The sequence below is a fragment of the Vitis riparia genome, chromosome 1 (genome assembly GCF_004353265.1).
Source record: "Vitis riparia cultivar Riparia Gloire de Montpellier isolate 1030 chromosome 1, EGFV_Vit.rip_1.0, whole genome shotgun sequence".
NCBI classification, from domain to species: Eukaryota; Viridiplantae; Streptophyta; class Magnoliopsida; order Vitales; family Vitaceae; genus Vitis; species Vitis riparia.
In genome coordinates, this window is record NC_048431.1 from 23,097,475 (window position 1) to 23,241,653 (window position 144,179).

Here is a 144,179-nt window from a genome sequence, read left to right on the forward strand (position 1 = left end):
CATCTCCATACGGAATCGCCCTTCTTCATTTGTCAATGTTTGAGGCTCTCAGTTTAACTAAATCTCAACCGTCCCACGTTACCCCCACTTCTTATCACATTTCCCCTTTCTTTCCACTTTATTTTCCTTTTTGCCATTAAGATTTTTTTTTCTTTTTTAAATTGGAATTATTTATTTGGGTGGCAGAGAGTGCACCCGTGACATGGGATCCAATCACTTAGTGAGGTTTTTTTAATTGGGCATGGCCAAGTGCTTGACCATGTTAGTATTTATAATGTCACAATTTTCAACTAATTTTGATCATAAATTAATCCTACATTTTGTACCTATGTCCTTAAGCCTTGTCCTTACTCTTTTAATTTTTTAAATGATTAGATAATTTTTTTTAATTTAGTCTATGGATCCATTTTATTAACGAACTTCTAATTTTAGAGCCATTAAAATTAAAATTAAAATTAAAATGGACCACCTTGCTAACAAAGAAAAAAATGGGGAGAAAAAATCAAAAGGCAATAAGTACCAAAAATGATTGATAATAGTGAAATGAAAATGAAATTAGGGAAGTGCATGAGTGGGAGGGGCATAGTGGTAATTTCAAAGGGAGATTCTTTGGTCGATTTCTCCTAAATTTTGCATCTGATCCAAAATAGTGAGACAAGAAGATTGAGGAAATCTTGAATGGGGCATCACTTGAAGGTGGCATTTTTTGTCAGTTACCCTCAATCCGACGTGGGTGCCCGTCGTTTTGGGGGCAAGTAGACCCTAATCTTTACTCTTCCCACCCACCTTCCTCGAGTTATCAAGCCTCTGAAATGACCTAAATACCCTTCACCTGAGATCCATCCCACCATATATTCATATAAAGAAGTATTGAAAGATAAGATTTGTTAACAAAAGGGCGATGCCCATGTTATGAGAATCTCCTTAGGCATTGTCAACTTCAAAGGCCCCATCGCCCTTTCCTTCTCATTCATCTTTCTTCCGTCTATATGGACCTTATAATCATATTTAATTTATCTAAACATTAATTTTATATTAGGTTTGAAGTCCATTTAGATCAATTTTTAAGACGATTGAAACTCTCTATTAGATTTAACTAAAGCCTTTCTCGCTTTAGCTAATTTTGTTAAAGAAGCTTAGAACTTAAAAAAAAAATTTGAGAAAAATGCTACTTCTTGGAGAAGTTTAGAAGCTCGATTTTAACTTATACGCTAAGTTATTTATATTTAATAAAGTTTATATGATATAATATTATTTTTTTTAAATTATAACTTCACCTTCAAATTTAGCTTCTCCTTAAAGCTAAAAAGAGAAAATTATTCTAAATAGACTGTCAGCTTTTACCAAAAAATTATTCTAAATAGATTGTTAGTTTTTACCTTTTTACATTTAATAGCAAAAATAATGACAAAATTTGATATAGTTTGTTTAATAAGTAAATAGTTTTTTATCGTTAAGTAGATCACAAATTTAAATTAATTATAATTTTAAATTATTTAACTAGTATTTGACTTATTTTAAATTTATTTATAAATAAATAGATGAATGAATCACAAACAAATTTAGTTAAGATATTAATTATATAAATTTATATAAGTTCGATAAGAATACTAATCAAAATAATTTGATTATTAAATGAGTTATTATATATCTAATAATTGATTATTAGTACTGGAGTTTATATTTTTAATATATTATTATTGATGTTGAGTTTTGGTTGACTTGTACAGTAATAAAATATTTACTATTTAGACTTTGACATAATTCGTAGATAAAGATAATTTTCTTTTAATATTAGGTGACATAAATTTAAAAATAATCTTTCAAATGTATAAATACCATTTTTTTTTTAATATTTTATTAAAAAAAAATTCCGGATGATTAGGGTATGAGGTAGAACCGCAGAAGGGCAGTGGAATAGTGACCCTGTCCTATCCTACAGGGCCCTAAAAAAGGGGTAGCTTAGGGCACTTAAATGGCGAACTGACCTCTACGGTTATGTACCTTGAACCTCCTTTTCAGTGGTTTGGTACATTTCACCAACATATCTGAAGGCATCTCGTTTCTGATTTGACCTGCCTCCACTTCTATTTCCATGTCTCAATTTCCTAAAATTAAAATTAAAAAATATTTAATTAATGTAAAAAAATTAATCATAGCATTATGATTTATGACGTATTTCATATGGTATTATTTGATGTATTTTTCTATCATTATCGTGGTACCCACCAAAATATTCCCACTCATATTACTTTCTATACCCTTGGTATCAATAAAAATATTTCCATTACATTATTTTGTAAAAATATTTATTTTTTTAATTCTAAAAGCAAAAAATAAGTTTGTATTCATATCATGCAAAATCATTTTTAGAGTGTATTTGATTATGATTTTTTTTAAATATTTTTAGTATTTGTAATATTTAAAAGTGTATTTGATAGTAATTATAATAATCATTTTTAGTCTTTTTAACACTTAAATTTTTTTATTTTACAAATATTAAAAAAAGTTAAAAACGCTTTCTATAATCACTGTCAAATGGGTTATAAAAGTGCGTTTAAGAGTAATTCTAAAAAACATTTCTAATATTTCTAACACTTGAATAATAAAAAATTTTAGGTATTAAAAATATTAAGAGCTCGTTTAGTAATGATTTTAAAAACCGCTTTTAATATTTCTAACACTTGAAAAATTTTATCATTCCTAGAAACATTTTGTAGAATTACTATCAAATATACTCTAAAAGTGTTTCATAAAATCACTACCAAATGGACACGTTAGTTTATGAGTGATTTTAGAAAGTGTTATTAACATTTTTAATACTTAAAAAGAAAATATTTTTAAATGTTAAAAATATTAGAAATGCTTCTAAGAATTACTATCAAACACATTAAAGTGCGTTTGATAATTATTTTAACAAATGTTTCTAACATTTTCAATATTTTAAGATATGAGAAACAGTTTTAAAATCAAATGAGTTCTTAGAAAGCTTTCAAGAGTGTTAAAAAAAAAAAAAATTAAAAATCCAACTAAAAACACTTTTTTAAATTATTATCGAAATAAATATTTTACAAAACCATCATCCGATTACAATAGTGGTATGTGATATAATTTTTAATAAAATTAAAAGCTTTTATATCATCGATTTATTGTCTCGTAAAAAGCAAACTTCTATACAAAAAAAATAAGACAGAAAATTTAAATTAAATTATAAAAACCATTTGAAAAAAAAAAAAAAAAAGATGGTTGAATTAGAATGAGTATGAGAGGAAGTTACCAACTGTTGAGTGGGAACAGCAAGTAATCTGAAGGACCCTCGTGACCGTTTTCTGGCAGCGCAGCATAGAGGCAAAAATATTTCTGTTCCCTCATGCTCAGCATCCACAAAAAAGGAAAAAAGCAAAACCAAAAAAAAGAAAAACCTTAGGGGTAATCATGTACTTTCACATCGCAATTAAGGCACTTTGTGCCCTCCAGCTGTAAGCATGACATAAGGTGACTTCACCCTTACGAGACTGCGAGGGTCGCAATTTTCTTGGAAATGACTAAAACACCCTTCATTAGGATCCTTGATGACAGAATCGCCCATCCCACCGTCCACAAATTATACCATTTTTTTGGGTACGCAGGGTGACGGCAGAAAGGGTGTTTTGGTCATTTGACAAACCCGACAGGGGATTCGAAGGTCCTTTTAGCAGCTTCGGTTATTCCCACACACAAAGGTCGAACACAACTAAGAAACGTTAACTATTTGGAAAGCGGCCGTAATTAATTAATCTCTCTAAACCTTTTTGTTAAAATCATGATCCGAGGAGAAAATTTGGAAAAGAAAAAAAAGAAAGAGTTTGAGTCTTGTTTACGCCAAAGGGGTCGTCGTATTCTATTCTCCTCCTCTGCGAGACCTTGTCTCGCCGCACCATTTATATAAAGAACCCGCACTTTATCTCTCAACCCACACCCCACCTTCGCCTTTTCTTTTCTTTCTTTCTTTACACCAGTCCCCTCCCTTCCTTTTTCCTCCCTCTCTTTTCTTATTCTCTTACTTTGCTGGATTATAAGTACTACCACATATGTCTTCCTTCGAATTGGACCTCAATCAGTTATCATTTCTCAACTAGTCTCTTCTTCTTCTCCTTCAGCTTCAGCTCTAGAGTTGATAGGATTTTTTTAGCTATGGAGAAGCTCAATTTTGTGAAGAATGGCGTCCTCAGATTGCCTCCTGGCTTCCGCTTCCATCCTACTGATGAAGAGCTGGTGGTGCAGTACTTGAAGCGCAAGGCCTATTCTTGCCCCCTGCCCGCCTCCATCATCCCTGAGGTCGATGTCTGCAAGGCTGATCCTTGGGATTTGCCAGGTTAGTTGGCAACTTGGAATAATTCTAAGCATAGCAATGCGTATGCAGAGTACTGAATGAATGAATTTGTTTTCGGGTCTGTTTGTTCAGGTGATTTGGAGCAGGAGAGGTACTTCTTCAGCACCAGGGAGGCCAAGTACCCGAATGGAAACCGGTCGAATAGAGCCACGGTTTCGGGTTACTGGAAGGCAACTGGAATTGACAAGCAAATTGTAGCTTCCAAGGGGAACCAGGTTGTGGGGATGAAGAAAACTTTGGTTTTTTATAGAGGAAAGCCTCCACATGGGTCGAGAACCGATTGGATTATGCACGAATACCGGCTTGTTGGTGCTGAAACCACCCCACAGAGAAAGAGCTCGACAACTCAGGTGAGTTTCCGACCTGCAGTTTCAAGAAATATAGCCAATTTGTATGGTATTAGTACTGAAGAATCGATGGTTTTTTTGTACCATTTCTGCAGAGCTCAATGGCGCAAGCGGAGAACTGGGTGTTGTGCCGCATATTCCTGAAGAAACGGGGCACGAAAAATGATGAGGAGATGATGCAAACCAACAATGAGAACCGGGTGGTTCAGAAGTTGAGGAACAGCAGGCCTGTTTTCTATGATTTCTTGACAAGGGACAGGGATGATACTAATCTTGCTTCTTCCAATTCTTCCGGTTCAAGTGGGATCACAGAGGTGTCGAATACCGAATCAGAAGAACACGAAGAAAGCAGTAGTTGCAATAGTTTCTCGCCTTTCAGAAGAAAACCATAACCATATATATACTCACTCTCCCCTTTCAGTAATGCCTGCTGTATCAGTAACTGGGTTTCTGGAAAGAAAAAAGAAGAAAAAAACACCCAAGATTAAAATAACCATCTAAGAATTCTCATGTTCAGCCACTTCTTTTCCGGAGTCTCGTCTGTAATCAATGATCATCACTTCATAGAGAGGTTTAAAAATGGAAGAAAAAAAAAAAAATTCGGCATCATCAACTGTCAATTACTAGTAATTTTGAGAGCAGGGGTGTTGGCAGATGGTATAGTTTATGCTATGTAATCAACCATCCCCAAAGTTTCAAAATTAGTGATGATCATCTCTCCTTTTTCTCTCTTTTTTGTTTTCTTGTTTTGTTTTTTTTGTTTTTTTGGTTTTTTGCTATGAAACTTGCCCCCTAAAACCACTCATAATTCAACATTGTTGAGAGCTTTTTTCCCTTTTCCAAAAGGCAAATGATTTTCCAAGGTAAGAAAATTTGAAAGAGAGATGGGAAAGGGGGAGAAAGATGAGGCATATGCATTTACAATAGTCCAATATACACTTTGTCAAAAGAGAACCCTTTTGGGGAGCACAAGAATAAGAACCATGATCTTAACAAAATCACCCGAGAGGGCATGGGGTTCCATTTTCAGATTCTCCCTTCTTTTTTGATCCCCAAAGATAAAAAAGAAAAAAGAAAAAAAAGAGAGAGAGAGAAACGAGAAACTACCCAGAAAGAACCCAGTTCTGATCCTCCAACAATGGGTTGATTCTGTCAAAGATAATTAACAGACATTCCAAAAAATATTTTCAAACATACAACAAGAAAACAAAACAATATGCAGGCAAAGTAGGTATATTTCTGCAGAAAAACATGGTTAACTAAAGTTTGAAATTGCAGGACTAGTTGGTGGAAGTAGAGAGACTTAAGGTAGTGATTTCTTGGCCAAGAATTTGTAGCATTTCAAACTAAGATGGGTCCCAACGCAAGAAACTAGGCCAATGACCTTAGCTTCTCCTACGATTTTTTTTTCTCATCTTACTGCATTTTCAAGCAATGTTCTTAGCTTTAGCTCACACACCGGACAAAAAATTACAACCCAGCTAGTACGATTCTAAATTTCTTCCACCGCACACCAACAAGACCCACTTCTCTAATTTGAAAATGGGGGTCAGCTGATAGCGGAGATGGATAAGAATAGAGATCATCCCACACAATCTTCCAACTGCTCTACAACTTTGACCTGAAAAATTGTACTTATAATCAATGTATTATACTTCTAATACTTGTTAAACAAGCTGTTTCTTCTGCATGTCGCGCACACATGTCAAACATGCAACAACCGCGACCGGGTTATGGTTGACTCACCCCTTTTGTGTCGATATAATTTAGGACTTAATGATAGTAACTATTAATGGTATTACTATATGGAAGCTGGATTTACTATTCTATGATCTCATTGAGCTCAAGCCTATGAGGAATGACCAAGTGTGACAGGGGGGACGGCAAATAATGAAGCTTGATTAAGAGGCTAATGGTATAATAATTGAGGGGTTTGTTGCCATGCTATAAGAGGAAGAGAGAAACAAAATTAAAATTGCCGACCAGAGTTTCTTGTGACAGTAGGTTTAGAATCATGTAATGAGGCTGTTGGAGTTCTTCACGTCACCCATTCTATTAAAATTTTTTCCCCCTTTCCTTTTCTTCATCATCTTCATGGTTGGCTTAGGGTTGTGGATTGCTGACTTGGGCCTTCTGGTTTTGTCAATCACGTGGGCAGCCCCTCATGGTGGACCACACAACTTTTCCCCCTTTTTCTATTTTGGTAGCCTCACCTGATTAGGTCAAGAGGAGGGGCAAAAGGGTCATTTTGCATATGGGTAGTTTCGGGATTTTTCGGAAGGATTGCCTAGCAGACAGGGAATGTAATATCAAATTATGTAAGTTGACCGGTTCCAAAACCAACCACTTTTAAATGCTGTTTGTTTGGACAATTTAAGTTTAAAGAGGGGGTTGCTTGGTATCTCTGCAACAATGACGTCTCCATTTTTTTAACAACATTCAAATAACAAGCATATATCTACCCAGATGAGTTATAAATGTAGTGGGCTCCTCATCCTGATTGAAGGGGTCTCTAATGAGATGTGTTTGTCAACCCAAATCATACGAATTATGCAGCAAACGATCCCTCAATCAGCTTAAACTTTACCCTAATCATGTCATCTGTAAACATAAAGATGTGTTTCTCAACCCAGATCATACAAATTTTGCAGTCAACAATCAACCTAGATCACACCATCAAGATATATCATATATCACAGAAATTATGCAGACAAAGTTTACCCAAATCAAGTCATCTACAAATCAATAATCAGAACAGAGCAGAGCGGAGCATTCACAAGGAGAGTCAAAAACTAGGTAAAAGATTTGAGACAATTGTGGTAGGTTGGCCTGCAGCAGGGATGAACCCTTTTGGGTACTTATGCCAACTGTGTAGAGGAAATGAATTGGTTGGACAGTTGAGAGTTGGGAATAAATGGTCAATGGGGTTCAGGGTTGTTGCCTAAGGAAGAGGGTGCCGCACGTTGAACGAAAGATCAAGATGCTGAGATCATTGGGAGGTTAGCGCATGGGATGGTAACGGCCTGCAGGATGGGGTGCAGTGTTGTGTGATGTCTTGTGTCTGCAACTCAAGATAGTCTAGGATGCTTACTTTCTAATGAAATGCAATATATGGCAGTTGCAAGCAATACATTTCAACATCAACTTTCTCCTATTCCCTATCACAATCTTGAATCTTCTAAGTTGCATGTATCAGACAATTTGTAAAGAGAGAAAGGCAAACAATCAGATAACCAAAAGTTCAGTATTTCGGGTAAGGGCACGGATATGAGAACATCATGTGGAGGTTGCGTCTGAAAACACAAGGTCTAATACAGATGAGCAGAAGTATCTCCCTAAGTTCTAAGCATTACAGTGACATAGAGAAAAGGGAATTCAAAGTTTTATGCTAATTTCTTCAATGTCAAAATCAGTCCTCTGATTTTAGAAGGGGACTTGGAGGGACTTTTCAGCCTTTCTTTCGGTGGATTTCGTGTCAATGTTTCCATCCAACCTCATTTTTCTTCAATCCCCAAATGGACCACATCACTGTACCACAAGATTCTGCATTATCCTTCCCCATGACTCTATTTGCAAGAGTGAAGATTCCCCCAAAAATACACCACAACTTCCTAACCCGTTCCAACCGCGAAGGGACTTTATCCTTCACAAGGTGATGCAATGCCATCAACAAATATCCACAGAATAAGTAACCTCCAACTTCACATAAACTCCCTAGCCCCTACTGCTACCAAACTTGTGAACACAAATCCTATATTTTGCTTCCTCTTAAGAATAAGAAGGCGACAAGAAAAGAAAACAATTACTTCTTTGGAAACACAGAGCCATCCAAAGAAATTGTGGACCTGATCTCAGAGGTGAGTTAACCAGGAAGGCAAGAACTCAACACCCTTATGTCATCCCAGTACATGACACCTAGCAACGCTATCAGTAGTTTCAGTGTCAGAACGGGAGGTACAGGACACCTCTTATACTTCCAGACGATAAAAGTATATCTTATTGTTCCCATCGTCCCAAACAAGGGCTTTCAATACCTACATTCCTTTTAGACAATACATTCTAATATATTAACAAATATATAGTCCGGTTGAAATGTAAACTCCGGAGGAGAATTGTCCGTTTCAGTAACAGCTAGTTTCAGGAAATATTGCATGCTCAGAAACAGTGAGGGGCTCGGCGCTTGGCATACACAATTAGCAAGTAAAGAATACAATATTTAATTGTGTAAAACTGAATCTCATTCAGAGGTGCCAAGATGATGCAAGATTACAATAGCATATTGTCCAATGACTGAAGAACTGCCATATTGTTCCATTCTAAACAATCAAGGAACTGACAAATTCCTTAAATTCTCCTAGCCGAAGGACTAACAATGCGGTCAGTCATGATATGACTACACTTAATCAGGAAAACATAGAGGCAAAAATATTTTGGCATTATAAAGCCAGAAATCACCATAGTACTCTGTTCATATTCATTTAGTTTCTTGGTTGTTGGCTGCTCTAGTTGGCAGCCTCCCCAGTTACATTGGTACCAGGCCCTGAAGTTTTTGAAGGAGGAGGCTCTGAACAAACCTTCAGTACAGCTTCATTCTGCAAGAAACACAGAAGCAATTTCCAAAAATTCAGATATTGAAATTTCGAAAAATGATTATAAGTGGGACTGAGAAATCATTAGGCTAAGATGCAAATCAAAATCTCTGTGCACCATTTTGTAGTCTACATGTCTGTCTACGCAAAATATATATACATATATAGTTATGTGAAACAAAGCAAATATCATATATAAAGATTCTTAACTAGATATTCTTTTGATATCTCCAAATTCGATTCGGTATAAAAATTAAGTCATTAGGAACATCTATCTACAAGATATGTTGTTTGTTTTTTTTTTTTCTAACATGGGATATATTGCTGTCTTACATTTCTAGTTCTACTTAAGGTTTAGCAACATATAAATATTGGAACTTCCTTAAGTTCTACTTTCAGGAGAGAGAATATATTGATTTCTTCCTTTCTAGTTCAACTATAAGTTTTGAAATTCATTTGTGGGAGGTAGGCAGGTTTTGGATGCAGTTTTGGTAGCTAATGAGGCGATTGACTCAAGGAAACGAAGCGCCGGTGCAAGTTTAGTGTGTAAATTGGACATTGAAAAGGCTTACGATCATATAAACTGGAGGTTCCTTTTTTCTGTTTTGGAGAAAATGGGTTTTGGACCCAAGTGGCGAAACTGGATTTTATTCTGCATTTCAACTGTGAGAATGACAGTTTTAGTGAATGGCACTCCCACAGAGTTCTTCTCAACGTTTAGAGGCCTAAGGTAGGGAGACCCACTCTCACCTTATCTGTTTGTCCTAATTATGAAAACTTTTAGCAGTTTAATATCAAGAGCTGAGGAGAAAGGTTTCATTAGGGGTTTCAAGGTAATGGGGAGACATGGAGAAGGGGTTTCAATTTCCCATCTGTTGTTTGCGGATGACACTCTTCTTTTTTGCGAGGATAACAAGGACCAGTTGGAATTTTGGAAGTGGGTTGTTATTTGTTTTGAAGTGGTATCAGGCCTAAAATAAACATGCAGAAAAGTGAAATTATTCCAGTTGGGGGAGTGGAGGATGTGGATAGAGTAGTTGCGGTTTTTGGGTGTAAAGTAGGGAATCTCCCTACTACTTATCTAGGGTTACCTCTTGGAGCCCCTCATAATTCGTGTGGAGTTTGGGATGTTGTAAAGGAAATATTCAAGAGGAAATTGGCTACATGGAAAAAACGATATCTTTTTAAGGGAGGTCAACTTACCCTCATTAAGAGCACTCTCTCAAATCTCCCCATCTATTTTACGTCGCTTTTTGTAATCCCAAAGAAAGTGAGACTTAGATTGGAGAAAATTCCAAGGGAGTTTTTGTGGGGAGATTTGGAGGAGAGAAGGAAGATCCACTTGGTAAGATGGGCGGTTATTTGCAAAGATGAGAGGCATGGAGGGCTGGGGTTAAGGCATTTGAAGGTTTTCAATCATGCTTTGCTAGGAAAATGGCTTTGGAGATTTCCTCTAGAGAGGGAGAGTTTTTGGAGGAAAGTCATTGTTGGTAAATTTGGAGAGGAGGAAGGGGATTAGACCACTAGAGAGGTGAGGGAGTCTTATGGGATGGGCCTTTGGAAAGACATTAGAAAGGGTTGGGAGGAGTTCCTTCTTAGAACTAATATTCGTATTGGAAATGGTAGACGCACAAGATTTTGGTGGGACATTTGGGTAGGAGATTCTAAGCTAAAGGATTTTTTCCCTTTGCTATTCAGAATTGCAACCCATAATTCTGCTGTAGTGGCTGATCTTTGGGGGAGACAAGGAGGTGGAGGTGAGGGTTGAGAGGTGCACTTTAGAAGATCCTTCCAAGATTGGGAATTAGAGGAGGTGACTCGTTTTTTGGATCATATTTCTGCAGTAAAGGTTCAAGAAGGGGAGGATTCTTTACTTTGGAAGATAGAGAGGAGGGGAAAGTTTAATGTTAAATCTTATTATAGGTCTTTAAAGGATGAGAATAGCCCCTTATTTCTAGCCAAAGAGGTTTGGGGTTTGTATGCCCCTTTTAGAACTCGTTTTTTTGCATGGGAAGCAATTTGGGGTAAAATTTCTACCATAGATATGTTAATGAGGAAGGGTTGGTCAATGATTAATAGGTGCAGTCTTTGTAAAGAGAATGAGGAATCGGCGGACCACATCCTAATTCATTGTGGTAAGACAAGGGAGCTTTGGACTTTGTTGCTTTCTTCTTTTGGGGCGGTGTGGGTGTTCCCGGCTTCAGTGAGAAATCTGCTTCTAAAATGGAAAGTTAAGGGACTAGGGAAGAAAAGGAGAGCAGTTTGGAGATTGGCGTCTATTTGTCTTTTTTGTGTATTTGGGGAGAGCGAAACCGAAGAACGTTCCAAGAGGAAGAGATGTCAGATACTTGCTTGAGGAACCTTTTTTTTCGGTCTCTTCTTGAGTGGTCTCAACAGTTTTTGGATTTGGACTCTCTCTCTTTTTTGAATTTTTTGGGTGATTGGCTTGTTAGTTAGCTTTTTCCTCTCTAGGTTTTTCCTTTCTTTTGTTGCCTTGTTTTGGCTTTCTTTGTATATTGATTGTGTACGTAGGGAGCGCCCCCTATTTTGGCGTGTTTTAATTTATTTTTCTCTTTGTCTATCAAAAAAAAAAAAAAGTTTTGAAATTCATAACGATTAAAAGGCCTAGTGGGTTCCTATTTTCAAAAGAACAAGCTCTCTCTTTCAGTACATTTATCCATTCTACTCATTCATTTTAGAGACTGAACAATTTTCAACCCTTAAATCATTGAGTTAATTTGGCATTTATTAACATTATTTTTCTAAAATATGTTACAATTCCGTCGAATTCTACTAAATACTGAGTCCTACTATGCCCTCTAATATGATTCCAATTTTCTGAGAGGAACAACAATTTGATTCTTTGGTATTACACCATTCTCTGCACCCTGATTTTTCTATTCTCCTTTTTAAACTTTTTAAATACATATTTTTCTAGTTTCATCTCCTTTAGAGCACTTCATCATATCAATTAGACCCAAAGCATCCGTTTAATAAACGTAAACCTCAAAAACCGTTTCTGCATCATTGTTGACGTAATCTTAGCAAGGTTATCCACCTCAGATTGTTACTAGTTTTTTTATCAGAATAGATCATTACCATTTCAAAAGCTGAAGTCACCACACTAGATATTACTAATTACTGACTAAATGATATGATATGCAACACAATCCATCCTGCCATGAACAATATTTAGTCTAGCCTTCTGTAGGTTACTTCAAATATTTTGACATGTGAAGCACTAAAGCCAGTAACATTATGGAACAATCAAGAATCCATGTCAAAAATTTGAGAATATCAACACAGACAACACTAAATTGAACAAATAAACCAAGACACAAGTTTGTTCATTAATTTTTAACAGCAAATTACAAGGGAAAAGGAATGTTATTAGAATGTTGTAAGATATAAATTCAAATTAAGTGGAAAAGAAACGTGACTCTATGAGGGGTGAGGGAGAAGCTGAGGAAGAAGAGTTTCGTGCCAAAGGAGATGAAATTTTCATTGGAAAAGGTGGCAAAAAAATTTCACTATTCTTGTATATTTTATCTCAATTACCCATCAGACTTATGCAATAAGAATTTGATGAATAAGAAATTGGCAACAATGTCATTATTTCTTCAACAATAAAAGATAGACAATTCTCAAGTTCAGAATGACCAATATATATATATATATGTCAAGACCTATGAAAACATGCATCCACAAGATGAAAACCTACTTAATCTGGAAACCAGTTAATCAAGAGCCAATAGTGATTTATTCCTCACTGATTCATTTCCTGTAAATCAAGTATTAGTTACCAATTACCCATTAAAATCAAGTGTGAATATTCTTTTTTCTTCGTTCGTTCTTTTCTATGCTTTTAGAATTCCTCCTAAATCTTCCTCTGAACACACATCATGACATCAAGTAAACATGACTGTAAACCAAAGAAAAAACCTATAATCAATTTAGCTGATACAGAGAGAGTTCACTGGGTTAGACTGCACAATGCATGCAGTTTCACCACTATCTTAAATCTATCTGCATATAACTGGGTGGCATGAATTTTCTTTAAAGAAAGAAAATCGAATTTGTGTTATCTCCCAAGGGCACAACATTGTTGTACTCTCGCCATCATAAACCCCCCAATATTCCAAAACCCAACAAAATTTCTGGGCAATACATAAGCCGTCCTCTGCATATCATAGTCATAAATCCGCAAAGCCCTTCCCCCCAGAATCTTTGAGAGCAACAAACAGGCATCCCAAACAAATGAACTAATCATACAAGCAAAAGTCATAAACATAAATCAACCAGAAAGCAGAAAAGAAGTGGACGACACACATATACTAAAACCCTAATACAACTTTCAGGGACAACACATAAACCCTTGAGCAACATGCACATCATAATGATAAAGCCTGAAACCCCATTTGTGCAGAATCTTGAAAAAAAAGAAATGGGCATTCTAGAAAAGAAGCATCCATCCAATAAGCAAGAACAATACAGACAAATCAAGTAAGAAAACAAAAGAAAAGCGAACAAATAATGATATATAAACCCTAGTGCAACACACACCCATAAAAATCATAAACCCGCAAAGCCCAATTCCACAAAATCTTGGAAAACAAGAAATGGGCATTCTAAAAAAGATGCATTGATGATATAAACCGAACCAATAGCTACAAATCAAGCAAGAAAACGAAATAACCGAGAACAAATACTAATGAAGCATAAATCCCAACCTGCCAAACCCTGAGGAGCCGCTTCTTGGCGTTAGCTTTGCGGGTGGTGGTGAGCTTTATTCTCTTCCAAACTAGGCCTCCAGAGTCGTGCTTCTTCACTATCTCCATCACCCTCGTCCCCCAAAACGCACCTGCCATCTCTCTCTTCCCCTGCTTCTGTCGTCGGCTAGAACGAGTGATTAGACTCTTCGAGGTTGTTTTGGGCCTTTGCGATAGGGATTGGACCGGACCAATGGGCTAAAGCCCAAAAAGACTACATCGGGTGTTTGAAGCTTAACAAAGATTTTAGGGGTAAGCCTTACCGATTACTTAATGATATTGATAATATATGAGATTACCCTTTGAATAAGAGAGAAAAATATAACAAAAATAAAAAATAGATTTAAAATTAATAAATTATTTTTATACGCTATTTAAATTCATTTCACCTTTTTTTTTCTTTCATATAAGGAATAGATAATTTAAAAATATATGAATTTCTAATAAATTTTAATTATATTTCATTTTCTTTATTATTTTTTATGATGATATCAAATACGAGAAAACCACCAAACATAGTCTAATTATTCCTCACGAGTTCTAATTGTCTTTACAAGTATGTGAAAAAAGATCAAAGCATCGAGTAAGCAAGTATCCTTCCATCATTTCACAAAATCAAGATAAAACCTACAACAAGGTTGAGATCGGTTTGGTATTTTACAAGATTTAAAAACAGGTGGTTGCAATATTGAATCTTGATCAACTCAAGAGATCAAATAAAAGAACTACAAATTCCTCAATTTAAAGAATATTACAAAAGATTGTACTTTCATCTTTACTAATATAAACTTCATTTAGTTCACTATTTTCTTGTTTTTTAATTAATTTTGTAGAATACGAAATGTGTATATACAAATGCATAAATGAGTTATTTTAAAAATGATTTTTTAAATTTTATGTTTTTTTAAAAATGGAAACTTGTTTTTAAACTTCCATAACACTCTTTAGTTGTTTTTTGCTTTCGGTTTTTAAAAATAAAGTGAGAGAAAGAAAGTTTTTAAATAAAATAAAATTAAACATAATATCTTTCTTTTCCTGTTATAAATTTTTATAACTCACTGATGTTGAAAATTTTTAAATATGATATTTGTTTAAATTATCAGTGTTTTTTCTTAATTTCCTTTAACTTCTTTGAAATTTTCATTAAACAAATAAATTCTAAATCAAGCTATGATATATAAAATTTATTAATTTTTAAAAATAATTTGAAACTCAAAAACTAATTTAATTAATATTAAAAAATCATATGATTGTATATTGTAAAAAATTTCATTAGTCAAATAAACTCCAAACTAAATTTCCTTTAACTCTTTTCAAATTTTCATTAAATGAATAAATTCTAAATCAAAAGTATATAAAATTTATTTATTTTTAAAAATAATTTGAAACTTGAAAACTGATTTAATTAAGATCATAAAGTCATAAAATTATATATTTGTAAAAATTTCCACTAGTCAAATAAACTCTAAATTAAGTAAGACTTATGCATTGGATTCATTAATGAATTCAATAATCTCTAAAAATAACTTGAAACTTAAATAATAATGCAATGAATGCCGAAAATTTATGGACACAAACGGATCTAGAATGACTTTATTATCTCTTTTCTACATTGAACCATATTTTTTTTAATCTTTTTATTAGACAAATAAACTTCAAATTAAGTAAAATTTAGTGTATTGAATTAATTAAGAAGTTTCATAATTTTTAAAAATAATTTGAAACTCAAATAATAAGTCACTAAATACCAAAAAAATTATGGATAAAAATTAATTAGTAATAATTTTATTATTTTTTTACACATAATTATACTTTTAAAAAAAAATTATGAGAGAAGTGAACTTCAAATCATATGACAATTTCTATTAAACTTATTTATGAGTATAATAATTTTTAAAAATAATTTGAAACTCAAAACCTTATCCAATTAATTGAATGTTAAATCAAAATATTACAAAATACTTTGTTAGTATTAAATGTGTGCATGTAGTGAAAATTTGGGCTCATTTACTTATTAAAAAAATTAAATGTTATTTTTTTAATTATTATTCTTCTTCTTTTTTAACAAAAAAAAATTATACTTTTTGAAGATGTTAATATCCATATTATAACATATAAAAAACATCAAACACACATGTTGAGACACTAAACTCGTAAAGAGACAAACAAACCCTTACACTAAGGTTGAGGATCGACTTTAATAGTATTTGTAACAATTTGTTTACAACCATATAAATATTGTTTACTTTGAATTCAAAGAGTCCTTTAAGATTTTGAAATATGTCTATAAGATTAAAAAGAATTTATAAATATATTACATAATAATTTTCTCTTATATTCGATTTGGAATATCACAAAAATCATTTTTATTTTTAATAAGACTTGATTAAATTTAATTAATATTATATAAAATGAATTTTATAATATTTTTACAAAATCTGAATAAAAAATTTATCTCTTAAAACAATTTGTCCACACAAAATTTCTTAAATTAATATTTTTAAAAATAATTTGTCTTATTTTCTAAAGATACTAAAAAACTATTTTTTTTTTTTTTTTTAACTAACGAATAGGCCCTAAAATAGTAAAATCTTGAAAATGACTTTTAAGAACATAAGATGAATTGCTATATTGTATAAGAATTCCAAACGAAAACATGATTTTTTTTTTAATACATTTAAAAGTGTATTTTATTGTATTTAACAAAAAATGGGGTGACTATTTTATTACCTTATTAACAAAATTTTAGAAAATGAAAAGAAAAAATTGTGGGCATGATAACTATCTTTTAAAATAATTTTTAAGAATACCTTCAACAAACTTTTGAAAAAAAAAATATTTTTCAAATTTGTTCTAAAAACAGATGAATTTTTAAGAAATAAATTTAGGGGGTGTTTGGTACACATAAATAAGGAGTGTGAATAGACATCTCATTCATTTTCTCCCTTGTTCTTATATTTGGATAAATGTTAAGAAAATAGAAATGAAATAAAAAATTATTATGACAGAAATCAAATCCAACTTATAAATCAGATTTGAATTCATTACATTCCACTAAGAAATAGGAAAGGAAACAAAATATTATTTCCATTTCCTATTCCGACGTACCAAACACCCCCTAAAAGTAGGTGGTATTCTGATTCATTAAACCTATTTGATAATATAAAATAATTTAAATTTACTATTTTACCTTCTTATCTCATTTTTCAAGCTCCATGTTTATCTTCTTTACAAAATTAGAGACCCATTCATCATCCACTTTTATGCAACAAGTGATTCTTTCAAACTGAATCAATCAAACCTTCCACAACATTTAGAAAAAAAAAATCTAATTTCTAATTTCTAGGGTTTTGAATGAAATTTGAATTCTTTTATTTCATCTTTTGGAAATAGGAAAACATTTGCTAGCTTTGAGAATATAAATATTATAATAAATATATTTTTTTCTTTTTTTAGTAAAATATAATTTTATAACTATTTAAGCATGGCAAATTATTCAAATTTTTAATAAAAATAATAATTGAATATTTGTAAATTAGGGTTATATGATTTCTTATGGTTAATTTTTTATTTATTGAGTATATATATATTTTTAGTGTTATTAAATAATAAGGTATTATTGTAAATTTATTTCTTTTTCATTTCAATTCCTATTATTATCAAGCATTAGAATATAAATAAATAATTATTCCAATCTTATATTCCTAAGTTCATCAAAATGTTAGAAATGAAATTCATTTTTATCCACTAAAAAATAGGAATGAAAACAAAATATTCATTTTCATTCCCTATTAGTACTAAACACCCCCTTAAGATATTGTTATTATTATTTTTAACTATTCCATGTAATAATAAAAAAAAACTATTTTTCTAAACTTATACCGTTACAAATACCATCTTCACGGGAATATAAACCAAAAATAATAAGTTAATATTTAAGCATTTGTACTAATGCAACCCTATTTCTAAAAAAAAAAAAACTTAAAAAATGGGGAAAATTAGTAAAAAATGAGTGTAAATGTTTTTAAAAATTGTGTTTCACATTGGAAGACGAATTTTACCTCCTTGTGTTGAAATGCTTTACATTATCTCCAACTCTTTCTCACCAGTTCGTTCTCCATTAGATCACTTCATTCAATCTTGGTGCAACTCTCTCTCTATATATTAGTAAATTTATTTTTACCAGTTTTTGCAGAGGAGTCTTTTTTACCGCTTGAGTGGCTCTCACTGACACACGCTTACAGATGTCATGTGAAGATATGTGTTGAGTTTCTTCCCCACGCAGCAGCTTCAGCAGAATAGCCACCTGGCACGTATTTATACACAAAAATAGATAAATAAATAGCAGCCATAACAAACAGCACCGCCCAAACGCTAAGCATTTGGCGCTGCCCCATCTGCTTCGTCGGTGCACTGCACTCCGACACTCCAATAGGCGCACACTTGTTAACTCTTTTGTCACTCAGCGTGTGCCCACTCTGTTATCCCTTCAACCTCACTTTTTCCGCATCCCAATGTTCACTATTTTCTATATTGCCAAAAAATACACCTGATTGCTTTCTCTTTATGACTCTACATATATTGCATACTCCACATAGATTGATGATTGATCTATAGTTCTTAGTTTCAGTAGCTCTACTTCTACCCACGGTTGGGGCTTGTGATTAAAATCTGAGTGGGAAGTTTCAGACGCACATAGCGTGTAACCAGTAGAAGGAAAGGGATGTTGGTGCCACGCTGTGGGCGTCCGAAATGCTGCTCGCTCTCTACTGTAATGCTGGGCCGACCTTCTCCCTTCATTATATGGTTTAAAAGAGTAAGAAATCTCTGCTTAGATTTTTTTTCTTTCATTCTCGTTATCATTTGAGTGCTTGCTGGTCGGAGAGATCGGATTGACAATACCATCAGCGTTTCTTACAAGTATTTTACTTGCTTGATGCATGAAGTGATGGATTTGCTGTTTATGTCGCTTTCTATTGTTTTTTTGGGTTCTTTGATCATGTGGTACCCAGGATCGATAGTATCAATTTTCACGGGAACATTGATGGTTGAATTTGATGGAAATCAAGAATATATGATATGAAAATTTAGAGCAAAAATATTGAGAAAAATGAAGGGTTTGATAATTCAGCAATTGAGTAATTGCTTTTGTCTTTGAAAAACTACTATAATTTGGCTAAAAGAATAGGAAGGTGAAAAGAATTCATACCTTTTATCATAAGCCACGAGGGAATTGACAAATGTTGTCTTAATCTAAAATTAACTTTTGATTATATGTATAATTATGCTCTTTAATACTTTTTTCCTCATGTATGGCCTCATGTTCCTATGTGAAGAGATATAATAGTTTTCTTAAAATCTTAAACCTTTTTTCATAATGAGAGAATTTTGGAAATGCAAATTATAGGGTTAAATCCAAGACTTTCCACCAAATCAAGCTTTGATACTATATTGAATTATAAATTTTCCTAAAAATTTAAGCTTGTTGCATTTGGACTTTATATACATATCATGTTCCTTAATAAAAAGTAAAAACATCTTTAGATTCTAATAACTCATGAAGTGACATATCTATTATTGTTTCTTTCGTCATCCTTAATTTTTCTCTACTTTGAGGACACGGATGCCACGAACTAAGAGGATGATTTTTTTTTCTCTCTCTCAATAAACACTTAAGAAATGTTGGAGAACATTGATGCTACAAATTAAGAGAATGATTTGATTTTGTCACAATATGAAATTTGTTGTGTTTAGTTCAATTGAAATCAAACTAGAAAGAACATTGATAAAAGTAGTTTGTTTTTTTTTTTTTAAGAAGAATAAGACATGGTCTGCAAAATAATTGAACCTTTTATGGCATTCAATTACTTTTGGAGAAAGCTTTAGCTTGAGCCTTCTGCCCTAACTCTAATATCATGAAGAATTGATAATTTGACAATGGAAGTGACTTGTTTTATTATTTCTTTCTAGAAATATATACAAGAATATACTTTAAAGAATAATAAATATATGCCGAAGTTAAAAGGTAAATAATTATAACCTTTTTTTCATTATGCATCTTGTCTTTGCCTGAGTGAAGTGGATTCTCTATATCTTATCATTGTATGTCCTCTTTTTTCCTCTTTTATTATTTCCCTCAATAAAAAAAATTCCCAAAAATAATAAAAGATAGGTGTATTAGAGTTATTTTATTGAATAAATCAATATTATATGACATAATTTATAACATTTGCTAATAATATTATATGTGCATACAAAAGATATGACTTTTCAAAGTGTGCACTCAATTTCATAATAAATATTTGATTTTATCAATATCATCCGTGGAAAACTATAAATCACTTAAGCTTTCAATTAAATTGTTGATGAAATTGAGTAACAATGAGGTATTTATGGAAAAATTTGACGTGAAATTAGTTGTTGGTAGGCAATATAATCACTAGAAATCCTTTCAGATTAAGGGATCATATTTAAATTGAAATTTGACAAAACCTAGTCATTCGCAAGGGTTCCTTTATGTGTATAAATGGGAAGTCTTCTCACGGGCAAGTGTTTTTGAAAAGAGTGTTTGAAAACATATTTTATAAAATAAAATTTTATTTGAATTTTTTTATATTTTTAAAAAACTTTTATATGTAATAATTTACTTTTAATTATTCTCCATATCTATATAATTATTTTTTAAAGTAACTTTCAAAAAATAATTAAAAATAACTAAAATATATTTTTTGAAAATATCGATATTTTTTATTTTTAAAAACATAAAATTATTTTTCTATTTTTTCATTATCAAATATAACTTTTTATTTTTTATTTTAAAAAATAGAAAATTATTTTTAAATCCGTTACCAATTCAACCCTATATCTTCAATATTACCGTTGGATCAACTTTAACACAAAGCAAATATGGGGTTGCACCTCACCTTTAAAAAATGGTTCGATGGGTAATCAAGTTTACACTCCACACACTGAACTAATTAATCATTGATATTTCATAAATAAATAAAAAAGGCCATAACTAATCTTTCCACGATTTTTCAGTAAAATATTCATATATTTCAACCTTCCTAAATCCAAAATAAAATCAAAAAGAGAAAAAAAATTATGATTTCTCATTATGAATTCTTTTCAAAATAGATACAATATTGAGTTTCTGTTTTAATAACTATCATAATTACCAATTATGGCTTAATATACTAAAAAAAAAAGGTCATGAGAATAAGCATGTGATGATGAAGATTAGATTGGTAAATATTTTGGAAGGATATGTACTTCGGTTATTTTTTCTTGAAAAAGACTATTTTGACCTTAAACTCCACAATATCATTAGAATTTAAATAACTAATATATATATAAATTAATATTTTATAACCAGGCAAAGTTCTGTTACGGGCCTATGGCTTGTGGAATGGTCAATTTCTGCTATGTGTTTTTAAAATTTTTTATTTTATTTATTTGGGTAAGTTGAAAGAGGGCATGCCGCAAGGGGCTTTTTTAACTTTTGCGGCAATTTTAAAAAAATATAATTAAAAAATGGTAGTTTTGAAAATATTGATAGATTTAAGTTAAAAAAATATAATTAATATTGAAAATATTAAAAAATGGCAGTTTTGGCCACGTGGAAGGTATCTTTTGAAGAGACACATTTCACAATTTTCAAAGTCATAAAAGAATTGAATTTAAGTTAAAGGTGTCTCTTGAAAAAACACTTTTCACGCGGCAAAAAATCCAATATACATTAAAAGTGTCTCTTGCAGAGACACTTTCCACGAGGCAAAAAATCCAATATGCATTAAAGGTGTCTCTTAAAGAGACACTTTCCACAATTTGACAAATTTGAATGTCTTATGAATTTGATTTTAAAGCTAAAGATGTCTCTTAAAGAGACACCTTCTACAATTCCTAAAAATTTTAATTTATACCAAAGGTGTCAAATGTGTCTCTTGAAGAGACATCTTCTAGAATTCCAAAAATTAGATTTATACTAAATGTGTCTCTTGGAAAGACACTTTACACAATTCCACAAAACCCAATATGTATTTTATTTGTGAAAATGATTTTAAAGCTAAAAATGTTTCTCTTTAATGTATGAAAATTGTGGAAAGTGTCTCTTCAAGAGACACTTTCAGTATAAACCCAATTTTTTTAAAATAATGGAAGGTGTCTCTTCAAGAGACACCTTCAATATAATTCCATTTTTTGGGAATTGTAAAATGTGTCTCTTGATACCTTCCACAATTTTAAAAATATTGGGTTTATACTGAAAGTGCTTGTTCAAAAGACACTTTCCACAATTTCCATTCAAACAGTGGAAATTTTTGAATTTATGCTGAAGGTGTCTCTTGAAGAGACACCTTCCATAATTACAAAAAAATGGAATTATATTCGGACGCCTTTCATAATTTTTAAAAAATTGGGTTTATACTAAAAGTGTCTCTTGAAAAGACACTTTCCACAATTTTTCAGTGAAAATTTCGAATTTTGAAAAGGGACATTCTACAATTCCCAAAAAATAAAATTATACTAAAGGTGTCTCTTCAAGAGACACTTCCCACAATTTTCATACACAGTAGAAAATTTTGAATTTATGCTGAAGAGACACCTTCCACAAAAGAAAAAAAAATTATATCTCTTAATTAGTATTACCTATTATACAACCAAATGTTTAAAGTTTATCACCTGTATACATTATAATCAATATTTTGACATTCAATCCAAAACCAGTGAAAACAAGTAAACCAAATGTCAAAATCAACACCTTTCCAAAATAATAACAATACTATTTTATGTAAAATAAGTCCAAAATAGATAGAATACTATAGAACTTACGTAAATAAAAAATTAGTTAATCCAAAATATAACAAGTAAAAACATACATCTTAAGTATTTGTCCAAAATAATGATATGCAAAATACTAATAGTATTCAAAATACAAGTCATATGTAGTAACATCCTCAATGTGTACCGCACGAAGAAGCCTTCCTCTTTTGTAGTGGACGTTTATGATGTGCATGCTCCACTATTGACTCTATGGGGCTAACATGTAACACTCCATGAGCTCCAGGACCACGTCTCCTACCATGTCCTCGACCAAGATTAGTCTTTTGTCCTTGCTGATCATCATTTGCTATATGAATTAACTCCTCATTAACCAATGTACCCTCTATTGATGGTGGTGATGATGCAACAAGTGGTACTACAGGTGGGGTGGATGGCACTTCCATAGGTGTAATAGGAGTCTCCTGAACAGGTGGCAGACTAATGTTAGTCGATGGTGCATCTCTAAGAACAAATGTATGCCTAGTCCCTCTCGTATGAGCCCCTTGCCCTCTAGTCTATACACCTCCTGATCGAGTAATGGATGATATTGGCTGCTAATGAGGTGGTGGACTATAGTAAAATGGACATACCATTATGGGAAATAACACATCTCATATGAAGAAGAGAGTCCTTTTGATATAATCTAGGCATTAAAGTTTATCATCGAGATCAACTAAAATGAATTGCTAAATGATTTGCACGCTCCCTTAAATTTCATTTCCTTATTTTTTTTTTCCTTCATATTAATTCCACCACCAAATCTGATAAAATCAAAACTAAGTTTTATAAGCCTCTAAGTGATAAAAAAAAAAAAAAAAAAAAGACATTCTATAGAGAAAGAGGGTTATTTCTTAACACAGAGAGTCGGCATAGAAGACCTTTATTGAAAATGGTGTTGCTGTTTTGAAAAGTTTGAATGGACAAGACTCTAAGTTGAGTTAATCGGAAGAGGAAGAGACGCAGTTTATTGGGACTTTAAGATAAATATTTTTCTTCTCCACACCATCCTTTGACATCGATCACTTGTAACTCATCAATTGATCAACTTCGTTTATATGATTTATTATTATTTTTAATAAGTTTTTATAATGAAAACATTTCTTTGGTTTGAAGAAATATTCAAGTTAATGGTTTGGATAGAGAATCTTTCTATTTAAAATATTTTTCATCAAAAAAAAAAAAAACGTTATAAAAGATTTTAATTTTTTAAAAATATTTTCTAAATTTTATCAACCTTATTTTATAAAATTTTCTAAAATTATAAATAATGATGTAATAATAAATATTTTTCATAAAATTAATTTTTTATAATTTTATAAAAGAAATGTTTTCATTAGAAAAACTGGAAAAAATAATAATATATCATATAAACGAAGTTGGTCAATTGATGAGTTGCAAGTGACCGATGTCAAAGGATGGTGTGGAGGAGAAAAATATTTATCTTAAAAGTCGCAATAAACTGTGTCTCTTCCTCTTTCCATCAACTCAACTTAGAGTCTTGTCCATTCAAACTTTTCAAAGCAGCAACACTATTTTCAATAATAGTCTTTTATGCCGATTTTTTGTATTTAGAAATAACCCCCTTTCTCGATAAAAGGTTTTTTTTTTTTTTTTTTTTTTTTTTTTTTTTTTTTTTTATCACTTAGAGGCTTATAAAACTTAATTTTGATTTTATTAGATTTGGTGGTGGAATTAATATGAAGGAAAAAAAAAAAGGAAATGAAAATTAAGGGAGCGTATTTGGGGGGATTCGAACCCCCAACAAAATATTCAACATGCATCCCCAACTCTACTAGGACAAATTTACCCCATGATATATGATATGCACTAAAGAAATATATATCAAAAGTTAGGATATAAATACAATATCAAAAAACACTTTAAATAAAAAATTAATTATAACTATTTTATAATTGAATGAAAAATTTTCATTTAATTGATTAGTAAAAATATATCATAATTTTATTCGTAGTGTTTTTAATATTATTAATATATTAAAATTTTATATATTTATCATCATTTATTTTATAATATATCATAATTTTTTTAAATAGATTTTAAAATTAAACATGTTATAATCATATTTCACAATATTATTATCAAATAATATTTTATATAATCAATGTACACTTATCAAATTTATAGTTTTTATTAAAATGTACATACAAAATTGAGTTTTTTTTTGCCACTTGGGGGGATTCGAACCCCCAACAAAAGGTTCAACATGCATCCCTAGCTCCACTAGGGCAAACTTGTCCCATGATATATAATATGCACTAAAGAAATATATATCAAAAGTTAGAATATAAATACAATATTAAAAAAACACTTTAAATAAAAAATTAATTATAACTATTTTATAATTGAATGAAAATTTTTCATTTAATTGATTAGTAAAAATATATCATAATTTTATTCATAGTGTTTTTAATATTATTAATATATTAAAATTTCATATATTTATCATAATTTATTTTATAATATATCATAATTTTTTTAAATAGATTTTAAAATTAAACATGTTATAATCACATTTCACAATATTATCATCAAATAATATTTTATTAAAATGTACATACACAATTGAGTTTTTTTTTTGCCACTTGGGGGATTCGAACCTCCAACAAAAGGTTCAACATGCATCCCCAACTCCACTAGGACAAACTTGCCCCATGACATATAATATGCACTAAAGAAATATATATAAAAAGTTAGAATATAAATACAATATTAAAAAAACACTTTAAATAAAAAATTAATTATAACTATTTTATAATTAAATGAAAAATTTTCATTTAATTGATTAGTAAAAATATATTATAATTTTATTCATAGTGTTTTTAATATTATTAATATATTAAAATTTTATATATTTATCATAATTTATTTTATAATATATCATAATTTTTTTAATATTAAATATATTTTAAAATTAAGCATGTTATAATCACATTTCACATTATTATCATCAAATAATATTTTATATCATTTAATAATCAATGTACACTTATCAAATTTGTTTTTTTTTTTGCCACTGTTGGGGGATTCGAACCCCCAACAAAAGGTTCAACATGTATCCCAGCTCCACTAGGACAAACTTGTCCCATGATAAATGATATGCACTAAAGAAATATATATCAAAAGTTAGGATATAAATACAATATTAAAAAAACACTTTAAATAACAAATTAATTATAACTATTTTATAATTGAATGAAAAATTTTCATTTAGTAAAAATATATCATAATTTTATTCATCGTGTTTTTAATATTATTAATATATAAAAAATTTATCCAAACATGTAACTGATTCCGTTTACCTTGGAGTTTAGTCTAATTTTCACTATATCTGTATGGATATCAATCTAACCAGATAAAAACAAATTCAATCTTATTCAAACCTAAACCGTATCATAGATACCCACACCACTTTATTCCTTCAACTGGACAACCAATGATTCATATAGAAATAAAGATAAAAAATGAATAAATTATTAAACAAGACAATCAAGGATTCGTATAGAAATAAATATATTTTTTCAACTAAGGTATGTGGATTGCCTATTAAAGATCAACATACCTTCTTGCAACAGTTGAGAGCAATGAAACAAATAAAAATATTTCTTATTTATTTTTAATTTTAACAAATAAAAAGATAGTGTTTTTTATTTTTTTTATTTTTTATTTTAACAAATAAAAAGTGAAGAATCTCCTTGAATTTAAATTTGAATTTCAATTATTGCAGGTGCTAATCTAATCAGGTTATTATTTTTTTTTATTTTGTTGCAACCCCCGTTTGATTCCCAAGTTTTTGCAATCCCGTTTGATTCCCAAGAAAATCCATCCCCCATTCGCTTTCCGGGAAAATTCATCCTCCTTTGATTTCCGAGAAAGTCCATGCAAAACCCCCTAGAAAAACAAACAAAAAAATGCTTTTTTTTTTTTGCTCCGTGCTTTCTAGATCGGGTCTCTTTGCTTTTGTGCCATTGGATTTAAATTTCACAAACCCTAAATCAACGATTTTTGAGCCACGCTGAAAAACACAACCTTTCCCCTCACATCATGATCATATTACCAAATAGCTTATGTTTTTTTATAAAAAAAAATTGGACAAATTTTGTATCCTATGCGCAGGCTGGACTGGTAGGAAATATTGAGAATTTTTTTTTCCAACTTTCCCACACTTTCTTGGCAACCAAACAGAATCACAACAAGCCGAACTACAAAAAAAATTAAAACTTTCTCCATTATTTTTAGTCTACTCAGTTTCATTGTAAAAAAAATAAAAACTTTATTTTTTTTACAACTTTCCCACACTTTCTCGATGACCAAACACAACCACACCACCAAATATAACCACAAAACTTACAGAAAACACCAGAGGCAATGGTTTCTCAGATCTGCACTTCACTTCCTTCCTATTGGTGTTGAGGCAAGGATCTCCACCCCATGATCAGCGTGCGGGATAATGGGTTTTCGGACAGAGGAGTTTTGATGCAGAGAAGAAAAACGGGAAGGGAAATGGAAAGGGGGGAATGGGTTTTGATATCTCATCCTACGTGTTCAAAAGTGTTGTAGAATTGGAATTATTTTCCAAATTACGGTATTTTAAATATTATTTTTTCTAATAGCAGTACAATTATCAAGAATCCTGCGACAGAGTGCACCCAAGGGACGCATGGTGCAACCTCCTCCACTAAGAGATTTTTTATTTTTCCTTTAGATCTGCAGGAATACGCCCATGTAAACAGTCAGTGGGGTACAGACCTTGATTTCCGTATCTTGCGTTAAAATAATTGCTTTTGTGAATTATTTGGCATAGTCACTAATTTAGGTTATGTTTGTTTGTCGAGAAAATTCGAGGGGGAAAAAAAAATAGAAGAAAAAGAGAGAGAGATGTTTTATACTTGTTGGAGGTCAAATTAATATTTTTATAAATAAAATTGTATTTTTAAAATTTACAACACTCATTTTCATCTTATTTTTATTTTTTATAATTATTTTATTATTCTAAAAATATTGGACTTCAGCTTTAAGAGTTTAATAATTAGGCATTAAGGGTTTTAAAATTTAATTTGTTGGCTTTTAATATTTGATTAACCAACATCTGTTATGGCACGTGAGGGTTGAAATGTAAGAATGATACAATTATATTGTATTTGTGAATTTTTCTTTTCGAAATATGATTTCGAAAAAGTGAATTCGTTTTTTTAAAAAAACCGAAAAATAAATCAAGTCATGAAAAGTATACTATTTTAATATTTTTTTAAATACCAACCCTCTACCAAAATCATATTATTTATTAACGATGTTTTATTAATACTTTTAACTAAAATTTTTTGATTATTTTTTTCCATTTTTAGATTTTGAAATTGGTGTAAAAAATATTGTTTAAATAATTTATTTATAATTATGATTTTAAAAAATAATGATTTAAATTATAAATTTTATTTATTTGTTAGAAATATTATTTTTACAATTTTATTTAAAAAAACTTCAATTTTATTTATAAAAAAGGTTTCACAGTTAATTTTTTTTTAATTGCAATAATTTTTTTTTTTTTAATATTTTAGTTTTGTTTAAGAAAGTTGTAAGAAAATGGTTTTGAATTTCGTAAAAATGAATTCATTTTATATGATAAAAATGATTTAATTCTAAAAAAATGGTTATTCAAATGGCCCAAAGCCTACAACCAATTGTAAATCAAACCGATGGTCCGTTTTAACAATTAAATGAAAGAGCCCAAAGCAATATCTGAAACCAATATAAAAACAAAAGCCAATCGCAATAAATCAAAACCCAAAGACCAAATCATATCAACCCAATTTTGGGCCCAAAATCGAATGAAAAATGCAATTAAGCCCTAAAGCCCATAATTCAGCCCAAGTCTTACAACTGTTCCTGGAGCCCAAGAAGGCGAGATAAAAGCGGAACTATGGATAGGGCAATGATTGTGAGCGGTGATGGCGGCGCATGGCGTCGGTGGTTGGCATTCGGGGCCGCGACTGAGAACTGAGAAGGAGTGTACGGTGAAAATGGCTGCAAATTCTTACTCTCTTTTAAATTCTAATTTCCCCCTTTTTTTTTTTCAAATAATAATAGTAATTAATTGATTAAAAAAATAAAAAATAATTCTTAAATCTATGAATCTAATCTTTGTTATGTATTTACTTAAAAAGCAATTTATTTTTTACTATTTCAAGTAATTTATGTTTTTACTATCATTTAATTTATTAATAAAAATCTTTTGAAATATCTACTCAACTAAATTTTTTTTCCCATTATCCTTAATTTGATTAATGAGATAAGATATAATAAAATATACACATTTTAAAATATCATATTCCATTTATAAAAAATATACATGATATGATATATTTAAATATTAAATCCAATATGCATAATATACTAAGATATAATATTCAATAAAATATATCATGTTATATTTATATTTATTTTGTAAAATAAATAAAACAATAAATGAAATTTATATTACTTTTTAATAATTAAAATAAAAATTATATTACATTCTAATATTTTTAGTTAAGAAAATATAAAAATTTTCTTATATTTAATAATATTCGTAATTAAAATATTTAAATGGTACAAATAAAAAATTTTATATTATTTTATTCAATATATAAAATAATATATATATATATATATATATATATATATTAAATAATACATATATTAATATTATTTTACAACATATTTTATAATTATATTTAATTTATAAAATGAATAAAAAATATGAAATATATATATATATATATATATATATATATATATATATATATATATATATATATATATATATATATTATTTTTTAATATTTAAAATATAAACTATATTGAATTATGATTTTTTTATTTAAAAATAAATAAAATCTATTTTACCATTAACAATATTCATAATTAAAATATTTAAACTTTATAAATAATTTTTTTTTTTTATGTTATGTTATTCGGAATATATATATAAATATAAGTAAGGTAGTACAAAAACAAGTAAAAATATCGGGAGAATAATTTTAATATTTTACAAAAACTCATAAAAGATATTTGAAATTTGTTCTAAAAGTAAAATAAAAAATAATAAATTTATTTCTAAAGTTGAAAAACATTTGAAAATTCACATGTTAAAAATAGTTAGGTGAAGAAGGTGGCATGGTGGCAACCTACCCAACACAAGCCACCGAATAGTGGGTGGAGGTCAATAATTTCACAACCCTTGCTTCTCACCCAACCATGCCACGAGGGAGCCCAAATCCAATAAAATAGCCCTTGGGTTGGGCACTTGTGCCCTTTCCCACACCATATTCACTAGTCCCCCCTCATGGAATCTTATTATTTTTTAATCTATATGGTGGATTTCCTTTATATTTATATATGTGAAAGCATAGATTCCATACCATTGGAGATGGCCCTTCAGGTATTGAAGTCTCATCTCACGTTCCCCAATTGACGACTCCCACCTACCCATATTTGTCTACCACAAATATCCCTTAAGTTAGGTGGAATAAGCGCACGACCTTGTTATTTTGTGAAGATATCACATGTATGTATGTTTTGAAGAGGACAAAAGAACGTTCTTGTTCTTTCCTTTGATAACGATGGATCCCTATGTCCAAAAGTTAACGATCGATAAACTCAAAATCGGATCAACTGAACTATCATTTAAGTTTATTTTATTATTTGAAAGGTCAATTATTCATTTATTGGAATCATTTTTATTCATGGATTAATACATGATATAAATTGATAAATAAATAAATAAGTGTTAAGTAAATATATTTTATATTTTTTGTTTTTAAAAATTAGGAATTTGTATACAAAAAAATATATAATTATATCCTTAAAAATCATTTTAAAAGAGTAATTTTTTTAATACCTCGAATATCTTAATTACTTTTTCTGAAACCATTATATTTTGTATTTTATATAAAAGTTATTATTATATTCTATTTAAAAAAAATATAAAATGGGAAATATATCTAAATCGTACGGTGAATAAACAAAATATGGGATTTTACTTATTAATTGAGATTTTTTTTTTTAAATTATTTTATAATAATTTAACGGCTATTTGATTTATAATTTAGCATAAATTCATGAATTAAGTTAAATAAAACTAATATGAAAATTAATTGTTTTTATAATTGAAAAAATGTAGGAAGTTTATTATTTGGCTTGACAAAGAAAGAAGAGACAAGAATACAAAAAGTTGGAATAACTTTTATGACTTTAACATAAAAGGAAAATATTTTAAATTTGGGTTTTTTCTTATTTTATAAATTATGATTTTTCTTATTTTAAAAATAAAATTTAAATAGATTTGAAAAAAAATAAAAATAAAATAAATAGTAAATTTAATTTATTTTTATGTTGTGAAGAAAAATTATAATAAATGTAAAATTATTATCAAACACAAAAAAAAAAAACGAAATTTATCAAAAATGGATAAATTTTCCTAAACTATCTGAAAATCACTGCTTCCTAAAATATCTTTCCTCTTATTTTACCATTTATTTATTTTTGGAAAGCTTTTTCCGAAAAAATCTCTTCTTTTTTATTCAATCTCCTAAATTCACTGGTTATATTTGACATCAACGGCTGGAGACGCGACCCCACCGGACCACGCTCAACGTGGCCGCACCTGAACCATCCCTCGAGAGCAGCACATAGAGGAATTGTCATAGCGTAGACTAATAAACCACTCAACGGACGGCGCAGAGGACAAAGAAAAAGGGATCAAGCCACCCTCCAAAACGGTATCGTTTGGACCATCACTGCACCGTTCGCCCTATACCTAGCGGACCAAACTCTCCGGCGAAGCTCAGGTGCGTCCTTTTCCGAGTCTCTGACTCTACGATCTGTATCAATTTCGGATCAATCGATCTGTATCGGCGCTTCGCACCCTCATTTTCTTTCGATTTTCGTGGCCGCGAATCATCGGTTTGTGGAATTTTGAGTGTTTGGTTGGATCTCTGTGCGGTGAATTGATTTTTCTGAGTTTTGTGTGTTTTATGTTTGGTTAGCGCGGGTTCGATCGGAGGAAGCGAAGATGTTGGGGATTGTGAGTCGGAAGGTGAGTAGCTGTTTTGGTAGAGCTGAGAATGTTGATGGTTTGGTTTTTGTTGTGAATGATTGGTTAGGGAGTGTGGTTGTGGTGAATTGATGGCTGTTTGTATCAGGTTTTGGGGCAGTCGTTGGGGAGGATTAGGCCTGCGGTGTCGGCATTGAGGAACTACTCGTCTGCGGAAAAACAGGTGAGAAGTGTGGGTTGTGTCGATTGTGTTACACTTGTTGCTCTGTTTGGTTGGTGAGAATTGGCTGCAAGGAAAGTAAATTATTGACACAGAAAACCGAGGCCTCCCATTGCAGCTGTTGGGCTTAATTAAGACGAGTTTTTAATGTTCTGAAAAACAGAACAAGAAAAGGAAATGAACATGAAAAAGATGGCTGTTTCGTAAAAAGGTGGAGGTTCTGGGTTTGGTTCTTTTTGTATTTGAGTCCATGTTTGCAATAACCTTTTGTTTCTGGCTTCAGCTTCTGCTAAAGCAAAAACCATAGTCTTCAAACAAACACCATAATTTTCAAGCCATAATATTTAACAAAATTATCCCATCAGGTATAGAAGCTCTTATTAAACTTATCCAAAATTATCCAATTCAGGGCCTAACTCCACTGGCTGTGAATGTTTCCTTGAACTCCAAAATTTTCAATTCAACCCTTCTAGTTATACATAAAGGGCCAATCTTGTTTAGCAGGAAATGTGGAATGGTGAAATGAGAATTTCACTCATTGGTGTCTCATTCAAACATTTGGCTGCATGCGGCCTTCATTCACATTTCATGTCAACCTTATGATTTTCATTTCTTCGTGTCCCTTAGTTATTATCATTTCTCCTCCAAGGGAGGAAATAAAAAAAATATACAACAAGCTATCAAGAAGCCGTTTAGATCACAAATAAAAATATCCATTTATATTAAATTTCATATTTTATATATTTTGGTTGATGAGTAAGTGGGATGTTTTGTTTGGTTACTGAGAAAAGGAGGAAACAAAGAGAAAATGACGAGAAAGTGAGTAGTCTCTATTTAATTGTTGAGAAAATAAAGGAAAAGGAACTGATAATTGAATTCTTTCTTCAATTTCATGTTTTACACCTATTTGGATGATGAGAAAGTGAAGATTTTTATTTTTTGTGTTTTTTGTTTAGTTGCCAAGAAAATGGAGAATAGTCAGAAAAATGATTTGTTTTATTTCATGTTTTGCATTATTTTGGTTAATGAAAAATTGATTTTTTTTTTTGTTTGGTTGCTTAAAAATGATGGTAAGGAAGAGAAAAATATTTTTTTAATACTTTTTTCAGTATTGTTTGGATCTTTTCATTGATAAGAAAATGAAAATTTTCTAGATGATTACCTGGAAACTTGAGTAAATCTTGAAAAGTGGTATTGGTGAAAATATATTAGAATTTTAATTTCATTTCTACTGTTGGCAAACACTTAAATAGAAATGAGAGGTTTTTCCAATTTTTTGATTCCTAGCCTGTCCAAACATAGGAATGAAATTTGAAAAAACCATTCTCATTCTCCAAGAGGAAGTGTAAAGGAATATTCATTCTCAATCTTGCATTCTGGTTAACCAAACATGGCCATAAGGAAGTCGATGAATGTTTTTTCTTCCTGGATATGGTAGCAAGAAACTTATTCTATTTGATTTTTATCGAACTTCTGTATACTATTCATCATTGTGTCTCCGTTCCCTTTTCCCCTGTAAATGTAATAGTGCTTAGTCCTATTAAGATTGCAAGAATTATATATAAATTATTTCTTCTTTGCTTTTGACTAAACACCTTGCTTTGTGGATATGTCCGTGCTTGAGGCTTATGCCTAACTCTTTAAGAACTCTAAATTTAACAGTAATTATTATTTTACACAGATGACAGTGAGGGATGCTCTAAACTCTGCACTTGATGAGGAAATGTCCGCAGATCCTAAAGTCTTTTTGATGGGTGAAGAGGTGAGGAAAAGTGGATAGGAATGCCTCCCTTGGCTTTGTTCTCACTTGTTTCTCCTTTTTCATTTGTCCTTGTTCTTATGTTCTGATTTTTGTTTACAGGTTGGGGAATACCAAGGTGCATACAAGGTTAGTGGCATGCTTTATGAATCCATAATTTTCTTTTTGCTTGGAAACCATTCATATATTTTTTTAGTTCATCTAGTGATCATAGTTTGCCTTCATTTTCATATAGATTTCTAAAGGGCTTTTGGAGAAATACGGCCCTGAGAGGGTTCTGGATACCCCAATCACAGAGGTAAGTTCTGTTACATGACTTGCCCATATAAGTGGATACGTTTTTGCTCCTTTTTGTAAATTTTGTGATTAATCCAAAAATTTGCTTATTATCAGTCGTTACTTTCTACAACATGTTTGTTACATATTTTGCAGGCTGGGTTTACTGGGATTGGAGTTGGTGCTGCTTACTATGGTCTTAAGCCTGTTGTAGAGTTCATGACATTTAATTTCTCTATGCAGGTTAGAGTCTTATCACTATATACTCAAATTATGAAAATTTCTAGTTCTGATTTTATTTGATGTTCTCAAATTGAACCTTTAGCTGGGATTGGTCAAAACTGAGTATGATGGTGCATTTCTATTTGAACTTTTGTATATTAGTTAATTGAAGTACTTTAATACCTTAGAAATTCCGACATCATTCTGACATCATGGCTCCTTACCATATCCCTAAACCCAATTTCCTTGGTCGCATATTTTTGAACTTTAATGAGTGCTTTTCTCTCCTCAACCCCCACCATCCATTGGAACATAATCAGAAACTGGTCTTGATAATAGACATTGATAGAGGTTGGAGCAATGTTCCCTATCCAAAGAAAAAAAAAAACAAAACAAAAGTAGACTTTGATGGAGGTTCGAATAGTGTTTCCCCAGGTTGGAAAAATCAAGAAACAATCAGTTGTACAAATATACTGCTCTCCCTTTCTGCTTCCCATGTGAACCATCCTGCATAGGCAAACCATTCAAAATATAGGAAAACCAACAAACCCTGGAAGCTTCATCATGTCCACCAATTTTCAATTTCTTGAGTCTCTTGTTAGGAAAAATGGTTCACAGCAAAATCTTCATCCAAGCACCGTGCATCCCCCTAAGTAACTGCCCTAACAAAGGAGCGGAAAATAAGAAAATTATAAAATATGAAATTTTACCTCTTCTGAAAACTTCCTTTCTAGGCATGTGTATGCAAGTATATCTATAATATGAAAATGAGACTAACTTTAGGAATCCCTAGTTAAGCCCTTAGAGAAAGTATGTAGGTGCAGAAGCCTTGATTGTCCTCTTGATCTGGGATTAGGCTGTATCTCATAGTGAGAACAGTAGGGGTACCAGGGTTGGTGTGATATTGGTATTTGAATGCATAGTTATCATGAAATCGACACAGCAAGTGTCTGATTACATGTATAACCAGTTCAGCAAGGAAGCCTCAACCCCACTTTCTTGGTTATAAGGTATGTTGTGAGAAGTGTTGAAGCAATACCCTTCTGAGCAACTCTGGTGGGAGTGCTGCCTCTGCACAGTCACTTATTCACTGTTCCCCCTTTTGCTTACTTTCCTTATGTTTCCCAGGTTCAACCTCCCCTTCACTTGTAAGTAGCCCATAAACAATCTAGATCTGGCCATATTGTGGAAGAAATAAAACTGATACTGATGATAACATTAGGTCAAATTCTAGACTTTCCAAAATTCCTAAATAATATTTTAACACAATGAAACTCAATCCTCTAAAAGTCTTCCTTTGGGTCTTGAGCTTTTTGCACTTTGTATTTTAGAGTAGCACACTGGTTTTGATTGTATCATATTGGTTGTGTTAGAAACGATAGTGTTTTGCCTGTAGTTATTTCAAGTATGAAATAAAAATTTTAAGTTACTCATTGTGGATGTGTTGAATTTTATATATAGGGACTCTCTCATGCACACATGCACCAACAGAAACTATTGGGTGCTGCTTTCCTGGATAATTTTGAGGATCCTAATAAATCCTGAATATGACCTCTCAACCTGCGGTTTGCATGAATATGATATGTTGTTTTAGATTGCCATTAAGTTGTCCAATATTTTATCATAAGATTTACCTAATTTGGTATATGATGAATATGTGTTTTTGTATTACTTCTTCATTGTAGGATCTCTTTTTGGTGAATATGATCTCATTTTTGGATTTTTTTGCAGGCAATTGACCACATCATTAATTCTGCCGCAAAATCAAACTACATGTCCGCTGGTCAGATATCCGTACCTATTGTTTTTAGAGGACCAAATGGTGCTGCGGCTGGAGTTGGTGCCCAGCACTCCCAGGTACACTCCCTGAGGTTTTCTCTTGCACCTGGTGACTTGTTTGTCACCAGTTTTTCTCTATATGATGCCCATGGTGCTGATCTGGATCATAACATAATGACAGAGCTTTATTTGACTAGATTGATTCCTCTGCCTCTTTCTTATGTTCTTATTTGAGGTACATTTATGGAGTATAGTACTTTAGGATTTTGAAATTCAAAGGGACAAAAAGAGATGCAATGGAATACAGTGATTTCAGATTATAATATGTACAATTAAAAAATGTAAATACAAGTAAATTTATGTCAAAAGCTGATTAAAATAAATTTTGATGTATACACTGAACTTATTTTTCCACTTCTGAATGTTTTGAGGATTAATGTGTTATTCTCAGTTAGAGATGGATGGAGGTGATTGATAGCTGTAAAATTTAAGCAGAAAAAACAAATAATAGACTTCTTCTTGTTCTCACATTGTATAAGTGAGCATATAAAAGATGGGATTTTGATCGAGTGTTTAAATTTGTTTAAAATTTGCTGTGGACTTAAAGCAACTTTGTGGCATGCTGATTAGCCCTCAGTAATTTTGCTATGTATTTTTGCAGTATTGAGATACCCATCTGTGTTTTATTTGGACCCATGAAAAAAAATCAAATACGAGTGCTTCTTGATGGCATAATTCTTGATTCAGAATTCATTTAAGAGTTGGCCCAGTTGGGCAAAGAATTAAGATATTTTTTGCATTCCATATTTTTGCTTGGTTTAATGGTTGACATTACCTCTCATTCTTGATTTACCTAGTCTCTGTGTTTAGTCAGTTGAATATAACAAAGGTTCTTTGTGACTGAAGTTAAATATGCTTTTGGTGTTCTATTTGGAATACTATGCAGTGTTATGCAGCCTGGTATGGCTCCTGCCCTGGGTTGAAAGTGCTGTCCCCATATTCATCTGAGGATGCCCGTGGATTGCTAAAAGCTGCTATAAGAGACCCTGATCCTGTTATTTTCCTTGAAAATGAGTTGCTGTGAGTCGTCAATTGCAAAGTGGTTGTACTATGTTATGTTTCTTCATTTCATATTTAACATTGTTATCCAACCTGAACTTTGTGCTTCAGGTATGGTGAATCTTTCCCTGTCTCAGCAGAAGTTCTTGATTCCAGTTTTTGCCTCCCAATAGGGAAAGCCAAGGTAATTTTTCAGATGTTTATTGAAGTTCCCTGAAATGATGTTGTGGTTGAAGCAACAGCCAATGCCTGAGCTGTTAATCCTATCCTGTTATACTGTTATTGTTATATGTTTTCTTATCTTCTGTCTGCCATTAACAGATTGAGAGAGAAGGAAGGGATGTGACTATCACAGCTTTCTCAAAAATGGTGGGCTTTGCACTCAAGGTTTGTCAATCATACTTACTCTTGCAGCTCTGGATGAATTTGATTTGATTTAGGTATACTATCAGGCATTTGTTGCTATGTTTAGAGAATTGGATCAGCAATCCTAGTGAAGTATGAGTCACCTTAAGCTAAGAAAATTAAATTTGAACTTGGACGTGCCTAGGCATATCCATATAAGACATCCGTAGGGAAACAGTGAAGTAATACTGCATGCAGTTTGTTCACTGTGTTGATTTGACTGCATCAGCTGCATGACATAGAAACTCGGATTTGATTTCTAATTAATTCAGTCTAATACACGCTAGCGTCATTGATGAAGTCCACTTACACTCTATCTTGGATGCTTCTCTTATTGCATTGTTCCAGTCCCTTGTATGGATGGAACTGAATATGGTTGCAAGAGCATCTTATTATTATTTGTATGATAAATTGTCTGCAAAATTGGGCTTTGTGCTCATATCAATGCAAATTGTTCAGCTATTTATCCTTGGTGATTCTGCAGTAGCTAATGCTCTTTTGCATTTATTCGTGATGATAAAATATTTTTCCTTTGTTCGAACACTGGAACACAAAGATTATACTGTACCTCTTGCTTCTGCAAAATGTTTGCTTCTGTTTCAATTCTAATGTATATTGTTTGTTTTTGGATTGCAACCAATCTTTATTTTCATGTGGAAGTAACTCCTTTTCTTGATGTTCAGGCTGCTGATATTCTTGCAAAGGATGGAATCAGTGCTGAGGTAAATTAATACTTAAAGAACTCAGAATTCCCATGTTTTCTTGTGCATTTTCTTTTGGGGGTTAGATTTGAAAGCAAACAGTTATAATCCTTCTAGTTTGAAATCAGTAATGACTGTTCTTGTCTACACAGATTATAAATCTGCGTTCAATTAGGCCCCTGGACACACCCACGATCAATGCCTCAGTCAGGAAAACTAACAGACTTGTAACCGTTGAAGAAGGGTTCCCTCAGCATGGTGTTGGGGCTGAGATCTGGTTTATTCTCTCTCCACTGATGTTCGTTTGATGCAGGTTGTTTGATAATGCATTTTATGTACTTACACTATCTGCTTCTTTTAAACAGCATGGCTGTTGTTGAGGAGAGCTTTGGTTATCTTGATGCACCAGTGGAAAGGATCGCTGGGGCTGATGTTCCCATGCCTTATGCTGCTAATCTCGAGAGAATGGCTGTCCCACAGGTAGAGATTCTTTTTTGATTCTTCTAGCTTGATTTTATTATCATAAGCACCTTGCATCCAATAAATTTGGGTATCCATGTTTTTAGATTACTTCCGCAATATTTGGTTTCAGGAAAGTATGGAAAGAAATTTTTTTAAGGAAAATGATCTTCTCATATTTGATTTTGCTATGAAAAATAATTTCATTAAAATTAATTAGAAACTTATGCATTTTTAAGTTATTTAATTTTATATAGAAGAGTTAAAATAAGTGAATTGAATTTGAAATACACATAAAACACTAATTTATTGACTTTAAATCTATTTTTTATTTTATTTAATCCTTCTAATTATCCTTTTTATTATTGTTTTTCTCGCATTTTCCTTCAAATTTTTCGAGAACCAAACATGACCTTTACTTCTAGCAATAGAGTACTTAGCCATGAAACATTAAATTTGCATAAACCAGGGATCTACACATTGAGTGGCTTCCTCACTCTCTTGTTTGTTACCTTACCTTACCGGATTTGGGTTTATGCAGATTGAAGATATCGTCCGAGCTGCAAAGAGAGCATGCTACAGATCCACTGCAATGGCTGCAACTGCTTGACATCTTCCAATATTAGTTCAGATACAAACTCTAGGTTAGTTTCATCGAATCACCTGTTTAATATGTGCCTACCAAATAGTTTTCGATTTTGAGATCTTCAACAATCAACACCTTACTGCATTTATGCAATTCTCTAATGTATCTGAGAGGCATGCTATATGTTTTCAGGGAAACAATGGGGCTATATAAAATTTTTCCCTTTCTCATCAGGTAGGAAGGAAATGGTTGTTAAATAACTTCGAGAAACACTGGACAGAGGCGGGAATTTTAGGACTCTTGTTTTGGTTTTTGTTAATACAGCAACCAACATGAATCCTCTTTGGGCAGCTGTAAATCTCAACTTCCTCTTTTGGGTCTTCTGGAAAGGCCCCCCCACCCCACCTTGCTACTGTTGATTTGTTTGTCTTCCAATAAAGTTTTGTTCAATTTGATGAACAACTCATTCAAATGATGAAATGGTTATTTTTTCTCCCTTTATTTCACGAAAAATGCTCTTTGAATTTGGCTTTTTGGAAGCCGAGAAGGTGGTTTTTAAAAGACCATAGCAGCGTTTGTATGTGGGTAATTTGAAGAAGTTTGTGGAATTTGTGGTTAATTTGAAGGGTCATTCTATGGGACCGATGTTTCTCGGTGTTATACAAAAATGTGGCGGCCAATCATGAAAGGTGAAAATTACAAAAATGATTTTATTTGTTGGTAGAAATCTTATTCATTTATTTGTATTTATATCACATTTTTTATTTTTTATTTTATTTCTAGTTCGTATGAAATTGTGGGCGTTAGCAGCTCACTTTGAAAGTTCACGAGGTATATTATTTCAGTATGAGAACATTTTCTTAATTTGAAATATTAAGGGTCCATTTGAATTATTTTTAAAAAATTGTTTTCTGATAATTTTTTAACTTTAAGAAACGTCTTTGACAAAATTCTGGTGGAAATTAGTTTTTTGAGAATTTATTTTTAAAAATAGAATGATTTTTTAGAAGGGATTTGAAATTTTTTTAGGTATATTTAAGTCTTTTGAGAAACAACAAAAAATGAAAAAGAAAAAAGGAGAATAAGTTGTGAAATTTTGCATTATCTATAAATATAAGATCTTTATAAAGAATCTATGTTGAGAAGATTAGTTATTAAATTTAATTTTTTTTCATCAATTATTGAAGGTGTTTTTATTTTTTGAAAATTGTTTTAGAAAAATTATTTAAACTGATAACCTTGTTGAAAATAGTTCTAAAAAATAATTTTTAAAATAATTATTATTTAAAAATTGATTTATAATATTTTGTATAATAAAAGTCGGTTTTAAAATTTAAATGTTTTTAATTTATTTTTAATGATTTTAAATATGTTTTAAAAATAATTTTTATATATAATGTTTTATTTTAATCCTTTTATATGTTTCTATAGTAATTTTTTAAAATTGATTTTAATAAAATAAGTGAAAATGTTTCAAATAATTAAAAAAATATTTTTAAAAAATATCTTGTATTTTATTTTTAAAAACAAAAAATTAATTTTTTTTATTATTATATACGTTTTTTTTTTCTTATGGAAACATAAAACTATTTTGAAAAACACTAACAAATAATACCTTAATCATTCAAACTTTCGGAGGCTCCTGTCAATCAACTTTAGGCAAAACTTTTCGACTTATGGAGGTGGAAGTCATGTTTACATCAATCAAGGTTGTGTTGTCTTCATCCAAGAAAACAAATGCCTAAACTTCATTATTAGATAAAGCATTCGTTACTAACTTACTATTAGTAATAACAAATATTTATTTTAATTTATTTTTCATTTCCTATTTTTTAACATATTTAAAATAATGAAGGTTTTTTTTTTCAAATACAAATAAAATATAAAAATATTAAAATTAATTAATTAATTTTATTTTAATACAATTAAAATTTTGAAAGGACTCGACAAGGTAAGGATGAGAAAACTTTGGTCTTCTACTGCATGCTATACCCCTTCAATGGATTCTCCATGGCAGCGAAGTGCTATATACATTTTGCAGCTTCGTCCTGGTTTTTTTTGCCTCTATTTTTTTTTTTTTTTTGTGCGCAAATTCATTTTCATAGAATTTCTTTATTTTATGTTCATAATCTCGTTACATGACTGAAAATGAGAATTCATTATTAGATAATACAATATAGGGATTGATGATCATACACAATCCCAGCCAGGGCTACTAAGGATTGGGGGACCATGGCACGCTTGGAGAAGGCGGCGGAGGACTGGCAGGTCGTCGGGACTGCAACTTCTGCATATACAGACCTGCAAATGCTCTATAGTTAATATTAATCCTATTAAAAAAATATATATATATACAAACGAAATTGTATAGATGTTATCAGTTTTTAAGTTTGACTAGCCTTTAAGCATGATTAAAAGAAACCCGTACATATACAATGCCAATATGATATTGGATAGGGAAAGAAATTTTAAGAGTTATACATGTAGGAGTTTCTTTTAATTTTATATTAAAACTATAAAGATTGAAGTAAGGAACTTACCTGAAAAACCCAAGGTTTTTGAGAGGAGAATGATGTAGAGTGCAAGAAGAGCAAACAGGATGAGCTTGTGCAGGTTTACTTTGAACGCCATACTGCAGATATATGGAGAAAATATAGAGGATCCAGCAGCAAGGATGTTCTTATAGGGGTTTTTCTTGTACTTTTTCTTAGGCAATTTCCGCACGATAATTGTATTTAAATTCCTTCATTAGCGCGTCAAATGGAGTTAGGTTCGATCAAAATTTCTAGGATGATTCCCAACACAATCCAAAACTCCCATTTCCCCATCACGCAGTGGCTCTTTTTGAATATTTTCATCTTTGATATTTTTGTTCACACTATTGTTTTAATTAGACTATATATTCATGTCTAGCCATTAAAAAAATTTGTATCATGCAGCCTTGAATTCATATGTTCATACCATAATCTAAATTAATTAAACCTTATGCAATTATATAAATAATAAAAAAAAATTCATGTTCTCTCATATCCAAAATTAATAATCGTAATCAAAATCAATAATAATAATAATAATAATAATAATAATAACAATAATTATAATCATAATCATAATTATAATAATCATGATCTGATTATCTAAATTATTTTTGTTAATATTGTGGCAACGGCTCTAACTTGTTGCTAAAGTCTACACCTTAACCTAAACACTTGATAAAATAAAACATTTGGTCGAAGACTTCTTAGTTAAAGATCAAGATATATAATATTGTAATATCACTAAGGATTTGGTAAAAATCCATTTCATAGGTGCAGAAACCTATGAAGGTCATTGAATTTTTATAAAATATTTACATGTTGAGAAATATTTACATCTCCATTGATGTCTATCATTTTCATTACTTCCTATAAAATTCATAATATTGTACAAATCTAAAGAAGTATAATTTTTTTTAACATTTATGAAATTCATGATATCTTTGGAAATATTTTCGAAAATAGTTCATCAAAATGAATCATAAGAATAATTTTAATAAACAATTCTATAATATTTTGTAAAACTAAAATTTATTTGAAAATATGAAATTAATGATGTCAAACTAATTTTTACATTTCTAAATATTTGTTAAAAATAAATCTGATCCATAGTGCTTATTTCAATAATTTTTCATATTTATATATATAATATATAATTTTTTAAAAATATGTTTTTTAAAAATATCTTAATTTCATAACAAGTTTTTAAAAAATTATTTGCCTAAAAATTGTGAAAAGTATTTTCAAGTTTGGAAAATAATTTTCTTTCTTTAAGAATAGAAAATCTTGTTATCATGAACAATAGCTAGCCATTGCAATTCATTATTCATTTGCAATTGATTTAGGAAGAAACCCATCTAAATTTATCATCATTGTCGTCATGATCAGGATCATCATCTTTAGTTGAGCCATAAGTCATATTATTCTTGTTAATATTGTATGGCAACGGTCCTAATTACTTGCCGCTCAAGTCTTCTACAAGCTGCCCCAAAGACTTGAGAAAATAAAGTTTGGTGGAAAGTTTTCTTGGTGCCAACTGTCAATTAGATAATCTCATCTACCTTTAGTTGTGATGTCAGTACTTATACTATTATTAAAAGAACTAACTGAGATTTATTCGATAGTTAATGTTGGCTTAGAAGGAGGACAGCAAAAAGATGATGTAAATTTGGGTCATTATAACTGGCTTAAGGCCCTTGAAAAACTCAATTGTAAATTAATCACAAGCATGAACCAACATACATGTCATGCATTATTTGCTCATGAACACATAAAACAAAATGCAGGACTAACAATAATATAAAGGAGCCTTGATGATGCACAATCAACCCATACATGGCCGCTAAGGCATGGGTACTGGTGGAAGATATGGCGGAGGAGGTGGTGGTGACGGCTCTTTGAAGGGATCCGCCTCTGGAGAGGTTGGTTCCTCCATAAATGAAACTGCAAAAGAAAACGAGAAGAATTTACTTCTCAAGTCATCTCAATCCACAAAAATTAATGGTTCTATAAGCATGCGCGCAAAAAGAGATTTTACATGGGATTATCAGTTGAACTAGAACTAAGAACTAAGAACTTGCCTGACAACCCCATGGTTATTGATAGGAGGATGATGGAGAGTGCAGCAAGGCCAAACAGGAGGAGGTGTTGCTTCACTTTGATGGCCATATTTTTTATGTATCAGTATGCACAGGTTCATAACCTGTTCTCAATATAAGGATTTTCGTCTAGCTATTTTCAACCCAACAATAGTTTTCAGTTCCTCTTTACTGGCCCAAATGAGGTTAGGTTTGATTAAATCAACTAGATGATGCAATCACCTGAGTTTCTCGGATGATTCCATGTAACATTTTTTTCGATCTGGCCCTCTTAATAATATATATAGACGTTGTTGACAATAGGTATCTAACACGTAGGCAGGATTGGTGACATCATATTCTATCCACGGCTAGTAATGATTGGGTGATATATGCGGTGACTTCGGGGAGCTTGCATCTCCCTTCCCATGTATAAACCTGCACGTGATAGTTACTATGAGCACAAACACATTTATTCTTCACAAATAGAAAAGAAAATGCTAGAGGCTACTTGGAATATTACAATCATCACCCGTAGTCCATGAACGGGTTACCGTGACATTTCGCATCAACTAGGGTTGCTGTAACAATCTATAACGCTATATAAATATTGTCTGCTCTAATATAAAAGAACTTTCAAGCTTTTAAAACATGTTTATATTATTAAGAGGAGACAATACATATATGATATTATAAACTTTTTTTCCTATTCAATGTGGACATCCCTTCTTAATACAAACACAATGTCTCATTATGTCCCATATGATTATGAGGCAAAATAAACAAACACCCTAACGAGGCTAAACAAACTTCCACATTGAGGTCATGGTTCAACTTAGATATCATTTGTAATAATCGACTCTCGACCATATAGATATTGTTTGTATGACATTAAAACATATCTATATAGTTAAGGGAAGTTTATATATATATAGTATGAGAAACTTTTTCCTTTAATTGATATGAGATATCATAGTTATTTTCTATGCAAACATAACGTCATCATTGTGTCACACAAGATTATGAGACTAAACAAACATACATTTTACATCGGGGTTGGGATTTAACTATGATACCATTTATAACAACTCCTTTCTAATCATATAAATTCGATCTAGGCTTAAGGAGTGTCCATATGTTTGGTCTTGCAATCTTGTGAGACACGATGATGACAACGTATCAACATGCATAATGGAGTGATGGTGATATCTCACATCGGATAAAAAAAAGTTTTTAAGAATTATATATGTATAAGTTCTTTTTAATCATATAGATATGTTTTAAAGTTGTGAAATATTTATTAAGCCCAAAACTAGGGATGACAATGGGGCGGGTTTTTTCGGGTACTCGCCCCTAATGGGACGAGGTTCAATTTTAATAAACGGGTTTGGGACGAGTTTGAGAATTTTTTTTAAAACCCGGGGTGAGTTTGGGTATTGCCCCGCCCCGTCCCTATTATAGATAAAATTAATTTTTGAAAGTAATTTAATTTAAAATTTAAAATTAATTTAATTTAATTTTTATTTTACTATTTTTAATATATAGATACTAATAAAATATTTTTAATAAATAAGTTATAAAAATATAATAATTTAATTATTTATAAAATATATTTATTTTAATGTAATTAAAAATTTTAAAAGTAATTTAAAAAAAAAAAAAGTTAAACAAGGTGGGGTGCGATGGGCGCAGGTATGGGAATTTATCATTCCCGCCTTGCCCCGTCTCGTTTAATTTTTTAAATGGGACGAGGATGAGAATTATTTTGAATAAACGGGGCGGGGTTGGAATGGGGGCGACCCATCCTGTTGCCATCCCTACCCAAAATTGACAATGGCTATACAGTTGGGAACAAGTTGATATTAATGGTATCAGAGTTGAACCCTCACCTTGAGTGGGCGTTTGTTTGGCTTCATAAGTTATATTTATTTATTTGGTTTTACAATTCTATAAGACAAGACAAAAATGTTTTATTTGCATAGGTTGATGATTATGATATTAAAAGAAAACATTTATGGTAATATATATATATATATATTCCTCATGTGAGAGTTTGTTTGGGCTTATAAGGAGGGTTTATCTTATTAACCCTACAATCTTGTGGAACAATAAGGATGTTGTGTTTGCATAGAGTAAGGAAGGTGATAATGATATCCTATATTGGATAGAAAAAAAAGTTGTATAGGGCTATAAAGAGCAATGTGGGTTTAACGTAGATAGTATTTACACAAGATGATAAATTGTCTTAGGTGGTGTTTGTTTCTTGGCTAAATAGAAAAAATCAAAATATTTGGTTTTTTTTTTCATTCAATTTAAAGTAACTTATTGATATCAACCAACATAACTAAAGTGAACTTATTATCAATAAGTTTAACTTAGTTATGTTAGTTAATATCAATAAGGTACTTTTAACTTAATAGAAAAAATAAAAAATTTTGACTTTTTTTATTCAGCCAAAAAACAAATACCATCTTAGTTTAATGATTAATAGATTAAGAATATTTTTTTTGAATATTATTATTATTTAGATAGCTTTCTTTAAAACAATTAAAAAAAATAACAATTTTTTTAGAACACTTCTTAAAATAAGCAAGTTCATCAATTTATTCTCTATGAGATATTATATTGTGCATTAATGTAAAATGCAAAAATTTCTAAAGTATTCTCTATATTTTTATTATTTTTTACAATTTAATCTACAAAAGATAAGGGTGCAACTTATATGGATTGACTTGACACAACTTGAATTCAACTTTGGAAGGATATATTTGGATAAGTATTTTTAATACTCATTTTGGCATTAACTCAACTCAATCTCAATTCAAGTTGGATTTGAGTCAAAAGTTTAGATGACTTAAGCATAACTGGAACTCAATTTAATATTTATAATTTATATTACCATATATAATGATATTCCGTTGATGTCATTTCAATTAATTTTAAATAAAAAGGTCAAATTTAATTATTACATAATATTTTATCTTTTTGGAAAGACAAATAATTTTTTTTCGTTATTATCTCAAATGTGTTATTTAGTATTTACATTTTGGAATAAATATACGGAAGGTGAAATTTAAAAGTTATTCCAATGGATTCGATCCAATCTAACCCAAATTTGGTCCATACAATCCTTCTAATCCAAGTATAACATGATCAATTCGAGTGTAACTTGGACTTAACCCGGGTATTAAAAATGAGGATGAGTGGAACATCTTGGGTTTAAGGTAAAGTTGCGTTCACATTAAATCTGGTTGAATGAGAACCTCACCCATTTGAGTTATAACCCAACAAAAACACCTAAAAATGCTTGAATTTTAAAAAAAAAACATGTTTTTATAAAGAATTCTAAAAAATATGTGTACATTGTGAAATCCTTAATTATTTCGTAATTTATGCAAGGTTTCCTTTATTGTTTTTTGCCAATCATTTCCACCAAGAAAATTGTCTTTAAATCCTTCCATTGCCGTGTGGAAAATTTAAAGCTTATATAACGACACCTTCTTGGATGATTCCAAGCTTACACAACCTAAAAAAGTCCATGCATGCTTTCAACTTCTTGGAAACTTCACAAACTCATTCCCATATAAATTTGAATAAAAAAATTCAATTCATTAATTGAAGCCCTCATTCTTTGTACATCTTGTACATTTTCTCACCGACACAATTCATCAATTACATAACTGCTCCTACATAAAATATCTGACAGCATGGCTTGGCCCACACTCACCATCCTCCTAACCATGGCCACTAGGGGCTCGGCGATACCCGGGACATTGGTGGGGGCGGCGATGGTCTGGCTTGTCGCAGCTGAAATGATCCGGTCTGCAACTTGTGGGTATGTAAACCTGTCCATGAACATAACTTTGTTCTTAGCTAGGTAAAACAAAAAGACAGTTCTTGATCCCGACTTTAAACTTGACAAGGAATATTTAGTATAATATAATGATCTAAATCTATGGAATACTTGTTATAGCTGGGAGTTACACCCGAAAACTTGCCTGTGAAACCGACCGTTTTCAAGACGAGAACGATGTAAAGAGCAAGAAGACCATAGAGGAGGAGGTGTTGATTCACTTTGATGATTGCCATACTGCATATGATGTGGAGAAATTTTCATGGGCTTTTATGGAGCAGTTTTCCTTCATTTCCATGTCGCGTGGAGTAAATTTCCATGAAATTAATTAACTATGCCCCTGAAGATTGAGGTGACAGTTTCCTTGCCGACTTCTCGCTAGCACACACTACAGAGTACCCCCTGTTTGCCAAGCAGGAAATTACATTGAGATGAAGACCTTTTTCCCGGAAAAAAGTTATCAATTCCACAGCACTGCTGTTGTCATGTACAATATAAAACCTTATATTTCAAAAGTAATGAAATATAATCTATCTTCTTAGCATAATTATCAATAGCCATCAAAGTTCATTTTCTAACCAAGTCTATGATTGATTCCTAAAGTATTAGGGAAGGAAACAAAAAAGTTTAAAAAAAATAATTTTTTCATATTTGGTTTTACTATACAAAGAAAAATTAAATATAATTAAATTATTAAAAAATTTCTATATTTTTAAATTATTTAATCTTTATATAAAAAAATTGAATAATAAAAAAAATTTGAATTAGTTATTGGCCTCTAAATTTGTCTTAATTTTATTTTTACATTACTTCAAAGGGGGACAATATCTACATGGTTGGATGCGGGTCGTTACAAATGGTATCAGAGCCGATCCCCGACCCCGGTGTGGGGGTTTGTTTGGCTCCGTAAGAGGTGTTTGTCTGTTTGGCCCCGCAATCCCATGGGACACAACGAGGACGTTGTGTCTGCATGGGGGGTGTTTGTGATGTCCCACATCGGATAGGGGAGAATGTTCCTGACGCTATATATGTAGAGACTCCTCTTAACCAAGTAGACGCGTTTTAAAGCCGTGAGAACCCCTTGAGCCCAAAGCAGACAATATCTACACGGTTGGGTGCGGGTCGTTAGTTTAATTTTATCAATAAATTTCAAACTCAATTATATTTGAATTTTTTAACTAACTCAACTTTTAATTCTTAATTTTTATTATTTTACATATTATTTTATTTTTATTATTATTACTATTATTATATTTTATTATTATTATTATTTTTTATTTTTTTCCTTTTCCACGCCACCTCCCCTCTCTTTTCTCTCTCTTCTCACTCATTTCCCTCTTTCTTTTTTAGGTTTTTTTCTCCCCACTCATTTCCCTCTTTCTTTTTTAGGTTTTTTTCTCCCCACATTCCCAAAGACCTGCCCGCTCCCGCGCCCCCGCCTCCCCACCCCCCCACAATTCATCTCTTCCTCTTTTCTTTTTTATGCCGGCCCCATTTTTTCTTTCCCCATTTTTCCTTTTTCTTCTCTTCCCCCAACTCCCACACATGGCCAACCCATTTTCTCTTCCATTTTTTTTCTCCTCCCCACAATCCTTCCCTCTACACTGCCACTTCTAGGGACATCCTAACACCCACATCCCCACCCGACTCCATTGTCACTGCCAGTTGCATGACACTGGCGCCCTTCCATCCCTATTTTCTTATTATCTTTATTTTTTAATATTATTATTATTATTATTATTATCATTTATTATTATTATTATTATTATTATTTTTTTTTAAAAAAGCCATCTATCTCCCTTCACCGCCGATGACCCCCTCTCATTTTCTGTCATTCCCTCACTTTCCTATCACAATTATTTTCCATTATTATTATTATTTTCTTTATTTTTCTTGATTTGATTTATGAATTTTGAGTTAATTTATTATTGGTAAATTAATATGAAATTTGGGCTAATTTATTGTAGGTGAATTAATTTGAAATTTGTTAATTTAGGCTAAATTAGTTGATAATTTATATGGTTGTGTTCATTTGAATTATTTGATTTAGATATCATATAATATTATGGTATATTTTGGATGTGGGTTTGCATATTAAATTGAGTTGATTTTGATTATGGATTTAAGTTTGCATATTAAATTGGGTTTGGATTATGAGATATTAAATTTAGGTTTAATGACATTTATTTTAATTTATCATATTTTGAGTTTGATTAATTGAGTTTATATTTTGGTTATTAATTTGGAAACTTTATATTGGAGTCTATGATATGTGAGATGTTTTTGTTAATTTGGGCTCATTTTTAATTGGTGAAATTTATTGGACTAATTTGAAGTTTGAATTTGGGCTTGAAGAATTATTTTGGACTCTACATATTTTTGGATATTTACATTTGAATTATTTTTGTTTTTGCATTGACCTATTCTACAATTTCGTTGACTGAGTACGAATTTATGATACGTGAAGTACGAAATTTTATGGAAGAAAGTGAGACTCCAAAAACCGTAGGAAAATATTAAACTTGTTGTAAACTTGTTTGAGTACACATTTTATTTTTCAGTACTATTTGGTTTTATTTTTATTGGTTTTTATAAATATTTGTTTGTATATATTTATTTGTTGTTTACAGAATTGAACATCGAACAAATAAGAAATTTTGTTTAAATAAGAAGAATAATTCAGTAAATATGTTTAAAAAAAAAATTAAAATATTCTTCTTAATAAAAGAAAGTTTTTTTAATAAAAATTAAGAAAAATACTTTTAGAAAAAAAAAATTGTTTTTAATAGAATTTGAAAAATTGTTTTTAATAATAATTGTCCAAAAAATTTTTTGTTTAATAAAAATTGTCCAAAAATTGTTTTGTAAATAAAGTTGTCCCAAAAATTAATTTTTAATTAAAAATTCTTTTGCAAATAAAGTTATATTTTTTTAATAATTTGTATAAGTCACTTTTCTTAAATGAAAACAAATTGAAATACTTTTGTAAATAAAATTATAAAAATTTATTATTTTCTGATAAAAGTAAGTAAAAATAATTTTTGTTGTCAAATTGAAATTTTGTAATAAATTCTTTTGATATAATAAGTGTAAATGATTTTTAAAAAAAATTAAATACAAATGAAATTTAATCAAATCATTAATTGAAAAAATATTGAAACTTTTTTTGTAAATAAATAAATTGAAATCACTAATTCAAAATTGTTCTTAATAAATTTGAAAATTTCGGAAAACTATTTTTTTTTTCAATTTTTTTAATAAATCAATTTGCATAATTCTATTGTCATTTATATTTGTACATTCTTGTAATTTTATTTTGTCATCATCTTTGTGTATATTATTTCATTCCTTTAATCTTGGTGTTTATAATTAATTAATTAATTACCACAATTCCTTAATTTATTTAGTAGAGATAGTATGTATATAAGCTTAGAGAAGTGTTACGACTTACCACCATACTTTCCTAATAGGTAACCTAACCCCCGAACCCAGACTCGGTTTTTCACAAACCTATTTTTTCTTCAAGAGTCACACTTAAAGTTTTTCTTTCTTATTTTGTTTTTCCCTTAAAAAATAAAACAAAAATAAGTGATGAATTCAAATTTTTTTTCTAAAAATCAGATTTTTCATAAATAAAAAAAAAAAAAACGAGTCTCGTCATCGAGTGGGAATACACATGAAAAATGCGGTTCCACAGTAATATATAAAAATAATTTATCAATTTTAAATATATTTTTTCCTTTACTTTTTTCTTTTATTTTTTTCTCTAATATTTTCTCGAAACCAAACATAATCTTAAGGTAGGGTTTGGTTAAAAAAATACCAACCACAGATATTAATATCAATATGGATTAAAGGTAGGAGAATTGGTTGAAACCAAAATCTATACATTATTTATTTATTATTTCTAATTATATTATTTAAATATGAAAAAAAGAACAATGAAAGAACCTTAACCGTGTCATTTTTAAATTGTATTATATATTAATTTATCATTTTTATTTAATAATTAAAATATTTTTAAATGTAGAAATATGAGTTTAGAGTTCTCATGTATTCATGTTTGCTTTTCTATAATATGATTTATATTTATAGTTTTTAAGTAAGTATTTATAGAAAAATATTAATAATTGGGTTTGGCATGAATTTACCTTTTAACCCATTTAAAGTCCATATGTACACACAAACATGAGCCACGGTTCTAAATGTCAGAAACTTCTCACCAAACGATGAGGAGAACCTAACTCAAAATATTCTTAAAATAGTTTTCATTCATTCTAAAAAAAATTAATTTTGTTTGGGAACTTAAATATGAAAAATAATTTTCTTAATTTATTCTCTATAATGGTATTGTACATTCATATATAATGCAAAATATTTTCAAAGCATTCTCTATACTTTCAATTATTTTATACAAAAAACACTTGAATTAAAATACTTCAAATTTATTCCACACAAAACAAATCCTTAAAAAATTGTTATCAATCAACATTGTTAAAGATCTCTTTTGAGTTAGATACCTGATTATTTTTGTTCCAAAAAATAGAAAATTATTTTTAAGAATAATTTCTAAATAAACACTTAAACACTGTTTGGTAACTATTTTTGAAAACAATTTTTGGAAGTTGTCATGTGATGTTTTATAGAATAGAAGTTTGTTGAGGACTTGAAATGTTTTTAACATATTTTTAAATATGTTTTAAAAATAGTTTTTGTATTTAGTACTTTATTTTTAATTATCCTCCATATTTGTGTAATTATTTTTTAAAACAATCTTTAGAAAATAAATGAAAATAGTTAAAAGATGTTTTCTAAAACATCTTGTTTTCTATTCTTCAGAAAAGAAAATAGAAAATAGTTTTCTAGGTCTTGCTTGGTAATTATTTTTTAAAACAGGTCTTAAAAACAATTTTTGAGTTTTTGAAAACTATTTTATGATATTTTATAGAACAAAAATTTGTTTGAAAACTTGAAATGTTTTCAACATGTTTTGAATATTTTTAAATATGTTTTTTAGAAATAAATTTTATGTTTAGTGTTTTATTTTTAATTATTTTATATATTTATATAATTATTTTTTAAAACAACCATAAGGAAATAAGTGAAAATAACTTAAAACAATTATAAGATGTTATTTCAAAAAACACTTTTAAAAACATAAAATAGAAAATAGTTTTTAGTTGTCAAACATGTTTTTCTTATTTTTTGTTTTATGTTTTGGAGAATAGAAACCGTTCCCAAAAACAATTGCCAAATGTTTTTCTTATTTTTTTTGTTCTAGATAACATAAAATTGTTCTCGAAAATAATCATCAATTTTGCCAAACAGACCCTTTAGCCATTTCTTGACAATTTCCATCAAGAGAATTGTCTTTAAATTCTTCCTGAGGAAAATTTGAGCTTATGACATGCTCTTGGATGATTCTCAACACAATCTAAAACTCCATGCATGGTTCAAGTTCTTGGTAAAACTTCAGAAATTCGTCGATCGCTGAAAAAAGTCAATTCATTGAAGCCCTTATTCTTTATATATATATATATATATATATATATATATATATATTAATGTTTTCTTACCAACACAATTCATCAATTCATCAATTACATATACATGACTGCTCATATATAAAATATCTAACAACAAGGCTTGGTCATCCTCATCATCCTCCTAACCATGATCCAAATCCATGGAATACTGGCTATAGCTGGGAATTAGACCCGATAAGAATGACGTAAAGAGCAAGAAAACAAAAGAGGAGGAGGTGCTGATTCACTTTGATGATCGCCATACTGCATATGCAGTGGAGATAGGTTCAGAGTAGGGTTTATATGGAGCTGTTTTCCTTCATTTCCACGTTGAATTCATGAGACTAGATCTCGATGAAACTATGTCCTTGAAAATTGAGGTGACAGTTTCCTTGGGGATTCCTAGCTGGCACACACTAAGAGTATTCTTCTGGTCCCTGTTTGGGAAGCAGGAAATTAGTTTGGGATAAAAGTCTTCTTCCGGGAAAGTTGTCGCCAATTCCGCAGCCGGCTCATTCTTTACACATCTTATACATTTTCTCTCCAACACAATTCATCAATTGCACGACTGCTCCTATATAAAATATCTAATAACAAAGCTTGGCCATACTCATCATCCTCCTAACCATGGCCATTAGGGGCTCCGCCATGCCTGCGTTGTTGGTGGGGGTGGCGGTGGTCTGGCTTCTCGCCGCTGAAATGATCCGGCCTGCAACTTGTGCATATATAAGCCTGTCCATGAACATAACTTTGTTCTTAGCTAGGTGAAAAAAAAAAAACCAGTTCTTGATCCCGACTTTAAAATTGCCAAGTGATCTAAATCTATGGAATACTTAGTTATAGCTGGGAGTTACACCCGAAAACTTGCCTGTGAAACCGACCGTTTTTGTGACGAGAACGATGTAAAGAGCAAGAAGACCAAAGAGGAGGAGGTGTTGATTCACTTTGATGATCGCCATACTACATATGATGTGGAGAAAGTTTCAAATTTGGGCTTTTATGGAGCAGTTTTCCTTCATTTCCATGTTGGATGGGAGTAAATTTCCATGAAATTAGCTGTCCTTGAAAATTGAGGTGACAGTTTCCTCGGCGATTCCTCGCTATCACATATTAAAGAATACATTTTTCTGCCCCCCTGTTTGCCAAGCAGGAAATTACCTTGACGTGAAGTCCTTTTTCCTGGAAAGTTCATATCAATTCCTCAGCACTGCTTTTGTCATTACGATATGAAGTCTGATATTTCAAGTAATGAAATTTATTCTGTCTTCTTAGCATAATTATTAATAGCCATCAAAATTCATTTCTAACCAAGGTTTTGAAAAGGTTAGGCCATGTTTGTTTTCAGAAAGTGCTAAGGAAATAAAAAAATATTAATGAAAATGATTTTCTTATATTTGATTTTACTATAGAAAATACAAAAAAAAAAAAAAAATACAATTAAAATTATTAAGTGATTGATATATTTTTAAATTATTTAATTTTGATATAAAGAGTTAAACAAGTAAAAAATATTTGAAGTGGTATATAAAAATGATTTATTAATTTTAAATTTATTTTTTTATTTTTTTTCTCTTATATTTTTTCTCAAATTTCCGAGAATCAAACATAACTTTAAGATAGGATTTGGTTAAAAAAATATTAACCACAGATATTAGGATCGGTATGGATTGAAGGTGGGAGCACTAGTTGAAACCCAAATCTATTCATTATTTATTTATTATTTTTAATTATATTATTTAAATATGAAAAAATAAAAAAAGGATAATAGAAGAACTTCAATCGTATCATTTTTAAATTATATTATATATACCGATAATTCATCATTTTTATTTAATAATTAAAGTGTTTTAAAATGTTGAAATATGAATTTAGAGTTGTCATGTATTCAAGTTTGCTTTACTAGGAGATTCAATTTTGATTTAATAACTTGTGATAAAACCCATGGGAACTTGAGTTGCTACTAACACATCTTTAAAAAATTGTTTTCAATCAAAATTGACAAAGATGTTTTTTAAGAAAAAAAAACCAATTTCTGTTCTAAAAAATAGAAAATTGTTTCTTAATAATAATTTATAAACAAACTCTTAATTATTTCATAACTGACAACATCATTCTAGGCAATTTCCACCATGAGAATTGTCTTTAAATTCCTTATGTGGAAAGTTTGAGCATATCACACGTTCTTGGATGATTTACCAACACACAATCTAAAACTCTATGCTTCAAGTTCTTTGTAAACTTCACAAATTCATCACGGCAATTCATCCCGATATAGATGGATGAAAAAAAATTCAATTTATTGAAGCCCTTATTCTTTATACATCTTCTATGTTTTCTCACCAACACAATTTATCGATTACATTACTACTATATAAAATATTTAGTACACTAAGCCATATAGTTTAAGATTTTTAATTTTGTTCCATTCATTTTGATATAAGATCTTTCTAAACAGCAACTTACATTCTCCATTCAAAACTCAAGGTTACTATTTGATCAACGAGACATCATATGTAGACATCATATGTAAGTCTAGAAAGGTTTGGGAAAAGGCATACTAGGATTAAAAAGGTAAGGGTTGGATTAGATTGTTAAAATTGTACAAAAAGCCTTTTAAAATTTGCAACAACACTTAAGTGAGGGCTAAAACACTTGAGTGTTAAAGCTAACACTCAAGCATATTTAGGTTTTGTTTGACAAATGTTTTGGAAAATAGTTTTCTATTCTCTAGAACAAAAAAAAAATGGAAAACATATTTTACAACTAGAAAAATTGTTTTTTGTTTTCTATTTTAAAAAATAGAAATATGATATTTTGAGAGAACATTTTTAAGTTGTTTTCACTTGTTTTATAAAGTTTATTTTAAAAAAATAAGTTTACAAATAGGGAGAATGATTAAAAATAAAACACTAGATATAAAAATTATTTTTAAAACACATTTAAAAACATTAAAAATATGTTAAAAACATTTCAGGTTCTCATCCAGATTTTAATTTGTTTTGTATGACATTAGAGAACAGTTCTTAAGTAGAATTATTTTTCAAAATTGTTTTAAAAAACAATTACCAAACAAAAGGCCTTGACTGCTTGAACGCTCAAAGTGGTTTCTGCTAGATTTTGACCGTTTGCCATTTAGAAACTTATGATTTTATTTTTGGGATTTATCTCGTATTCGAATCTCTAGGTCCTTGGCCTATGTATACCCTACCTAAACACGTTTTTGGGTTTGATGCTCACATTTAAAAAACCCTAGTTTGCCTTCACATTCCAAAATCTCTCAAAGAAGACTTCAAGCTTTTTCCAGATTATTGAAAGAGATCTGCATCACCTCAGAAGTTGAGACAGGATCCATTGGAGCATACGAGGTGCTACAACGCGAATGAAGATCATAGTATAAGTTCTAAAGAGTAAGTCTAAGGATGACTTATGGGAGGTAATTTGTGTATTATGTTCTCATATAAAAGCTAGAATGTTGATTCAAGGTCTTTGACCCGTGATTTTTTATCTTCACATTTTGTGTAGAGGTGTTTCTCATAAAAGGAATTCTCTTATCCCTTGTGTTGTTTTTCTTTGGACTTCTCTAAATAAGAATTGAGATAGTTAAATAATTGAAAATATTTAACTTTTGGGGTGTTAAGAATAAAAACACCTATTCACTCCTCTAGGTGTTACCATGCTCTTATTGGTTTTTCAAAAATATCTAACAAGGCTTAGTCATCCTGATCATCCTCCTAATTAACCATGATCCAAACCCATAATATTGGTTGTAAGTGGGAATTAAACCTGAAAACTTTCCTGTGAAACAGATGGTTTTAGAGATGAGAATGATGTAAAGGGCAAGAAGACCAAGGAGGAGGAGGTGCTGAATCACTTTGATGATCGCCATACTGCATATGCAGCGGAGAGAGGTTCAAAGTAGGTTTATGTGGAGCTGTTTCCCTTCATTTCCACGTTGAATTCATGAGACTAGATTTCAATGAAACTATGTCCTTGAAAATTGAGGTGACAGTTTCCTTGGTGATTCCTGGCCGGCACACGCTAAGAGTCTATTTTTCTGGCCCCTGTTTGGCAAGCAGGAAATTAGCTTGAGATAAAAGTCTTTTTCCCGGAAAGTTGTTACCAATTCAACAACCCTGTTGTTGTCATTACCACTAACGTCTGATATTTCAAGCTATGGGCATGTAACCTATCTTAGTAGCATTACGAACAATAACCATCAAAGTTCATTTCTAAGTAAGAAAAAAATCACCTCTTGGGATCTTATTAAATTTTTTTTAGCAATAATGGTTATAAACGAATTGGTATAAATGGTATAGAGTTGACTCTCGATGTCATTGTGAGACTTAGGTTTTATAAAGGATATCTCTTTGTTTTGTCTCACAATTATATGAGATACAACAAGAGCATTATATCTAGATAGAGGTGATTGTGATATTCCACATTAAATAAAGAAAAAAGTTTCTAACGTTATATATGTATAAACTCCTCTTAATCATATAGATGTATTTTAAAATTGTGAGAACCAATTAAACTTAGATGACAATATCTACATGGTTAGAAGTAGGTTATTATAAAGTCTTGAACTTTTGATGTTATAATACTTAAAATGCTACTTTGTCTTGCACATACAGATGAGTCCTCCTATGTGGTTCATGAATCATAAGTAGCCAAACTTCACATAATTAATTAAAGGGGAATATTATCTAATTTAAGCCCACCGGTCCCATGGGCACATAAAATTGTAACTTGGGTGAATCTAATGCATCAACTCATAGTTCAAGTTGTTGTGCATGAGGTTTTGAAAGGGTTAAAGGTAGAGTAGGTTAGAAAAATACCAACCAAAGATGTTAGGATCAATACCAACCTCAAGGTGTAGGCAACAAATGGAACCCAAATCTACACATTATTTATTAATTATTTTATTTAAAATATGAATATATATATATATATATATATATATATATATATATATATAAAGGATAGTGAAAGAATTTTATTAATTTATAATTTTTATTTAATTGTTAAAGTATTTTTAAATGTTGAAATATGAGTTTATAGTTGTCATGCATTCATGTTTATTTTTGACCTCTTATTTTGCAATATGATTTATATTTTATAGTTTTGAAATATTTTATTTATTAGGAGCTTCCATTTGGGCTTAATAGTATGTGAATACCAATAGGAACTTGAATTGCCCTTGGACTTGGTATGGGTTGAGAATTGTCAACCCTACTTGGGATTGGGCCTGGCTTAAGTGAAAACATATTAATAGGTAGATTTGACTTGATCTAACCTTTTAACCTAGTCAAGTCCATATGCACACATGCTAGATAAGCCACATTTATAAATGTTATAAAATTTTCACTAAATGATGATTTTAATTCAAAATTCCATTTCAATGAATTATTTAAAAACATACCAAAATGTCAAAAATCATTTCTTCCAAGTCGAATAAACATATCTTATCTTACTTCAATGACTGATAGAGCAAGAATAGATTAATTTTCATATATTATTAATTGTTATCACAAGAACTAGATTGAGAGCTTGTCAATAAAACTAATGCATTTTGAGAGCTTTACAAAGTAAAGTGCGAGAAAAGCAAATAAAAGGCTTGTTTAGTAACTTTTTAAAAATTAATTTTTGAGAAATAGTCTTAAAATAATTCTGAGTATTTTTAAGAATAAAGTTTGTTTGGAAATTCAAATATGAAAATATTTTTTTATTTATTTATTTTTTATGATAATATTGTGCACTTATATATAATGCAAAAAAATTTAAACCATTCTCTACATGTTCAATTATTTATATAAAAAACACATGAAAACACCTTAAATTTGTTCATGACAATATTTACGTTCAAAATAAATCCTGAAAATTGCTAAAAATGTTCAAAAGGTTAGAAATTTGATTATTGTTTGAAAAAAAATTAGAAAACCGGTTTTAGAAATAATTTCTAAACAAATCATTAATTGTTTCATTATTTGTACGTCAGGGTATCTTTCTCGGAAATTTCCTCCATGAGAACTGTCTTTAAATTCCTCCCATGGAAAATTTGAGCTTAGGACACGTCATTGGATGATTCCCAACACAATCTACAAGTTCTTGGTAAACTTCACAAATTCATGGCTGAAAAAATTCAATTCATTGAAGCCCTTATTCTTTATACACTTTCTTTTTTTGGTTATGTTTTCTCACCAACACAATGCATCAATTACATATACAAGACTGCTCCTATATAAAATATCTAACAACAAAGCTTGGTCACCCTCGTCATCCTCCAAACCATGGCCCCTAAGGGTTATGCGATCCCGGTGAATTTGGTGGTGGCGGTGGTGATCGGGCTGTCCGTCGCTCAACTGATGGCGATCTAGTCTGCAACTTCTGCATATATAAACCTGTACATAAACATAACTTTCTTCTCAGTCTCAACTTTAAAATTGATAAGGAATATTAACTATAATATCATGATCCAAATCCATGAAATACTTGTTGAATTACGTAGGAAAACTTGCCTGTGAAACCGACCGTTTTCGAGATGAGAATGATATAAAGAGCAAGAAGACCATAGAAGAGGAGGTGATTCACCTTGATCGCCATACTGCATATGCATGGGGTGGAGAGAGGTACAAACTAGGCTTTATATAGGGCATTTTTTCTTCATTTCTACGTTGAATATTTCATGAGACTTCATTTCGATGAAATTATGTCCTTAGAAAAGTCGAGGTAGAATACAGTTTTTCCTAGCTAGCACAAGCTAAAAGTCCATTTTGCCTGCCCCTGTTTGGCAAGCAGGAAATTAGCGTGAGATATATAAAAGTCCATTTTTTCCCTAAAAAAGGAAAAAAGTTTTGTGTGGGTAAGTATTTGAAGAGTAGGTGAAATGTAACTCCTTAAAAGTAGCCTCCAGCCTCCGATTTACAATAAATGTGTTTTATGATATTTTTACTCAAAGTATTTTTAATAGAAGTGCTTTATGTAAAAGTATATTTTGAGAGAATCAATTAGAAACTATTTCTTTAAAAAAAATACTATAAATGATTTTTTTTTAACAATATAAGTGATTTTTCATATTTTTTTAAAATTTTCTAAATTTTACTAAATATTAATTTTTTTTTTAAAAAATACTTTTTAAACTAAAAGTATTTTTCATGATTACTATCAAACGGACTTTTATTTTACTTTTGAAATATCAAAAACATGTTTTTATGTAATTAATTTTTTAAAATATTATAATTACCTATTTATGTTTAATAAACTTATTTTTAAAATACAAAGTTCCTATTTTTCAAAATAAAAGTTCTATATTATCCCAATTGGGTCTCAAGTTTGATATTTCAAATTTTTGGCATGTGACCATGCATTCTTTGCATCACCAAAAATAGCCATTATAGTTTATTCTTTATTTCTAAGAAAAAAATAACCCAGAGGGAAATACTAAAGATAAAATTATTGATCTTTATATAGAAAAACTAAATTAAGTGAAATAAATTTCAAATATTATATTAAAATAATTTATTCATTTTAAATCTATTTTTTATTTTTTCTATTTAATTTTTCTCTCTAAAGATTTTGATCGACACAAAATCATCCCAATAGTAATAATAGAATAGTTTATTTAAAAACAAATACCAAAGGGCATTAAGTCTTTTTGTATGTTGGTAATTTTGTTTTAATTTATTTTTTGATTAAATAATTCTCTTCAAAAGATTTCTAAAAGAATTGTTACCGGCTAGAAGCATTTTTACAAAAAAAATCACTCAAACCCTTTAAGTAATTTTCTAGATTTTTAAAAATGAGTTTAATAAAATATAATTTTTCTAAGAAAATTATTTTAAAACATTACTAAACCATTCTATATAACCGTCGTATATAAAATCATTCTCAAACACTCAAATCTTCAAGTTTTGATATCATATAATGCTCAAATAATATTCAATTGATCATATATTATAATGACAGGAAGTCCTTGTTGTAATGAACATATGACTAAATAATGCATAATTCTAACATAAATCCTCACAATTTTAAAACATATTTACACAAACTAAATGGTATAAGTATTAAAAACCTCTTAATCCAATTTCAAGTCTTCAAATTTTGATCTTATAATGCTCGAACAATTATCTATTAAGTAATCACGACATCCCCGTACATTGTAATGAATAAGAAGTCTAGGTCTATACAATTTGAGTTTCAATTCTCATAGGTTGTCCATACAAATAACTAAATGAGTCACAATAATTATAAGTATTAAAAACCTCTCAAACCAACTTCAAGTTTTTAAATTTTGATCTTGTAATGCTTGAACAATGATCTATTTAGTAATTACGACATTCTCATACATTGTGATGAATAAGTAGTCAAGCTTCATAGAATTTTGATTTCATTTCTCGTAGGTTTAAAACACATTTGGATATATCAGATGAGCCACATGTCCTCCGTTGATGAATTATTATGCGAATATCTCTATTGTCATCATATGGGTGAACCAAGATATCACGCACGTGCATACATAGGTATATGTATATAGATGATATCAACATAAATCTCTTCTTCAGAAACAGTGTTGCTGAATATATCAACAACAAAGTGGTCTTGTGTATACTTTTCTTCCTTTTTTCTTCGGTCAAATTGAATGGTGGCTTAGACCATGCTAGAAGTTACATGGACAAGTAGAAGACTGATGGCATAGACCACTCTAGAAGATCTATGCACATGTTCATGTTCATGTTCATGCTCAATGACAATATAAAAAATAATAGTCAATTTTACCAACATTTTCCACACGTTTTCCTAGAGTTTTCCTATACATTTCCAACAGAAAAAATTGATGGTAATGGATTGGGTTCAAAATAATTATTTAAAAATTCATTTATATAATTCTTGGTATATATGGAATATCATGTCCCTTTCATGGCATTCCATGATATTTACTCTATTTAGGATCCTAATATGACAAGATGAGAAATTTCACTTACTTTAAATCAAATGAGAGCGGGATGAAATTAATAAATGATAATAGGAAGATGATATATTTGATAAAATTTTAAACTAATAGTAATCAATTATATTTAGATTAAATATATATCTTAAGAGAGGTGAATAAAATTAATCTTAGAAAATAATCGATGTTGAAATTTATAGGGTTGGATTGAGTTTGGTTCTTCGAATTAGACTTGAGCTAATTGGGTCTATATGATTCAAAATCTATTCATATATTTTTTTTAAATACCTTTTTTTTTTTGTAGATTTATACTAAATTTAAATATAGTTTGGGATGATAATTAAAATGGCAAAAATAAATTTATGGAACTTTCTAAAAAAGAAAAAAAAGATTATAATTTGATATTATTTTTTAACATCTAAAAAATAAAATAAAATAAAATAATTATATAAAATAATTTAAACTGTAAATATTATAAAAACATTAAATTGGATTTGGATTGTTCAAATTTTTCTTTGTATTTAACTTGAATTAAGTTTGAATTGAAAAAATTGCACCCAAATATTAAAAATAATTGTCAGAACCTTATCCAAATTAAGGTTGACTTAAGTCAGGACAACTTACCTAAATTGCAACTCCTAATTCCGATTATCCAAAAAATACTTGATGCCCTATTCAAGAAAAAGACTCAAATCCTAGTAACCCCTTAAATGACGATTCAACATAAATTCAATATTTTTGAAACAAGTCAATTTTAGAACGACTTTGTGGGATTGAAACAAACTAACAAAAACCAACAAAGCTACAAAGACTAATGCATATGGTGGTACCATAAGGTTATATAATTCATTAATTACTCCTAATGCTCATCACGTCTTAAAAAACCATAGGTTATTTGTATTCTTCGAAAACTGTCACCCACATCACCATTCAATATTTTTTGGCTCACTTTTGGTCAAATTACTTGACCACCATGATACAATTTAAATGTTATCTATTTTGGATTTAATATAGATAATATCTATATAAAATAGACCATTATAAACAGTTTCAAAGCAACTACATGGTGTTTACCTAGAAGATGATTGATTCATTCCAATAGGGCATGTTAAATCGATGTAAGAGAATATCTACACAAAAATATTTTAAGGAAACTTCCTCAAATAATTAAAAATTGTTCTATTTCCACAAAAATATATATATATTTTTTTAAATTACAAGCCATTAGCTATCCCAAATGGACAATTCCTCGAGGTATGACAAACAACACCCCTACGTATTTGACCCAACAAAGGGTTTTGGATCAGGAATCATGAATCAGGACTCCTTCCACCATCACATCCTTGACTCGGCTTTCCACCAATGACCAAACACGGTTTCTTGGGGAGGAAGTGTCGTTGTGCCTTGCCACAAATTTTCTTTGTGGTTGATTGGGGCTATGATTTTCCCACCTTCCACTCACACTTGGAAGGTTGAAACTTTGAAAACATTAAGAAAACCAATACAAAACTATTAAAAAAGGATCCAAATAGTGAAGTTCAAAGAATTCGACTTTGGTAGTAGTAATTATTGGCATGAATAATGTGGTTGACTAGAGCACTTGGCTTTTTGGCTTGTTCGCCACGCGGTTCTGAGATTCGACGTATCAATTTTCTTTCTTGCAAATGCCATTCAAGCCCAAGTTTCTAAATAATTTCTTAATATTTTCTCATGCATATTAAATCAACTAATAATATCGTAAGGGCTTGCGTTTGCAGAACTTCTTTTCCTTGGTTCCAACCCTACCCAATATTTATATTTTAATTTTAGAATATTTTTTTTTCATTGTTAGTGTTTTAGCATAAGTTGATGTGATGTATAATTATTTTAGTGTTAATTATTACGGTTAGTAGAAGTTTACATAACATGTATCATGAATCCATCTATTGGTTTAATTGTCTCTTAATTTTAAATTTTTGAATCGAATGTATTTGATAAAACTTAATACTTATTACTTCATGACTTCAGTTGATTTTAAATTAAATTATACTTAAGTTTTTAATTTAAAACTTATTACTTAATTTTTATTTTAAGTATTAAGGTCGTTAAATTAACATATTTATTTTCATAAATTATAATTAAGACAAAAAATATTGAGTAACAATTGGGGTTATGAATTAACAAAAGAACTCTATGAGGTAATTAAGACAAATAAGGATAAAAATGTAAAATAAAAATATGGACTTAAAAATAAATTAATTATTTTTATTTATTTATTAAAGTTATTTTTACTTTAAAGTCATATTATTAAGTTATTTTGTCTAATATTCTTAATTTACTTAGTGACTTCAATTAAGTTATTAAGTTAATTTATTAAACATTTACTTAATTCTTAATTTAAATATTAAGATTCTTTGATAAAATTAACTTAAAATTTATTCTAAATTATCAAATTGATATATTTATCATTATAAATTATAATTATAGCCAAGTAGATCGAGTAAAAATAGAGGTTATGAAGTACCTAAATAAAGGTAAAAAAGTAAAATAAATATATGGATTTAAGGATAATTTAATTATTTTTATTTAATATTTAAAATTATTTTTGACTTTAAATTATATTATTAAGTTATTTTATCAAATATACTTAATTTATTTGAGGACACAAATTTAATTATTAAGTTGGTTTCTCAAACTCGGGCTTAGTACGGTATTATAATCTGAATAATCTTGATATGCATTCTTATTTCTTCTTAAATACTTTTGAAATCATGTATCTACTCATCATATTTTTATTTTTTATTTAAAAAAGGGTTTAATATTGATGTATAGAGAAAATTACAAAAATAAAGTATAAAAAAGATGGAAAAAAGAAAAAAAGAAAAAACCAAACAATGGGAGGAGAGGAGTCGAGGAAGAGAAGAGAGAGTAGACTCAGATTTTCCGTTGGATCAGTTATAGAAAAAGATGAAATGATTAACAGAAAACATTGACCATTTATTTTATTTATTTATATCTTTTTATTTATTTATTTATTTTTTAATGTTTTTTTTTTCTCTTCTTCTTCCTCTCTGACGTAAAGGAGAGAAGACTCTTCTTCATTCGTCAATGGACTCCATTTCTTTCCGTCACAATCCTCTTCAATTCTCTCTCTAGGGTTTCTGAATCCTCAATTCTCTCGCCTCCACGCCCGCCATGAAAACTTCCCTCCGAAAGCTCCGCGGCTTCGCCCTCCACCGCCAAGACGTCCGCGAACGGAGAGTCGTGCAGCCTCTCGCGCAACTGGATGAGCTCGTTCAGGCCACGCAGGTGGGTAAAAATTGAGAAATTATTGTGAGATTTTGATGTTTTTCTTTTCTTTTCTTTTCTGCTTTTGATTTGAATTTGTTGTGAGGATTGTAGATTGAGGCTGTGAGTTCTAGGTTTTGGCCGAGGTTTGTTGGATTAGGCGGTGTTTGGACGGTGGAGTTCTGTTTCCGTAACTGCAATCTGAAAGGAGTGGTTGACGATTAGTGTGGTTTCGATCCTCTAGGTGAAGAGCTGAGCTTGAAGTCTGTGTTTTTGTCGTTAGAAGAGTGGAGGAAGCTGAGAATATTGGTGGTGGTTGGTGATTCATAGTCAGTAAAGCACTATGCACTTCAGAGGGTGTAGAACCGTAATGTTGTATAACCTCACTCTGGTGTTTTTTTTTTTCTTTTCCAAATTGAAACCTAGAAGGATTGATTGAAGATTGTTTTGGGTTTGTAGTTTATTGGTAAGAAGGTGAGGCTGACATAAACAACTAAAGGATTTGAAGATATTCTTTGTTTAACAACTGGGAAACCCCTTGTAGATATCCTTTATTTAATATTGAAAAACTAATACTACCTTGAGCAATTGTTTCTTAATCAGATAAATATTTTAGCAATATCATAGTCAAGGCTGTGGCACTTTTGGATCGTAGTATAAAACAGGGTGCACTTCAAATGTTTGGTTTGTGATCCTTGTACCAGGGATTCTGATCCTACATTTTGTGGTCCATGATACTTTGTTCACTTCTGCATGCCATGGATCTAATGAAATTAATCGCTAATGATAAAAGAATTAGTTGTTCTTGCTTGTTTTATTGTTGCACTCTTGATGCTTGCTTGACCATGGCCTTCTGGTTGTTCAGTTGGGATGTAGTAAAGGCTGAATTAATGGGCTTCTTCAAGGAATTTCATGAGAGGGGTAGATTTGTAAAATCTTTAAACGCGACATTCCTTGTCCTAGTCCCAAAGAAGGGAGGAGCTGAAGACTTGAAAGATTTCAGGCCCATCAGCCTTGTAGGTAGCCTCTACAAGTTGCTGGCCAAGGTGTTGGCCAATAGAATTAAAAAGGTGATGGGGAAAGTGATCTCAGAGTCCCAAAATGCTTTTGTGGAGGGTAGACAGATTTTGGATGCAGTGCTGATTGCAAACGAGGCTGTGGACTCAAGATTGAAAGACAATGAGGGAGGGGTATTATGCAAGTTGGATATAGAGAAGGCTTATGACCGTGTTAGCTGGAGATTTTTGTTGGCTGTTCTTAAAGAGATGGGGTTTGGAGAAAGATGGATTAAGTGGATTGATTGGTGTATCTCCACTGTGAAATTCTCAGTGTTAGTGAATGGGTCTCCATCCGATTTTTTTCAAAGCTCGAGGGGGCTAAGACAAGGAGATCCCCTTTCCCCTTATTTGTTTGTGATCGCCATGGAGGTTTTTAGCAGTATGATGAGAAGGGCTTTTAGTGGGGGTTACTTAGCTGGGTGGAAGGTGAGTGGTGGAAGGGGTGAGGGGATGCACATATCGCATTTGTTGTTTGCGGATGATACGCTGGTTTTTTGTGAGGAGTCTTCAGACGAGATAACTTATCTAAGTTGGCTTCTCATGTGGTTTGAGGCGTGTTCGGGTTTGAGGATCAACTTAGAGAAGAGTGAGATGATCCCAGTTGGGAGGGTGCTGAATATAGAGGGTTTGGCTATGGAGTTGGGGTGTAAAGTGGGAAGGATTCCTTCTAGTTATTTGGGAATGCCCCTAGGGGCAGCTTTCAATTCTCTGGCGGTGTGGGATGGGGTTGAAGAGCGTTTTCGTAGAAGGCTTACTATGTGGAAGAGGCAGTACATTTCTAAAGGGGGAAGGCTCACCCTAATTAGAAGCACCATGTCCAGTATGCCTATCTATTTGATGTCTCTCTTTCATTTGCCTAGAAAAGTGAGGTTGAGATTGGAGAAAATTCAGAGAGATTTTCTGTGGGGCGGGGGATCTTTAGCCCATAAACCTCACCTTGTAAGATGGAACTTGGTTTGCTTGGAGAAAAAGAAAGGTGGACTAGGGGTGAGAAATCTATCTTTGATGAATAACGCCCTTTTGGGTAAGTGGAATTGGAGGTTTGCTAATGAGAGAGAGGCGTTGTGGAGAAGTGTAATCAGCCTCAAGTATGGCGTAGAGGAGGGGGGCTGGTATACTCGGGATGTGATGGGAAGTAATGGAGTGGGGCTTTGGAAAGCAATTAGGAAGAAGTGGGGGTTGTTAGATGGAAGGGTAGTTTTCCATCTAGGTAATGGGCAAAGAGTGAAATTTTGGAAAGACAAGTGGTGTGGTGATGGGCCTCTTTGTGAGTCCTTCCCATCTCTTTTTTCCATGTCCATGTCGAAGAATGCTTGGGTTTCGGAGGTGTGGAATCCGGTTGGTGATGGGGGTGGTTGGACTCCTCTCTTTGCAAGGGCCTTTAATGATTGGGAGATTGATTTGGTGGAGCGGATGCTGCAGAGGATCCAAGCTTTCAGGGTTCAAAGGGAGGAGGAAGATAGAGTGATATGGACAGCTTCAAATGATGGGGCTTTCTCTGTCAGATCCCTTTATTCTTTGTTGGAGACGGGGGGCCTTCCTATGTTCCCTAGTGAAAGAATTTGGAGGGCAAGGGTGCCTCCCAAGGTAGCTTTCTTTGCTTGGGAGGCTTCTTGGGGTAAAGTTTTAACACAGGAGCAACTTCAAAGGAGGGGGTTCTCTTTGGCAAATAGGTGCTTTCTCTGCTTATCTGAAGAAGAAACAGTGGATCATCTCCTACTGCATTGTGTCAAGACGCGGGTCCTATGGAACCTCCTTTTCTCTCTTTTTGGAATATCTTGGACTCTCTCGTGTACAGTGAAGACTACCCTTCTTGGGTGGAATGGAGGGTTCGTGGGAAAAAGTCGCAAGAAGGCTTGGCAAATGGCGCCTTTATGTATTTTTGGTCAGTTTGGAAGGAGAGAAATAGGTTAGCATTTGGGGATGAGAAGCTTTCGCTTCAAAGGTTGAAATATTCTTTTGTATGTAATCTCTGGTTTTGGGTCAGGGGTTCCCTAGCAGAGAGTCATTCTTCTCTTGTAAGTTTTGTAGATTGGATAGGCTCCTAGTTAGGGAAGGTGGTGTGCTTACTCCCTGTATACTAAGAGGGCACTGATTTTTGGTGTTTCCTCTTTGAGTTTAATATACTTCTTTTACTTATCAAAAAACAAAAAAAAAAACACTTGGTAAACATATTTATGTATGCCGTTATAACTCCAGTTTAATGTTTCTACTGTTTTCTAGATATAAGTCATCAGTTCCTTTATTTGCAATTTTTTCTCAGGATATGCAAGACATGCGAAACTGCTATGATACCCTACTCTCTGCAGCTGCAGCGACTGCAAACAGTGCTTATGGTACTTAATTGATGTGATTGTATTTCGTTTGAATTTTAAGTGAAGGTTTGGTTTTATCCAAATTTAAAAGTGTTCTTTTATTTCTAAATTGGTGTAGCCTGTATGTTAAGGCATTATCCAATTATTTTACAAAGGCAACCTCTTTGTAAACAAGTAAGCTTAGGCAATGGAGAAGTATCAATGAAGTGTATAGCATAAAACTGCCCATGAACCAATTGCTTGGCCTTGGGATAGACAAGATTTGTATGTGCAAGCATGCACTTTCCCATTCTGTAGTCATCATTACTGTAGTAGATGATACTGTGGCACCATTTTTTATTGACAAGATGGAGCTGAAATTTAAGAGCTTGTTTGGAAATTGTTTTCCAGACTCGAAAACACATGTAACAAATTTTCAACAGAGAACGGTTTTTTGAAAACTTGTTCTGAAAATAGGGTGTTTCTAATAATATATTTTGATTATTTTCAATTGTTTTCACTTATTTTCTAGGAGTTGTTTTAAAAGATGGTTGTACAAATATGGAGAATGATAGAAAATAAAGCATTATAGATAAAAGTTATTTTTAAAAAATATTTGAAAACACGTTGAGAACATTCCAAGTTCTCAAACAGACTTTTGTTTCTGAAAATTGTTCTAAAAAACTGTGGTTTGAGAACTCTTTTCAAAAACGTTCCTAAATGAGCCTTAGTTTTTGCATAATATCCGTGATATTACACTGATACTTGACAATATATCTCAGTATTGTCAGAGGACTACCGCTGTTCTGAAGGGTTGCCCTTCACTTCAACCTGGTGATATGGACCTGAATACTCTGGATTGCCAACACTGTAAACCATGCATGTGATAGAAATGCAAAAGTTGAGAGTGGTTCTGTTCTTCCATGAAGGCAGTCAGAATTTCTCTAATCTATCGCACTTTTATTATGGGAGATACTTAAATTTACTAAAACTGCAAGATATGATATGATGGCATGATTTGTTCAACTTCTGTCTTCTGAATTTTGAAGTTAGAGCCTTACCATGGAATGTCAGATTTTCTCATATATCATATTTTCATAATGAGAGATACTGAAATTTACTAAAACTGCAAGATGTCGTATGATGGCATGATTTGTTCAGCTTCTCTGTCTTCTGAATTTTGAAGTTAGAGCCTTACAATGGAATGTCAGATTTTATCATATATCATACATTTATTACCATGGAATGTCAGATACTGAAATTTACTAAAACTGCAAGATATGATATGATGGCATGATTTGTTCAACTTCTGTCTTCTGAATTTTGAAGTTAGAGCCTTACCATGGAATGTCAGATTTTCTCATATATCATACTTTCATAATGAGAGATACTGAAATTTACTAAAACTGCAAGATGCCGTATGATGGCATGATTTGTTCAGCTTCTCTGTCTTCTGAATTTTGAAGTTTGAGCCTTACCATGGAATGTCAGATTTTATCATATATCACACATTTATTACCATGGAATGTCAGATACTGAAATTTACTAAAACTGCAAGATATGATATGATGGCATGATTTGTTCAACTTCTGTCTTCTGAATTTTGAAGTTAGAGCCTTACCATGGAATGTCAGATTTTCTCATATATCATACTTTCATAATGAGAGATACTGAAATTTACTAAAACTGCAAGATGCCGTATGATGGCATGATTTGTTCAGCTTCTCTGCCTTCTGAATTTTGAAGTTAGAGCCTTACCATGGAATGTCAGATTTTATCATATATCATACATTTATTATGAGAGATACAGAGAGAAGTTTTTTTTTCCCCTTTTTTTTCTTTTTTTTTTCCTTAATTAGTTTATTCTTGTTACAAGAATGCTTTTCTACTGTATTGTTTCCAACAACTGTTATGTTTGGTTTTATCTAATTTCAGAATTCTCAGAATCATTGAAAGAACTGGGGGGTTGTCTTCTTGAGAAAACTGCATTGAATGAGGATGAAGAAAGTGGTAAGCAAATGAAAATTTCCTTATGTACACTTTCTCTGGAAGTCACTTTTTTAACAAATAATGGTCTATTCTTTGATTGATTTAGATATAAGTTTTTGGGAGGTTAGGTTCATTGCTTTAATTTTCCAAAGAAATTCACTTATGATTGCATCTATGTATTGAAGCAGTTAACTCTGTTTTGGATTATTCATATGAAATCAAACTCTGCTATTTTTAATTCCTCTGATAGGCAAGCATGTAATTGTTATTATGATCAATAGATTGGTTATAATTTAATGCCAAATTTGGAACAATCAAGAACCGCCTGGATTGTTATTTAATTTTCATTCTAGAAATTTATTATCTGATATGGTTTAGCTTTTTCAGCACAAAAAAAAAAAAAAAAAAAAAAAAAAAAAGGAAAGGAAAAAGGAAAAGACATGATTATTAATGATCTTGTGCAGGTAAAGTTTTGCTAAAGCTGGGAAAGGTGCAATATGAACTTCAGAAACTTGTAGATAGCTATGTGAGTCCTTTTAATGGGTAAAATTGTTGCAGAAGCAACAATAAGTTGTTGCTTATTGCTTTGTTTTCCCAGGTAATTATTTTTTCTTTGTGGTTTCAGCGCTCTCATATTTTCCAGACAATTGTAACACCATCAGAGTCTCTTCTTAAGGAGCTTCGGACGGTTGAGGTTTGTTCCTATGATTTTTTATTTTTTTTATTGTCTAATCAACATGTGTCACGTGTTATTAGTTCTTGTTCTCATGCTAACCGTCTGCATTTTTTCAATTTGTTTTCATTCCTGTCAAAGGCTTTGAATTATTATTTACATTTTTTATATTTTTGTTGTTATTCTCCATGGCTCTCAATCATATGATTTTGTCTGTGATGAATTTTCTCAAAAGATTTGGAAATGCTCTGTTTAGTGTTGAGCCTTTACTTCTGAACTTGTTGTGTATACTACTGTGACAAATATTATATTTTTGGATGAGAGTAAGAACATAAACAGAGAGCTTATAAACTACTGAAACTTAAAGATCAGCTAGCTAGATAGTAGTGAGAACTCAAAAGAGGACGAAAACTGAGTCTGGGCAAAACCTCTCCTTTAACATGAGAATGATGAAGCCCTAAGAAATCTGCTAATAGCCTCTGCCTCCATTGACTAATCTCAAGAAAAGGTGATTGGATTCTCTTGATGGGAGGACATTATGATCAGTGGATTAGATTCTGAAATGAGATTATGAAACCCCCACTGGTAGATACTCCAGTACGGTCTCAAAAAGTCACCATTTCTGCAGGAGGAGATAAAGGATCAGAGATGTGATAACCACTTCCATGTAACAGTTCGTTTACTAGATTTGTGATCAAGAGTTGCATTACAGTTGTCCTGGATGAAGCTTGACAAGGAATAGCAGAATTTATTAAATGACAAACCATTTTTATTCTTCCATACAAACCAATATAAAAGACCCTTACAAATAAGGGTAAGCCCTAAACAAGCGAGGTCAAACAGGCTTCAGATTCTCAGGAAAGCCATTGAGAATCATCCCACAGAACACATGACACACAAACTTGAATTTAGTTATGGCTTGCATATCATTCTCAAGAAGGACCTGTCTTGTGAACCAAACACCTTTAGCCAGTCAGACATTGGAAAAATGTTCAATGCTTTCTTGGGCTCATTGCAGATTGGACAGAGCTGGGAGCTAGAATAATTAACCTAAACCATCCTGGAAATATCAGTAGTTTCATGAAGGGACTTCAAGATTCCAGATCTTCTTCAATGGATTGGGAGGGTAAGATTGGGGGAGCTGACCTTCACTGCAACAGAAGATGGTAGGCCGATGCAACTGAGAATCTTCTAGCTTGTTTAAAAGTAAAAGTGACAACTAAGCATGTCTGAAGAAGCCATACTGTGGTGAATGGTCTTGGTGGCTTAGATTTCCTGGTGTTAAAAAGGTCGCCCAAATTATGTTCATCCCACTTGGGAGAATATACAGATCAAGATCTGGCTGAAGTGCAACTGAGTTACGGAACTGGCAAAGGTTTGGGAATCCAGTGGTGCTCTCAGATGTTGACCTATTCTCTCTCTCTCTCTTTTCAAATTCTACATTTAAAACCTTGATGGGACAACCTGATTTAGTTGTCAAAAGATCAGGTAGCTGTAGCACTGGGTTGCTTGGTTGTTGCAACTATTCACACTTGGTTGACCAGACCAGGAAATCACATTCCCCAAATGCATCATGATGACATTTGTGTCCAGACACATGGAAGGCTTACCTCGTTAAAGGAGAAAGGGCTCTGGTAACATCTAAGATTACTCCCTTAGAAAGACATCCACAAGATAGTGAAAAAGGCAGGGAAAATCCTGAGAAGGTTCAAGACTTTGGATAATTCCTCCTTGCACAACCCCCCTCCACATTGAACAATATGAAGGCTTCTTAGCTGAATTTGCTTTAACTTCTCATTTAAATGTAGGACAAATGTAAATGAGTCCTGAATTAAATATTCAATTGTCAATGCTTAGTGGATTCACAAATCTCTGTTCAGTTCTTTTTGCCTCATGGATTTGGCTTATCGGTGACTCATTTTCATGCTAAAATACGAGTATTCATAACAAAATAACAAAACCTTCAGTTGGCAGAAGATTGGCATAGGATGATTGTGTTTATATTCATATTCTGTGGTGATATCATTTGTAAATGATCTTTCACACATTTTACAACTGTAACAGAATGGGTTTTCCTTTTATGTTGATGCAGGAGATGAAGCGACAATGTGATGAAAAAAGGTATGCATAATTTCATTTTCATGTTTGATCCCTCTTGAAATGGCTGTCTTCTCAACTTGGGTATGTGATCTTTAGAGACGTATATGAATACATGATAACAAGACAAAGAGAAAAAGGGAGGTCAAGAAGCGGGAGAGGTGAAACTTTTTCTTCACACCAGGTGCAAGCGGCTTGTGATGAATATGATGAGGAGGCAACCTTATTTGTTTTCCGTTTGAAATCTTTGAAGCAAGGACAATCCCGTAGCCTTCTTACACAGGCTTCTAGGCACCATGCTGCTCAGGTTTCTTCTATCGATAATTGAATGCCAAACTTTTTTCATTCTTCTTGTTGGATGATTGTTGATGTGCTTCCTTTCTTGCTTCAAATCAGTTGTCTTTCTTCAGAAAGGCTCTCAAGTCTCTTGAGGTAATTGAGCCGCATGTAAAATTGGTCACAGAACAGCAACATATTGATTACAAGTTCAGTGGACTAGAAGATGATGATTGGGATGATGGGGAAGATGATGACGACTATGATGGGCATGATGGGGACTTAAGTTTTGACTATGGACAAATTGATCATGAACAGGATTTTGTTTCTACAGCGAGAAACTCAATGGAGGTTACAACTTATTTTCTGCTACTTGCTGAGAAAAAATTAGAACAAAAAAATAAGGAAAACTTATATAAAAATCACTTTTAAAATTTGAGGTAGTAAAAAATTTTTAATACCTTAATTTTTTAAACAGTTCTTAAATATTATCTTTTTAAGGCAAATTTCAAAGAATTCTTGCATTTTATACAAGTGTTACTATCATTTCTGTTTTTAAAAACAAAATACAAGAAGTGTATCCAAAAGATAATTGATTGACTTAAATTTATTATTATTATTATCATTCTTTAAGAAAGCCTAAATTTGTCTCTTTGAAGAAGTGAATGCAACAATTGTATTTTGTGTGGAGTAAGCTAGGGGAACCGGTTAAAAAATTTATATATGGATGCTTATATTTTAATTTGGGTTCTGCAACCAGAGATGATCTGTCATATAATAAAGCAATGGAGTATTGGGTTTGTTCTTGGTTTGCTTATTTGGTTATCTTTCCAACATGTTTTGCTTATTTTCTTGCCAGGGTTTAATTTTGTAAAATCCCATGATCCATGTACTGGAAGAGAAGTTTTTGAATGTCCAGTTTCTTCCTGCATTAGAGATTCTCAATTTGTTCTTTATACCTTAACTTGTTATTATTGCCTGAAACAACGATTTAAAAGAATTTTCAAATAGTGCTTCAAAAAACTTATCATCATGCATATGATCACAATGTGTAAATTATTGAGACTTGTGAAGCTGGTCCTGAATAGTTGGAAATTTAAGGGCTTATTTTTTTGTTGCTGCTGCTGCATATGATTGCAAAAAATGGGTACATGAAATGTCATGAGTCCAAAAGGTTGTGTTGTGACACCGTAATGCTAGAGGCATTTTTCTGTTAAATATTTTTTGAAAGAAATGGAGGATACAATGAATGATCATGTATAGAAAACAGGGAAATGCAGAATTTTTATTGTTGCTAGCCAATATATATATGCATTCCATACTGCTTAAAAAATTTTATTTCCAGAGAATTTTACAAATTCATGTTTTGGGAAACAATCATATTGTTCAATACTTCATTTTCCACTTTCAAGGTTCTCAAAACTTACATTTTAATGTCACTTTTAAGTAATTGTGACTTCTTGTTACTTTTGCAGTTGGATCAGGAGGATCTTACATTTCCTCAAGTTGCAACAATGGATTCTGTGAAGGTAAGGACCTGCCCCATTCTATCATTGATAATTCAGGGTTTTATAATAATCAGGGTTTCCCTTTGGTGTGGTGTAATGCAACCGTTGGCTGCTTATCCAGATTTGGTTAGGGACTATGATCCCATTTCCCTTTTAACAATCTGTATCCATTTGCTCTGGTGACTAAACAATTGGATTCAACATACTCTAATCCTTACTGCTTCTTTTGGAACATGGAAAGTATGAAAGAAAGTAACAGGGAAGGAAAGGATAGGAAAAAAAAAATGTTTGAACTTGATAATTTTTTCTTTTTTATTAGGTTTCTCTATTGTTATTCCTCTTTTATGTAGAGAATAAAGAATTTAAATTTGTACAAGTTTTTTAAAAATTCTCATTATAGTTTCCTTGTCTTTTTTCATAACAAACCAAACAAGGGGATTTCAGATTCCTTTCTATTTTTTTCCCCTTTTCCTAGTGCCATCCATAATCCAAAAGAAGTCTCAGAATTTGGGCTATATCATTATTATAGAGCTTTTTAGAATTTTAAAAATTTCAATTTTATTGGATCTTATCCAATTCAGGTTGGAACTTTGTTTTTGGGTATAAAAAACATTCAATCTGCCTTGATGCAGTTTCAGAACCTGGCCATTTTGTTATTTTTAATTTCTCCTTTTTATTTCAAATTGAAGAAACTTTAGTCCTTGAAGGTACATCAATCATCTGGTTTTTAAATACCGTGGTCTAACATCTTCCAGCGTAGTTGCAGGAAAATCTAGACAAAAGCTATGTGGATTCTTTTGCTATTAATAGTGAAAGCAGGAAAATCAGCCAATCTGCCCCACTTTTTGCTGAGAAGAAATTTGATTCTGCACGGATGAGAGAAATGCGGCCTCTGTCAACACGCAAGCTTCGGACCTATGTACTACCCACACCAGATGATACAAAGAGTTCAGCTCCTACAAGATCAGATAGTCCGGATTCTCGCCCAATACCCACAAGTTTGAGTGGGCGTCCTCACAATTTGTGGCATTCTTCCCCCTTGGAACCAAAGTATGAAAAGATTTTGGGAGATGACAAAGTTTTTGAATCTACTGCCATGAATGCACAGTCAGTACTCAAAGAGAGCAATACTAATCATGCGTCTAGTGGACTACCCCCTCCTTTGGTTGATGGGCTTCCATTTCGGATGATAAATTCAAGTGTTGTTTCTGATACTAAGAAGGTCAAAAGATACGCTTTTTCTGGTCCATTGACAAGGAACCCATGGTCAACCAAGCCTGGTTTGTCTGCCAGTGATCCTTTGGTCTCAGTGACACAACCCCAATTGTTTTCTGGACCTCTTTTGCGGAGTCAAATGCCGCATCTATCATCATCATCATCACCTCCAAGAGTATCTCCAATTGCTTCTCCCTTTTTGTCATCACCCAAAATAAATGAGCTTCATGAGCTTCCTAGGCCCCCTTCCAGTTTGACCTTGAAACCTTCAAGACCTTCAAGTTTGATAGGTCATTCTGCCCCCTTGGTTGCCAGTGGTCCCAACCTTTCTGCTACAAATAAATTGGTGGTGTCAAGTACAGCATCTCGGTTGCCATTACCTCTGCAAGCTGTTCCTCGCAGTTTCTCCACCCCCTCAAGTGGTCAGAAACTGAAGATACCACGTGTTTCTGGACCATCAGAAGCTCCTCAGAATTCAGAGATGGCTGAAAATGTCACTTCACCACCTCTAACACCAATTTCTTTATCAAACATCCAGCCGGCATCAACTTCTTCTGTCAATGATACTAGTCAACTTGGAGGTAATTTTGAAATACAATGCTTTCATCCTCCCCTTTTGTTGTATTAATTGCTGAGTGCTAAAACATGGATCTTATGGGCCTAGGCTTTGATAATCAACATAATTCTTGTCAAGTTTGGGTTACTTCATGGAAAATTGAATTATTTCATGCAAAATTTTCAATAGTCCAGTAAGGAAATCAACAGGATAAATTTCTAAATGAAGTTCATGATGGAAAATCCTGTGATATGTAGGGCATTTCTTTTTGGGGGTTCATCATGCCCAACACTCATCCATATGTCACCAGTGTTCCCCCATATATGAGACCTATTTCAACACTTATGAAGGGTTCACTTTTAGGTACCTAAGATGTGTCAAAAGGAAGAGTGCCTATGCCGTCTTGTTACAAAACCTTTTATATGTTATAGCTTCCTTTTGTTCTTCACAGGTTCATTCTAAACTATTTTTTCACGTAAACATGCAAACTCAAAAGAAAGAAGATTATATTTCTTCAATCTTTAGATCCACATGGTTCACTCATATGGCCTCATCTAGTGCCTAGATATGGTGAGTGCTCCTATCAGACTCCTGGTGAGGTGTTGGAACATGGTACCTCTGCCCATGTTTGCAAGAAAAAATACTATCAGAGCTAGGACAACACCTAAGGCTTGGCAAACATAGATTTTCCTACTTTATTTCCCTATTTTGGCTTCTTCTTTTTTTGTGTGTTATGACGATAACACACAAAAAAAAAAAAGAAGCCAAAATGGGGAAATAAACTTGGAAAATCTATGTTTATGACTTTTTGAAGTAAGGAATGCACAAGAACGGAACTCTGTTTCAATCTCACAGGCCTTTTCTCCTCATTCTTAAGATGTGTGCATGTTTCTGGTCTTGAGTGTTAATATACTCAATTGATGCAGGTGCTGAATGATTTTAAGCAATTACATGGGTAATTTTCTTCTCCTAACTTACCAACCAAAAGCAAGGAGGCAAAATTTGTTTCACATAATCTCCAACACTTGCGAATCTGTAAATATATCCAGTTGTGTATTATTTTTTTGTTTCTTGTATTAGTTTCTGTTAACAGTCATTTGTTATTTAGGGCAGAGTTCATGGAAACTGCCCTATATTCCCTCATTTGAGGAATTTTGTCATGTTGTCAAGTAATTAATAACAGAATGCCTTTCTTTTTTCATTATTATTATTATTTTTAATTCTATTTCATTTTCTTTTATCTGGTTCTTTAAGCAACAAATAACACTGCAGTATTATGTTGATTTCTTTTCAAGAACCAAACATGGTCCTTAGTCATCAATTAAGGATCCAACAAAAATTAGGACAACACCATCCGATTACCTCATAGATGTAGCACCTCCAAATGAACCCAGGTGATTGAGAGGTTGAAATGGTTGGGACATTCCTAATGGTAAGCGAACTAAAACACCTTGAATACATGCTTACTTGATTTAGAGGTTACAAAGTTTGGTACGATTCGCCAACATGACTTGAATCTTATACATTTTTCACAGGTTTAGATTGGGTCTAGTCATGTTTCAGTCAAATTCATATCAACTTGCATAACCTGTTTGATAAACGGGTAGTTTTTGGAATATAAATTTGACCTAAATTGATCTATTTAATAATCATGTTGATTAATGTGATGATAACTATAACGTATTTCTCCTATTTAAGTGAATAGGTCAATTGAGTCATAAACATGTCAAGTTGAGAAGTTAATTATGTTGACTCAAATAAGATCTAATTTGACTTGATTGTTAAATGGATTATATGACATATTACCAATTTAATAATTAAGTTGTGTTTGGGTATATGTTTTTAGTCCTATTATTATGTCATATTTAGGTTGATCTATTTAGTCAAGTGCTTGAGTTATGACACGAAAATGACCCATCAACACAAATTACCCCTCTAACTTGGTCACACCTAGGCACCCGTGCAAGTAGAATACAAAATGCATTAGATCGGTATTGCTAAAATTGTTAAAAATTATCTTATACACAATGCGAACCATGAAAATAGTGAAGAAGGCTTCATTTTCTGAAGTCAATTCATATCTCAACTGTGTAACAGTCTTGGCTCTTGATAGACTGATTGCACACAATGTAGTGTTGGGGGGGGGGGGGGGGGGGGGGGGGGGGGGCCGCGGGTAGCATCAGCCTGCTTAAGATCGTAGACCTATATACATAGGCATTAAAATACCTATCAAGTGATTAACGATGGCTAGAATTTGTAAATTTTGATATGAAAATGTAGGAATTGCATGTGCTCAACTGTAAGGTTTATTTTGTAGACTGCAGTATGATCCATTTTTTTTTTCTTTTACTAGGAGTTCTATGTAATTCAGCTTCCAAGCTTTTTTTTGTAGACTGTAGGAGGTTTCGTTTTGGCTTAGTATATATAGAGAGGATTCATTTTGCTATATTGAAATGATGTTTTTGGAAGTGATTTTCTTGCATGCTGACGGAGAGTCTTGTGCTTGAAATTTTGTACTAGGAGTTGTTATTACGACCAGGAACTGATTTTTTAAAACTGTTTTTTGTTTCTCAGAATAAAAAAATTGGAAAACATGTTTGACAATCAAAAAACGTAAAATGGTTTTTTGTTTTTGAAAACAAAAAATAATATGTTTTGAAATAATATCTTTTAGTTATTTTCAAATGTTTTCATTTGTTTTACAAGGATTGCTTGAAAAAATAATTATACATGAAAAATGCTTAAAAATAAAATGCTATATATATAAATCATTTTAAAAATATATTTAAAAATATAAAAAATGAGTTAAAAACATTTAGGTTCTTAAACAAACACTTGTTTTATAAAACATTATAAAATAGTTTTCAATTTTTTTTTAATAACTAATTTTTAGAATTATTTTTTTAAATAGTTACCAAATATATCTGAATTTGCAATACAAGCTTAAGACGTTTTTAAGGTTTTAAATAAAAGAGTTTACATTTTAAATTTATGATTCACTTTTATTTACATGTTTAATTATCTTATTATATTTATATATTTTTTATAATAAATATTTTTTTGTTTATATAATATTAATTTTTAATCTTATTATATTTATTTATCTTTGATAATAAATAATTATTTGTATTTTCTCATTTATTTACATAATATTAACACTTAATGAAGGTTAAAAAAAACATAGGTTCTATTTTAAATTAATGATTTTCATTTGTTTATATAATATTAATATTTATTTAATGCAAAGTGGATTAATATATTTATATTATTCATATTTATGAATTTTTTATTTATTTTATTATGGATATTGAAAGGTGAAAAAATATGTTTTATTTCAAATTTATGATTTTCATTTGTGTATATAATATTAATATATGCTATCTTATTATATTCATATATCTTTTTTAGAATAAATAATTTTTTTTATTCTTTCATTCCATTATATAATATCAACATTTATTATTTCATATCTTTATAATAAATTCGCATTTATGTATCTTTAAAAAGCTTAAAAAAATATGAGTTTTATTTTAATTATATGTTCTTTTTAAAATTTATGACTTTCATTTGTTTATATAATATTAATATTTCTTTGATATAAACCAGATTTATGAATTAATAATAAATTCATATTCATTGCATAATATTAATGTTTGTTTGATATAATCCACAATAAAATTTGTTATAATGATTTTTTTAGGTATAAAATGTTTAACGTGTAAGTGTACTTTCAAATGTAATATAGATTTATAGGGTGTTTTCAGTAATAATTAAAAATATGAAGAATATATTTTGAAAATGTTTATATTGTACATATAGTATTTTTATGGAAAATATACTGGGAAAACTATTTTTCATATTTAAATTTTAAAATAGTATTTTGCTGAAAAGTAGTTTTTGAAAACGGGTTTCAAAAGATATTCTTTAAGAATTGTGCTGAAAAACTGTTTTCTCATAGCTATTTTCAACACTAACCTTCAAAAATATTGAAAGACTATCCAAGTCTCTAAATTTTTTGACTTAAAATCCCCTTTTTTTTTTAAGTTTGTACTAAAACAGTTTTTTAATAATTTATTATGAAATCATATTATTTTTTACAATAAAATTATTTAGGTATTTTTTATAATTAATTGGATAAAAGGGATGAAATCTTAATTCGTGAATTTGATCCTTATTATGTTTTTACTTGAAAAATAACTAATTTTTTTATATATCTTCTATAATTTCAAGTATTTACATATAGGGTTTAAAAAAATATTATTTTTATGATAAAATAATAAGCATTTTTACTTGAATAAGGTCAAAATATGATTGAGGGTTAAATTTCAAATTTTGGGTCATCAATGACCCTTTTAATCAAATAACCTTAATTTTTTATATAGTTTTATGAAAATAATAAAAACCCCAAGAATATTTTCAAAAAAGTCAAGAAACTTATTTCTAGAGATCTTAAATAGAATTTAGTATCTTCATAAGGAATAAGTTAAGAAAATTAGAGTTTGTTGAAGAACTTATTTTAAGGGTAAGGGTGTTTCTTAGAATATATTTTAATTATATTCATGTATTTTCTAATAATTGTTTTAAAAAGAAATGGTATAAATATAAATAAAATTTAGTTTTAAGAAATATTTGAAAATATGGAAAAGATGAAAAACATTTTTAAATTTCTAAACCAATCTTAGTTCTAAAATATATCCTACAACATTTTTCAAATAACACCCTATTTTTCATATTTGAGGACAAAATTCAAGAGCAACTATTCCTAAAACTTTCTTTTGAAAAGCTATTTAAAAACTGCCTTATAATATTTTGCTGGATAAAAATAGAATTTAAAATGTTTTTAACCAATTTCATAATTTTAAGTATGTTTTTAAAAAACCTTTCATATGTAATATTTTATTTTTAATTGTTCTTCATATTTATATAATTATTCTTCGAATACAAATAAAAATAATTGAAAGATGTTTCTTAAAAATACCTTTTACCTTAAATTACTCTAAATTTTAGAATTTAAAAAGGAAAAACCATTTTTTGCTTTCTGAATACCAAATATGATACAGGGTCATGTATTTTTTTATAGCCATTTCATGTTCCTCAAAAGAAACAGCAGGAGACTCGAACCTTAATTCCCATCCATTCGACCACTGAATCAAAGATTCATTAGCCCATTCCCCTCCTTGACTGAGGATGATATCTGGCTTAAAGTAGGGCTGATGCAAAATAGTTTTCATGTCTGAGTGCAAAGATCTTATTCTTCAACCCCTTCATTATTATGCACAAAGGAAAGTACAAGGGTCAACCAGTGTGTCCTTGTATCTCTTTCAAGTCTGTGCATACCCATTCAACCTGTCCCAACAAGACACCCCCAAATGTAACCTTACCCAAAGTACTATCTTCATGGTTGCATATGGAATTTACTTGATAAATAAAACACAGAACATCCCCTTTTTCTCCATTCTCTTTATTTCTATATAATACAGTGACCATTCTTGAACCAAAAACCACCTTCAAATGCATAAAGGGCAGAGGGCATAGACTGTTAGACATAGCAGAAGATATATATATATTTTACACCGAATGACATAAAAAAAGGTGGTTGAACTTGAAACCCATTCTGACATGGAGACGGAGAATCTCTGGACTTGACACAAGGAAACTTGTTTCAGTGTTTCAAGTATATTAATCATTATAGAAAAAGAACTATGGCCCTCCCCATATTCTTCACTTGCAGCCTCCTCTCGTGTCATATCTTACAAACCCCATCAGCTCTGGCCCTTCCAATCTTGGGTTATTCATAAAACTGCACACCCATAAAACAAGAGAGATAAGACAACCCCCTAAAGTCAAAAAATTCAGATCCTAATGTCCTTACTCCTCAGTCCTTACCTTTCCTCTGAGAACTTAGAGAAGGAACCAGTGGTTGGGATTGTGCCACACAAATCGTTGTTTGACACATCACTGCACAAAATTTAGATTAATATGATGAGGCTGATTGGAGGTTGAGTTATCAATGTCACAGAAAAGCTTACAGAGAAAAAGAAAAAAAAAGAAAAAAAAAAGAAAAAGAAAAAAAAGGAAGATGAGAGGATAGGGTGGGTTTAGGGCATCATTACAGGATCTTAAGGCTTCCAAGCTTGGTAAGTTCTCTGGGTATTGTTCCACTCAACCTGTTGCTGTTCAGTCTCCTGCATGAACAATTACGTGAGTCAGGACTAAAAACAGGCTCATGATTGTGGGTTACAGAGAAACATAGAGTTACATTTATTGAGAAAGCTAGGGCCTTCCCATTTTTAATGGTATCTGACTACCAGACCCTGACACGCCTTATTACATAACCCAAAACGCACCCAAATAGAAGGCATTAAAGATCTTCACCATCTGAGTTTATTCATCAAAAACTCTAGGGACCAAAACCAGATATGCTTGTATGAATCCTTACAGGAATCTGAGATTGGAGAGCTTCGAGAGTGATGGAGGGATTGAACCAGTGAGGTTGTTGTGGAACAGATCCAAGCTTACTAGGTTCTTGAGTCCTCCAAGTTGCACTGGTATTGGACCCACCAAGTTGTTCATATAGAGTTCCCTGTAAACCAGCCCACCAATTCATTATTCCTATTAAATGCTGTATCTGCTCAGACTCCATAGTAGATTTAAGTGATTAATACTTACAGATACTGGAGGCGCTCAAGCTTCCCCAACTCTGGAACTAGATTGCCTGATAGCTTTGCATTTCCAAGGTCACTGCACATCAGTATATACATATATAAAGTCATGTTCTGCCTCTTCAAAAGTAAAGCAGGAGGAGGACATGGGAAGGAAAGTTTATTTACAGTCTGGTGACTCTGTTGTCTGAGTCACAAGTGACATGAAACCATGTACAGGGATCCACCAAAGTTGGATCCCAGCTCTGTAGAACATGCTCTGGGTCCTCCACTGCTCTCCTCAATGCATACAAGGCATCTCCTGCTCAAAGAACAACCCAACAGACAAAAGAAAATGAAGAAGATGGTGTGGAACACTCACTTTGAAGAATGCCCAGATGAAAACTCCATGCTTACCTTCCATGTTTGCATTTGTGGGCACTGCAGATGCCCATGTTAGGAGAAAAAGGGCCAGAAGATGATACTGAGCCCAGATCGCCATTCAGAAACCTTCAAACTTTGAGTTGAGCGTTGAGTGATTCTGAATGTTTCTTACTTTCTTAATAGAGAGAGAGAGAGAGAGAGGGAGAGAGAGAGAGAGAGGGAGTTGTTGTTTAGTTGAAAGCAAAGAGGCAAGGGAATCCAAGCTTTGTTGGGGAATTTATAGAGCCCATAAAAGGACTGGGCACTTCTGTTGGAGTAGCTTAAGAAGTAAATACAAGTTTTTAATGAGCTGTGTCTTGCATCACCTGTTTAGTTGTTTTCATTCCAAACAAAAGCAAACACTTTGTGAGCCCAAAATTGCCCTCCAATACTTGTCCAAAAGACTTATCTGTTCCCTCTTTTCCCTTCAGTATCATGACCAACTTGGCTGTGCAGGTGGAACCAGCAACCCTATTCACAGAGATGGACTCCTCACTCTGTTGGTTGCCCATGCCATGTGAGAAGAACAACATTAAAGGTACCACGCTCCTCTTTCTTCCTATTAAAATGGAACATGTTTCCTTTTTCAATCTCCTTGATCATCAGTCTGACATAAGTTTTGCCAAATATTAAAAAAAAAAAAAAAAAAATTGTTTAATTTGTGTAGCATTACTGAAAATCCATATCAAGAAAGAAACTCCCAAACTTCCTAGAACTTGGGGTTGTCCAATTTATAGTTAGTGAGTGTTGATTAGTTTTTATTAACTTAAATTTAAATGTTTTCATGATTTATTCCTATGTAAAAGGGTGCATTATAGTGAGGCATTTTTAGCTTATTATCTTTGTAACTTAAATTTTTGGGACAAGTTGCTATCTAATAGGATTTATTTTTCAAAAAGAAAAAGCAAAAAATAATGTAAAGATTGTCTTTTTCTTACACCCAAATTAAAAACTGGAAGCTTTTGGACCATTTCAATGTCTGAATATCCTTTATCTTGAGGTTGTCCATTGGGTTGTTCTTTCTTTCTTTCTTTTTATTGTTTATGATATTTTATATATTTATAGAAATTTTAAAAACAAATTTACAAAAACTAATAATTACAAAACATATTCACAAATTTGAACTTTCATGTGATATCTAAATTTGAAAACAATTTTTAAATAATTAATTAACTCATAAAATTTGCTATATTTGTAAAACAAAACACCACCCACTTTGTACCAAGGATTCCATTCCACATATCAATGCAGCACAATGTAAAGCTAGAATATATCATCTCAAACCCACCCAACTTTTCAAACCCCTTTTCTGATTCTATACAATTTTCTTACCCCCAAATTAAAAAAAGAGAGAGAGAGAGAGAGAGAGAGAGAGAGAGAGTATATGGAAATAAATAATATGCAAATGCATAGGGGTTCAATCATGGTAGTGTAAAAAAAAGGGAGATGGGGGCAGAGAATCTAGACATATCTTTTGAAGTATATTGAAGCCAACGTCTGATAGAAGAGAATAATTGAAAGAGTTTGGGGAGCTGTAGCCTCTGTGGACTGACGCCTGTGTTTGTAAATCTATGTTACACTTACAACCCCCCTACATATATATATATATATATATATATATATATATATATATATATATATAAATATAAAGGAAGGAAATATGGACGAGTTTCAAAGAATCTACCTTATAGCCCCTTGGGGAATAACTTCACCTTGAAATTTGTGGTGGTCGGTTCACTTTCCTTTCTTTAATTTCAACTCTCTGACTTGCTTCAATTAAATACCAGGTTTTCCCTGTTTTACATGGGTCTTTAACGAGGCATTCTCATTTTCTACTTCGGGTTTTGTGTTTTTTGTTTTGGATAAATGAAGAAAAATAAGTCAATCCTTTTGGCTTATTTTCCTTTGATTTAGGATTAAATTATGGTACCCACAATCAAAGGTTTCATGCCTATGTTTAGATCTCATATTTTGTTAGAAGAATAAAGAAAAATTAGCCAATCCTTTTGGCTTATTTTCCCACAATCAAAGGTTTTATGTGTATACCTCATATCTAGTATTTTATTGGAAAAATGAAAAAAAAAAAAAAAAAAGTCAATCCCTTTTATTTATTTATTTTCTTTTAATATAAAGTCCATTCATGGTAACCATATAAATCTCATATATTTATTGGAAAAATAAATAAAAATAAGTCGGTCCTTTGGGTTTATTTTTCTTTGATCTAGGGTTAAATTTTGATACCCATAATAAGAGGTTTTATGTGATATCTCGATCTCATATTTTGTAATATAATCAAGCCACGTTTCTTTATATATTGAGCAATTTTTTAAAATTCTGATTACTTTATATCATATATATTGTTATTTTATATTTTAATTTCGTTAATTTCTATTGGGACGTATTTTATTTATATTGGGAGCTAGTCTTTTCATACCTTCATTCAATAATATAAATCTCATCATATATTTAAACCGTTTGGATTAAGAATTAGATATAATATTAAATTAATAGGATAGATTTTCCCTTCAATTGACCTAGCAAAATAAAATTCATATAAGTTTAAATTATAATCAACATGTTTCATGCATTGTCCCTTCGTTTATCTTTGCCTTGAAGGGTAGAGGTGGGTAAATGTAATAAAGTCCAATTTTTCTTTTCAAATTTCTTTTACATTTAAAATAAATTATTAAAAAAATAGATAATTATTGGATGTTTATTACCTCAAGGGATACCTTTTAATAAGCACTTCCATCTAAATATCTTTCTATGTCTTTGTCATCGTGTCTCAAAAAACATAATATTCTTGCCTTTAAGTTGTCCTCTACAATTCATTATATATATATTATTTTAAAAAGTTGATTTGAGGAATTGGTTAAATCTGATTAAAATCCAATTAACAAGTTTGTATGATACAATTTACTCTTTATTATTTAATAATTTAAATTGATTTTAAGTTATATTATTTTTAAGTTGTTGACTAAAAACTTATTATAAAATTTTTTATTTTAAATATTTAAGTTGTTTGATAAAATTAACTTAAATTTTATTTAAATTATCAAATTGGCGTATTTAATCTTACTTATTTTAACACAAATTTATATTTTGTATTAATTTTAATTAATAAATTTATTTATTAAACATATTTAAAGTATTGTAAAAGTATAAGATAATTATAAACATATTTATTATAAAAGATAAGTTGTGAATACAAAATCATAATTGTATATTTTTATTAAATATAGATAAATAAGGTAAAAAAATTATTTAAGATTAAGAATAAATTAATCATTTTAATTTAATAATTAAAATTATTTTTTATTTTAAGTTATGATATTAAATTTTTTATTAAATATATTTAATTTATTTAATGACTTAAATTAAATTATTAAGTCATGCTAAATCATTAACCCCTATTAACTTAAAAGATATCTTTAAAAACATGAAATACACTATAAGAATAAAGAATTATTCCAATCATTTTTAGCGTGAATGGAAAGGGAGAACCTTGCCTAAAATAAATCAAATAGAAAAACCAACTCCAACAATGTTACAAAATTATGTGATTGACCAAGAGATAAGTTCCCTTACTCTTGTAAACAAGGAAAATTCTTTCACTGTTTTCTGCTCACCATCCTCCAAATCTTAAGGTGTCATTTGAAAATTCTTCTTGAAAATAATTTTTTAAAACTTTTGATAGAAAATAATTTTTTTTTTTAAATCTGTTTGAAAACTGATGAATAATAAGATTTCCAATTAACTTCTGAAATGTCTAAGATTTAGATTGATAGTTTCACTAGTTAAATTTCTCGCCTCAAGTTATGAATTAAACTACAAATACGAGAACCATTTGCTTTTCGAAGAAAACTAGGAATAATTTTAAGAGATGACCTTTTATTTTTTTAGAAGAATTACATTCTTACTCTTTTGTTTCCTAGAGAGAGAAGAAAACATATTTTTTCTCTTTGTGATTTTTAAGGAGAGAGAAGTCAAAATATTTTTTTCTGATTTTTTTAAGGAGAGAATTCTCACCGAAAGAGTTTTTACTCAGAGAGAGAGAGAGAATTAAAAAAAAAAACTTTTTATTTATTTATTCTTAATAGTGACAATTTTTACCCAGAAACTACTCCTCCATTTTCTTGTTTATTTGAGTCAAGTCGGGTCAACCCATTTGGAGACCCAAACCCAACTTTAACAAAAACATATTACTTTTAAAAAAATAAATAAATTTGAAGTGTTTTCAATTTTTAAAAATTATTTGCTATGACTATTCTTAAATCCCTTTTGTACATAAAAAAAACATTCAATCAAACCCTGATGTTCTGTCAAAGAAACTTTGGTTCACTTTCTTTGTTCCCACATGCTTTGGACTGATCCCTTCCTTTATGAACCAGTGGTGGCTCAACCAATGAACCCCGTCTCCATATTCTTGTGGTGGGGCACCCTTTGAGGATTTGGTTCAGCTGGCAGGAGATAAAGAAGACCCAACAAGTCCAGCTGCAGTAGGGCCATAGCACCCAGGAGTCAATCAGCCACCAAAACCCTCATTCATTACACATTGTTGCCCATGTGAGTGATCTCTTCTTTTAATGTTTGGTCTTTCTCCCTATCTCTCTCTGTTTATTTTGATTTTTGATTTTTGGGTTGCCCGTTTGATCAAATTTGAAAAATACTTTGATTTTGATAGATGGGTAGATGTTATGATTACTTTCTTAAAAGAAGTGACTTGACTAACCCATAACCCACTATGCACCTGTCTTCATTCTTTTTCTCCTCCCTGCTGTCAATTAATGGTTCAAGACAAAGGTTCCATAGTGATTGAAAAAAGGGGGATGGGTTCACCCCTGCAAAAAGCTTTTTTTCTTTTCCTTTTTCTTTCTTTTTCTTTCTTCTTCTTCTAATTCTTCAAAGAGAAAAAGGGCCCTTTTTTATACGGACAATTGAGTGTATAATCACTTCTTCAACTTGGATAAAACCCCTGCGAAAAGGAATGGATATGAGATGGATTTGTGTTGTGGGTTTAGGTTTTGACCATTGACCTCTCAATTCCTAATGATGTTATTGGACCCATGTTCATTTGTGTACATAAAAGGGGGTGAAGACAGTTGAGAGTTGGTTTTGGACTTTTGGGCATGTGAAGGGGAGTTTTTAAGATTCTAAGTAATCTTAGGAAAAGTGAACTCCAAATTAGAATGATGACATTGGTAAAAAAGATATTAATATTTTATTGCTTCCTTTTTATTTCTCCAAGAATATTGGACATCTCTATCCAAAAATGGGCAATTGTGAAATGAGAAAAATCTTTGAAAGAAATCTATATTCCACACTACTATGTTAAGCAAATTAAGGATATTTATTAGAACCCTTTTTGTTATATAAAACTTTAATTTTTGTGCAACGATTCCTAATGAAAAATTAGAAAAAAATGAAAAAAAATAAAAATACACAGGTTTAATGTGGTTTGATAGATTGTCCATGTCTACGAAATAGGGAAGAAGACTTTCATTATATGTCAAATTATAATTTATGTTAATTCTTAAATAATGAAATTTCAAAAATACCCTTAAACTGTACCATAGGAGGCATTTCCCCCAAACCCTCTCAACCTATCATTCGCCCTTAACAATAAAAATACAAGTTTGAATGATAAATATCGTCGTCCGCTTCACTCCACTTTGATATTTGTCCATTTTTCTCCATTTATGTCTTTCCATCAATATGAGTCACATACTACAACAATTTTAGAGTGCATTGATAAGAAGAGGGTATGAAAATTTGAATTCAATTTCCATACATTTGTGTATAGGTTTATACTTTTATATATTGATAAGACTATTGACTACTTTTTAAAGCTTGATATGTGACTCATGAAGTATAATAATGACCCACTTTTGTTTTTTTAAGTATTATCTACCCTAAGCTTAAAATTCAAGATTAATATAATCTAAATACATTAATATAATCAAGATGAGTTCACGGCATATAAGACATCTGAAGCATCTCTATGTAGCATAGGCTTTTGGTATTAGATTATTTTGAAAATTATGTGAATGTTGAATATATAACAAATAATTCCTAACGGAAATGAGTCATTGTTAATAATATTAAAGTCTATATCCAATCAAATGTTGGATTCTATTTATCATTATATCATTATAAATAATAATAATAAGTCAAAGAATATGAGGCAAAAGTGAGGTTCCCGTGTGTTGTTATTCCCTTTGGAATTAAGGGTTGATTGATATGAATGGAAAAGTGAAGTGGGGTGTGGGTTGATGTTCACCATCACAATTGGGTATATACAAAGGAAGAGGTTAAAAAAAAGGTCAAAAAGAATCCTTTGAGTTTGAATAATATTGACTGACCTACATGTTCATGATAAAGGCAACATCTTCCCGCTGCTTTCCACCTGCAAATTTTCAAATCCAATTCCCCCATTTAGTTTTCATCTAAAGTCGCTTTGCTTCCACTATGTGGGTCTTCTGGGTCTTCTGAGTTGCGTGACTCAATCACATTTCAAGCACTACTTTTGAACTCAACCATGGCTAAGGTCATGTTTGGAAAACGTTTAACTTTTAGGTTTAATAGTAATCCAAGAAGTAGAAGTAATTATTATCAATTTGATTTTATATTCGAGTAAAAGCCCAAGTCTTTTGTTTCTCCAAAACATAGATTAATTAAGTTGAGAAATATGTCACATGATGATTAAGAATATGTTTAGTAATGATTTTGAGAAGTATTTTTAATAATTTTAATGCATAAAAAATAAATATTTTCAAGTATTAAAAAGATTAAAAACATTTCTTAAAATTACTGTCAAATATAGTATAAGGATTACATTCAAATACTTTTAAAAATTATATTTAGCCTTCAAATGTGGGGGTCCTTTTTTAAAAAAAATAAAAAAAAAGTTTAAAAGGCTCTTTCAATAGGATTTCAATAAGAATGGAGATCATATATGTTTTAGAAGAAGTAAATGGATCAAGGTGGTGTGTTTTTGTTTTTTTTTTTAATAGAAAAAGTTAAAATAATCTACTTTTTTGTTCAATTAAAAGTAACCTATCGATATAAATTAATATAATTAAAGTGAATTTGTTTTTAACAAGTTCAATTTAATTATGTTTGTCAATATCAATAAATTACTTTTAATTGTTAAAAGTAATAAAAAAAACTTAAAAAACAAACATCACCTCAATTTAAAAAGTAATTCAATAAACTAGATAATATTAAAAACTTAATACTTGTTGCCTTAAGATGATGTAATTTAGATTATCTTTAATATATATATTATTATTTAATTTTTACTTAAATATAAGACTATTTGATAAATTAACTTAACTTTTTTAAAAAACAATTAGCTTTTGACATTTTTACCCTTATTAATATTAAGCAACAAACTTATGAAAAATACATAGATAAGTAATAGAGTTGTTTATTTCGTAAACAATTATATATATATATATATATCTCTTTAATATATATATTATTATTTAATTTTTACTTAAATATAAGACTATTTGATAAATTAACTTAACTTTTTTAAAAAACAATTAGCTTTTGACATTTTTACCCTTATTAATATTAAGCAACAAACTTATGAAAAATACATAGATAAGTAATAGAGTTGTTTATTTCGTAAACAATTATATATATATATATATATTTAAGTGATCAGAAATCTCAAACTTTCCTTTTCTTTTTGGATTTTACAGTGAGAAATAAGTTTATAATTGTAATAGAGTCCTTAAAAATGTTAAAATATTCTTTAAAGAAGATGAAACTAATTTAAATTTAAGGCAAAAAAGTGATTTTTTTTCGCTTATCACTTTAAATTAATTTTGATTTTAAGCGGTACTATCAAGTTATTTTATGAAACATATTTAATATATATAGCAATTTAAATTTAAATATTAAGTCATTTTAAAATCATTAAACTAATAAAACAAACAAATCTCTTTTGGAGGGTAATATAGTCATATTTTCATTGGATTACTTATTAATGTGATCAACATTAATTGAGCTACTAAGATTTGCTACCCATAATTATAAAGTATAAAGCAAGTGTTTGAATACAATGAATTACATATCATAAAGCATAAGTAGTGGGCTTTGAAGATGGGCCACAAGCCTACAACCAACTCTTATTATTATCCACAACCCTTATTTATGAACAACAATCTCATTATTTTTCAACCATAGAAGTATGTAGCATAGGTATGAGTCTTCATCTTCTATCTCCTTCAAGCCTTTGGATCTTGGATAACTGTTGTAATGGCAAACCCTTCATACAAAAAAAAAAAACAAACACATAGGTAAGAGGAAGAATTGTATGGGCTTTGGTTAGGCGCATTATTGCTAACCCATGTCAAAGTTCATGGGTTAGAGCATAGTTAACAATCTCTTTTTGGTACTCCAACATAAAATTAATAGGTTTGGGTTGAAATTAATCGTGTTTATATCATAGTCTTACCAACCCACTTAACCCATTTATTTAATCGTTCTATTCAAATTAAGAGTTTCAACTCTGATATGATTCTTTTAATTCATCTAAGTATTATGTCGATACAATTTGTAAATCAATTCATATATGATTTAACTTATCACAAACTTTTCCTTCGATGACATAATCATTATTACCTGTTGAATTAGTTGCTCGAACGGTCCCATTTAAGTCGTTATCCGATAGGTCCCTATTAAGATAAACAAACATGTAGCATGATTAAATTTGGATCCAAAACAATTCATGACTTTAGTTTATTCCATGATAATAGAATCAACTCACAGTGTCCACAAGTTGCCGGAGCCAATTAGCTGAAAGATCTCTTTTGGTACAGTCCCTGTTAGATTATTATGATTCAATCTCCTGCGATCAAATCAATAATCACATATTAAGTAACATGTAATTAGATAATTAAGCTAAACCCTCCTCTCAAAATTATTCAAAGAATAGACTTACATAAACCTCAAGGATGTGAGGTTGCCAAGAGACTCGGGAATGAACCCTGAAAGATGATTATATTTTAGGTCTAAGCTGACCAGCTTTAATAATTTCCCTATCTCACTTGGAATGGAACCGTTGATCTTGTTTTCAAACACCTCGCTGCAGATTAGAGTGAAGTTAGGTGATAATATAGAGTTTAGTTAATTCAGTACCAATAAACCAAAAAAAAAAAAAGGGGGATTGTAGCCTTACAAGTATTGAAGAAAGGTCAAGTTTCCAATGTCAGGGATAAGAGGTCCTGAGAGTCCTGCATTGCCAAGGTCCCTGTGGGATGATTGAAATGGTAATGAAATTAGGGTTTTGCGATTAGTCCATGGCAGATGCAGATGAAATTAGGTTTGAAATGATAAATAAGGGTTGAAGTCACTTACACCCTTGTGACATTGTTGTTGGAGTTGCAAGTGACATGAGACCAAGTACATGGATTTGCTAATGATGAATCCCAACTCTTGAGGACGTTGTTAGGGTCCTCGAGTTTGATCTTCCATGCATAAAGGGCATCGCCTGATCCAAAAATATTTTACGTAACAAGCCAATAATAATCAAGAAAATAAATGAAATGTAAACTCATGATCTTTTAAAAAATTGAGACTTTAATACCATGTTAAATTACAAATTAACACCACAAAAAATCAAACAAAAGTAAATATATCACACATCAATTGATCTATTAGAAAAAAGAGAAAATAAAATTCAAATTTATGACCTAATACCATATTAAACTATCAATTGGTGAACTCGAAACGGGTAACTTCCTAAAAGACCAAGACAAAAAACAAGATCCTATTATCATGTTCAACTACCAATTGATCCAAAAGCATAACGTTATTTGAATCCTCGAGGTGAAGGAAGAAGGATTAAAGCTACTTCCATACCTTCATAGCTGCAATCCACAGTCACAAAAGCTAAGACAGCAAGAAAAAGGAAGAGCAGAGATGGAGACCCCATTGAGCAGCAGTTCTAGAAACCTCAAATCCAGAGAGAGAAGAAATCTTAATTTGCTCTTCTACATAATGTCATAAACACCATACATATATATATGAAAATTTTGCATTGCAGGTAAGTCATGGCCATACAACCATATACTGGACTACAGAATTTAAATAATAGCCATCTAGTAGAGGTGGGTTCTGAAGATTTGTCAAAGCCCATTGTTTGGTATGGATAAATTCTGTCAAAAAAACAATAAAAATAAATATAAATAAATTATTAAAATAGAATAATTGTTTGTTGGAAGTCCAAGATGTTGATAAAGTAATTGAACTGGGAACGTCATATTTCTAGAAGATGTGTAAGTCATGTAATTAAATGGTTGAATGGGGATGTGTTTATATATGTACATATTCATATTGATATTGGAAAGTCTCGGAATTCATTTTCATAACCCATCGATTCCCGTCTGGTATTGAAGCTTCCTCCACATTCAATTCACTGACCAATTCAATTTTGTCTAGTAGTATTCAAAAGTCTACTCGATTCAAGAATTTTATTGAAACCCCCAACGTTGTAAACTACACCATTTTTTACTTAGTTTTGTTTTTTCCTGGTTTTTTCTAAGAAGAAACCTAACCAGGCATTGCCTATGTAGGTTTTTATACATACTAATATCAATTAAATACCAATTATTCAACGTGCCAAACATGACCTTGGGTCTCATGGACCAAGGATTAGCATTCATGCCCTTAGGAAAGTGAAGTCTACATTGAGGGTTTTCACATACATTTGGTGTAGGGATTTATTGCATGAATTGACTTGCAGCTAGAAAGAATAATTGAATATAAATCAAGTAATAACTATTCTAACTCCTTTTAATTTTGAAGTGGGCCAAGTGGGGATGGCCTGGAAGATTGCATGAATAGACCTCCAACTACAAAGAACTGAGTATGAATCAAGTAATACCTGTTCAACTTCTTTCAATTCTGAAGTGGGGGTGGCATGGAATCTTGGAAAGAATCCATAGAAAGCAAAGAGAAAAGAGTACAACTTGTAAGTATTGAAAACAGTTTGTGTCTTTTAACCCGAAAATACTAATAATTTTTTTGACACCAAACAATTTTGGGAGAACTTGCTTTGAAAACATGGTGTAATCTATTAACATATTTTAATTAGAATTAAATACACTTTATCTTCCCATATTTAAAACCCAATATTTTACCCCTCAAAATTCTTAAAGACTAATAATTTTCCTATATTACTAATTTTTCATTAAAAAAAATGATCTTTTTCAAATTCTAGTCTGAATACTTGGGTTTTACATTTCAACCTTATTTCTTCGCTCAACAAATCATTCATCGACTTTTAACAAGTTTAAGAGACAAAGTGTTAATAAATTTGGTAAGTAAAGGATTGAGTTTTGAATATAAAGGAGTAAAATGTAAAACATGTTGAAGGTTGAAAGAATAAACTGCATTTAACTCTTTAAATTGTTTTCAAATATTTTTGCTTGGTTTCTGAGGATCATTTCAAAAAATAATTGTATATATACTAAAAATAATTAAAAATAAGCATGATAGATTAAAGGTTATTTTTAAAAAATATTTGAAAACATAAAATAAAAAAAAAAAAAAACAAACAAACAAAAATAAGTTGAAGATTTTTCAAATTCTTAAACAAACTTTTATTTTAAAAAACATAAGAAAACTATTTTCGAAAACATTCCCAAATAGATCCTAAGTTTTCATTTATATATACTTTCTATTTTTCATTTTTTTTAAATAAAAAATACTATTAACTTCAATATAAAATATACTTTATATATAAAATAATATGAGCTTACCTTATATTTTTTAAAATTACTTCCTCAATTTTTTTTTACATAATTTTTAAACAATTTTTATATTTAATACAAAAGTTATTTTGATTTCCTGTTTTTAGAAACATAAAACAAGAATTATATCCACTCGAACAGTAATGATCTAGTTGGGAACATTTTCCACAACTACTGTTAAAGCACAATTTTGAGAATAGATTTAAAACAAAAAGTTCTATAATGTTTTTGGAATAAAAATTTGTTTAAATTTGTTTTCTATATTTTTATACTTTTTTTTATAAACAAATTTTTATTTATAGTACTTGTTTTTATAAAACAAATTTTTATACTTAAAATATTTATATGTTTTTTGTTCTTGAAAACAAAAAACACCAAAAACTTGTTTGGTTGAGAAAGTTGTTTTTGTTTTTTTTTTGTTTTCCATGTTCTCAAAATGACACTTTTTAAAGAACAAAAAAATATTGTTTTCCATGTTTTTTTACTGTTTAGAACAAAAAAAAAAAACCTAAGAGAACGGATGTTCTCCGTGTTTTTTTCTTCCCGTTCTCACATTTCCTCTTCTTCAACACAGTGGCGACATCTCCAATAGCACGAAACGAAGGTAACAACACCAACACATTTGTGTTTTCCTTTTATTTCCTGTTTGTATTTTCCCGTTTGGATGCTGAGAAAAGTGGAGGACAAAAAAGAAAATAAACAAAAAAAAATCTTGATTTTTCCCATTTATCAGTTTTGATTTTTCTTGAGTTGTTTTATTCAAGAAAAACAAAAAACCTGCTTAAGGACATAAAAGAGAAAGAAAACAAGTTGCTTATTGAGAGGGTTTTGCAGGTGATTTTTTTCTCAGTTTTGAAGAAGATGAGAGACAAGAGAGAGTGATGGTAGTAATATGTAAATTATGTAGTAATATTGGGTAAAGACTTTTCTCAAGATTAGAATAGTCAGAGATATTTTTAAGGGACATGAAGGTCATTTGTATGAATAAAATGGTTGGTAAAATAAAATTCATACATAAAGAGAAAATATATTGATCAAAACATATTGGTTGGTAAAATATATTGGTCAATACAAATATAACACCATCTTTAGCCGTGAGAATCCCTTGGAAAGTGAACATCGTGAGAATCCCTTGGAAAGTGAACATCTTTAAACTTCACCTTACTTATAACTCAAACAATAATGAACAAAATGTCATTATAAACAATTATTGGCCAAAACAAATTTATTAAAATAGCAACTTGGTTGCTTGGACTTCAATCATCCAAATAAAAGTTATATTTAGATTAATTACTAAAAATAAAATTTAGAATAAAATTTTTGTTTATATAAAAACTAAAACTTATTTTGATGGTTTCTTTGCATTCTTTTTTCAACATTTCAAATGGATATATTTGCATTTATTTTCATGTCCTATATATTCTATTTAAAATGAAATAATTTTTTTAATTTAAATGAATTGTGTATATAAAAATTATTTATAAATTTATAATATAAAGTTACTTGAAGAAAACACTTTATTAATTGGAAAAAAAAAACAACTTTAAAACATGATTTTTGTTTTATTTGTTCTAAATTTTTTTTTATTAACTCAATCAAACATTTTTTTTTTTTTTTATGTTTTTGAGAATAAAAACTGTTTTCCAAAATTCAGTTTCCAAACATAAATTTTTTTCTGAAAACACCAAAAACTGTTCTTAAAAATTGTTTTCTAGAACAATTTTTAAAAACAACAACCAAATAGACCCTTATTTTCAATCATTCTTCATATCTATATAATTATTTTTAAAAACAACCCTAAAAAAAAAACAAAAACAACAAAAAAACTAAAAGATACTTTAAAAAAAAACCTAATTTTTTATTTTTAAGAAAATAAAATTATTTTCTATTTTAAAGTATTTTTTAATTGAAAAATATGTTTTTTTTAGAACAAAATATTATTTTAAAAAACAATTACCAAACAAAACCGGGTGTTTTTTTAAGAATGTATTTTAGTTGTTTTTAATTGTTTTCACTTTTTTTTAAGGATTGTTTAAAAAAATAATTGAACAAATATGAAGGATGGTGAAAAATAAACACTACATATAGAAGTTATTTAAAAACATAAGAAACAATTTATGGGAAGAAAAATGGGTTAATGATCTGACATCACAGTGTTTTAATGTCTCCCAATCTATGGGAAGAAAAAGCATGAAACGGAAAATTGATTCTCTGCTTCTAAAATGTAGCATGATATAACCCTCAGAAGTTTTGGGGCAACAAAAGAAAATCTTATCAAAAGGGGTAGTTACTTATATCAGCACTCCTTTACAAAGGACAGAAGATTGTGAAATGGGCTGGAGCAAAACGGAGGAAGGGAGAAAGGGTAGAGAGGAGAGGAAGATGGCTGGGGGCAGAGGGATTGTTCCCCTAACTGCTATGCTTTGTTTTTGCATTTTATTTTTGAATGATTGAGATTAGATATCGAAGTCTGAAGGTTGAAAATATAAACTTGGTACAACCAACACCCTTGATGTTTATTATTGGAAAAAGCTGGTAAGCCAGACCACAAGAATATGATCAAGTTGGAAACTGGCTTGCCAAAACCTTAATTTCAAAAATACGAGCTTTCTTGAGACCCTCTTAAAGTCTCAAGGGCTCCTCATACCCCACCCGCAAACCACACTAGGCCAATGGATTACCGCCAGACTCTGAAACCTTTGGCTCAAAGTGAATGAAAATATTACACAAAACCGCATGTGGTGTGTGTGCGTGCACCATAGTAGAGAGAGAGGTTGTAATTGATGAAAAGAATTTAAGAGTCCTTACATTATATATTTAATGTGACAGAGGGAGAAACATATTAAGCATTTACAGACAATATGGAGCTCATCTTCAACCATCCGGAGCTTCAGTAGCCTTCACAAACCGACCCTTCACTCGCTTCCTAGTATCAGCCCTTGCCTTCCTTGACTCATACCGTATATGCTTATCATATCTATTCATGATTTTACTTTAAATATTCAGAAAGACAACAATTTGTGTTCTTATTAAACAAAAAAGGTTCAAACTTGAGTTAGAAGATATGAAGAAAATGGAAGGACATACCTTCTAGTTTTCTTCTTTTCCTTGTAACGTAGCATGGCATTACCTCTATTCTGTGCCAGCTGCTCCAAATCCGCCTTCGTCGTTGCTGCTGTTCTTCCACTTTCACCTCTCATAAGAATAGATTGTTCTGTTAACTCAATGTCCTTCGATCCACTAAAGCTTTTAGGTTTAGCAAAAGCTGAACCTGATGACGGCCGTGCAATAGGTAAGTTGTTGCTCTCAGAAGTTGCGGCCCCCTGGCTCGCTGTTGGGTTATTTGAGTTATTCTGCATTTTCCAAATAGAACAAGTCAACAATGAGCAAAGCCCTCCGATAAACACATAAAAGAAAGAGCAACAATAACACCTGAACAACAAACAGGGAAGATAGGTGTAGAATACGTAATAAAAAACATAAGTGTCGGGTGCAACGGAATCAAGATGGGATCCAGGAGATCTGCCAGCTCCATGTATTTCAAACAAGTGAAGCTGCTATTGACATATTACAGACCGTTGACATCAATTAAAGATTGTTAACATTTGACATAGAGATGATGTTGGCCATTCAGGAGTTGAAAATTTGTTGAAGAATACCTACATCTTTCACTGACTTCAGAATGGTTAACATTTATGCATTTTGGAGCAGATCATATTTACGAAATCACAAATGCCTTTAGACCTATGCTGTGCTCTTGTTGGTTGTCAACCTAGGATTAGACAAACTAAGTCCATTCGAACCATCGACCCAAACACAAACAACCACCAAAAAACAAAAATACAAAAATCCAAAAGCACCAACACCATTAGAAAACAGAAAACAGAAACACCATTTATCACCAAATTTCCACAAAAAGTACAACACAAGTAGGAGGAAGTAAGTCAATCTTGAACCTATGGCAGGAGGACTGGGAAGCAATATGCTAGTTTAAGACACAATTTAAGACCCTTAAAAGAATAATCCCTTTTAATAACACCACTGCTCGTTCTATTAGGCTTCAATTCATTATTTTTACAGTATCCTTACAAAAGGGAAAAATAAACAAAATTCTATAAAGAAATTTTGTGGACCTGGTTGCATAGCACATCCACCAGAGTGTAGATCACCATGGCATTAGCATTAATTTCCACCACAATGTGTATGGACTTTAGTATGCTCCAAGATAGACAGAACAAATAAAAAGTAAGGACAGAAATTTCCCGTAGAAGAGGATAACTTACTGTTTAAAAACAATTAGGAATACAACTAAAGGTATACAATTGAATTAAATGATATTCAAGTAACAAAGACAACTTAAGTCAGAAGGGCTCACATTAAATGATGTGATATCTTCATGTGTCATGGAGTAATTTATATCATACATTTCCCCCACCACCTTCGTATTTGTGAATGATGTTTCTTTCATAAACTCACTGTAACTCTTGATTACGAATCCTGCATCATTAACACCATATTCGGCTTCTAATAGACCACATTCTTCATGACCCCTTGACCGTCCTAAATGAAAATCCCATATCTGCAATGAAGCACATAAGATGGTTAATGGCAGCATATGTTATAAGTTAAACCAGAATTTTAAAACAAAATAGCAAAACTAACACCTAAATATGAGGTAACATGGAACAAACTGAATTCACTTGACAATATGTAGGAAAATGGCTAATAGAACGTTCAACAACAAACAGCAAGTAATCCATCCCAGATTTAGAATGTTCCTAAAAGAATTAATGAAACAAACTTTGAGGAGAAAAAAACGGGGCGGTGGGTGTTGGGGTGTCATCCCCACCTCTCTCCTGAATCTAATAGCCACTTCAAGAAAAATCAGTCTTAGCACCATAAACTATTTTTTGGTTCAGTGCTCTCCAAGAAGGAACAACGCACCAAGACAGACAAAGACAATCACTTGATTTTGCAATGACCATAACTTGGACCTAACAAGGGTGAACACCTCCTAAGGAACCAGGAAAAAACCCGACAGAGGGACTTCCAATGAGGAAAACCCTAGGGATCTTTTGGAAACATCGTCTTAAACATTAGATCACAGAGAAAATTAAGTTAATATCCATTGCAGGGAGATGATTAAATGCCATGAAAGCATTAACTTTTCACGTATGCTTTAGCATTTAAAAGTTGAATTCTACAGCAGAGTTGCATGAAGTCATCAAGCAATTACCAGAATCAACCAAAACACAACTAAATGAAATCAACAAAGAACCTAGCACCAACCCACCATGGTAGCCCAGTTGCTCAGGCCAACAACGGGAAGTGTGGTCTCAATAAGTGGCAGATGGTCCTGAGTTCGAATCCTGCCAGCATGATAACCTGAATTTACCAGGTGCTGGTTGTTGCAAGGTGATCAGCACCCTAGGTTTGGGTCCCATGGAGAGTCCTAAGGGTCTGGACATGGAATTTCCTGGGTTATCAAAAAAAAAAAAAAAAAAAAACAAAGAACCTGGCACCAGTCCACCCTACTCCAGAACATATTTCTCGTACATTACATCACATTATCAATACGAAGAAGAATGCAGCTGAAAGAGTGTTTGAGACAAAACCTGAGTGCTTTGATCACTGGGATTATTATCCCACAAAATCTCTCCGCCGGTGGTGGCGCGATTTGGTAACATAAGCAAAGATGTGAATGGTGTTTGCTGCTCCAATGCCTGATGATCAACATCCAATACTCCACCATTTTCTATACCAATAGATTCCCCTACATTCCCCTGCCAACCCGTAACCAAATTTTCACCACCTCCGCAGACGCCACCGCCACCATCATCTTCATCATCACCGACTCTGCCACCGCCACCGCCATTGCCAGCCAGTAAATCCCTCCTGAACAACTCCACCAACTGTTTGAATATCACTTGTTTGTGCTTCCCACAGCTCGGGCTCTGCCTCTTCGACACCTCGCCACCTAATGCATCCGGAAAGGCCACCGCATTCCCGTTCGGCACCATTAAGTCTTGAAATGTCAATGTATTGGACTTATACCCCCACGAATCCACCGCCATGGACGGCGGCGGCGGCGGGGCCTTCTTCTCCTCGATATCGAGACCCCAGATGGAGGAGAGCTGCACCGCCGAGGGGCAGCCAGAGAAACCCTCCACCGGCTTCCGATCGTGTGCGGCGGACACAGAGCAGCTCCCGTGGGCGTCCCAATCGCACTCTTGGCATAGCACCATATTGTCCGTATTGCACCGGACTGAAACGGGCTCTGAACTGCAGTTATCGCAGATCTGAGAACGCAGATGCTTGCGAGAGAGGGCGTTCGCTGAGTGAACGTGCTGGTCGCAGAACAAGCAGAGCTTCGCGGAGTCAGCTCTGCAGTACAGAACCGCAATCTGCCCACTGCAGAAATCGCAGGGCACCCTCTCACCATTACTGGGTTTGGGGCTCACCATTTTCTGATATAAATCCTAGAACACACACCCAAATCCGTCACGAAAACCTCTAACAACCCTAGACCGCCAAAACCTTGGAAGAGCTTCAGAAAAACCCCCAGAAAACTCGAAACTGACCTAACCCAAAAACAAATTAAAAGAGAAATGCCCACAAAGAGAATTGGACCAGCTCCTTAAACCCAGAAGAACCCAACAAAATCTGCAAAAATTCAAACCCTAAAACACAACACAATCTGCGACAGCTCAATCCTCACAACAGCTTCAACGAACCCAGAACACCAAAACCTGCAAAAACAAATTAGAACCCAGGAAAGGGTTGGAAAAAAATACCCAGAGCCTAGAAGCGAAGAGGAGATGGATAGAGAAATAGAGAGACAGTTTTCACCTTTTGTAATATATTAAGCCATGGGGTACATGAGGAGTATGGGTCAGCAGTTGCAGAAAAGTGTCTGTCATCTGAGAAAAGGATGATTAATATATTTTATAGATTCTATATTGTACTAGTATATAGATGGAGCCCATTGTGGAAAAAAATATCTTAAAAAAGTTCATATTCCTCTTCTTTTTTCCATTTTTTTTCTCCTTCCCAAATGTTGAGGAGGAAAATTCCTTTGATTTATATACCTAAACTTTAAAGATTGAACAATGAATAAACCAGTAGGAAGAAATTTGATTATTATCAAACAAGGAAATGGAAGTTATAAAAGCATCTGACAATGTTTTAATTGATTTTGTCACTGGAATATATGATGAAATTATGAATAAGAAACCCTTATCAAAATAAATGTCTGGATTTTATCAATGATCTTATCTTTCTAGAACAGAGCAATATATATATATATGAATTAATTATTTAGATCAAATAAGAATTTTCTAGTATAAAATCAATCAGACAACAAAAATGGTTATTTGTACATGTATGTTTTGTTGTTTTTTTTGCTATCAGAGATTCAGAAGTGAGACTTATTGATGAAATGATAGGATAGGAAAGGGCAGCAAGGGGATGAAGGGCACATGGTGAATTTGGGAGGAGAGGGACACCTTTTTCCTGCATTCATTGTGGGCAATAATGAATGCTGAATGCCCTCAAATTTAGAGCCCATGCCTGAAGTCTCACAAACCCCATCAGACTCCTGATTTTTTATTTTATTTTTAATATTTGTAGTACTTTTTGAAAAAATATATATATATTTACAAAAATAATTTAAGATTTATATAGATGAAAAAACTATTCTTAAATCTATAAAAATTCTAAAATTTTAATAAAATAATATCTCTTTAAAAAGATAAGTTTTTATTTCAATTTTTACAATTTAAAAATAATTTTTCAATATATATTTTTGGTTGCAAAAAGCCCAGAAGGCATCAGGCAAGGGCACTCAAACACAAAAGCTGTAATCCATGGCTTCTCTGATTAATTTATGAGAAAGCAAGGCCTTTGATCCAATCATTTACACCCAAAATGTGTAAAAATATTCATGCCCAAGTGTCTCTTTTAGTTTTTCTCGTCTCTTCCTCTTGCCAGCCCATACTAAGATATCAAGATCATAAGTACTATGATCATTGTACTTTAATGTAATCTTAAAGATATAAAAATAAAATCAGTTGATATTAAAAAGTTGGCAATGACTTTTTTTTTTTCTTTGGAATTAAGTCTCGTTTACTCAACTTAAGATATAAAAAAAACCTATTTTCCCTTAAAAATGTGTCACAATTTTGAAAATATATATATATTTCAATAATTTAATTATAATAAACAACTAATCAAGAAATCATGATTCTCAACAACTAAATATCACTTGAAGATATAAAAAAGATTCATATAATATTAAAAGTTGACACTTTATAAAAATGATTTTATATTTTAATTAGGGTTCATTTTCTAGATTTTATACTTTTATTTAACAATTTAAATTTAATTATATGATTTTATAGTATAGTATAATACCAAATCCATGTGACAAAATTTTCCATACCCATTAAAATTCCACCACAAAGGTTAAAGTATGATTAAAAAAAAAAAAAAGATGAAAAATAATATAGAAAAAAAAGGATGAGTGATTGAGTGTGTATAAAGGAGGGGAAATGATTGTGTACAAATCACGTGTAGGAGGGTGTCACATTGAAAGTCGGCAGAGAATCAAAAAATACTATTTGAAATGCGGCCACTTGATGGGCTGTCGTCATCCATGACGTTTTCCCATAAGATTAATAATAAGGATAAGACCTCACTCCTCAGTCCTCGCCATCACCGTCACAACTAACTACCCTTTTTATTTTCTCAATAATTTCCTACGAATCCTTGGAATTTTCTAGAACTTAAATTCATAGAGAGCCAGCGATGAAAATAATTGAGACTGGGACATGAAAAGGAAAAGGTTTTGTAATAATGCATTACAAAAATTACTTTTAGCAACAAATATTTTTGGAATTTTATCAATTTTTTTTTTAAATACTTTTAATAGAATTTTTCTTTATCAAATACGTTGACTCTGCGTACCATGAAAATCCCCATCAACATCAAGGAAAAACTTTTCTCCATGTATATCATGTGTTGGAATTGAAATTCATTATAACATTATAATTTAAGCTTGCAATACCTTTGGATGGACGGAAGGTTATAAAAATTCAGTTTAGAGTCAAAATAATTTATTTATAAAAAATAATTCATAAAATAAAATTTTTATTAAAATAATTTTTAAATTAGTCCGTATGTACTCTCGTTGAAAAATACTAAGTCACAAATAGTATGCAAATTTCACAAGGCTAAATGGAGTGGGTGAAATGTGTTTGCCCCTCCCCTACCTTAAAAAAAGGCTACAACTCTCTAAGTCAACATTATGTTAATGTCGCCCAATGGGTCCGCCCCACACCAATTAAATATCGACGTCGACGTGGCTTCAATTCGAGACCTTTGTTTGGTTGTTAATATTACATTAATGACACCCAATGGGCTTGTCCTGCATGCTACGACTAGTTGAAAATATGAAAGACTAGGGCTTATTTAGAAATAATTTTTTTTTTTACTTTTTAAAATAAAAAACACAAAAAACACGTTTAATAACAAAAAAATTATTTTATCTTTTTTGTTTTTATGAATAGCAAATAAGATGTTTTTAGATAATATTATTTTATTATTTTCAGTACTTTTCTAACGACTATTTTAAAATATAATTATATAAATATATAAAATAATTAAAAATAAAACATTAAATATAAAAATAAAAATTATTTTTTAAAATATTAAAAATAATTTAAGTTTCCAAATAGACATTTATTTTATAAAAATCAAAAAATAATTTTAAAAAACAATTACCAAACAATCTCATGACTTTTCGCTCGTTATAAGGATGAAGTCAATGTCATATAATGGGTTTGCTTAGGGCCTTTGATTCATTGGTAAGAAAGCACTACTCTAATAAAGGCTAAACTTTTTTAATTTCCTTTATTGTTTAATTAGAGGTGACAAAGTTTGATGTCTCAATACGACTTGATCTCAATGCACCTTTTATAGATTTAGATTGAGTATAATCAAGTTTAAATTAAATTTGTGTCATCCAGTGTAACTCGTTTAATAAATAAGTAGTTTTTTTGTAATCTTGCTTAACATTTAATAATTTTATTGATTAATGAGTTATAAGCATTTTTGGTTGTGATATAAATTTTATAAACTTATATCCACTAACAGTATGTAACACAATTATTATTCGCTTCAAGTTTGGGTTGACTGAGGGAGGGAGGGAGAGAGAGGGAGAGAGGTGGTCTTGATGACTTGATCAAAAAGAACAGATTGGAGGGGGGGTGTGGTTGTCCTTTGGAGAAGAGGAAATAGAGTCCGAGAGAGAGGTGGTCTTGATGACTTGATCAAAAAGAACAAATTGGAGGGCGTGTGATTGTCCTTTGGAGAAGAGAAAATAGAGTCCAAAAGGAGGAACCACAAGCAGTAGCGGACACAAATAGGGTGAATTTTTGGAGAAGGGAGGATGCAGAATGTATCATGAATATGTCCTCAGGTAGGGAGGAGAAGACACGAGGCATGAAAATGTGCTGCTTGCTTCTGTTGGTTCTCCGACAACCACCATAAGGTCGGTTTTGGATAATTTCCGACCAATTCTGATGATTGGTGTTGGACCACCGTCCTTTGCTTTTCTTCTCCCTCAAAAAGGCCCTTCGCGATTAGGACATGGCTGCGCCACATGAAAAATGTGTGCGTCGGTGCCTCCTAGGTTCATATCTGATCAAAGACTTTTGATGCTTGTTATCCATTTTTTTGTGGCTGAAAGCCGTCAATGGAATCATGATGACAGTCTAGGGAAAAAACTAAGGAAAAGATTAGGGAGATTTAACAAATGAGTTTAGAATTATAAGGACAAGTAACAACTCACTGATAGTGTCTATTATGGGTCTCATGGACCCTCACAAATAAGTCAAGAACTTTTATTTTATGTGAGATATCACATTCTCCTCCCATGTAGATACAATATTTCCATTGTATCTCACAAGATTACAAGCTACTGAAACAGACAAATACCCCTTATAGGGCTAGATAGATGGTTCTACCAAGGTTGGAGATCACTTTAATACCATTGATAACCACCCATTCTCTCTCATGTAGATATTGTTTGCATTAAACCCAATGAACATTTCAAGCTTTGAAACGCATCTGCATGAATAACATGCGTTTACTATATATATAATGTCAGGAACATTTTCTTCAACCCGATGTAATAACTGCGATCTACACATCATTAATGGGAGACCCACACAGCCATAAAGGCAGGGCTACCTTGTGATAAGCATACAGTGCATGCCATACAGTTTGTGCCTATCATTTTATGTATGCAGTGTTAGGGAAGTTGGGGTTTATTGCTTAGCTAAATCCAGATCAAGTTCAATGTTGTGTGAAGTGTAAACAGCCATGGCAGACACTCCAATCATTACTCATCCTATGTTGGAAGAAGTAGGAGGTCTGGTTAGGCAAGGGGGTGAAGGAGGTTGCCAAGTTGGCTGAGGAGAGGAGGAGACTTGCAAGCTTCCATGAAATTTACCAAAATAGGCTGGTACCAGGCTGGCATCACTCAAATGAATCATGGTTGTTGGCATTAAACTCTTACCCAATCAATAACCTAATCAATTCTCCTTTTGACCCTCCAGACACAATGAATTGGCAAGAAAAAAGCTTGAGTATGGCAAGAGGCATAATGATCTTGTACCTTATTTTCTTAAGGCAAGCCAACTTCTATACAAATCTATGATATCAATGTGTTGTATTGCCACTTTCTGATTTTGTAACATTCAATCTACTAAGCATTTGAAATCAGCATGTGCAGTAGCTATACACCAGAAGCATGAGTTTGAAAAGGAGAAAAAAAAGTAGGTTTATTGGGGTTTTAGGTCAAAAAAAAAAAAGGACCATCAATTTCCAATCTGGTGATTTCAGGAAGCCCAGAATGCATCACTACTCTAGATTTATACTGACAGTCACCATTAGAATAGCAACATTTACTTTTCAACAATAGAGAAGATCATGAGAAAAAGAATGAGAAACTGGTATTGTACATACAGATGATGAGATTAACCCCTGCTGTTAATGATTTCCTTGCTCATTTTGTTCTACCAAATAGACCCCAGATGTTGCTATTCCCATCCAGGCTTTCATAAAGCTTCTTAGCCCCGTCAATTTCCATTTCAATGAGTTTCTGCAAGTAAGCACAAGCCCCTGCAGCTATGATTTGTTTTCGACACTTTTTTGAATTCCCAATTGAAGCCAAAACAGAAATCGCATATTTCTTATCCACATTCTGCAGGGGATCAAGAAGCTGAACTGCACACTCTATCCCTTTCTCTTGCTTGGTGAAAATTCTTCTGTTGCCAGAATAAAGCATGAGAGATGACAATGCCTTTGCAGCCATCTCCTTCTCCTCAACAGCCTTGGCCTCCAACATCATGACCAAATGTGGTATGAATCCAGCTTCTCCCATCTCTTTCCGGGTTCTTGAGCTGAAACCCAGCTCATGCACTGCCCCAGCAGCAGCAATTCTCACTCCCACAGCTCCACAACTCAACACCCCTTTGAGTTTACCAAAGAAATCCTCAGAAACAATGGCCTCTGCAACTGTCCTACATGAGGCCAAGTTCTTCAGCAACCCAACAGCAACTTCAAGACTATAAACCGATGGGGCTGAGTCCCAGAAAGTCTTCAAGCATTCAACCCCACCTTCTCTGGCAACCAAAAGCCTCATGCTCTGGTCCTCTGAAACCAAGTTACACAAACACCCAATTGCATTCTCCTGTGCCACAAAGGTCCCTGAACCTGCAAGCCCTATAAGCACAGGAACAGCATTCTCCTCAATGAAATTTGGGTAAATTTCATTGAACCCAGCAAGATTTCTTAAAACCCCGGCCGCATACGCCTGTGAACAAGGGGTTCCGGCCTCACAAATCTCCAAGAGAGCTCCAATCCCACCTCTACACCCGATTGCTCTGGCGTTCTCTTTGGAAAAGCTGAGAGCTTGCAGAGCAATACAAGCTTTTTCCTTAGCAAACCCACTTCTTGATTCTAAAACCCTAATCAATTGGTTTATCAGCTGAAGCCCTTCTGCAATCAACACATGCTTGCAACTATCCACAACCGAAACCCTAGAAATCGCCGACACTGCTTTCGCCTTCATCTCCGGGCACGCCGAGTCGAGCAACCGAGTCAGAATCGGAACCACGCCCTGGGCCACAACGATCAACACGTTCTTGTCGTCCTCATTCAACAACCTCAACAATGACTCCATCGCCGAGTTCCTCAACTCCGCACTCCCGATTTGCAACCGGGTCATCAAGTTCCTCGCTTCAACTCGGACCCACTCCCTCCTCGAACTCACCGAGCCGGAGCTCTCCTCGAGAGCTCCGGTGCGAGCCAGGAGGTCGAGATCGCTTATGTGCTGATGCAGCTTCGCCGTTACAGCATCGATATCGCTCTGGGTTCTGAGTTTCCCGTCTACTAGATTAGGATTCCGGCACTTCCGGGCAAGGGAGAGTGCGTCGGACAAGGTCTGAGAAACGGCTTCAACCAGCTCCGATGCGAGCTGACTCTCTGAGTTCGGTGACTCAGCGAGCTGGGTGAGTTGAGTCGGGAGACGAGCGAGTTTGGCTCCGATCACAGCCCATTTTCCCTTGAAGGCTTCCACGTGAGGAGTCTCCTCCGTTAGAGCACAGAGAAGCTGCTCCCATTGTTGAAGACGAGGGCATTCCGGTAATTTCATAGCTAGGGTTCCAGAGAGAGAAGAACAAGAGACAGTGAAGTTTTTGGCAACAAAAGAGAGCATGGACCCTATAGCAAAGAGAGGGCGTTTAATCTGGTGCAGCATTCGGCCTATGTGGATTAGTGTGGAACCGTTGGATCGATTGACTGAAAGGGCCAGTGGTTGGATTCTTGGGGATGGAGGGCGGAGATTTGAATGAGAGTATAGGGTTAGGAGCAGAGCTATATTTGCTCTGAGATATGATTGGGCCCCAGTTTTCCCAGGAAAGCGTTTTCCAATGATACTACTTTTGGAAGTTTGGGAAATGGAAATTTTTTTTGGAAATTACATTACTTTTTGGCATCGTGGAAGTTGAATAGGCCAAAAGACCTGGAAAAATTAAAATTAATTGAATGGAAAAGGACTCTAGGGTTTGTCTTCTCTTATTCTAATCCCCAAATTATCCTTTAATTTCTTTCAGATTTTGTTAATTTTTTTATTCACACGACTATTTAATTAAAAATCCTAAATTTTTGCATAGACTCTCTCTCTAATAATGAAGCTGTTACGAAGGGAACATAGTCACTATTGTTTGAAAAAGTCAATAGAAATGAGGATCATGGTACCAAACAAACAATTATGCTGCCAAATTCATAATATTGAATATAATTTATAGTTTTATAACTAAGATACGTTTATTGAATTGATGGTTTTTGATGGGTCTACCTTAAACGACTCTTTAAATAAATGTATCTTTGTTATTCTTTGTTTTCATTTCATCTTAGATAAAGTTCTTGACATGTGGAGAACAATTAATTAAAAAAAAAATAGCATCTTTGATATTAGATATTCAATGCTAATAGCTATTAGCCTATTATAATATTATAATAAACTACCAAACCAATAGGATTAAATATATTTAGTCATAACCTGTCTAAAATTATTTAGACTTTTAGTATTGAGTTAGAGATACAATTAGAATTTTTATACTTTGATAACAATTAAGATAAATATCTTGTTTTGAGGATATATATGAAAAAATCTATTATGTTAAAGATCATAAAATTCAAACAATTCCATAAAATTACAAATAAATGATATTAAGATATAAAAAAAATGAGACTATAATACAAAATGACGGGATTAATATGTAGAGTAATGAGATCAAAATAAAAACAATAAAACCACATATAAAATAATGAAACTAAAATAAGATTTAGGTGAATTCATGACAAACATTAATTTAACTATAAAGTAATAAGAATTTGTAAGATATAAATTAATAAGACAAAAGTTATATGAAAATACATATACAATATGATATTGATTACATATGATCCTAATTTGAATTCGACCATTAATGATATCTTAAATTTATTCGATGTTGGTTGTTACGACATAGTTAACATCCTAAGGTTGAGGTTCCCATAAAGAGTTTTTAGAAGGTTTAGTTATAAAAAGTTTCTCCGATATACAAAAAAAAAAAAAAAAATGACATTGTTTAAAACTAATTTTTCATTGTGGTATTAAAAATGGGGGGAAAAATATCACTTCTAGGAGTTTTTAAGATGGCATTGAGCTCGGTATTAAAAAATGGTGTTATAAAAAAAAGGGATATGTTTTCGATTCCATAGGAAAGCCCATGTGTATAATTAATGGTATTATCTGTATTAAAAGACAAGTTCAAGCGTGTGGCATGCAATTGGAAAAAGAAGAAACAGACAAAAACTGTCAATATCAAAGCCTTTTAGAAAAGCTGTAAATGCGGCATTTTACAGGAGATTGGCTTATCTTTTTCCACAATCAAATATGGAAGAAGAAAAAGTTGGATAACTTTCTCTGCTCCTCATAGAGGAATTGATAATGCCCACCTGACACATCTCTTGATTAATATTTTGAAGTAGCAATAAGATATTACCCACAAAATGGTTTTAAAAATAAATTTGAGATATAAAACATTATATTGAGCGATTCAAATCTTACCCAAATTAATTTACATCCAACCAATCATTTAATTTCTTCAATAATTTAAAGTTGGGAGAAAATGCATTCCTCAATTATTTAAATTTCTTCTCAATAAAGTTGGGAGATATAAAAAATGCATTCCTAAATATTTTGAGTCTTCAATGATTCATCTCTTTATAACATTTGAATCTTTCTAAGGCATACTTTTAACTTTCTTTTGAAATTAAAAAAAAAAAAAAACCCCTAAAATTTTACTTGATTTGAATCATTAGTAAACTCAACTTTTGTTTTGTAATCATCAAAATTGAATTAGGAAAACCCATGGATTAACAATTTTTCATCTCTATGAAACTAAGGCTCGGTTAATCTTGTTTTTAATGATAACAAAACAAAATTTAGATCTAACGGTTATATTTAAATGAAATAAACAAGATCACCTTAAAACCATCAAAAAGGAAAATATATGGAGCAACATAAAGAATCAAGAAGAATAAGAAAAAGGCTTATTAAGTTTGTCATTATGATATTTTTATGTAAAATGATAATTCATTAACTTAGAATTGCATATTTTTGTTAAGCATCAAACTCAATTTGAGGATGAAAAGACCTACCTAGACTAGAAAACTACTTTGGACCTCAAACATTCTATGAAAATCTTTAAAGGCATCTTAAAAACATTATTGACTAAATCAAAGTACCTTTGATTAGTTAAGCCTTTGTTAAAAGGCAATCTACATTCATATAGGTTAATTAAAGGAGGTTTTGACCTTAAGACGTTCATAAACTTTGGAAAATATTAGGTTAGAGTCGTGTGGACAACCAAACGATCATTTACTTGCTCTCTTTGGCGAGTTTTAACTACTAGAAGCCATGTGGATGATCATGTGAACAACCATGTGGTTGTTCACTTGCTAATGTGGACGTCTACATCTACTTTTTGACCTATAACAACTCCTTAAATGTTCCAATGACTAATATGCGTACGATCATGCAAAATGTCTGGTCATGCATTGACCTTAAATTTGCATTTCATTTTTAATATACCTCTTAATCCTAGTTTTTTTTTAAGCCAAAAATTTGCAAACTATAAATTTGTATTGAAAATTCATCTTATAAACCTTATTAAACAAAGCTTAAATGTGAGGTATAGCTTAAGAAGTTTAGAAGTGAAGCATCTTTTGGGGAAAATTGAAGTACTTCTTAGAGTTGGTTAATCTAAGTGTAATGCTTAAAAACTTGTATTGGAAGTCTTATTAATGGAACCATTACTTAATGAGAGTTTAAGAAAAATATATATAAGTGGATTGCGTCAAACTATTATAAAAATCTAAAGTTTGCATTATCTTTATGTCTTTTTTGTTTACTTTATATAATTATTTCATTTTATATTATTGCTTATTTGTCTTTTACATTCATATAAATTAAATTATTTAATTTTTTTATATTCAAATAATATGATTGATGAATTATGTTAACTTAAATTCTTTCTGAATAACTATAAAGAACGAAGAAACAAAGTCAATAGAATAATAAAAATAAGAAAAATTTATCCTACAAATGTAAAATAACGAGAATGCTATTATACTAATGAAAATCCGTTTTTCCTTATTTTGTTTTTTCAACTTTTCCGCTATTATTTATTTATTTATTTATCATTATTTCTCTTTTCAATGACCAATTTTATTTATTTATTGTTATTAGTGAAAGAGATCATCAATAGTCATATAAATACTACCATGGATGGTAATAATATTATTATATAATTATTACTATTATTTTAAATTAGGATTAAGGGATTTGAAAATGACATAAATGGCTATAAGGATACAAATTTTAAAATTAAGGAAAGGTCGTGAAATCACTGAAATGTGAGAAGACAGAAAAGACCACCTTTTGCCTTCTGCCTTATTTTGTCTTTTTATTTTCTTTCCTTTATCATTATTTTTCTTTTCAATCACCCATTTTATTTTACTATTATTATGAAAAAATTATCAATAATAATCATATAAATACTATTATCTTTAATAATAAAGGATTAATTTTATTAATTTTTCCTAAATTTTTAATTAAATATATATAATTTTCATCGATTAAAATTTCATCAAATACCTTAATTATCTTTTTAATGTTATTATTATTATTATTACTATTATTATTAAAAATACTTATTTATTGTAGAATAACCCCAGCAAGTGACTATGGCAAGTTGATGAGAGAGTCATTGGAGAAAAGGGAAAAGCTGCAACCAAAAGGACAAAGACCCAGTGAAAAGTTGCCTTCAGAGCAATAGATGACCCAGGAAAAAAAACTGAAATATACAGAACCAGTCTGATGACTCTGACCCATTCTTAAAAGCCTCGTGACCATTTTCAGAAACACTCCAATCATTCCCAGCTCACACAAAATAATAAGCCAGACAATATGGTTCAAATCAATCAAAACTGAGTAAATTTCTTTACTTCGATACAAAACTACAGGCATCATGCCACCGCAACTCTTAAAAAGAAGCAAACCAAACAAGTACTTTAGAGCCTAAATCATTGACCTAAACTTTATACAATCACCAACAGTGAGTTTCAGGGTGTTGAAAGTTTAGATCTTGGTTCACGAAATTACCTAGAGGGATAGGAAGTCCTTTTTTTTTTCTTTTTTCTTTTTTGCCCAAAAAAATATATATATTTCAATTATTTAAATATCTCATGATCAACATGAAATAAATAAAATCAATCCTACGATAAAGATGCTATTATGTATGTGAAAAATTACTAATCTATAAATCATAGATTAATTTATTATTGAGCAAATTCACTAATTTTGAAAAAAAAAAAGAGTACATAGTTTTAGTTAGATCAAATGTTACTTTTTCCAAAAAAGAGTGCATGGAAATTGATCCATGCACAATATATTTGAGAAGGTTTAGTACAAATATTTCAAATTTTAGATGTTTTATTTCTTTATTTTTTATAGTATTTTGAGAAATAATTGAAAATATGAAAAATACTTTGAAAACTTTTGCATTATAAGTGAATAATACTTTCATGGAGAATAAAGTAAGAAAACTATTTTTTATATTCAAATTCACAAACATAATTTTATTATTCAAAATAATAGAGAACTGCTTTTAAAAACTATATTTAAAATCTGTTTTTTTTTTAAATGTTTTTGAAAACATTTTCAAACAAGCTTAAATAATTTCTACATATCCCAAGGATTCCCATTATCAATATACCTTAATACACGAGTAAGAGCAAGATATTCAAACCAATTTATTTCAAAATAATTATTTTTATCAATTACCCATAATCATTTCCATTTTTTATTTTCAAGACAAACTAACACTATCATAGACTAATTCAAACACATGCTTTTATAGTTATTTAAATAATGTTAAATGTGATAAATGTTTATATACTAATATGTTGAATCCATATAATTATAATCAATTTTCTAAAATTTTCATTAGTTTCTTAGGAGTTTTTTTTTTTTTTTTAGCTTTTTAACTAGAATATTTTGTGTATGGTTTGATACCAATTTGAAATATCAAGATCAATGTACCTCTATGCCTATTGAGTTAGTAACCAATATCAGGACTTTGAACCATGATGATAAGACAACGTTAGTTGAAAGGGGTCAATGTGTGTGTGCCACATGATATATCCCCGATAAAAAGGCCACTGGCCCACTAGAGCCAATTTGGAGGCCCATGTCAAGTTTTGCTTGATGGTACAGACATTGACTTAGTGCTTTCCTTAGGAGAGGAGATGAGGATGAAGATTGATGTTGGAATTGGAATAATGAGATCATCAAGCGAGGCAAGTAGGATGCAATGAGATGTGGACGCATCTCATTCTATCTATCAACAGAGGCATACAATACAAGTTGAGCCGAAAGCCACATTTCTTTAGAGTGAGGTCATAAGAATCGGATAAACTCTGTGACATGAACCTTTCCACAACCCTTTCGAGATAGTGAAAAGTCAGGTTATAAATGACAAAGGCAAATTGGTAAACCAGTGTGATATCTAGGCAATAGCAGAGCGGAATGTAGGCCAAGAAAAGTTTGGAATTCTATCAAGATGTGGTGACCAAGAAAAGAAATGGACAGCATACCTTGGGCCCTGCAAATCCTGAAGGATATATTCCATGATGGATTGAATCATGCAAAGAGATGGACGGTGCCAATTTACACGGGTTAATCCTCTACAGCAACTATAAATAGAGACTCAAGAACTTCTGCATCTATCCTTCCATTGGAGGACAGGTTAAGAGAGTTTGAGAGAGGAAGGTTGGTCAAGATAAAGAGAGTTGTTTGGTAGCCAAGGATGACTTGCCTACAGCCTCCTTAAGGTTTCAAAATACCGAGCTTGTCTACCTTTGATCAAATGATTCAAGAACCAAAAGAAAAGAAAGGCCATGGCAGCCATCCATCAGAGTCAACATGAGAATCATGTTCTATAGAAATTGGAGTCATTCTTGAGAATGAACACGACACTATTAGCTTGGAATCTATAATGTTGTTTATGGCAAGTCTCCTTGGCACCTGATGGCCTCTTATCACTCATGTGGAGCCTACTCTTCCTCCTTCTGTAGCCAGGACAAGGGTTCGAGATCAACTCCCAAAAGAGATGCACAACAGAGGTATGCGAGCTTGCCTAAATGAGGCTACGAGTAAGGATAACTATGAGGTATGTGATTCTGCCTAATTTAGGTAGCAAGGACTAACTATGACAGTCGGGCTTGGAAAGCAAACACATCAGTTCTAATTTATTCATAAATACAAACATAACATAATCAAGGATACTATGAATCATATGTGTGCTCCCATAAATCCCAAGTGCAAATGTGTAGTTTGGAAGATTGACATAAGGATGGATTTTGAACTTCTCTTAATTCTCAGGCAAGCTACTAGTAGTGTTACAAAATAGAACCTCATCACAAGTAGATCATATTTATAAAACATGCTTCATTTTCTTAAACACTACCCAAAAGATCTCATGAAATTCAAATTATTAGCATGTACAATAAAACAGGTGTTTATGTGGAATTAATCTACTCCAAGGATTCATTTGATGGTAGGTCTTGATCCTTTTCCTGATGGCAACATAATGATCTTAGTATCAAAACTTCAGACTGTGGATGCCAACTTTAAGAAACCTTCCAGCTTCTAGTTCACTTGAATACCCATCCAGATTAATGACTAGGCAATCAACCTATTTAAGTTTTATAAAATCCAAAGATAGTATATTAACAGTATCATTGAGGTACTGAGAATATTTTATTACTAATTAACAAGGTCGTTTACTAAAAATATTGTTAAAATTTTCCAGGCAATGACTACAATCACTTTAAGCAGAAGAAATAATGAAGAAATAAGCATACAATTCTACACTTTATCCGAAGTGAATGAAACATGATATAGAAGAGGATAAGCTATATTTCAAAAAGGATACAGCTCTCCAAAAGAAAAAGGTAAAGAAAAATGAAACTCGGGAATTTCAATCATTTAATTCTTATTAGATACAGGGTAAGTACCTGATGGTCTGAAATCTATCTATAGAGAACCTCTCACCAGTAAGTTTTAACTTCAGTTGTCTCCAGCTTGATTCTCCGTTCGACTGGATCTTACAGAGAATGTCTATGGGCCTGTTTTTTGGAGCCAAACTACATATCAGGCCTTTTCTTCATCAAGAATTTAAAGACGTAGTAACCCTCAGCATTCAGCAATCAGCAATCAGCAGAAACAGATATCCAGTTTTCTCATAAAAAGAAAGGATCAGCTCCTTCAGAAGGGATACAGCTACCCAAAAGCAACAGGATGAAATTTGGGAATTTTGATCATTTATCTTCTTATGAGGTACCCAACAAGTAACTAATAGGCAATTGCTATTAGAGAATTATATGCAGAGCCAGCTCCCGAGTAGTTTCAACTTCAATACCTCTTGATTCTCCAGCAGATTAGATTTATATAGAGAACATTGATGGGCATGTATTGTCAACTGAAACCACATACCAACCCTTTTCTTTGCAACTACTCGATGACAATTAAGTTTTCAAGGTCTCCCTAAATGCGGCAGGTGCAAGATGATGATGGCATTTTCAAATAATGATGAAACAGAAACTCTCAGGTAGCTTCATCTTCACTAACAATGACTTCATCACAGTTGGGAAACATGATTTCATATTGGGTTACCAACTTTCCCACTAATGACAGTAATTTATCATACCTAATAATAGGGCACTAATCTTAAATATAGTTGCTTATTTTGGGATTTCTGGACCCTTTTTTCCTTTAACATACACGACATTTTGGGAAGAGCACAGGATCTTTCCTGAAGTGGTTAACTCTATCTCACTCGTGATCTACTCAGTTCAGCTAAGCCTGCTCTAGGGCTGAGCAGGATTGAGCTGGAGAGGATTCTGTGTAACTCTTAACTGGTAATCTAGTAAGTCATTTTTTAAGGTACCTCATAGCCAAGCAGCCCATAAAAATGATTAAGCTCATTCAGGCTCATCATACCCTGCATCTCTGTTACTGAGCCCAATGCTCCATATTATTGAGGAAAATGAAAAACAAAGGTAGTACATTTAAAAATGTATACTGTATGCCAATAGTATTTGTTCATAGGTTCATATACACATAACAAAAACATTTGTTCATAGTTCCATGTACACATAGCAACATGATATGTTCAAAGCGCCATGTACACATACCAAACAGTTGGGTCCATCACTATTAAGCACACAGAAAACAAATGCAAACTGACAACAGCAGCTACAATGCGGGTTAATGACTTATCAATATGATGCAGGCAATGCAAAGCTCTGCTGTGTCCATTGTGGAGGATCCATCACTACGCAGGGATCTGATTTCTCAAAATCGGCAACCTACAAGAAACCAAGTTCACATTAAAGCATCATTGCCAAATTTTCATCAAAGCATGAAAATTAAAGTAATGGACAAAAAACACAGTGCGGATAAATTTTTTTACCTTTTCTTTGCAGCTTGGGCAATAATGATATTTATGCCAGAGGCAGTCCATTGAAGGACAAAGAAAGCAAATTCCAAGCATCATCGGCATCATACAACCGACAACAGCTGCCAGGCTTGGTTTCGACCTGTATTGTACACAAAACATCATAATTAAGACCAGAGAAAAAGAAAAGCATACCTGCACTGCAGAACTATAATAGAACATATGCTAGAGAGAGAAATGTAGAAGAAGATTAAAATGGAAGGAAGAAAATCCAGAACATCAAGGGGAAAGTTTGTAAGTGAAATTTTTTTGTAGAGACCAAATGTATTTGTTTCTCTGAATACAATTTACAAAAATGCCTTAAGCTCACCATCACGCTAAAGTTAAATGGTGCTGATCTGCTACCCTTTGGGTTATTACAGGTGTAATATGACAAATGCCAAATTGTAAATTGAAGGGGAAAAAAGAGTTTCAAGCTAAAAATTTCCCAAAAGCTAGCATAATAATTTCTATCTCATCCTAGTTGAAAATAAGCACCCAATGGTACTTGAGGCTGTTAAGTAAAGATTTTTTTCCATGTTTGAAATAGTCACCTAACTGAAGTGGAAAAAAGAAAAGGCAAAGATCATAACCAAAAAAAGAGGGAAACAGGACATATGGTGGAGCCTACATGAAGCAGAAGAGTTCTCAAATCAACCAGAACAGTCCAGAATATGCTGAAGGATAGTTATGCATAACTGAGACTGACATCAGACATTCATGTGGTAGAAACCTCGACCGCTATTTGTGACCCACCAACTGGATATCTGTTTCTCCCCAAAAGAAACAGTATAACAAGATTGATTGATTGTGGCTGGTTTTTACTGCCAACCTTAAATCACAAACCCCTCCAAGACTTCTAGTAAATGGCTCTTCCCATTACAAGTCAGTTTTCTGTTATTTGTATGAAGAGAAAACAGATATATGGGCTTGCTTATGCCATGCTGAACTAAGAGATCTCTCCAACATCTCCATCTTGAAAGTCAAGAGTAGCAGAGATGTATCCAACACCTGCAACTAAATTTTACTTTTCTGCATCCTTTCGATTTTTTAAAATGCAAGCACTAAGAAAGAGACACCTTAGGATATAATCTGCAACAGTAGATAACCAAAATAAGTTGTTCCCAATCCAGTGTTTGTACACCTCAAGAATTAGAATGGGAAATAGTTTCTATACCCACACTTAAGTTTATTTGTACCAGCAGCCCTTGAGGCCAGGCTCAAGTGGTAAAGGGATTGGGAGGGTTTGTGGGAGCTTCCAAGTTCAAGTCCCAATGGGGACAAAAATTTACCTATCAAGAAAAAAAATGTTTATTTGTACAGGCACAAGAATCAAAATATCTTCTTTCAAATACTCCCTTTACTACCAAGCATATAGAACAGGATTTTCCCATAACCTGATCTTCGTTAAGTTAAATAGTTTTTTTATAAAAATAAAAAAATAAAAAATAAAAAATAAATCCCTAAAATAGAAGAACTAAATGAGATAATATTTGGCATATTGCCATGTTATATTTTGTAGCTAATTCCATTTAAAATTTGTAAAAGTATAAAAATTAAGTTTATCCACTTCTAAAAATTTAGTTCAAACTTACTATAAAATAACAATTTTTCAAAGATGTTGTAAGAAATTTAATTTTTCAATTCCATTATTGACAAAAATGAGATGAAAGAAGAATATATGAAGGAAGGGAAGGAGTTATTAAAATATTGGTTTGGAACATAATTTGAATATTTTATTTTTAGAAACCAACTCCTAAGATACACTAGTAATTACAAATTATTATAAGTCTAAACCTGAATGATGGGAATAGAAATACCACCTCCTCCCCCAAGTTCCCATAGCCTACATAATGTGGGTTATGCAAAGACATGGTAAATCATCCACAAGCTCATTTGCGTGAACCAAACATGGGAATATGGGAATAAGACAGCATTCCCATTCATATTCCTGCATTCCTAAAAACAATCATGACCTTAACGGTGCCTAACAGCCCTAGCCTATCCAGACTGAAATTATTTCATTTTGTTTCAGATATCATTTGATATGAGTTTATTATACATTTGGTTGTTATAAACTGGAAGAATAAGAGGAGCCCCACAAGGTGTGGTTCAACAGTAGCATTCTTTGGCAGTTAACTAGAAGTCCTGAGTTCAAGCCTCCCTAGAATTTAAGTAGTGTAGGGCAGTGAGAGCAGGCCCAGATCAACCAGGGTTGACAGTTGGGATAAATGCCTTTATGTCAGGAAAGATTCCCGGTTATCAAAAAATAAATGAAGGAAATGGAGGAAAAATAAAAAAGATAACCAAAATATAAATCATTTATTAACCAAATCTGTAAAAGATAGTAAATTTAAAGAGGTAAACATATGTATTTATCAATATCAAATGCATGTAAACACTGAAGACTACAGTTTTACTGAAATTAACTCGACAAATATCATTAAAACAGTTTTAATGAAATTAACTTTAGAAATATCATTTTAATGCAATGTTTTATCATAAAATCTACATAATGAATTTCCAATCAAATTTCTAACTATTGTTTTAGGTTTCAACTTTGAACTAGACCTTAACAATATGTTAAAAGTTATATGCATCTAGTAATTCTCCACCAATATATCTAAAGGAAACTATTATTGATGTTTATGCAATTGTGAACCATGTTGAAGTTCCAACTTTCCAAGTTTATCATCATTGCCTAAAAAATGAAATAAGATATTAAGTAAAAGTCTTTGCTCTTTATTCATCATCATCCACAAGGTTAACATTCAAATCATTTGAAAAACACATGTTTTTTTCAAATAACATCTCTTAACATTAATTAGAAGCAATAACTACTCTTAAGCTTCAATTTCCAATGCTTCATTTTTCTTGAAAAAAAGTATTGTATCGAATATATCCTATCACATGCATTAATTTTTGACAAACGTGATTTTTACCCAATTCCAATGTACTGTGCTTACTGAAAATTCTAGAAGAGAGTTAAAACAAAATAGCATACACATCCATGACAAATGGTACAGAAATTTTTGCAATGTAAATGAGGAACTCACACAATAATCTCCAAGTTTAAAATTGTTAATTCCTGTCAAGTTTAAGGCAGTTGATCATTAAATTCTTAATGACCAGAGCATGATCCAAGTAAATTCACACTTTTTGCTAACAATACAGTTCCTATTGCTCCTAACTTCCAATCAAGAACTACACCACACACTGCTTCCAAGTTCCATAAGTTCTTTACCAATTTAACAGAATAACACAAAATTTCCATAGAATTTCAATTAATTCCTACCTCATAACTTGAATCTATCAACATAATACCGCCGAAACCACCATAATTTGAATCTATCAACCAATTCACAAAACCCTAATATTGCCGAAAACAAAATTGAGCACATCAACGACAGATCGATCATCATTAAACCGAAACTATCAACCAACACATCAAAGATACAAATGATACAGTTCATCATTAGATTCTTAATGACCAGAGCATAAGTCAAGTAAATTTATGCTGTTTAATCACAATACACACCAATCGCTCCCTACATCCAAAAACATATAAATCAACCTCCACAAAAGTTATCAATTCAACATGCCACATTCAAGTTCATCACTTCTTTTACCAATTTCACAGAATATCACCTAAAAAAATCAACACAATTTAAATTAACCGAACATCACGGAAACCAATATTTACTCAGAGGAAAAAAAAAAAAACAAGCCGATCATTACTATAACTGAATTACCAACCAATACATCAAAATCCAAACAAAATTTCTCAATAAAAAAAGAAAAGGCATTAAAGAAGAGTTTACTTTACGGTGGTAACGCCGGAGCTGCCGCAGTAGACGCAGTTGAAAGGAGCGGGAGTGTCTCGGAAAATGGTCTGCTGAATCGGAACGCCCTTTGGATCGCCGACGAAGGCGTTCGGCGGAATGACACCTGCCTGGTAGGGGTTCTGGTTAGGATGGTAGACCACCGGGTAGGGGATCCCCATCACTGGTTCTTCCTCTTTCTTCGCCATTTTCTATCGTTCAACTTTCTGATTCACTTTCTTCATCTGTGAGTAAATTATAGCTGTCGCGTGACTTCTATGGTACTTCTCATACGACTTTGAAAAGTCCAACGAAAACAAATAGCCACGTGTCATTTCCTAATTTGTAGGAAAAGAGGGGAAATAGCCACGTGTCAATCTTTAATTTGTGGTTAGGAAGAAAATGGAAAATACTAATTAGAATTTAGAAGTCCATTTCTTCTTACCTTAATCTCGCCTTGTATCCGTGTGTATCTAAATTTTATTTTTCTATACTTTTATTTAATAATTTAATTTAATTTTAAACATGAGGGGTGTAATTTGGACAAATTTAGTCCCACTTAACTCAACTTTAAGTAGATCTGAGTAGCCCATTTTGTGATTCGGTTTAAGTTAGACTCAAATGAGGATGTCGGGCAACCTAAACTCAACTCAAATCCAAATTGAATATTTAATAATTTTAATTAGATAATTATACATTATCATAAATAATTTGATTTTATAATATATTATTTAGCTAATAATATTTAAGCTTTACTTATGTACCGAATTGTTGCATTACATTGATGAATTTAATGTCAATGAAACTAACCAATATAGTTTAATCTTTTATACAACGAAATATAAATTTTCATGGACAAACTTTCTTTTTAACTTGTTAATATTGTATACTTTGATTTTTATTTTTTTTACCTTAGTGTCATCTAAGTAACCCAACCCAAGTATTGATCCATCTGTAGGATTATACACTTATGACATTGGGTATTGGAGACCCACGTTCTATTAAAATAAACTTTATAATCTTTATTTTTCTATTATATTCTTCAATGTGTTAATATTACCTTAATTATAAAGAGAGATGTTGAAGATAGAGTTAAAAGTTTGAATAAAGTCGTAATAAGGTAGTCATACTAAAAAATATGGTCGGATCACCTCCTTTTGAGAGAATCATAAAATTGATAAAAATAAAAAATAAATAACTATATTGAAAAAATAATAATATCATTTTTGGAATAATTTCCATTTTTTTTTTAAAAAATGTGACTACAAAGTTGACCAATATATATAGAATAAAGTAAAGAGGGCTCCTAGACGCATTTGAATGGAAGCTTCAAATGGTTGACCAAGTCCGTCTACCCCCATATTCTTATGTGGGGTCTTTTCTTCATTTAATTTCTTTAGCATTTTATTTATTTTTTACAAATATAATTTTAAATAGTTCATATTCAAATATTTTTGCGTGTTGAATCATCTTACAAAATTTTGAATAATTAATAGTCAAACTAAATAATTTCATCTTAAAATTTGCATATAACTATCTAATTGAATAAAACACGCATTTTAAAGTTATAAAATATAAATCATAATAAATTATTAAAAGATAAATACATCTTAAACCTTAGGTTAGTGAGTGTTTTGTAAATCAATTTAATAACTTAATTTAAATCATTAAGCAAATGAAATATATTTTGTAAAATAACTTAATAATATGATTTAAAGTCAAAAACAATTTTAAGTACTAAGTAAAATCAATGAATTTATTCTTAACTCCACATATTTATTTTAAATTTTTGTCATCATTTACACTAATTGCGTTCATCATCTCTTTTGCTATTCCATCACCTCCATTATTACTCAACATTTTTTGTCATAATTATAATTTATGAAGATAAATATGTTAAGTTGATGATTTAAAATATATTTTAAATTAATTTTATTAAACAACCTTAATACTTAAAATAAGAATTGAATAATAAATTTTAAGTTAATAACTTAATTATAATTTAACTTAAAATCAATTTAAATAATTAAGTAACAAGTAATAAGTTTTGTCAAATACCCATTAGAGTTTGTACTCCACATACTAGGTTCCAATTAATCACAAATTTTGTGATCATAATTTAAAAAAAAAAAAAAATTGGCTATCCATAAGAATAATAAAATATAAAACATAAGTCATAACAAAATATTAAAAGATAAATATGTTTGAACGTCATAAAATAACCCAACAATTCAAGGTAAATAATAATTCATAAACTCAAGCTTTAACATTTGAACATATTTTAACAATTCAACACAATTGATGGACCATATAGTCTAAAATTTTTGTAATTTAAATAAAATAATAATAATAATATATTGACACATTAGATATGTAGTTAAGATTGACAATTTTGTTTCATTTATTTTGACTTAAAGATATTTCTAGATTGTGTCTTACTCTCTATTAATCACTCAAAGTTGTTGAGAGTGATCAATTGGGATGAGACATGCAAATATAGGATTTAATTAATGCATGGTATGGACTAATGGTTTTAAAATTGAGTTAAAAGGTTTTTTCAAATGGTTTTAAAAATCTTCTCGAGCACTCAAGTGCCTATGGCAGAATTTTCTAAAATTTTGGAGTCTTGTTTTTTTCTAACTTTAAATAGATTTTTTTGGGAAAATTCTAGATCTAGTCCACCAACTTCCTTAGCCTATAAATGCATCATCTAAAATGGTTTTAAACTTTTTATGTTTTTATTAGGTTAAGAGGAAGATTTGCATCTCCTCAAACGTACACATGGTGTCGTGTTGTCGATGTGAAATGCACTATAGGTGCTAACAGTAAGACTTAAGGGATAGCTTGTAAAACCATGTACTGTATTTTTTCAAATAGTGAGTTGGTGATTAGAGGTCTGTAACCCGTGGTTTTTACATCCATACTTGGATGGTTTTCTACAAAAAAAAAAAATTGTGTTATTGTGTTAATGCTTTAGGTTTCCCTAAATTAAAAAGTAGTTATTACAAAATTAAAAATAATTAACTTTTAGGTCAAAATGATTCAAACACTTATTCACCTTTTTTAGGCATTACCTAAACTAGATCCAATAATTTTCATATATATTGAAAATTAAATAATAAATAATAATAAGTGAATTCAGATTCCATCGACTAAATATTGAGTTTGTACTTTTCAATCCAAGCCCTATTCAAACCTCACCCATATCAACCAAAACCAGGGTTAGGTACGGATTAGATGGGTTGGAGTTGGTCAAGTTGCAGTCTAATCAAAATGGAACACAAAACATAAATTAGATTAAACAAATAAAGAGAGCGATGAATTTTATTTCCCATCTACTTTATCCTTGTTCATCTTCCATATATTAGATTCCATTGATCACAATTTTGTGATGGTAATTTATAAAATTTTTGGTGATCCATTGGAATAGTAAATTAGAACATGGTGTTGTGGACAAATATCTTATATTAAAATTAAGATATCCCTTTTACCAAAAAAGATAAGGTGCATTTAGTGCATAATTATAAACTCCAAAACAACAATCATATTTTAAAAATATATTCTTGGAATATAATGAATACAAGAGCCTATTTGATAACATTTTCTAAAAATAATTTTTGAGATTCTTAAAATAGTTTTCAATTATTTTTAAGAACAAAATTCAATTTGAAAACTTAAGAGCATGTTTTGTTATGTGATTTAAAAACAATTTTTTAGTTTTTAAAAATAAAAGGAAAACATGAGTCTGTCTAATCATGTTTTCTGAAACTTGTTTTTAAAAAATTATTTTTAAGTTAAAGAAAAAAAATAATTTTTAAAAACAAATTTTAGAAAACATGACCAAATGAACCCTAAATATAATATAATATATATATAGATGGATAGATAGATAGATATCTAGAAAATTATTTTAATTTCTAAAAAAAAAAAAGTTTTTAAGAACAACCAACCATAAGATTTCCTTATAAACCCTAGTATTTAATTAGAATTAAAAGGTTAATAATAAAATGTTTTATTTAAGTTTTATTTTCAGTTTTAGAGTTTAGTTATATTAGCAATTATCTAAAAATTAATATGAATTTATTTGATCCATGATTCTTTCAATTATGTTTATAAAGTTGCATTTAATAGTAAATAAAGAAAAATTAATTGTATACCTTTCTTTAATTTTATTGAATGAAGAGTATAAGAACCTTATATTAGTATGAAAATTTTCCAATATTAAGAAAATCCTATGTCTTAAAACATCCATATTTCCAAAATTATATACATGCTAGATATGGAAATTTTATACTGGAAAAACTTGATTAAAAAATATTATCCCAAAATTGATTATTTAAAAATGTTCTCATATTATTTTTGCACTTGTTTGAAGAATTGAAAATGATAAAAATAAATTGACCATTTTCGTTATTTTATATTTTGAAGTAAAAGTATTTATCAAAATCCATATTACTATTCATTATCAAACAAACCCTTTATTATTTTATATCTTTCCTTACTACACAAATGTTACATATCTAATTTATGTTATATTGAAATCAAGAATCTAAGGGTTTGTTTAGTAATTGTTTTTAAAAACAATTTTAACGAATAGTTTTTGAAAATGATTTTTGAAAACTATTATACAATTTTTATAGAATAAAATTCTGTTTAAAAATTTAAAATATTTTTAACTTGTTTTTAATCTTTTTACATATATGTTTTAAAAATATTTTTTATATTTAGTGTTTTATTTTTAATTATTCGTATATTTATTTCCTAAAACAACCCTCATAAAATAAGTAAAAATAATATAAAACAACTAAAAAATGTTATTTAAAAATAGAAAACAGTTTTTTATTGTCAAACGTGTTTTCTATATTTTTTGTTATGGAAAACAGAAAATTGTTTTAAAAAATAGTTTACAAACATAACTTAAATTTTTTGTTCATATACAATAAATATATATATATATTTTAAAACTTATATAATTTTAAGTTTTTCACTCTTCATACCAAATAAAATAGAAAAAAATTATAATAACTTATACTATGTACATATTATTTGTTATAGGCCCTAAAATTTTCATAATTTTAAAATACGTCTACATAATTAATGTTAGTCTACTATATATAATGTAAAAAAAAAAAATTCCTCCATCAACATATAACATTACAATATTCCCATGCAAACATGACGAGAGCTACATATACGATATCTTTGTCATATCCCATAGGATTGCAGATGCAAGGTCAAATAAATAAACGTCTCTTTCAAGATTCGATAAATAAAGTTTCACATCGAAGTCTTGCCCATAAGATTGCGAAGTTAAACCGATAGATATCTCTTATAGAGTTAGATGGATAAGAGTCCACATCAAGTTTAAAAATATCATTTGTAATGATTCAATCTCACCTGTGTAAATATCGGCAATTTTTTACTTAATGGCTTTTCATGACTTTCAAAACATGTTTACAATATAAAAACTTTTCACCATTCCAATATGAGATATTATAATGAATTTTAAGAAAATATGTGAAAAAATTTTAATATATCTAAAAGAAAGGAAAAGCAATGCTAAAAAATGGTTTTTCTAAAGTGACTGAATTTTTTTTCCTTAACATTTTTATTAACAATCAAAGAGAAAAAGAAAATTATTTTTTCTTTCATTTTATTTTCCTCGAACTTCCATTAATTGGGTATCCGAGTATCTCCTTTTTTTTTTCAAACTAAAATAAGAGTCTAAAAAACAATTATAGCATTCATTTTTTAAAATTTATTTACAATTTTGAAAAATATTTTAAATATATATTTTAAAATATTTTAAATATATATTTTAAAATTTTTTAAATATATATTTTAAAATTTTTTAAATATATATTTTAAAATATAAAAATGTTGTAACTCTGCATTTCATAATTTATCCTACTGCAATAATGATAAATTTCAACAAATGTGATTAAAAATTGAACCCCAACCTAGGGAAAAGTTAACAACATGAAGACTCTTAAAAGTTTATTTGAGGATTTTATTAATTTAATTAATAAAATAATAATGAAATTGCATATCCAGCAATAGGTATGTTCCCTTCCTTGAACAAAACTAGAAACTAAGCCCATTTTTTAATTTACATGGAATGAATTAATTGGGAAGCTAAACCCACTCAAATAACTATGCACTTTTTTTTTTATTAATATTTGCCTTCTATTTCTCCAAGAAACAGGGATTAAAATAAAATTTAAAGCCACAAAAAAAAAAAAAAAAAAAAAAAGTCTATGCAAACCAGGTTGACTACATGGATGTATTACATCCATGAAAGAAGTTTTTTTTTTTTTTAAAAAAAAAAATTATTTATATTTTATTTGAAGTTTAATGCTAAGTTCAGTTTTTAAAAATCATTAAAGAAATAAAAAAAATGATAACTAATAATTTTCTTATATTTAGATATCATAAAAAAATGGAAGGAGAAAATATTAAAAGATTTTCTTCTCATTTTTTTCAGATATAGGAGAAGATGTAATTCTTAATAATTTATTTTTATTTTAATCTCAACTTTTCTATGAACATCCAAAACTAATAACAATTTTGTATTTTTTTTTATCATTTTCTTTTCTTGTAATTTACTTTCTACTTTGTCTTCTTTCAAACTTTCGAAAACTAAATATAATCTAAATATTTTGCTTTTAGAAAGAGACACAACAAGCAAATATTTTTTATTTTACATAAAATTACATAACATATCGTGATATTCTATATCACTTGGACAAGAAAAGATCCGTTAAGGTCATATTTAGTTTTTAGAAAATTTGAGGGAATATATATATATATATATATATATATATATATATATATATATATATATATATATATATATATATAACCAAAAGTAAAAGAAAAAAAAAAAAAAGAAAAATAACAAATAGATTTAAAATCAATAAATTATTTTTACATATTTCTTTAAATTCATTTAATTTATTTTCTTCATTATATAAAATTTAAATAATTTTAAAATCCATAAATTTCTACCTAATTTTAATTTTATATCTGTATACATAGATTTATAGTTTTATAGTAAAACCAAATATTAAAAAATTATTTTTCTAATAATTTTTTGTTAGTATGTGGAAATCAGATATGACCAAAGTGAATATATCTTACATGGTTGGAAATTTTCCAACTTCAAAGTGAGAGTATAATGTACCTAAAATAGATAATATTTATATAAGTTATACATAATATAAAAAATCATGAGTCATGCCGACCATGTTCTCCCTATAGTGAAAACGTCTTTCCCCCTAAGAAAATGCATCTTTACTCTTTAGTATGCCAATTAGTAGATATAAGATAATTAATATCAAAAAAATTTTAAAAAAATGATTGATATATACATTTAAAGTGGTTTATGCAAGACTTTCTTTAACAATATATATAATTTCTTACTACATGACTAGAAAGAAAATTGTAAATATTGTTGTATGAACATCATATACTGAATGTCCCACACTTGGGCTAATTAATGTACTTCAACACATGACCATACATAGTATAGATTATGACATTATTGGAGGTATTTATTTATGTGAGTCCTCAAAATGGAATAATGTGAATGATCAATGAGATACACAACTTCATATGGGGGTTTGAGACCTTAAAAGTTGACAAGTTGATGGATGAAAACATAAAAACAAACAAATATAAAAGGGCATTCACAAATAGAATGAAAGGGGAGGGCCTTTGCAAATACCAGAAGTGAGAAACACCCCAAAACCCCAGCCAGCCAGCCAGCCTGCCTGCAGAGAAGCCCACACCACAGAGAATATTTGTGTATGTGTGTTGAGAATTGAGATAGAGAGTAACTGAAGAAGAAAATAAAAACAAGAAAAAGGAGGAAAAGAAGGAGAGAGTGAGGCCGTGGCGTCAGTACTGACAAAGCATTCAGATGAGATTCCACATCTGGAAAAATTCCATTTATATTCAGCCCCTTTTGGTACCCACAACTGCCCAAACCCATCTCGTGAAGCTCAAGCTCTCTCTCTCTCTCTCTCTGCATCTTTACATTCACATAGACACTAAACACTATTGATGTGTTAGATTATATATTTTATGTGCACACATATTTGCTTCTCTCCTTCATAATCTTTTTTGATATTTCTTGGCAGCTCTTCCGAGACATTCGGTTTGTCTACTCTCTTTGTCCACAGCCAACCTCTCATACCATTCTAATTCTTTTATATATATATATAACATGGGTTTTAGGGAATTTTTTAGATCAGGGTGTTTGATTATATTATTCTAATTCATTTTCTCAACATGGGTTTTAGAAGATTTTTGAGATTAGGGCACTTGATTATATTATTCTACTTCATTTTCTCAGCATGGGTTTTAGGGAATTTTTCAGACAAGGTACTTGATTGTGGTATCCTAATTCATTTTTTCAACATGGGTTTTAGGGAATTTTTCAGAAGGGTACTTCAATTTGATTATATTATTCTAATTAATTTTCTCAAGATGGGGTTTTAGGGAATTTTTCAGACAAGGTACTTGATTGTGGTATTCTAATTCATTTTCTCAACATGGGTTTTAGTGAATTTTTCAGAAGGGTACTTATTATGCTATTCTATTCTATTCATTTCCTCAACATGGGTTTTAGGCAATCTTTGGAATTAGAGCACTTGACTATGCTAAAAACCGATATCTAGTGCCATTCTGATTCATTTTTGCAACATGGGTTTTAGGCATTTTGAGACCAGGGTTTTTGATTATATGCTATTCCATTTCACTTTCTTAACATGATTTTTAGGCAATTATTGAGATTAATGTCCTCAATTATGCAATTCCCATTCAATTTCTCAATGTGTTAAGCAATTTTTCTTTAGATTAGGGTTGTCATCCATTTTCTCAACTTAGGCCCTACGCAAATTTTGAGAGTAGGGTACTTGATGATGCTATCCTAAATCATTTTCTCAACATGGGTTTAGGCAATTTTTGGGATTAGCCTACTAAATTATGCCATACAACCCAACCTCTAATCCTATTCTAATTCATTTTCTCAATATGGGTTTTGGGCAAAATTTGAGATTATGGCACTTGACTTGATTATACTATTCTAATTATTTTTCTCAACATGGGTTTGAAGTAACTTTTTTACATTCGGATCACTTCATCATGTTCTTTCCCTTCATTTTCATGTTGTTGGTACTTAGATTTTGAGATTAATGTATCTGATTATCCTCCACTAATTCATTTTTTTAATGTTGGTTTTAGACCATTTTTGACATTAAGGTACTCGATATGCTATTCTAATTCTCTTACCATTTGTTTAATTAAATTTTTTATAGTATAAAAGAGTGTTATTGTGATATTCACATCAGATAAATATAAAAGTATGAGTTTCTCTTAACCATATGTTTTAAAATTATGAGGATCTTTTGAACTCAAAATAGATAATATCTATACGATTTGATACAAATCGTTATAATCTGTTTGACTACAAGGACATTATATTTACATGAGATAACTATGATATCCCACATTGGACAAGTAAGAAATATCTATACAGTTGGGTGTAATTTTTAATTATAATTATTTTTATTTTTAATAAAAATATTTGTAAAATGCAATTTTTAAGCATAAAATTCGATTACATTAAAATAATAATTATTTTTACATTTTCTTTTTCTATTCTAACAATAAAAAATTAGGGCTTTTAATTTGTTTAGTCAAATTTTAAGATCATGTTATTTGATTAATTCCATAAAATGGAAATGAGATTAAATTTAAATTTCCCATTTGAGTGGACCACTCAACTGAAATTCCCGAGTGTGGTGTATGAAGTGATAAGAAATACAACAACTAAAGTGACACTGCCACTGTTTACTAACATCAAATATTCCTGTCACGTGATCCTCCCATTTCTCCAAAACCCTGTATTTGGAAGGTGATCAACAGGATACAACATGCACTGATTCTTATTTTCTTAGTACTTTTATGGCTTATGGTCTACGGTCCGAGAATTAGGTCATGTTTGATAATTATTCTTGTAAACAATTTTTCTTTTTTAAAATAGAAAATTGTTTTTTAATTAGAAAATATATTCAACAAATTTTTGATAAAAAATGGGTTTTTTTTAGAATTTATTTTGAAATAAGTTTTTTTTTAAAGTAGTTTTGAAGTTTTTTCAATTATTTTCTTAAAGTTTTCTTAACAATAATTGAAAAAAAATAGAAAGTATTTTCCGACTATATTTTTGTTCAAGAAAATAACAAAAAGAATTGGGAGGAAGGAAAAAAAAAGACTTAAAATCATAAATCATTTTTTTTATGATTTTAACTCTTTTATATAAGATTAAATAATTTAAAAATATACCAATTTTTAATTAATTCTAATTATATTTGATTTTATTTCATATTTTTATAATATAACCAAATGGGGGAAATCTCTATTATTATTTTTTTCTTTGCTTAGTACATTTTGAGTTCCAAATATAGCCTATAAATTTTTATATTATACATAGATACATTGTTTTTACAAAAAATAAACAAAAAATATATATATATGAATTCTTAAATATAAGAATTATTTTTCACAACTATTTTTAAAAAATATTGTTAAATAGGTGGTTATGTTTCTTATTTAGGACCGTGGTCCACCTTTTCACAATTTAAACCCACCCTTAATCTACTTTATTAAGTCAAAAATTGGATTTAGTTAAAATTAGGGTTGTTTTGTGATAAGCAAGTTTATAACTTACAATCTTTTTAATTTAATCATTCTGATCAAAACATTTCTCCTAATTTTGATAAATAAAAAATCTAAATAATAAAATTTGACATTCGATCATAAAAGAAGAATATAAATAAAAATATAGATGAATCATAATAATATCAATCTAAATTTTTATAAGAACAACTTATAATCACATAATAGAAGGAATCGAAATCCGACTAAAATAAGTTTTGATTTTCATGAATTTATGTAAAATAAAAATATGTTATAAGTGGAAAATTTTATATAATAATACAAAACTAAAATTAAAATTAAAAAGCATAGGGAATGGGAATCTCATTGACTAGAATCTTCTTTTTACGAATACTACAAAGGCATGTTTCTATTCCCTCATAAAAAGAAGGAATTTTGGGTCATTTTCTATTCACATTTCCAATTAAAGTGCTGAAAATTTTCCAAAACCCGAAAAAAAAAAAAAATTGAATCTCACTGCCATCTCTCATTGGTTTTTGTGTTTTTTAATATTAATATTTTTGAAAAGAATGTCATTTTATCTATACAAAACTGAGCTTTTGTACTTTCACTCATTTTTTTTAATAAGAATAATATTTTTTTGGATTTAATTTAAGATTAAAAAATTCATGGGGTGCAGCAAAATATATGGTTAGAGATTATGGGCAACATGTGATATTTTAGAAATTCAATAAGAAAAAATAAAATAAAATAAAATAAAGGCTGTTTTATTTTATTTTTTACTGTATTTGAAAGAAAGGCTTCAACATTCTTTTGGGAAGTAGTGTTGTACCATTTCTCTCTCTGACCATCTTTCTCTATCTCTACTTCTATGCAGAATTTAAAAATAATTATTTTAAAAAAAAATGTTTTTTTTTTGTATTTTGATAAAATATATAAAAATAAAACCTAACTTAAAAAAACGAATTATACATAGATATAAATCCTATTAAGACTTTAAAAAATCAATGTAACATAGTGATTTTTGGATTGAAGAGAGGAAAATGAAACACAATGAGAAGCATTTGAAAGGTTTTTTTTTTTTTTTCCATAAATTAAATAAAATTATAAAAATTATTTCACAAAGGTTTTTTTTTCTTTTACTTTTGACTTGAGTTGACAATTATTTTTCTATAAAATATTTTTCAATTAAAGTATCACTACCTTTTTAAAAAATACAACCCAAAATTTTTTGTATCAAAACTCTTCTTAGCAAGTACAAGAACAGACTATGGGACTTTATTGATTGCATAAGCTGTGGAGTGATTGGAGTGACACATGAAAATTGCATTGCAAAAGTCTTGGGGTGTAAATTCTCAAGAATTTTGAGCAGCTGTATTATCATCATTTACATCAATTTTCTCTAGCGGATGATTCTCAATTTAGTGAAAATCGAAAGTTGATGTTATTTTTTCTTACATAATAGACGACTTTTTTGCATCGCACTTTTGTTTCTTTCTAATCTTCCACCTTAATGGCATAATATTCGATCCAATTAGTCTTGTCAACATGTTTTTTCTCTTATTATTTTTATCTCTTTTTATGTTTATCTATGTAAAAGGAATCTTAATCTATACTTACAATCGACTTTTATTCTAACTTTAGTGATCATAAAAGATTTACAAGGAATGAACTATTTTCAATTCACAAAGAGTAACTTGTGGCTTGGAGGCTTAACTTATTTAAAGGGTTTTTTTTTTCTTTTTTGATTGAATTTTTGTGGTCATTTGTATTAGTATCTAGATTTTTTAAAGAGTAATGTACTTTTTTTTATATTAAGAAAGGGTTTAATGATCTTTTAAACTAAATTAATACAATATAGTAATAAAGAATTGATTTATAATTAGGATATGATTACTTGTAAACTCATATGTCAACCCTAATTCGATCTCGAAAGCCTTAACCTATGACACATTTTAGATGTATATTAAAAAGTTATCTCAAATTTTAAAAAACGTAAGTAAGTTATCAATACTTAGTTTTAATATTATATCCGATCAAGTTGAATTCATTCTTTTTATTATATCCATCAATTTCAAAAAAAAAAAATTTAAATAACTATAATAGACAAGATGCGATGCATCAAAATAATAATAATAATAACTTGATTAATTTTTTTTTAACCATCCATCTTTTTAAATTATACGTGGATGATAGTCCCAAACATGCTCATTCCTTGAAACTTCAGATTTAGAATCCATCAGAAGTTTTCAAACTAAAATATAATTACATGGCCAAAATTCAAAATTCTAAGGATCTAAAACCTTAATTTAAGGATAATTTCCCAAATAGGAAACCAATATTTGAATGGCCACCAAGATCACTGTAATTACCCAAAACTTGAGGGAGGCAAGTCAAATTTTCCCAATGATCTTTTCAAAACTACCCCTACTTCCTTATAAATTTATCTTCAAGAGCCCTCGCTCTCTCTCTCTCTCTCTCTCTCTCCAATTTTATCTTCTCTCTCCTTTGATTTTCTTTGTATTTCTATATATTTTTGGTTTGGGGTTAAAGCGGTTCGGGCAAAAGGGAAGTGATGACAGCTCCAAACATGGCTACGATCACTGCGTCCTTGGAGAGATCTCTCCAAAACTGTTCGCTAAATCACAGCAGCAGTAACAGCGGTGAAGGCTCAGGTGTTGAAGATGGCATAGGCATATCATCAACCTCTGATGACGCTTCGCCGGAGAATCTCTCCCACTCCGACACCACCTTGGAGCTCAATTCCCAAATGTCTCTCCCTTACCATTGGGAACAATGCCTCGATTTAAAGGTAAGGAAAATGCCCTTTTCTTTTGATTTTTTCTTCTTTCCTTTTCATTATGCCACTTCATTTAATGCAACATCATAAGTATTATACCTCACTAGATCTTGCGTTTTTGTAAGTACTCCATTCCGACTCTCTTTTGTTAAAGCATTTGATGCTTTTGGTCTTTAATGGCCTCACTCTATAAAAGAAATAAGTCCTTTTTTGGGTTGGTTTCATCTTTTTTTTCCTGTTTTCTTTCTTTCCAAACAAAAGGAGAGAAAAAAAAGGAAAAGCAAAAGCTTTTCTGGGTTTGACCATGTGATGTTTTTTTGAATGAAAAAGAAAACCCTTTCTGTGTTTTGATCATCTCAAGCCCTTCTACAATGGGTGCGTTTTTGTTTTCGATCTTCATCAACAAATGCCAAAGATTTTTGCTTTTTCCTTTTCTGGGGTTTCGTCTTCTCGAACTCGTCTCCAATGGGGTTACCTTTTTTCTTTCCAAACTTCGTCAGAAATATCGAAGATTCCTGCAAAACCCTTTCTGGGTTTCGATCATCTCACCCTCCTCTCCAATGGGTTCTCAGAAATATAAAAAATTTCTACTCTCTGCGATTTTCTCTTGTGTTAGTGTCCTGGTTCATGTTGCAGACGGGAGAAATCTACTACATAAACTGGAGAAACGGCATGAAAGCCAAGGAAGACCCTCGAACAATGGCGGACTACAGCGGCGGCGGAGGAGAGCTCGACTACTCAGAGGACGACAGCTCCTACGACAGCGAGGGCTCATCATCAGGATCACCCCCATCGTCCTCGAGAGACCAACACCACCCCCACCATCACTACAGAGTGGTGGAGAAAGACCACGTCCTCGTCGTGGCCGGCTGCAAGAGTTGCCTCATGTATTTCATGGTGCCCAAACAGGTGGAAGACTGCCCCAAATGCGCCGGCCAGCTCCTCCACTTCGACCGCTCTGAACCTGCAAATGCCTCTCCATAAACACACTTCCTTCCCCCTCCCCCATTATTTTTCCTCCATTTTCTTCTTCTCCATTGTGGTTTAGGAAATTCATTGTTGATGGAAATGCGACAAATGGATCTGTGACTTCACTCCTGTTTTTCCTTTTTTTTTTTCTTGTCTGTTTTCGGAGGGTTTATTTTGGGCGCCATGGAATTGGCTGAGAGAGGTCAATGATAGTAGAAAGAAAGAATAATACTGGTATGATTGCGACGTGTAGGTTTTCTTCTTTATTTTTCTGCACAAAGCTCATTCTTTTTACTACTCTCTATTAATGCCCCCATATTTTAGGCTTTTATTTATTTATTATTATTATTTATTATGAGTTGACGATGACCTTACGAAGAAGCATGTGAAATATGCTCATTTCAAGCAATTTATAGGAGTAGTTTGGTAAAATGATTGGTTTGTTTTTGTCAAATAAATAAATTTAAAGTTAATAAAGTATATAGATGTATTTTTTAAGTTAATTTTATTTATTTTATATTTTTAAGCACTTGTAATAATATTTTAAAAATATTAATTTTTTCTAAAAAATTATTTTAAAAAGCTCAAACATAATTTTTTTTTAAGTTGCAAAATTATTTTATATTATAAATTTTGGCTTTTGGGTCAAGTCAAAAATCAAAAGTTAGCCAAAACGAATCCAAACTCTTTCCTTCAACCCATTCCACAAGTTCTTATTCAACTTAATTTCAAAAACACGTCTTTTTTTTTTTTTAATCTTATTTTTATTTATTTATTTATTTATTTTCTCAACACACAAATGCAAACAAAAGACGTATTCCATACAAAGTGGACGGTTGCGCTCGTATAAAGGGGAGGTGTACAGTATGATACCATAGGCGCTAGCCCACAGGATAGATTGCAATACTCTTGCGTATACCCCTCGCACCCAAAATGAATCTGTATGAGCCATTTTAAGGATATTGATCTTCGTGGGTCCTCAAATCTCGGCTTTTAAAATCATCCGGGCCTCATCATACCATCAATAACGGTATGATTGGACACACCCTAGATTTTCGAAGCTGTTACGATCACCAAGTATGGTATGTATTTGTATACTACCGGACTCCCTTTCCGCCGTATAATTAGGAGTTAGTTTTTTAACTTTATGAGAGAAGATGTCAACAAATCTTATATTTTTATTCTTTTAATAAAATAATATTTTTAGTTACATTTAATTATTTCATTATCGAGGGAATTAATATTTGTTTCCCTTGTCCATATCTGATTTAAATAACATTTGACTTATTTGATAAAATAAATTAATATTTGATTTATGTCTAATAACTGTTTTCGAAAATGATTTTTTGAGTGATTTTAAAAAATATTTTAGATTTTTAAACAAATTTTTATTTTATAAATTATGAGAGAACAATTTTTAAAAACGATTCTTAAAAACTATTTTTTATAATTATTTTATAAAATAGTTACCAAATATGGTCATTTATTTTTTCCTTGTTAATTATAGATTCTCAATGATTTAATTGATAAAAAAGAATTTTTTTCCTTGTAATAATAGATAAAAATAAAATTATAATATTTTGTAGAATTTGAATATTTGTTTTTGGGTCAATTGCTGCTTTGGTGGTTTGCATATCCTTATCCGTCATTAATGGGGCTGATTGTTAAAATAATTGAATGTTTATAAAAGAATAAAATTCTAGTAATATTAATAAAAATCCTAGTTGAGAGAGAAAAAAAAGTTGACAAATGTAAAGTTGACTCAGTGCAAGTAATGGAGTGGAAAATATTATTCAAATGGAAAATTTTATGGTATTAAACAGTAAAATATAAAGAAATATGATTTAAGTACAAATAAAGGGTACAAAAAATAAGACCCAAATGTGAAAGATTACTTGAAACACCTTCATCAAATGATTTAAGGAGAAAATTAAGAAAAATAAAAATAATTTTAAAATTAATAATTTTTTAATATGCATTATAATTAATAATTTTTTACTAGTTTTTATATTTTTCAAAGCAAAATTTAACAAAAGATTTGTTTTCCTCTCTTTTACTTGGACTTTTTCTTAAAATGTTACTAAAATTGACTTTTCCTTCTTTTAATTTCCAATAACAATTATCCAAAAAATAGTTAAAATTTACTTTTTTTTTTTAATATTTAATATAATATTAATTAAACATGGTATTTCGGATTCAACCCCATGCCCGTAATTTATATTTCCCCTATTTGTTTGTTAAATATGAATTCAAATTCTATTTATCACACGATATGAGAAAAAGTGTTAAAGAGCATCATATATAATTGAATCTAAATTTTATAAACTTAAACTTTAAATAAAATTGGTAGTTCAACAACCATGATATAAACAAATAAAATTTATTTTATCACATGATTATTTTTTATTAACAACCACTTTTTTCCGTATAATATTAAAAAGATAAAAATAACTTTTCATTATCAAATTAAAACCTAAATAAAATAAAACTATATGGTAGAAGACTCATCTCTAAGTTAGGATTCCATTATTCTAGAGAGTTAGGTAAGTGATGATTATATTTAATTTTATAGCCCAACCTCTTCATATAATGTGGCCTTTACTAATTTGCTATATGAAATCAAACTTGAGTCCCACAATTCAACCATCCATTACCACGCCCATGGACTTTTCTTCCTTCAATAATCATATCTTAATGGTACAAATAATAGAGCATTTATTATCATTTTTTCTAAGTTTAATGATTACTACACTTTGAAAATGGGTTAGGTGTTGAGTACGATACTTACTTTTTTTAAGCTTATAACAAATCCTTTTCTTGAGGAAAATCTTAACTATTGAGGAAAATCTTAACTACCTAATCAGCTTCTTTTGAAAATGCAATTGTTGAAATCTACTTTATCAAATGATGGTACAAATAATTTTCTAAAACGGTTTCTGAAAATTATTCTCTTATATTTTATACAATAAAAGTCTATTTGAGAATTTGAAATGTTTTTAATCTATTTTTAATATTTTAAAATATTTAAAAAAAAAATTTTATGTTGATATTTTATTTTTAATTATTCTACATACTTGGATAATTATTTTTTTAAACAACTATAATAACAAAAAATAATTAAAAAAATGATATTTGAAAACATCATGTATTTTGCTATTAAAAAGATAAAACAATTTTATTGTTGTCTAACGTGTTTTCTGTATTTTTTTTTGTTCTCGTGTAAAAAACAATTGTAAAGGTACAAAATGATAAGATTGGATGGAACACAATATGACAAAATGTGTTATTTTTTTATTTGTGTCAAATCAATATTATAGAAGAACTCTATTATTTAATCTCGTTTGGGCATTTATAAGAAAAAATGAAAGAAATGTTACTAATGATAGAAAAAGACACCATTATAGTTTATGAAAAAGATATTAAAATAGGAAAAATGTAAATCATATTACATAGGACGGATGCACATAAGCAACATAGAATTTTTCTTGAAAATAATTTGAAGACTAATAATGCAATGAGATATAAGAGGGAATTATGAAGGGGGTGGACATGAGGAAAGAAGCATTGTTGTGGCCATTGGTCACATACCATAATGACAAAAACAATAATAAAGGTGGCAGTATTTGAGCAATAATATTCTTTTGAATTGAGAGAGGGAATTGAAGAGAAACTGTTGAAGTGAATTCCAGGCAAAAAGGTGACAAAAGATGTTGGCCCTGAGCCTGAGGCTGAAAGATTCTAATTTCAGAGAGGAGAGAGGGAGCGAGGGAGAGAGAGAGAGAGAGAGAGGGAAGGAAGGTAGGGAAGAAAAAGGGTGCATTGTGATGAGGTCTAGAGAGTGCATGTGTGTGATAGCTGGACACCGGAGAAAACAAAGGAAACTTTCTTTCATTTGCTTGGCAGAAAGGAATCTAAGCAGTAGACCTATGTATAAGACTGTAGTACTGCACAGCATGCATCTACAGAGAGAGAGAGAGAGAGAGAGAGATTGGGGGAGAGAGAGATAGAGATAGAGATAGAGATAGAGACGGGAGGGGGAGAGCTCTCTGGTCAAGGACAAAATCACTGATACTCCCCAAGCATTCCACCCAAACTATTCAACTTTTTATCCTTTTATTATTCAAACTGTTCTCACCAGAGAATCTCTCTTTGTCCCTTTCTCTATCTTTGCTCTTGTAATTTCTCCTCTCTTTTTCCCACACAAATTCTCATTCCCTATCCCTTTTATTAACAGTTTTACATCAACCCCTTTTCTGATTTTCTACCTTACAATACATTTACACCAAAACCCTCTCTTGGGCTACAAGGCCTTCTAACCTTTTCTTCTTTGAAAGCAACCCTAGCTATATTTTTTCAAAGTCCAACCTTTCCTTTCTCATACTTTTCCCAGCGAATTAGGGCTCTTTTCATCAACCCCATTTGTGATTTTCCACCTTAATGCATTTACACTTGACACACTCTCTTGGGTCATCTCCATCCATAGCCTATCAACCTTTAATTTTCTTTGAAAAAAACCCTAGCTAGCTACATTTTTCCAAACCCCAGGGCAATCTTTTCTCCATCTTTACCACTGAATTATAGGTGTTTTAGGTAGATAGAAAACCCCGGTTTCCACTTTCTTGCATGATCACAACCATAAAGTGGGAGGGGAGGAGTTGTCTAAGTCCTCCTGAGTCACATAAGATTCTTCATAGCATTACAGTGGCAGACACCTAGCATCTTTATTGTACATATCTTGGAGACATTTGCCAGACATATAGTTTTGGACTGCTGACTTCTTTGTACTGCCAAAATTCATATCATCTCATGTGTCAATTGCAGTGGATTTTTTTCTTTTCTTTCTTCTTTTTTTCAACTTTTGGGTATAGGTTCGAGTCTAGGTGATGTATTTTCACATATCCAACTGCAATTTTCATTTTGTCTTTTAGAGTAAGTTTGGAAGGAGGTAAGCATGGGAGAGGAGTAGATAAATGGGCAATAAATTGGGAACTAGCTAATAGAATACCACATATATGTTATATGGTTCTTTAAGCTATGGTTGGTTTCTAAAAAATGAGGGAAAGAAAAATATAAGAAAAAGATTTGTATAATCTTATTTTGTTGATTTGGTTATTCAGGAGAAAAAAAAAATTGATAGAAAGAAAACTAAATTTCAGACAAATATACTTTTCTCAAATTTTTTTCAAAGAAATCGCAAAGATTTTTTTTTTATTAGATATCCAACAGTAAAAAATATTTTTAATTTTTTTTTGCTTTTATTTTATTTTTTAATATTTCTAAGAACAAAAAAGTAAGATTAATATTTTTTGCAAGAAATTATTGTACATTTGGTATTTTGCAAGAAACTTTTTTAGTATTTACTAAGAACCAAAAGCAACTGACAACGCAAGCCCGTGTTTTTAGCCTGCTGGCTACCTACAAACCTTTCTCTATTTCATTTGGTATTTTATTCATCGCAATTATTGTACAAAGGACATTTGCAATAATTTGTGTTTTCTTCTTTTGTTTTTTAATTTTAATTTTAAAAATTTTGCAGCACAAAATGAACCACGTTTAGTAAAATTGGTATCACATATATTTTCAATCATGACTATTCTTTCAATTCAATTTTCTTACTGTGTTTCTATTTGATTGAAGTGGTTTTTCATATTTTCAAAGTTTTAAAAATATTTAGTAAAATTTATCAAATTTATATTTTTTTTTCCTTAAAAAATACTTTTTAAATTAAAAATGCTTCTTAAAACCACTACTAAATGGACTCTTATCATAATTAAGGTTGGTCCAAATAACAACCAACTCTTATTATGTGATCCACGGTGCATATAAAATTTAGGAATGATTTCACTGCTATGTGATTGATCGATTTAACGATTCTAGTTTCATACTTTGTCATAAAAACTAACATTGGTTGTTTTTTTTTTTTTTTTTATGAATGAGTTCACCCTTGTAAGATCACAAAACTTTGTCATTAAGCAATCAACTTATTCTTAATTTATGTCATTAAGCAAATTAAATATGTTTGGTAAAATAATTTAATGGTATAACTTAAAAAATAAAAACAATTAACTTATTCTTAAGTTTGCATTTTCATTTTATCTTTTTACTTCCATTTGTTTTGCCCTAGTTACTTCCATGATTTCCTTTGTTACTCCACAACCCTGTTACTCAACTTCCTATGCCCTATATATAATTTGTGAAGATAAATATGACAATTTGATGATTTAGAATAAGTTTCAAGTTAATTTTATCACTTAAAATAAAAATTAAGTAATAAGTTTTAAGTCAATAACTTAAGTATAATTTAATTTAAAATCAGCTTAAGTCATTAAGTAATAAGTAATAAGTTTTATCAAACATCCTCTAAATGAAGTCCTAACTGGTCAAGTTCACTATGTAATAATAAAATTGACTTAAAGCTTTACCTGAAATTGGAATCAACCCTTTTTTTTCCATCCAATATGGGGAAATCCTTTTATGAAAGGGATCCAAATTATAGTCATACACAAAAATTAATGAATATTTGCATGAAGTAAGTGGGCTTACAATGAAGCATGAGATATGAGAAATAGAAACCTTTGACGGATATCAGAGAGAAGGATAAAAATTTCCATAAAAATACTCAGATCTTTGAAGCCAATTTTTTTGGGACCATTTCTTGAAATGAAATTTAGTAAACAAAAGGGCTGCAACTTCAATTTTATTGGGCCAAGCCTTTTTGAAACTTTAGTGAGGCCCAACCCAAACTGTTTATATGAGATTTTAAAAGTTTTGGCCCAAAAGCTTGATTCAGCCCCAGTTAGAACCTCAATATAGAAGGAAGGGTGTTAGGGCTTTGGTCAAAGTCTAATATACACTGTTGGCCCATTATTTAATAACTTAAACTTATAATTTGAAAGTTGAAGATAGTTGAAACCCAGATTTAAGAATTTGAACATTTTAATTAGGAAGCTTTTGTACTTTTGGATGGCCAAAAAGTGATGATTGTGTTCAATATCAACCTTATAAATATCTTATTATTAATCGAGTTATTTTTTTTTTGACAAAAACTAAGATTATGTTTGATTTTGGAAAATTTAAAAGAAATAAAATATAAAGAAAAAATAGAAAAAAAATTTAAAAAAATTA

General features: G+C 31.0%; 10 protein-coding genes and 2 long non-coding RNA genes across 19 annotated transcripts; 5 read left to right on the plus strand and 7 right to left on the minus strand.

The window, feature by feature from the left end:
* Positions 1–3,946: 3,946 nt before the first annotated feature.
* On the plus strand, positions 3,947–5,532 carry LOC117923265 (NAC domain-containing protein 83). The gene is made up of 3 exons (XM_034841487.1): positions 3,947–4,354; positions 4,445–4,722; positions 4,815–5,532. The coding sequence occupies exons 1-3, from the start codon at positions 4,174–4,176 to the stop codon at positions 5,109–5,111; spliced, it is 756 nt and encodes a 251-aa protein (XP_034697378.1). The 5' UTR covers positions 3,947–4,173; the 3' UTR covers positions 5,112–5,532.
* Positions 5,533–8,920: 3,388 nt separating this feature from the next.
* On the minus strand, positions 8,921–14,209 carry LOC117911340. Its single transcript, XM_034825678.1, has 2 exons — positions 14,039–14,209; positions 8,921–9,311 (listed from the first exon to the last, which is right to left on the minus strand). The coding sequence occupies exons 1-2, from the start codon at positions 14,174–14,176 to the stop codon at positions 9,222–9,224; spliced, it is 228 nt and encodes a 75-aa protein (XP_034681569.1). The 5' UTR covers positions 14,177–14,209; the 3' UTR covers positions 8,921–9,221.
* A 17,399-nt stretch (positions 14,210–31,608) lies between these two features.
* Positions 31,609–39,973, plus strand: LOC117919833 (pyruvate dehydrogenase E1 component subunit beta-1, mitochondrial). Of its 3 annotated transcripts, none has more exons than XM_034837101.1 (16): positions 31,609–31,740; positions 31,939–31,988; positions 32,095–32,169; positions 33,848–33,928; positions 34,028–34,054; positions 34,161–34,223; positions 34,358–34,444; positions 36,155–36,280; positions 37,149–37,282; positions 37,373–37,445; positions 37,583–37,648; positions 38,350–38,388; positions 38,520–38,644; positions 38,733–38,847; positions 39,368–39,470; positions 39,605–39,973. In XM_034837101.1, the coding sequence occupies exons 2-15, from the start codon at positions 31,965–31,967 to the stop codon at positions 39,434–39,436; spliced, it is 1,104 nt and encodes a 367-aa protein (XP_034692992.1). In that variant the 5' UTR covers positions 31,609–31,740; positions 31,939–31,964; the 3' UTR covers positions 39,437–39,470; positions 39,605–39,973. The 3 variants fall into 3 exon arrangements, with proteins under 3 accessions (XP_034692992.1, XP_034693010.1, XP_034693001.1); XM_034837119.1 differs by having other exon boundaries at positions 39,647–39,973; XM_034837110.1 differs by lacking the exon at positions 31,609–31,740 and adding an exon at positions 31,762–31,855.
* Positions 39,974–41,508: 1,535 nt separating this feature from the next.
* Positions 41,509–42,038, minus strand: LOC117904870. Its single transcript, XR_004649631.1, has 2 exons — positions 41,953–42,038; positions 41,509–41,713 (listed from the first exon to the last, which is right to left on the minus strand). It is a non-coding gene; the product is annotated as an uncharacterized LOC117904870 (long non-coding RNA).
* Positions 42,039–65,393: 23,355 nt separating this feature from the next.
* LOC117913748 (uncharacterized protein At2g33490-like) lies at positions 65,394–78,489 on the plus strand. Of its 5 annotated transcripts, none has more exons than XM_034828791.1 (11): positions 65,394–65,637; positions 68,938–69,010; positions 70,904–70,978; positions 71,422–71,483; positions 71,583–71,651; positions 73,723–73,751; positions 73,827–74,034; positions 74,124–74,354; positions 75,479–75,532; positions 76,272–77,307; positions 78,209–78,489. In XM_034828791.1, the coding sequence occupies exons 1-11, from the start codon at positions 65,524–65,526 to the stop codon at positions 78,217–78,219; spliced, it is 1,962 nt and encodes a 653-aa protein (XP_034684682.1). In that variant the 5' UTR covers positions 65,394–65,523; the 3' UTR covers positions 78,220–78,489. The 5 variants fall into 5 exon arrangements, with proteins under 5 accessions (XP_034684682.1, XP_034684666.1, XP_034684673.1 ...); XM_034828799.1 differs by lacking the exon at positions 78,209–78,489 and adding an exon at positions 65,731–65,983 and having other exon boundaries at positions 65,548–65,637; positions 76,272–77,524; XM_034828775.1 differs by lacking the exon at positions 78,209–78,489 and having other exon boundaries at positions 76,272–77,524.
* Positions 78,490–82,700: 4,211 nt separating this feature from the next.
* On the minus strand, positions 82,701–84,541 carry LOC117910942 (leucine-rich repeat protein 1-like). Its single transcript, XM_034825123.1, has 7 exons — positions 84,341–84,541; positions 84,113–84,245; positions 83,952–84,023; positions 83,722–83,865; positions 83,396–83,467; positions 83,169–83,240; positions 82,701–83,082 (listed from the first exon to the last, which is right to left on the minus strand). The coding sequence occupies exons 1-7, from the start codon at positions 84,423–84,425 to the stop codon at positions 83,004–83,006; spliced, it is 657 nt and encodes a 218-aa protein (XP_034681014.1). The 5' UTR covers positions 84,426–84,541; the 3' UTR covers positions 82,701–83,003.
* A 7,817-nt stretch (positions 84,542–92,358) lies between these two features.
* LOC117923976 (leucine-rich repeat protein 1-like) lies at positions 92,359–94,340 on the minus strand. The gene is made up of 7 exons (XM_034842510.1): positions 94,220–94,340; positions 93,716–93,848; positions 93,537–93,608; positions 93,300–93,443; positions 93,126–93,206; positions 92,981–93,033; positions 92,359–92,624 (listed from the first exon to the last, which is right to left on the minus strand). The coding sequence occupies exons 1-7, from the start codon at positions 94,290–94,292 to the stop codon at positions 92,584–92,586; spliced, it is 597 nt and encodes a 198-aa protein (XP_034698401.1). The 5' UTR covers positions 94,293–94,340; the 3' UTR covers positions 92,359–92,583.
* Positions 94,341–98,870: 4,530 nt separating this feature from the next.
* Positions 98,871–103,046, minus strand: LOC117925257 (zinc finger protein CONSTANS-LIKE 14-like). Of its 2 annotated transcripts, XM_034844228.1 has the most exons (5): positions 102,961–103,046; positions 101,727–102,860; positions 100,487–100,690; positions 99,199–99,464; positions 98,871–99,088 (listed from the first exon to the last, which is right to left on the minus strand). In XM_034844228.1, the coding sequence occupies exons 2-5, from the start codon at positions 102,573–102,575 to the stop codon at positions 98,986–98,988; spliced, it is 1,422 nt and encodes a 473-aa protein (XP_034700119.1). In that variant the 5' UTR covers positions 102,576–102,860; positions 102,961–103,046; the 3' UTR covers positions 98,871–98,985. The 2 variants fall into 2 exon arrangements, with proteins under 2 accessions (XP_034700119.1, XP_034700110.1); XM_034844219.1 differs by lacking the exon at positions 102,961–103,046 and having other exon boundaries at positions 101,727–102,954.
* Positions 103,047–107,856: 4,810 nt separating this feature from the next.
* LOC117916364 lies at positions 107,857–110,088 on the minus strand. Its single transcript, XM_034832327.1, has one exon. The coding sequence runs from the start codon at positions 109,931–109,933 to the stop codon at positions 108,179–108,181; it is 1,755 nt and encodes a 584-aa protein (XP_034688218.1). The 5' UTR covers positions 109,934–110,088; the 3' UTR covers positions 107,857–108,178.
* A 5,796-nt stretch (positions 110,089–115,884) lies between these two features.
* Positions 115,885–118,118, plus strand: LOC117916380. Its single transcript, XR_004651551.1, has 3 exons — positions 115,885–116,456; positions 117,099–117,240; positions 117,360–118,118. It is a non-coding gene; the product is annotated as an uncharacterized LOC117916380 (long non-coding RNA).
* Positions 118,119–118,296: 178 nt separating this feature from the next.
* Positions 118,297–122,846, minus strand: LOC117916373 (GSH-induced LITAF domain protein). Its single transcript, XM_034832338.1, has 3 exons — positions 122,606–122,846; positions 118,761–118,887; positions 118,297–118,656 (listed from the first exon to the last, which is right to left on the minus strand). Exons 1-3 carry the CDS (start codon positions 122,812–122,814, stop codon positions 118,567–118,569), a joined length of 426 nt encoding a protein of 141 aa, XP_034688229.1. The 5' UTR covers positions 122,815–122,846; the 3' UTR covers positions 118,297–118,566.
* Positions 122,847–135,765: 12,919 nt separating this feature from the next.
* On the plus strand, positions 135,766–137,334 carry LOC117910524. Its single transcript, XM_034824656.1, has 2 exons — positions 135,766–136,097; positions 136,722–137,334. Exons 1-2 carry the CDS (start codon positions 135,861–135,863, stop codon positions 137,067–137,069), a joined length of 585 nt encoding a protein of 194 aa, XP_034680547.1. The 5' UTR covers positions 135,766–135,860; the 3' UTR covers positions 137,070–137,334.
* The last annotated feature ends 6,845 nt before the right edge of the window (positions 137,335–144,179 follow it).

Coding starts and splice junctions, on each gene's coding strand:
- LOC117923265 (XM_034841487.1), top strand. CDS start 4,174: ATGGAGAAGCTCAATTTTGTGAAGAATGGCGTCCTCAGATTGCCTCCT. Junction 4,355..4,444: donor TGATCCTTGGGATTTGCCAG/GTTAGTTGGCAA, acceptor CTGTTTGTTCAG/GTGATTTGGAGCAGGAGAGG. Junction 4,723..4,814: donor GAAAGAGCTCGACAACTCAG/GTGAGTTTCCGA, acceptor CCATTTCTGCAG/AGCTCAATGGCGCAAGCGGA.
- LOC117911340 (XM_034825678.1), bottom strand. CDS start 14,176: ATGGCAGGTGCGTTTTGGGGGACGAGGGTGATGGAGATAGTGAAGAAG. Junction 9,312..14,038: donor GGCTCCTCAGGGTTTGGCAG/GTTGGGATTTAT, acceptor TGTTTCTTGCAG/AATGAAGCTGTACTGAAGGT.
- LOC117919833 (XM_034837101.1), top strand. CDS start 31,965: ATGTTGGGGATTGTGAGTCGGAAG. Junction 36,281..37,148: donor TTGGTGCCCAGCACTCCCAG/GTACACTCCCTG, acceptor AATACTATGCAG/TGTTATGCAGCCTGGTATGG. Junction 38,848..39,367: donor AGAGAATGGCTGTCCCACAG/GTAGAGATTCTT, acceptor GGGTTTATGCAG/ATTGAAGATATCGTCCGAGC.
- LOC117913748 (XM_034828775.1), top strand. CDS start 65,524: ATGAAAACTTCCCTCCGAAAGCTCCGCGGCTTCGCCCTCCACCGCCAA. Junction 69,011..70,903: donor GACTGCAAACAGTGCTTATG/GTACTTAATTGA, acceptor ATCTAATTTCAG/AATTCTCAGAATCATTGAAA. Junction 73,752..73,826: donor CGACAATGTGATGAAAAAAG/GTATGCATAATT, acceptor TGTGATCTTTAG/AGACGTATATGAATACATGA.
- LOC117910942 (XM_034825123.1), bottom strand. CDS start 84,425: ATGGCGATCTGGGCTCAGTATCATCTTCTGGCCCTTTTTCTCCTAACA. Junction 83,866..83,951: donor CTTGAGCGCCTCCAGTATCT/GTAAGTATTAAT, acceptor GCTGGTTTACAG/GGAACTCTATATGAACAACT. Junction 83,083..83,168: donor TCTAAGTTCTCAGAGGAAAG/GTAAGGACTGAG, acceptor ATGGGTGTGCAG/TTTTATGAATAACCCAAGAT.
- LOC117923976 (XM_034842510.1), bottom strand. CDS start 94,292: ATGGGGTCTCCATCTCTGCTCTTCCTTTTTCTTGCTGTCTTAGCTTTT. Junction 93,849..94,219: donor TGTGGATTGCAGCTATGAAG/GTATGGAAGTAG, acceptor TTTTTGGATCAG/GCGATGCCCTTTATGCATGG. Junction 93,207..93,299: donor CTCACATCCTTGAGGTTTAT/GTAAGTCTATTC, acceptor ATTTGATCGCAG/GAGATTGAATCATAATAATC.
- LOC117925257 (XM_034844228.1), bottom strand. CDS start 102,575: ATGGTGAGCCCCAAACCCAGTAATGGTGAGAGGGTGCCCTGCGATTTC. Junction 99,465..100,486: donor AAGATATCACATCATTTAAT/GTGAGCCCTTCT, acceptor TGGAAAATGCAG/AATAACTCAAATAACCCAAC. Junction 99,089..99,198: donor GAAAAGAAGAAAACTAGAAG/GTATGTCCTTCC, acceptor AATCATGAATAG/ATATGATAAGCATATACGGT.
- LOC117916364 (XM_034832327.1), bottom strand. CDS start 109,933: ATGCTGCACCAGATTAAACGCCCTCTCTTTGCTATAGGGTCCATGCTC.
- LOC117916373 (XM_034832338.1), bottom strand. CDS start 122,814: ATGGCGAAGAAAGAGGAAGAACCAGTGATGGGGATCCCCTACCCGGTG. Junction 118,888..122,605: donor TCCGGCGTTACCACCGTAAA/GTAAACTCTTCT, acceptor TGTACAATACAG/GTCGAAACCAAGCCTGGCAG. Junction 118,657..118,760: donor GCCCAAGCTGCAAAGAAAAG/GTAAAAAAATTT, acceptor GGTTTCTTGTAG/GTTGCCGATTTTGAGAAATC.
- LOC117910524 (XM_034824656.1), top strand. CDS start 135,861: ATGACAGCTCCAAACATGGCTACGATCACTGCGTCCTTGGAGAGATCT. Junction 136,098..136,721: donor AACAATGCCTCGATTTAAAG/GTAAGGAAAATG, acceptor TTCATGTTGCAG/ACGGGAGAAATCTACTACAT.